Below are 140,370 nucleotides of genomic sequence, written 5' to 3'. Positions count from 1 at the left end.
AGCTATTAAAAACAAGAGTTTTCATTCCTTAATATGAAATTTCTTTATTGTTCCTCACAACTAAAAACAAATCCTTACAAAATGTGGAGAGAATACCATGGTAATATCTTGCATGATAAAGAATTCTTGCAGATTATCTTTATTTGTAAAACTAGGGGGGCTTTGCCCCCTGCTCGCTTCGCTCGCCAACCCCTGGGCCTGCACTGTGAATTTCCCCTTGGGATTAATAAAGTATCTGTCTATCTATCTATCTATGCGTTAGCCTCTTTGCGGTTCTGTTGCTCGCTTATGGGGATGCGGATGTAGAATGTAAACAGATTTTTATTTTCATGGGAATTGTTACATATGCATAATAGAACTATTTTACATTACAGCGAGTAATCTTTATATATAATTTGATACTATCCGTATGTATGATGTTTGCGTCAATACCACAACTCAGTACAAGTTAGAACCATGCAATGGGACTCTGCCTCTGTAGTTAGATCATGTGGCAAATGCGGACGCAGTATTGCATGATTGGCTAAGAATGTTCGAATGCTACACTGACACCGCTGGACGGCTGAGTATAGTAAGTCGGTGTTGGTTCGAGCAGATAACAGTAAGTTTTTGGAACGTTGGTTTGGTGGGGCGTACTTTCCAGGACTAACATCGTCGACTGACTTAAACCCTTTGACAGCTCCAGAACCGTAAGTAATTTAGAACGTATCGCCATTTGCTTGGTACGTCGAAATCTATCTTTGGGCAATTCGGTTTTGGCATCCGTCCTTCTGACATCTGTTGGCAAACTGAGTAATGACGGCTGGGTATTAACAACGGTCATTGTTTAAATTTTAACCGATCTAAGATCTAAAATGACCACGGCAACATAATTATTACTCTGACTCTGATTGGAGTCATAAAATACGGTTTGTTTTGAAAATTTGTTTGCCGGAAAAAATCAAATGAGGTGCACCAAAGAGCCGAGTTCACGTCTCTCAGCCCAGTTTAAACAGGAAGCTCTTCATTACATCGGCCGAAAAGGTCTATTTTAAGCACAAATCAGTGCCATGATAACAAAATCATTTCAGGGACTTAAAAAAACAAATAATTCTTTGCAGAGAAAGTATGGATTTCACAAACGTAGAATTTGTAGCCTGATTCGATTGGGCTCCCAGTCGCTATTTAGTCAATAACTATGTAGATTGTTGTTAGCTGTTAAAATTTCTCAAACTCGGAAGGTTTTCCAAAGAAATCCACCTCGGGAAGCAGTGGGAGGTAGCCCTTAGACGGGATTTTGAGAAAGCTGTCCTGTGATGTGTGTCGTGCTGGCTTGGTAACTGATGCTGTACCGGCATCATATGATCAAAGCTACCACTCGCTCACATTAAAAATCAAAGGAGGTTTGATGATTCCTTCTGAGGGTCCAGTCAAGGTGGTCAAAATAGCTGAGCGTGTTATCTGACAGTCGACATTAGGGCAAGCTGTCAGTGTATCATTGATCAATCAGTTTGTTCAGGTTGAGATTGGTTCAGATGATGCATTTTTTCTCAAGGAGCACATTGAGGAAACACATTTTGAAATTGACAACCATCATTTTATGTGCATGTCTTTAGTTGTGTCTGTCTTCCACAAACTAAGGCTGCATCATATTGGCAGACTGAATACTCTCAAATTACAGAGTGGCAACACACGGAAACATCTGTTTTTCAAGGATTTTTAGATCCTATACGGTGTATATTTAAGTAACCACACTGTGTGTGTGTGAGAGAGAGAGATTGAGAGAGGAATGAGTCAGATGTTTTCAGAAATGAAGCCAATTTGTATACAATTAAATTGTTTTTTTGTCATTGACTGTATCATTTCACTGTTTTACTGCCAGTCTTACTATTTTGACTTTCAGACATTGGTCGAGTTTTTATCTCAATAATTAACAATAATAGTAATAATAATACATTTTATTTAATAGGCATCTTTCTTAGCACTCAAGGTCACCTTACAATAAAATTAAACAACATTGGTAAAATAAAAACAAGAGAATGATAAATCAAAAAGCAATAATTAGCAAACAAACAAAGATAACTGGCAGTAACAGTGCAAAATTCACAACTGGTATGCCAGTTTGAAAAGAGAAGTTTTGAGGGCAGTTTTAAAATGTGTTATTGAATCGAGCTGACGTTTGAGAGGGAAGAGAATTCCCGAGTTGAGAAGCACTGTGAGACGACCCAGAGCACTGAGTCTGACGTGTGGTACAGAAAGTAGAGCTGCAGATGAGGATCTGAGTGAGCGAGACGAGTGTCAGTCTGTAGGAGATCAGTGAGGTTGTGGAGAGCTTTAAATGTTAAGAGCGGTATTTAGTATTGTATTCGGTAGTTAACAGGGAGCCCGTGAAGTTGAGAGAGAATTAACGTAATATGTTCAGTGGATTTAGAACAGCAGGTTATTATCCTGGCAGCAGAATTTTGAAGAAGTTGTAAGCGATGAATAAGTTTTTGTGGGATGCCAGATAGAATAGCATTACAGTAATCTAGTGAGGTGACTCGGGCATTAACCAATACTTCAGTACTGTGTTGCGTAAGAACAGGACGAAGTCTAGAAATGTTTCGGAGATGGAAGAAGGCAGCCCGAGAAATGTTACTTATATGGGAGGAATTATTTTATTATTATTATTTAATAATTTCCATTATTACTGTATAAATAGATATAAATAATTGCATTTAAACGATTTGCCAAAATCTGTTTGTAAACAATACTGTTTAAAACGTTATTGTTTTTTCAGCAGAAAACCCGGTTTCCACGTCTACCTGTATTAGTTTAAATGGCACTTTTGCCACTCACAATATGGCGCACACACTGACATATCGTGTCGACTGTGCAACACAGTGAATTCAGCGTCTATCTATATATGTCTGATTTGTTCGCTTTCCGACATATTGTAAATAAGGTAAATTCATTTCACTGTGGTGCGTATTCCGTACATAATACCGTGTAACATATTATAATTCTCCTGCTTTTCGCGAATATACCCATACCACCGAAAAAAGACGTACAATTACACAATCCACTTCAGATGCCAGAGACAAGTCTATTTCAAGGGCATCTCAAACGCCACAGCAGACACAATCCAAACTGGAGGAACTTACAATAAAATGTGTTTCTTTCATTTGGGAAATTCACTGGTTATAGATTCCCGGGCAACACCGGGTACTCCTGCTAGTTAACCATATTAAAAAAAGAGTAAAACATAATAATTTGAAAGTAAATTATGACTCATGTTGCATTATAGTTATTCGTTGCATAATACGATATCGTTCTGTTTTAGATTTGAAATTAAAACGCAAATACTTTTTAAACTAACCCTTTTACTGTAAAACGTCAGTAAAAACTATTTTTTTAATTAAATTCTTGTCAATATCGCATTGAATTATGATTCTGTGTTTGGACTTTCATCGTGACAACGCAACATATAAATACCCGCGATTTAATTTTGTTTCTTTCTCTCTATTAAATATAATGACTTTTTCGAATGTTTGGCCCTGAGATTTGTTAATTGTCTTTGGAAAAGCTATTCTAATGGGAAACTGTTAATGTTTTAATACAAATGGCTTATCAAGATCTCCTTTGTTGTGTAATGTTATCCCCCTGAAGATGTACTACATTACATTTCTTGGATACATCCTTCTTTCTACAGTAATTCGTGTGGTAGAAGACCAGACGGTGTTAACGGTTGTAGATCTTCTTCGGCATATTGTAAGTTGATGTTTTCATCTTCTGTACGATCACCACCAACTGTTTCAGCATAGTCTATCAATACACATTTAACCAATTTGCCGTGTAACCAATCGACTTTTTTGCTGTTAATTCATTTGACTTCATTGTTTCTTGGTGCTAGGATTGTCCGTGTACTCATTTTTTTTCTGTTGATAACCCTTCGTGATGAAATTCTTCTATAAGATTTGGACATAATACGTTTTCTTAAATTGGGAACTTAAAGTGAGGAAAATTGTTAAAATTTATAAGAGCGTGTCTTTGAAAAAAATCTCATGGCCAAAGTTTTATCTCACGGGACTTCAAAAAATCTTCCAAAAAGTCTTGTCTCATCTCATCGCAGGATTCTTTATATGTAATAGAGAGATGATCTTTATACTTTTACGTTTAAGCCAGTCCATATACAGCATCAGATAAAACCTTTGCATGCAAAGCAGAGTTTAACTGGCCAGCTAGCCTGGGATAACACAGTTGGCTGAGATGAAAGGGCAGTCCTGCTGGGGATGGAGGGAGCTAACCTGTGCTGAAGCAAGGACTTGGCCCATGCCATTGGTTTAAGAGTTGCATCAATGAAGTTGGATGAACACGACGACAGGGTAACAAACAAACTCTTCTTACTCTGCCATTTTCCACCCTAGATGGTATGTTGGACTGAGCCAGACCACAACATGAGACAGGGAGCCACCAGGTAAGAGAAGATTAGATTTTAATTTAGTGCAATGGATTGCATGAATTTTGCAACCACAGAAAAGAACACTGGTAAACACAGAACTGTGAATGAAGCTTTAGAGAGCAATATTCCACCCCAAAATACTTTAAAACCCTTACATTCATTTTAGTGAGTTTCATGTGTCACCATTATGAATTTTAATGGCAATTTTGCACAACTCTATACAAAATAAATTATACTTGCCAGTTTCCTTCATCATTATTACTGTGATCCCCTGTCTTGAGGATCAGTTCCTAATTTTGCATAAATTATTCATTTTTTTTGTCCAGCCCAGGATCTTTATGAAATTTCAGTACCGTAAATGTCTGTATAGTTAACTTTCTCTTCAAAAGGAGCTCTTTGTGATTGTTCCAGTCTGTTAAATACTGAAGAGATCTTCAGATTTGGACTCTGTTAAAAATGTTCAGACAAACAGCAGAGCATCCATTGAGATGAAATAAATGAAATGACACAGAGGCCCGTCGCTGTGGGCTGCATACATAATGCAGCAATGCAGATGCCTTGTATTTAAAGTCAACGTGATATCAGACACAGAGGCACACACTCACCCCCTTAACCTCTTTAGCGTTAGACCCGAGCGTCAATCGGGCTGTAAGAACAATCCTAAAAGCGTTAGCCCCGAGTGTCACTTGGGCAACGGTATAAATGTGTCTTGTGTAAGATCCAAGGTTTCCTCGAGCTATAAAGTGCCACCATCATTAGCGTCGAGTGTTACCCGTGCAACAGCGTAGACACATCTTCTTTTAGCCTCATAATGGCATCTTGTAAGAAATGCTTGTCATCAGCAGTGATGACAAAGTAGATAGATACTTTATTAGGGGAAGGGGAAATTCACATACTCTAGCAGCAGCATACTGATAAAAAAAAAAAACAATATTAAATTAAAGAGTGATTAAAATGCAGGTAAAACGGACAATAATTTTGTATAATGTTAACGTTTACCCCCCGGGGTGGAACTGAAGAGTCACATAGTGTGGAGTCTGTCAGTGGAGCAGGACAGTGACAGCAGTCTGTGGCTGAAGCTGCTCCTCTGTCTGGAGATGATCCTGTTCAGTGGATGCAGTGGATTCTCCATAATTGACAGGAGCCTGCTCAGCGCCCGTCGCTCTGCCACGGATGTCAAACTGTCCAGCTTTATTCCTACAATAGAGCCTGCCTTCCTCACCAGTTTGTCCAGGCCTGAGGCGTCCTTCATCTTTATGCTGCCTCACCAGCACACCACTGCATAGAAGAGGGCACTCGCTACAACCGTCTGATAGAACATTTGCAGCATCTTATTGCAGATGTTGAAGGACGCCAGCCTTCTAAGGAAGTATAGTCAGCTCTGTCCTCTCTTACACAGACCATCAGTATTGGCAGACCAATCCAATTTATCATCCAGCTGCACTCCCAGGTATTTATAGGTCTGTACCCTCTGCACACAGACACCTCTGATGATCACGGGGTCCATGAGGGGCCTGGGCCTCCTAAAATCCACCACCAGTTCCTTGGTCTTGCTGGTGTTCAGTTGTAGGTGGTTTGAGTCGCACCATTTAATAAAGTCCTTGATTTAGGTTCCTATACTCCTCCTCCTGCCCACTCCTGATGCAGTGGATCTGTCTTCAAGAAATGAAATTGAAACTGAACAGTGAAACCCAAAGTGATTCTGGCAATCTGAAAAAGACACTCACATCACTCGCACATGTGCAGTGTGCTGTTCATATTATTATTATTATTATTCATATATTATTATTATTATTATTCATAATTTGTATCATTATTCTACTTTCTGCACTTCTGACTTTGTACTTTTAGTGTTTTGCACATTTTACATTAGAAAGATGAGGTTTAATAAAAATCTAATTTTTCAAGGCAAAAAAATGCAACGCTTTTTACATGGTTTTTTGAGAAAAAATGTAATGCTAAGGAAATTAATATACATCGATTGACAAAACAAAAACACTCAATAATTACGCCAATGTCTTTACATCTCTGTCTCAATGGTAGAGCTCATTTTGTCTGCTTGTATCTACAATCTCAAAAGAAAAACACACACAGACATACACATCTTGCTGTATTATCATTTGAGGGGTACATTAGGTGACCATAATGAGAAAATGAGTACTGCCATCTCATGCTTTGGGTGATGACTGAAAACATGAGATCGCAGTACTCCTAATATTTTCATATTTCATTTCCCCAATAAAAATACTGCAAGTTTTGTTGGCTGGAGGACCAATCGGGTCCTAACATCACATATGCTCAAAGCAGATTGGGCAGTCATCTTACAGTACCCAGGCAAGCTCTGCAAATGGCTGCAACAGCTCTCTGATGTCACGCTGTTCTCGCAAAACATCATGGGGCCCTGGGAGAAAAAGCATTTCTCTAAGCTGACCTTACTGTGAATTTCAATGAAAACTATTCAGCTAATAAAGTCACCAGCAAATATGGCATATTCATTTGGAAGAACACGTTGGCAGATTTCGCTCACCAACCCTAGTGCTTTCTGACAGCAGTTCTTATCAGTGAAAACTCTCATAAACAAATAATACAGCGGCATATCTGAAAACTTTTCCTAGGAGTTTTTGACACTTTTCACTTAAGCTAATTACAAAAAAGTTCAGAACGTTCTTATCTGAATGCAAAACAAATATAAACAAGATACATTTTACGTAGCAGGCAGTTTTAGCATAGAAATGGAAAATTGCTTAACAGAATGGCAGAATATGATGAGTTGGTGACCCCGAATCACTGGAGGTTGAAAAAGCAAAGAGACACACCTCAATGGTTGAGGAGACGTCTTTCCAGCTGTGAGATCTCAACTGGTGTGTTTTAAATCAAAGCCTACAGACAGGAAGTGGCAGGTCCGGGTGGCCGGAACAACAGGAGTGATGTCAGTGGTGTTGTAGCCATCAGTCCTCCAGTCTGCAGAGGGAAGAAGAGAAAAGGGATTAGGATACAGCGCCAACCCCTGGAGCGTCAGAGAACTGCAATCATCAGAGTCCTTAAGCTGTCCTCTATGTGTGTGCATCTGACAGTTACAGTTTGAGTCACTTATTGTCTCCGATCCCCTGTAGTTAAACACTACCCCACCGTACCCTTCACCCTGGAGGGAGGTGAAAACCTTCATGACTGAAGAAAATCCCCTGGAACATGAGGAGGATATGACTGTGAGGTGATGGCAGTAGTCGTGCTCCCTGCTACTCCTGTTGTATTCCATCTTTAACCTCAACCCACAGACACCAAGTGGCTCATGTTCTTTACCAAATAAAATGTCTGCCTCACACATCATTCTTTCATTTGTATCTCTTTTTTTTTTGCTTGTGTTTGTCCTTATTTTCTCTTCAGATAGAGCTCTTGTATTTTTAATACATGCAGATTTTTCCATTTTCTCTGCTATCTCAACGTCCTGATCTGTATACTCCAAGCATCTGAGTACCATGTCATATTTTTTTTATCTCAGTTAATCAGTTTACTATTACTGTGTGATGAGAAGTGCAGACATTCCCGTCCAGACCCCGTGATTAGAGCTTCCCCATTCCCTTAATGATGAGTATCAAATTTTACTTACAAAATGAAAACACTTATAAAGAAACGGCACTCCTATAAAAACATGCAGCTGTTACATCAGACTTTGTCATCTTTTTCAATATCCTGCAATGCAAACTGCAACCGCCTATGCAAATTGACTTAGTAAGAATCGTGCGGTGAGCTCAGTTAGTTTACTCACAGTGATCATTAGGTAATGTTCTGTCTGCAGGCTGACATTTCAAAAATGGGGTTGGATTATTCAGCCTTGTTGCGTTAGGATGGCCTTTGAGAAATGACAGCGTCATGCTTTATCCTCTGGGTTATTTCAGGCGTGGCCGCTTCCTGGCAAAAGTGAGCAAAACGACTTCCTAATACCCAGGGCCAGTAGGGACCCTCAAGACACACTGAGATGGTGGTCATTCAATACTTTAGCCCTAAAATGGAGCTAACGCTTAGGGGCCCTAAAACAGCTAGAAATGACTTTGTATTTGTAAAAAAGGGGATTGACCTTGAAATGAAATTGTCATTGTCTTCTTTTCACATCTTACCATGCTGAGGTGTCACTTGGGTCCCAATCCTGGTGGCTCGTCATGTGGTGGGTGCCGCAATGTGCTATCAGTGCAGACCCTCATGCATACAGTGGCATGAAATAACATCGGCAGGACCGCAGTGCAGAACAAGTGCAAGAGCGGTAAAGAATTATTACATACTATACATATGTAAATACATAAATAACAGGTGTAAGAGCCATTTAGGTTATGTTAAATTGATAGAAGTATTTTCTTAGTTAGGGCGGCACGGTGGTGCAGTGGCAGCACCGCTGCCTCGCAGTTAGGAGACCTGGGTTCGCTTCCTGGATCCTCCCTGCGTGGAGTTTGCATGTTCTCCCCGTGTCTGCGTGGGTTTCCTCCCACAGTCCAAAGACATGCTGGTTAGGTGCATTGACGATCCTAAATTGGCCGTAGTGTGTGTTTGTTGTGTGTTTTTGTGTGTGTCCTGCGGTGGCTTGGCACCCTGCCCAGGATTGCTTCCTGCCCTGTGTTGGCTGGGATTGGCTCCAGCAGACCCCCGTGACCCTGTGTTCAGATTCAGTGGAAAATGGATGGATTTTCTTAGTTATGTTAAAATGTTTGCCTTCATATTAATGTATAATCATTGGAAGATTCTATTATCACCCCCTCAAGCTAAATGGAATGTTCTAATTATTTCTTGTCCCTCTAACTACAGACGAGTTCAGTTTATAATCTGCCTCGTAATTTAATAAGGCATGGAGGACAGTTACAAACTCGATGTATTGAACGTATTTAAAGTGAAGCCTAGGTAAGTTTGCCATTGAGAAGCAACACAACTATTAAATACTGAAAGTAACTGAACTTTAACACGATAAAGCTAAGACTGTAGAAGAAGCCTTTTTTTTTCCTTTTTGCCTTTTATTCTTTGTGTGCAATCATTTTTTTCTGAATTTTTGTGATTTGTTCCTTTTTACTTTGTCGTATACAAAGTATAAGGAAAGTTTTTTGTAATCCTTCCAGAAATTCGATTTCAAGATTTTGATGAATCTCGGCGTTTTAGACCTCCCTGACTTTCTTGCATATGAAGTATAGGGAAAGTATTGGAATCCTCCAAAAATTCCATTTTGAGATTTTGATGGATCTCGACGTTTTAGATTTCCCCGAGCCTGAAAATACCATTTTTGGCATTGTGTGTGTGTGTGTGTGCGTGTGTGTGTGTGTAATCATGATAACTTGAGTACGCTTTCATTTAAGTCAACCAAATTTGGCATACAAGTATTGGGTACAAAATGTAGATTTCTATCACGTTTTGGGCTATTTCCATCAACCAGAAGTGGTACTTTACCTTTTATTTATGCAGCTGCAGAGTCCAATTTATTCAACTTTTTTACTTTTATAATAATTGTTCAATATATTAGTAATTTAATTTGTTGTTGATGGTTCTTTAATGTACATAATATTAAAATATAATCATTATCTTGCTGTTTACTCCTCAAATATCCATCCCCATATCTGAGTATACAAGAAAGTCGAGGGGAGACCACTCCTGATTTTTTTTAAAAACTTTCACTAAACTTTTAAAACAACTTTTCTGGACTGAGAAATTTTTTATTATGTGTGTCACTGCTGGATTCTGTCTTGCCAACTCAGTAACTGGAAAAGATACAGAAATAATAGGTAAGTGAATAGATAGTAATAAAAACAAAATACATTATTAACAATAAGTAATGGTAAGAAGCATCATTATTGACACTGCGGTGGGCTGGTATCCTGCCCGGGGTTTGTTTCCTGCCTTGCGCCCTGTGCTGGCTGGGATTGGCTCCAGTAGACCCCGTGACCCTGTAGTTAGGATATGGCGGGTTGGATGATGGACGGATGGATCATTGTTGACAAGTGTAACTAATGTACAGCATATAAATAAATAAGATACTAGGATCAGATCTGAAGGGTGGTGAGTTGGGAGAGGGTTTACATATTGGCAGCACAGAATTCAGTGTCTAGACAGCCAGGGGACAGAAGCTGTTGAAGGACTGGCCTGGATGCCACAGTATCTTCTGCCAGATGGAAGTGGGACAAAGAGACCATGGGAGGGGTGCGAATGGTCCTTCACAACACTATAGGCTTTATAAAGATGTCTTTACCGGAAGGTAGAGAGATCCCAGTGATCTTTTCTACTACAGTCATGGCCGAAATTATCAGCTTTCCTTTTCTCCCAGAAAATTGTTGCAATTACAAATGTTTTGGTATGTACATGTTTATTTCCTTTATGTGTACTGGGACAACACAAAAAACAGAGGGAAAAAAGCCAAATCTGACATTTCATACAAAACTCATAAACCGGCCTGGACAAAATTATTGGCACCCTCAACTTAATATTTGGTTGCACGCCCTTTGGAAAAAATAACTGAAATCACTTCAGAACTCTCCAGCGCTTTGTCTTCAACCATTTCTGGGTGCTTTTAGAGGTATGTTTGGGGTCATTGTCCTGCTGGACATGCAATTCATGGCTTTCTGACACTGGGCCCTACATTGCACCCCAATATCTTTTGGTAGTCTTCAGATTTCATGATGCCTTGCACACAGTCAAGGCATCCAGTGCCAGAGGCAGCAAAACATCCTCAAAGCATCTTAGAGCCTCCACCATGTTTGACTATAGGTACTGTGTTCTTTTCTTCATGGGCCTCATTCCATCCATCCATTTTCCAACCCGTTGAATCCGAACACAGGGTCATGGGGATCCGCTGGAGCCAATCCCAGCCAACACAGGAAGCAAGCAATCCCAGGCAGTGCGCCAACCCACCGCAGGACACCCACACCCACACACTAGGGACAATTTAGAATCACCAATCCACCTAACCTGCATGTCTTTGGACTGTGGGAGGAAACCCACAAACACACGGGGAGAACATGCAAACTCCACGCAGGGAGGAAGGAACCCGGGTCTCCTAACTGCAAGGCAGCAGCAATACCCACTGCGCTACCATGCCACCCAGGCCTCATTCTGTTTTCTGTAAACAGAAGAATGATGAGCTTTACCAAAAAGCTCTACCTTGGTCTCATCTGTCCACAAGACATTCATCCAGAAGGATTTTGGGTTCCTCAAGTACATTTTGGCAAACTCCAGTCTGGCTTTTTTTATGTTTCCATGTCAGCAGTGGGGTCCTCCTGACTCTCCTGCCATAGCGTTTCATTTCGTTCAGATGTCGACGGATAGTTTGAGCTGAGACTGTTGCACCCTGAGTCAGTGAACAACTTGAATATGTTTTGAAGTTGATTGGGGCTGTTAATCCACCATTCGGACTATCCTTCATTGCAGTCTTTTATCGATTTTTCTCTTCCGTCCACGTCCTGGGAGATTAGCTACAGTGCCATGTGTTGTGAACTTCTTGATTATGTTGCACAGTGGACAAAGGAACATGAAGATCTGCGGAGATGGACTTGTAGCCATGAGATTGTTGATATTTTTCCACAATTTTTGTTCTCAACTCCTCAGACAATTCTCTGCTCTGCTTAGTGTGGCACATTCAGACACACAACACAAAGGTTGAGTCAACTTTTTTCCTGTTTAACTGGCTTCAGGTGTGATTGCTATATTGCCAGCACCGGTTTCTTGCCACAGGAGACTTCAAACGAGCGTCATATGCTTGAAATAAAACGATTCACCCACAATTTTGAAAAGATGCCAATAATTTTGTCTGGCCCATTTTTGGAGTTGTGTGTAACATGATGTCAGATTTGGCTTTTTTTCTCTGTTTTTTGTGTTGTTCCAATGCTCATAAAGGAAATAAACTGTGTATACCAAAACATTTGTAATTGTAACAGTTTTCTGGGAGAAATGGTGCATTTTCTGGAAAAATTCCAGGGATGTTGATAATTTCGACCATGACTGTATGTCCACTAGCCATTATAGGACCTTGTAGTCGGAGACACTGCAGTTCCCAAAGCAGACGGTGATGTTGCTGGACTTAATGCTCTTATTGGTGTTCTTCTAGAATGTGGTGAGAACTAGGGGGAGGTAGGCTTGCCTCCTTCTGTCACCAAAGGAAATGAGCACCTTCTTGGCTTATGGAGATGCTAAGGTCAACTCCTAAGTTCACACCATGAAGTGTTGTGCTCTTGACCAATTCCACTACAGAACCTCCAATGTGCAGTGGGGAGTGGGCAGCATGGGCCTTGCTGAAATCAACAATCATTTCTTTCATCCTATCCACGTTAAGAGACCGATTTGCTACAGTTGCACCAGTCTGCCAATTGTCCTAGCTCCATTACTACTGAGACCCACCACCGTTGTATCATCTACATACTTCGTGATGGTGTTAGAGCTTTATGTAGCTGTAAGCATGAAGTTATGGGAAAGAGTAGTGGAAGCTAGGTTAAGACGTGAGGTGATAATTAGTGAGCAGCAGTATGGTTTCATGCCAAGAAAGAACATCACAGATGCAATGTTTGCTCTGAGGATGTTGATGGAGAAGTTTAGAGAAGGCCAGAAGGAGTTGCATTGCGTCTTTGTGGACCTGGAGAAAGCATATGACAGGGTGCCTTGAGAGGAGCTGTGGTATTGTATGAGGAAGTTGGGAGTGGCAGAGAAGTACATAAGACATGTAGAGGATACGTACGAGGGAAGTGTGACCGTGGTGAGGTCTACAGTGGGAGTGACGGATGCATTCAAGGTGGAGGTGGGATTACATCAGGTGATGGACAGGTTGACAGACAAGATTAGACAGGAGTCCCTGTGGACTGTGATGTTTGCTGATTACATTGTGATCTGTAGCGATAGTAGGGAGCAGGTTGAGGAGACCCTGGAGAGGTGGAGATATGCTCTAGAGAGGAGAGTAATGAAGGTCAGTAGGAACAAGACAGAATACATGTGTGTAAATGAGAGGGAGGTCAGGGGAATGGTGAGGACACAGGGAGTAGAGTTGGTGAAGGTGGATGAGTTTAAATACCTGGGATCAACAGTACAGAGTAATGGGGATTGTGGAAGAGAGGTGAAGAAGAGAGTGCAGGCAGGGTGGAGTGGGTGGAGAAGAGTGTCAGGAGTAATTTGTGACTGACTGGTATCAGCAAGAGTGAAAGGGAAGGTCTACAGGAATGTAGTGAGACCAGCTATGTTATATGGGCTGGAGATGATGACACTGACCAGAAAGATGGAGACAGAGCTGGAGGTGGCAGAGTTAAGGATGCTAAGATTTGCATTGGGTGTGATGAGGATGGATAGGATTAGAAATGTGGATATTAGAGGGGTGGCTCAAGCTGGACGGTTGGGAGACAAAGTCAGAGAGGCGGGATTGCATTGGTTTGGACATGTGCAGAGGAGAGATGAGGGGTATATTGGGAGAAGGATGCTAAGGATAGAGCTGCCAGGGAAGAGGAAAAGAGGAAGGCCTAAGAGAAGGTTTATGGATGTGGTGAGAGAGGACATGCAGGTGATGGGTGTAAAAGAACAAGATGAAGAGGACAGAAAGATATGGAAGAAGATGATCCGCTGTGGCAACCCCTAACGGGAGCAGCCGAAAGAAGCAGAAGAACCCCCTTGCATCCATCCTTCCTTTAATCAGCTTGTAAGGCCCTGAGTTCTTTATTATGGTGTCGCCACTTTCATTATTGGCATGTACAATATAAGTCACCTTCAGCCTTTGAACACATAACCAAATCACAGTTTATTCCAAATTTAAGTAAAAAAAAGTTCTCTTTACTTAAATGCAAAAACAGATTTCCAAACTTGGCATTTTACAAATATATACAACATATAATATAACACAAACACTAAATTATTTACAGCTATATATATTGTCTGTCCGATACTACTGGTGAGCTCACCCTTATTATTTGCCACAGTCAGTGAAGTTTACTCACTACATTGGGGACCCCAAACCGTAGCTCAGGTGTGTGGTGGCCAAACAAACAAAACAGAACTGGCCCCTTCATTTGAAAATTTAACTCCAGCTACATAAAACAAACAAAAAAAAACCATAATCAAGTTCCCTTTAGCGTTCTATTGCTTCTTTCTGTCTAATCGGTTCAGCGTTTTGCTAAAGCTTTCTCTTGCCCCACATTCTCCGGTTTGCCAAAATTATTTAATCTGTCTTTTTCCATCTCGTTTCTGTGTTCTGCGTCAAACTGTCTTGTTTTTTTTCTCTCCCTTTTTTTCTTTTCCCCCATGCTTTGTCTACTTTCCTCCAATCCCGTCTCACAATTATCTTATGTGGACTGTTGATAGGCCAATCAAAGGACACTTGCATCTCAAGCTTAACCTTACACAACCCCAGCAACTTGTACCCATTTCTGTCAATAAACTTTATTAGCACAAACTCACATTCTGATATTCTTTTTTAATCCTAGCCCAGGTTACATAGCCATAAAGTTGTAAGTCAGCAGAGTGAACAGAATTAGGCTGAGAACACAACCCTGGGGGGCACCAGTGCTCCGTGGAGATGGGGATTCTGACATCAATTGTCTGGAGTCAATCTGTCAGGAAATGCAGGATCCAATTGCATAGGGAAGTGTTGTAGCCTAGCATGTAATGGTGAGTCTTTTCCTTCAATTAGGGGCACCTTTGCCATCAGACTAAAAGTGATCCAGAATTTGTCCCACACAATTGTTCCTAATCAAGCATGGCACTGAACACAGAAACCAGTACCCACTTCTGAAACTAGGCACGGGTTTATTCAGCTTGGGTTGGAAAATGGAAGTTAAAGAATTTGGGCAGGACCAGGAGATGTATGTTACAAAACTTGAGGTCAACATAACAAGTAGGTATTGGTGCTGAAGTGAAAACTACCGAAGAGAACAAAGTCTGATGCTCAGTACAAAATATCAAGTCGTAAACCTTCTTGACGTGATGGATAAGCAGGAAGTGTATGACCCTGACCACTGATGTTGCACATCATGACGTCCAGTTCTCACACGGTAGCAATGGTACCCAATCTCCAACCATAATGGTAGTGCCCACTAAAAATTAAGAGGGTGAGATAATATAACAAAATTATGACATACAGTAAATGGGTTACTCAAAGTTCTAAAACCCTGTTGGGAAGACTACACAACATTCAGAATTCCCAAATCACTGTACTATTCACATTGAACAACATCCTGTCTTGTAATAGTCCAGGTACTGTACTGTACTGTAGATGTGAAAATGCACCATTTGCAACTTTAACCTGGTACCATCCACAGGGTGAGGAAATTCCTTCTCCTATGTAACCCAAAATTTGCCAGTTTGCAGCAGAAAGTGAATTCCTAGACTGAAACGAATAGTTCCACTCTTTTGTGAGGTGGAATGAAATAGTCCAGACACACATGAGGCTGGGAGAAAACCCATCATGATGCTGTAGACACAGAAATGTGCTTCTTATAGTTAATAAGCTGTACCATCTTCAGGGTAAGCGGCTTCTCTTATTGCTGCCCACTTCTGTGTAACCCAGAGGCTTTCAGTTTTGCAAGTAGTGCTTGGGCAGTGACAGCACAGAGTTCACTTGCTGACGAAGTGGTGGGTGAAGTACATAATCAAGTAAAGACAAGGTTCACAAATTACAAGATCTTTCTCCAAGAGGGATCTCCATGTGCTCATGAAAACACACGTGACAAGTGATTTCTTTTTTTCGTGTGACTTTTCACTTGCCAGAATGGAGCTGGAGCCGCTGATTGTGATTTATATTTGGATGGCATATCAAACAAGTGCTTATGTTCTTGCCAGGGCCCTAACAACTTCTCTGCTCGTTTCTTGGGTCCATGCAGACACCACGGGGGAGCCTTTAGCAAAGTAATTTTTGTAGACGTTCCTGCCAAGTCTTTCTGGTTTTTCTCTTCTGGTCTCATTGTCTGTTAATAATTGCTGTTGTCGCTTGTTGTCGTTTATCTCCTCCCACTACTATCTGCTGATAATCTGCAACATGTCACAAAATATCAGAGTGTTTGCAGTGACTTTTATGGAAGGTTATAGCTAGACTTGCCTCATCATACAACATCGGTTCAAGGAGCAGATATCTTGATCTCGGGTGGCTCCTCTCCACTTCTAGGCTTTTCTAAAAGAGAGGGGTTCTGGTTGACTGTTTGGGACTCCAGAGGGCTGCTGTGCCATTGGACATGACTGTGACTGCCATCGAGCACCTAACAGCTTGGAAGAAGAATGAGACTTAGGGGTCACCTAGTCATTTAGACGTAACATAGTTATTGTACATAAAGTGTTTTGGTATGTTTTCCATATTACAATGTACCATCTGTCTTAAAAGTAGTATAAAAGGGTTAATAAATGTCAGAAACTTGTTTAAAAGTATTAGGAAAACAGAGAATGGTCAAGTGAACAGAACAAGAAGGTTCTGAGTGACGGTTCAAGAAGTTGGCTGCCAGCAACACCTGACATGTCTCACACACACACACAGGAACTTGAGAAGTATTGAAAAGTATTGTAAGGACCGAGAATGTAGTAGAAATGAGACTTTTATTTGGGTATGTTATTTGGAGAGGTAAGCTAATGAAACAATCACATGACAGGTGTGTAAACCAATGGACCAATCAGAGTTAAATGTCAGGTGATGTGTATGCATTCATTCTGCACCGTTATGTAAAGTCAGTGGATTATAAATTTAGATCTCTGCTCTTATTCTTTGGTAATTTGCTGACAGCCTCTGCCCAGGGCACTGCCCCATAGTAGATTGCTTTAATAGGATTTCTACACCTACAAACATTTACCGAAAAGAAAATAAAAGGCTCAATGAAGAAGTTTCCTCCTGTGTCTGGTCTTTGACTCAAATAGGTCCTAGTTGAGGATAAATTTTTCTTTATTGTATTTCCAAAATTAATTTCTTTCACAATATATATGTGAGCTGATTTATGTCTTTTAAGCACCTTGACTCGGTTATATTCAAAGTTCATAGTTGAGATGCGCCATCTAGTGGAATGTATTTTGTAATGCATGTAGTGATAGAGTGCGTTTTTCATTCCAACTGATGGTGCATCACAAAATATTGTCACTTCAGCTGATTGCCTCATATCATATGGTAACAGGCTTCCCAACATAATAACACTGTGACTTGATAAGGGAAACTTTAAATAGAAATAAGGTAGAAAATAACAAGAATAATGGAGATGGCATTGATCTTGTATGAATCATTTAAACATTCTGATGACCTCCCCTCATTTATGTAGCAAAATTTAAAGTAGGAATAAATTGTGAAATTAAATAATAAATTCCATTATCAGCAATGAGGAGGACGCTGAACTCTGGTCTCCCAGAACTTGAGTTTAAGAACCACACAGTCATACCATCAGCTACATCCATAAACTGATGGGTGGCAGTCAACGGATCATTATTCTTATTATTTAGTAGCTGTCCCCTGTGGCTCTGGCCACATAGTAGTGAAACAGGAAAAAATTTAAAAACCAGTTTAAAAAAAAACATAATAGGTAGGTACGCTCCAGCGTCAAACATTGCACTGTATCTGATCGTGTTCAGCTCTGATGGGAGAGTGTGCCCCACATAGGGAAAAAAACACGTGGCCATGATATCTGTGGCAATCAGCAGCCACCCTTTAAAACACACAGGGCTCTGATCTCTCTCTCAAAACAACATTAAACATTACTCCTTAACAATCTCTAGATGACAATGTCTGCTGAACAAACAGGTATTGTTAGCTAAGCGGAGGCAAGGTACTCTCGAACACATGGAGAGACGCAGAGCAACTCAAAGGGAGGCTGGCGTGTGAGTGAGGAGGGCACCTCCCCCTCCCCTTCTCCTCGGCTCGCAGCCTCTCTTTCAGATTTGCACAAATAAATCGCTGCCGCAAGCAAACTTAGATACTTAGCTTGATGAGGGAAGCCACAAAATTAACCGGAATGTTCAAGTTAGTTATAGAAAAAAACCCGATCTAAATCCATTAAGTAGTTCTCTTGTGAAAAGCGGACAGACAGACAAGCAGACTTTGGATTATATATATATATATATATATATATATATATATATATATATATATATATTATATATATTTATATTATATATATATATATTTATATTATATATATATATATATATATTTATATTATATATATATATATATTATATATATATATATATATAATATATATATATATTATATATATATATTATATATATATATATATATATATATATATATATATATATATATATATTATATACTGTGGGTTGGCACCCTGCTCAGGATTGGTTCCTGCCTTGTGCCCTGTGTTGGCTGGGATTGGCTCCAGCAGACCCCGTGACCCTGTATTCGATTCAGCGGTTAGAAAATGGATGGATGGATGGATATATATATATATATATATATATATATATATATATATATATATATATATATACAGTCATATGAAAAACTTTGGGAACCCCACTTAAGTTTTTGAATTTTTGTTTCTCATTGGCTGACCTTTCAAAGTAGCAACGTCCTTTTAATATACGACATGCCTTATGTAAACAGTAGTATTTCAGCAGTGACATTAAGTTTATTGGATTAACAGAAAATATGCAATATGCATCATAACAAAATTAGACAGGTGCATAAATGTGGGCACCCCAACAGAGATATGATATCAATACTTAGTTGAGCCTCCTTTTGCTCCTTTGAGCCTCTAGACGCTGTCCTCCTATAGCCTTTGATGAGTGTCTGGACTCTGGATGGAGGTATTTCTGACCATTCTTCAATACAAAATCTCTCCAATTCAGTTCAATTTGATGGCTGCTGAGCATGGACAGTCTGGTTCAAATCATCCCATTGATTTCCGATGATATTCAAGTCAGTGGACTGTGATGGCCATTCCAGAACATTGTACTTCTCCCTCTGCATGAATGCCTTTGTAGATTTTGAACTGTGTTTTGGGTCACTGTCTTGTTGGAATATCCAATCCCTGCGTAACTTCACCTTCAGCTTGACCCGCTTGACCACCACCTCTTGCAATGTTGCATAGAGATGAATCTAGAGAAAACTGTAGATCCCAAAAAACGAGATTCCAGGATTTAGCACCCTGGTACTGAAGGGTCCTGAGGATAGGTTATGGATCCCTGTTTCTCATGTTCATGCCCCCAGCTCGTTGTATCAGTTTTTCCGATTTTTTTCCTTGGAACCCTTTAGGGCACATTTGGTGACCATACCTTAGGAGGGGGAACTCTGTCATGATTCTCAGTATTTTTCATTTGTTTTTGTGAATATTTAGTTTTTCTTGTTCTTTCTTGTTGTTTGTTATTATTCAGGCAGCCCCATTCTGTTTCCTTTCTCATTTGGTGTAGTGGTGGTCATGTAGTTTCTGGTCACTAGGCAGTTGCCTGTCATGTAACTCAGGGGGGGTCACGTGACATAGTGAGTCCACTTCCCTCGTCCAAATAGGATACCTGTGTCTGTGCACTGCCATCTTAACGCTTAAATAAATCAAAAAGCCTTTTGTTGGATTTCCTTCAGGATTAGTTTGGATGGTGGACGTTTGTCCGTTAGCCTTGGCTCTTCAGACCTTTGCTTTATTTCCAGATCCTGATTTTTTCCACAATGTTTGGGCCTTGATGTCTTGGTTTTTCTGCCCTTTTAATGTCTGACCTACAATTTTTGTTTCTTCCCTATTACATTACCAGTGTAATCTCCTGATAATCTCCTGGTTTTTGCTCAAGCACTTCTCTTGTGTGTTTATTGCTCTGTGGTCTGTAGTGGGATTGATACTGTATTGTAACAGGGTTGTAACAGCAAAAATGAATATCATTGAACTTGAACTATAAGAGACGCTGTTAAACATAAAAACAAATACCGACTTTGTAATGCAACAACCCCCCCTTCACAAATCCCCCACTCTCAAGCCCAAACCCCTGCTTCCGTCCCTCCATTCCGGGTATTTTCGTGTCGATCAAACCCCACTGTCAGTCCTCCGCGCTGTACTCTGCCCTCACTCAATCGGACCCAACAGTCACTCCCAAGGGCCTTCAGCCTGGCTGGGATGTTACAGTATGCATGTTATAAATCTGTCTGTTTTACATCCTATAAGTTTTCTTTAATTAAAATGTACTTATTAGACCATACTGTCTGTATTGTATGCCATCTATCAGAATGCATTTTATTACATGCGACAAAACCTTGGAACCGGAGTGTCATGAATATCACCCGCCTGGTCTGAGTAGTTTCCATTTTTGCTGTGCCAGTCAGATGGTAGGGTCAGAATTTGGCATCAACAACATAAAGGCATGGATCCACCCTGCCTTGTATCAATGGTTCAGGCTGGTGTTGGTGATGTAATGATGTAGGGGATATTTTCATGGCACACTTTGAGCTCCTTAGTACCAACTGAGCATCGATTTAATACAGCCTACCTCAGTATTGTCACTGACCATGTCCATCCCTTTATGACAGCAGTGTACCCATCTTCTGATGGCAACTTCCAGCAGGATAACGTGCCATGTTACAAAGCTCAGATCATCTCAAACTGGTTTCTGGAACATGACAACTAGTTCAGTGTATTCAAATAGCATCCACAGGAATTGGATCTCAGTCCAATGGAGGACCTTCGAGATGTGGTGGATGTGGAGGATTCACATAATGGATGTGCAGCCGACAAAATCCACAGCAACTGCATTATGTTATCAGGTCAATACGGACCAAAATCCCCAAGGAATGTTTCCAGCACCTTCTTGAATGTATGCCACAAAGAATTACAGCAGTTCTGAAGGCAAAGGGGGGTCCAACTTGGTAGGTGTGTTTGTGTGTGTCTGTGTATGTTCAGTTCTTCATAATAACTACTCATGGTGGCTCTAAAATCCATACTGACCCCTACTCTCTCTTCTGTTTCTTTTTCCTGTGCAACCTCCACCTACTCAAAGCTTCATGATGCTCCAACAATGATGGATGGATTAAAAGGCAGAAGTCTACGTGACCATCATCATCATCATCAAGTCCTTCTGTGAGAACCCTAAATCCAAAGAGGTCTGTTTCATTTATGTTAGGTAGAATGCCCAGAGGGGACTGGGTGGTCTCATGGTCTGGAATCCCTACAGATTTTATTTATTTCTCCAGCCGTCTGGAGTTTTTTTTTTTTTGTTTTTCTGTCCACCCTGGCCATTGGACCTTACTCTTATTCTATGTTAATTAATGTTGACTTACTTTGTTTAATTATTGTTTCTTTTATTTTTCTATTCTTTATTATGTAAAGCACTTTGACCTACTGTGTGTATGAAAATGTGCTATAGAAATAAATGTTGTTGTAGTTACAGTATATATATGTGTGTGTATAGCTTATATGTACATATATGTATATGCGGTGCCAAGTATGGAGTCAGCATCTTTAGGTGCAGCTCAGTAATCATAATCATTCCTATAAAATACATTCGAAATTACTGACGTTAAACTCATTTTGTACAAGTTTTTGCCTTCTACGTACATCCACTATAATAAAGCTTCACTTTAATTTTAAACGATCCCCAATTGGATTGAGCGATCACAGGGTTACATTTAGCTTTATGAAAACGAGCAAAGATCGGGAATTGAAGGACTGACAAACAAGGAAAATGTTTCTTAATCAGTGCATCCCGACAATAATACAGCTAAGTACCATTACTCCTCCTAGACTTTACCAAGTGACTTTCATCTCAATCAGGATTTTAAGGCAACATATAAAGCAGACGGGGCGGCACGGTGGCGCAGTGGTAGCGCTGCTGCCTCGCAGTTAGGTGACCCGGGTTCGCTTCCCGGGTCCTCCCTGCGTGGAGTTTGCATGTTCTCCCGTGTCTGCGTGGGTTTCCTCCGGCGCCCGTTTCCTCCCACAATCCGAAGACATGCAGGTTAGGTGGATTGGCGATTCTACATTGGCCCTAGTGTGCTTGGTGTGTGGGTGTGTTTGTGTGTGTCCTGCGGTGGGTTGGCACCCTGCCCAGGATTGGTTCCTGCCTTGTGCCCTGTGTTGGCTGGGATTGGCTCCAGCAGACCCCCGTGACCCTGTATTCGGATTCAGTGGGTTAGAAAATGGATGGATGGATGGATGGATGGATGGATGGATATAAAGCAGACAAACCACACGAAACAATAAAGGGGACCGAACATTGTCAGAAGGAACATTCAAGTACAAGATTAACTTCATAAAGGATTTGTACGAATCTGGGCCCAGTCGTCAACTGTAATTTGAAAGGGAGGCGTGGCAGAAAAGTAATGAGACTGATTTTTTATTTTTTTCAAACATCAATGTTATCCCCTTCAAAGTAGTTCCCTTGGGCAGCTACACACCGATGGAGACGTTGTTCCCACTGTTGGTAGCAGCGCTGGAAGTCTTCAACCGGTATGGTCTTCAGCATGTCCGTTACACTCTTTTGGATGTTTTCTAAAGTCCCGAAATAACGTCCTTTGAGGACATTTTCAGTTTAGGAAAAAGGAAAAAGTCACACGGACTGAGGTCAGGTGAATAAGGGGGCTGGGGAACCACAGGAAGGCCTTTTGAGGTCAAAAATTCTGTTATGGAGAGGGCAGTTTTTCGGCACCATTTTGGCACAGACCTTACGCATGTGCAAATGTTCAGTCAAAATTTGATGAACGGTAAATCTGTTCAAATTTAATTGTTCACTCAACATTCTTAATGTTAAACGACGATCTGATCTCACAAGAGTGTTCACACGTTCGATGTTTTCATTGGTTTTGCCTGAACGGTGTTCATCTTCAACGTGTTTTCTGCCTTCCAAAAATGATTTGTGCCAGCAAAAAACTTGAGCTCGGGATAAAGAATGTTCCCCATAGGCCTGTTTTAACTTTTCAAACGTCACACTTGCCGTTTAATGGCACAACGTTGCTCCAAATTCCGATGTTCCATTTTGCGTGACGCACAACCAAAAACACAACTTCGCTAATAGCAGTCACAAAAATCACGTAGTTAACGGAAGGAGTTGAAACTCGCACTGAGCTATGGGAGGGGACTGATACACGTGCTCTATCAAGGACAACAGCGCTGCGTTGCCAGATCGCTTGCAGTGTTGCCAGTCTCATTACTTTTCTGCCACACCTCGTATATATATTTATGGGGTGCCAAACAGGCAAATATAATGATTTTCGGAATATATAAAGTCAGTGTTCTGAATATATAACACCAAAACCTGAATATATAAAGTCAGCGTCGGAGTATATAAAGTCATTTTTGAATATATAAAGTCAGCGTTTGAATATATAATATCATTCCCGAATATATAAGATTTCCGTGCTTGTCATTTCACTCGTACTAGTGAAAGGTAAACTTCGACAGAAGCCATTTAGAGTCGATCGGGCTTGTGAGGTTCGTCCAAAAATGCGCCCATACAAAAAGAATAAATAAATATGGTGTTCAAAACGCCGGCCACATGCATCATTTTGAATGAATTAACTGAAAAGTGGGTTTTTTTAAAATATTTTTCTGTAGATTCTTTGTTAACTTATTTCATTACGTCGTATTAGGAACTCATTCAGTTTACTAAAAATGTGCCCTAGTCGTTTCAATCAATATAATCTGACTTTAAATGTATATATTCAGGAATGAGGTTATATACGAGTATTCCGACGCTGACTTTATATATTCGGTAATGCCTTTATATATTCTAACTCTGACTTTATATATTCAGGAATGACTTTATATATTCTGACGCTGACTTTATATACTCCAACGCTGACTTTATATATTCAGGAATTACTTTATATATTGAGGAATGACTTTATATATTCAAATTTTGACTTAATATATTATATCCATCCATTATCCAAACCGCAATATCCTAACTACAGCGTCACGGGAGTCTGCTGGAGCCAATCCCAGCCAACACAGGGTGCAAGGCAGGAAACGAACCCCGGGCATTGCCAGAATTCCAAAAAGATCGCATACCCGCTCCGTGTAGCCTTGACTGTCTTGTCAGCTATGATACGCTGCCCAGCGTAGCGCGCGCTCTCGAGATGGCGCGTACTCGCGTATTTAAATAACAAGAGATTCTCGTTGACAGTAGACACAGCGGTTTATCTTCTTGGTAAGTTGCATACAACTTCGCTGCCTTTAAATCGATTTTATTTTTCATGTTGCCCTCACTTTTTAGTCTTATGATTAGACAACTATTTTGCAGACGTTTATTTTTTAAACTAAAGAAAATGTATAGGATTCGGGGAAGGGCGGTGTCAGCAGTCCTTCAACTTCTTTTTGCACTATTATGTAAGCATGTATGTTTTTCTTTATTTCTTTCATCGTTTTATATATCCCCATGCTTTGGAGGGAATCTGTATGCATGAGTACTTTTAAATTACAGTTGACGACTGGGCATTTAGGATCTGCCCAGATTTCCACAAATCCTTTTCGAAGTTAATCTTGTACTTGAATGTTCCTTCTGACAATGTTCGGTCCCCTTTATTGTTTCGTGTGGTTTGTCTGCTTTATATATTGCCTTAAAATCCTGATTGAGATATGAAAGTCACTTGGTAAAGTCTAGGAGGAGTAATGGTACTTAGCTGTATTATTGTCGGGATGCACTGATTAAGAAACATTTTCCTTGTTCGTCAGTCCTTCAATTCCCGATCTTTGCTCGTTTTCATATTGGGTTAAAGGTAAATGTAACCCTGTGATCGCTCAATCCAATTGGGGATCGTTTAAAATTAAAGTGAAGCTTTATTATAGTGGATGTACGTAAAAGGCAAACACTTGTACAAAATGAGTTTAACGTCAATAATTTCGAATGTATTTTATGGGAATGATTATGATTAATGAGCCGCAACCTAAAGATGCTGACTCAATACTTTGCACTAAATCAAATAATCGCAGTTACTGACATTTGACACCTTTTGTCTTTTGAAACGTGGCTTTCATTTTACGTACGTTTCCTCTAGAGGGGATGAAGTTTTGTTTTTATTTATTAATTTTTCAACATGATAATGATTATTTGGTTGAGGCCCTTATCGAAGGCGACTTACAACATTTGAGATACAGTTGGCTACGTTTCTTTTGTTTTTCCAAACGGAGTATGGACAAGTGAAGTGACTTGCTCCTGGTCACACAGTGTCAGAAGCGGGATTTGAAGACCAAAACCTTAACCGCTTCGCCTGTAACCTGTAAACATGTAATAGTCATACTATGGTGCTTATTATAACTGTATAATCTAACTTCCAGAAATTTAATTTTAACATTATGTGTATTTTTCTTTGAGATTCCTATCCATCCGTGGTGGGCTGGCACCCCGTTCAAGGTAAATTATTGTCTTGAACCCACGGATTGCCTCGTCCAGCTCACTCCTACATTGGATTTAGATCATTTGAAAATGTATTACTATCCACCTGTTTTCTGAATTATGTCATCTGCAGCGTCTCGACAGCCCGTAGTCTAATATGCAAGGACAGGAACGAACCATCTTGAACTCTAATTCAAGCCAGGCCTTCTGACAAGTCAGGTGAGAGCTGCCGGTTAACCTGCGCACACGTATCCATACAATACAAGGCGCAAAGTTGGAATCAGCCTTGGGCAGGATGCCAGCCCATAATATCGCCAATAGATTAATTTATAGTCGCCTACTGTTACATTAAAGTGTGCTACCCTGGGTATGTGATGGAGGTATAATCCGTCAGCACACGGGGAGAACGAATCGACAAGGACGACTGTATTCGCGAAGCAGCAGCGCTAACGACTGCGCCGCCGTCCCGCTCTCCGCAGTGTTTAACAGTGTCGTATTATAAATTACATGTGATTTAATAACTACATGGAAGAGCACTTTTTGAATCACGAGCACTTCGACTTGTAAGGACACGCTGGTGCATAAGTATGCGTGATCAGACAACGCTGGAACGCCGCCTCGACCTCCTCTTTGTTTTCATTAGCTGCTGTAAACTAACCGGCTATCAAACTCGTCCGATCGGCCCGCGGTTTACAAAGACAAATTCTGTCTAATTTTATTATCTGATTTGACGGATTGCGCTCATTCTTTAAGTGTCCATTCTGCGGGCATTGAAATCAATCTATCCATCCATCTATCCATCCATCCTTTCATTTATCCATCCATTATACAACCCGCTATATCCGAACTACAGAGTCACGGGGGTCTGATGGAGCTAATCCCAGCCAACATATAAGGCGCAAGGCAGGAAACAAACACCGGGCAGGGCGCCAGTCCACCGCAGCAGTCAAATCCTTCACTTCCTTATTTGAACTTTTGGCTGCGCCACAGAAAACATCACAGCCTTTGGCGTATAGCGCTGGTGCTTCACAAGTCCAGAGAACCCCACGTCTCCTTTTATTCAAACTCCCCTGACACCACAAAATACTGGTCTGTTAGCATGGTCTGAGATTCGAATTGGCTCGGAGCTTTTTGACCCGCGGTGAAGTGGCGTCCTGTCCAGGATGTGTTACTGGCCGGCGCTCTGTTAGGTTCCGCCAAGCGGCTCGCCATACACAGAATTTGCGGATACAGATATGGCCGCTTAAATTTAGATGTTCACTTCTGTCCCAGCCACCCATTACAGAACCCGTTTCATTCACTTTGGGCTCTTCTGAAGCATGTGGTGGGAGCGAGGAGACAACCCTGGAAGGGTCGCCAGTCCACGATTGATCCCAGTCACGAACACAGGGCCAGTGTGGAGGCGGCAGGCAGCAGCAAGCCCGCTGACGAAAACTCACGAGTGCACAGCCTAACAATCGTGAGGTTAACTACTGCGCCACCCTCAGGAGATTCTTTTCTAGAGTTTCTATTTAACATCTCGTTCAAGTTCCGAATATTGTCATATACATACAGAAAAGTGAATTTATTACTTCCAGTACATCGACAGTCCCCTGATCAGGAAATGTTAATACACTTGTGGTGCCTATCTATCTATCTATCTATCTATCAGTTATATAGTATGTTTCATATCTATCTATCTATCTATCTATCTATCTATCTATCTATCTATCTATCTATCTATCTATCTATCTATCTATCTATTATATAATACTTTTCATATCTATTCATCTGTCTATTGCAGTGTCCATCATATATACCTACCTGCTTATTATATAGTGCCTTTCACATCAATCTAGTACCTTTCATATTCATCTATTTATTATATAGCACGTTTCATAGTTATCTTTTATAATGTATATTTTACCTGTTATATACTGTTTTTCATATTAGTTACCTATCTGTTGTACAGTGTCGTTCATGTCTACCTATTATACTGTGCATTTCACATATATCTCTATTATATAGTGCCTTTCATGTCCATCTATCTACGTATTATATTAGGGGTACCCAATGCGTCGATCGGGATCGACCGGTAGATCGCAAAGGTAGTGTTGGTAGATCGCGTTTTTTTTTAAAGTTAGTCAATCATACCGTATATCCTCCCTATGACATTTGCCACTTGATTGACATACAGGGCGGCCAGTCTGAGATCTCTTCTCTTCTAACACACTGGTCATCCCGCACACACGATCAAACGCGCGAGCTACTGCAAAACTCCGGCTGTGATCTAGTTAGCCTTCCAATTTATATCGACTACATAAGGGATTTAAAAAAAATGTTGTTTATGGGCTGGATGTGGAATTGGAAGAGGATTTTTTTCTCACAATTTCACAATTGAAGTGCGTTTGTCTGATCTGTCAATCTATCATTGCTATTCCAAAGAAGGAAAATGTGGAAAGACACTTTCGAACTGTTCATAAAAACTAAGAAACTGAAGTCCTTCCAAAACGCGATCTGAGAAAGAGAAAGTTAATCGGACAGCCGTCATTTTTCACTGAATTCAAAATCTCCTTGACTGCATTATTCGGCTCTGCTTATTTATGCGAGTCAGCTTTTTCCCACATGACGATTATTAAATCCAAATACTGTAGTGACCATAAATGTATTGAATTGTATTGAAAAGGTTATTCAGTAATATATGGTACAACAACATACATTTTATGTATAAAGTATACTCAGTGTATATATATATGTATGTATGTGTGTGTGTGTGTGTGTATATATATATATATATATATATATATATATATATATATATATATATATATATATATATATATATATATATATATATATATATACTCACCTAAAGGATTATTAGAAACACCTGTTCAATTTCTCATTAATGCAATTATCTAATCAACCAATCACATGGCAGTTGCTTCAATGCATTTAGGGTGTGGTCCTGGTCAAGACAATCTCCTGAACTCCAAACTGAATGTCAGAATGGGAAAGAAAGGTGATTTAAGCAATTTTGAGCGTGGCATGGTTGTTGATGCCAGACGGGCCGGTCTGAGTATTTCACAATCTGCTCAGTTACTGGGATTTTCACGCACAACCATTTTTAGAGTTTACAAAGGATGGTGTGAAGAGGGAAAAACATCCAGTATGCAGCAGTCCTGTGGGCGAAAATGCCTTGTTGATGCTAGAGGTCAGAGGAAAATAGGCCGACTGATTCAAGCTGATAGAAGAGCAACTTTGACTGAAATAACCACTCGTTACAACCGAGGTATGCAGCAAAGCATTTGTGAAGACACAACATGCACAACCTTGAGGCGGATGGGCTACAACAGCAGAAGATCCCACCGGGTACCACTCATCTCCACTACAAATAGGAAAAAGAGGCTACAATTTGCACGAGCTCACCAAAATTGGACAGTTGAAGACTGTAAAAATGTTGCCTGGTCTGATGAGTCTCGATTTCTGTTGAGACATTCAAATGGTAGAGTCAGAATTTGGCGTAAACAGAATGAGAACATGGATCCATCATGCCTTGTTACCACTGTGCAGGCTGGTGGTGGTGGTGTAATGGTGTGGGGGATGTTTTCTTGGCACACTTTAGGCCCCTTAGTGCCAATTGGGCATCGTTTAAATGCCACGGGCTACCTGAGCATTGTTTCTGACCATGTCCATCCCTTCATGACCACCATGTACCCATCCTCTGATGGCTACTTCCAGCAGGATAATGCACCATGTCACAAAGCTCGAATCATTTCAAATTGGTGTCTTGAACATGAAAATGAGTTCACTGTACTAAAATGGCCCCCACAGTCACCAGATCTCAACCCAATAGAGCATCTTTGGGATGTGGTGGAACGGGAGCTTCGTGCCCTGGATGTGCATCCCACAAATCTCCATCAACTGCAAGATGCTATCCTATCAATATGGGCCAACATTTCTAAAGAATGCTTTCAGCACCTTGTTGAATCAATGTCACGTAGAATTAAGGCAGTTCTGAAGGTGAAAGGGGGTCAAACACCGTATTAGTATGGTGTTCTTAATAATCCTTTAGGTGAGTGTATATATATATATATATATATATATATATATATATATATATATATATATATATATATATAAAATAGAGAGAGAGAGATATTTTAATGTAGGTAGATCATTTCGACCTGGTCATTTTAAAAGTAGCTCGCAAGCCAAAAAAGTGTGGGCACCCCTGTATTATATAGTACATTGCATATCTATTATATAGTGACCTTTATATCTATGTATCAATCAGTCATAGTGTCTTTCATATAAATATATAATATTCTATTCACAGTCACTTTGATCTTTGATTATATATAATAATTCTAATTTAGCCCAGCATGGATGTGTGTGTGTGAGTAGACCCTGTGATGGACTAGTGCCATCTTCAGGGCTATCTTCTGCTTCACCCCAGTTCCCCCAGCATCAGTAAATTGCTGGTTTGAAAATGTTATGTTCTGTAAAAGCACTTGAAGGTAAGGGGAGATGTAGTAAGGGTGACAGCAAGAAGAGTGGTTGGCATGACATCTGGACAGAGAAAGGAGGAAAAGGAAACCTGGTAGTGGAATGAGGAAAAACCAGAGAGTATACAGAGGAAGAGGATGGCAAAGAAGAAATGGGATAGTTAGAGAGATGTAGAAAGTAGAGAAGAGTACAAGGAGATAAGGTGCAAGGTGTAGAGAGAGGTGGCGAAGGCTAAGGAAAAGGCGTATGATGAGTTGTATGAGAGGATGGACAATAAGGGGGGAGAAAAGGACCTGTGGGCTACAGAGAGGGACCGAGCTAGGAAAGATGTGCAGCAGGATGGGGGATAAAGATGGATACGTACTCACAAGTGAGGAGAGTGTGTTGAGCAGATGGAAAGAGTACTTTCAGAGGCTGGTGAATCAAGAGAACAAGAGAGAGAAGAGGTTGGATGATGTGGAGATAGTAAATTAGGAAGTGCAATGGATTAGCAAGGAAGAAGTAAGGACAGTTATGAAGAGAATGAAGAATGGAAAGGCCGTTGGTCCAGATGACATACCTATGGAAGCACAGAGGTGTTTAGGAGAGATGGCAGTGGAGTTTTTAACCAGAATGTTTGATTTAATCTTTGAAAGTGAGAGGATGCCTGAGGAGTGGAGAAGAAGTGTACTGGTGCCGATATTTAAGAATAAGGGGGATGTGCAGGACTGCAGTAACTACAGGGGAATTAAATTGATGAGCCACAGCATGAAGTTATGGGAAAGAGTAGTGGAAGCTAGGTTAAGAAGTGAGGTGATGATTAGTGAGCAGCAGTATGGTTTCATTCCAAGAAAGAGCACCACAGATTTGATGTTTGCTCTGAGGATGTTGATAGAGAAGTTTAGAGAAGGCCAGGAGGAGTTGCATTTTGTCTTTTTGGACCTGGAGAAAGCATATAAAAGGATGCCTCGAGAGGATATGTAGTATTGTATGAGGAAATTGGGAGTGGCAGAGAAGTACGTAAGAGTTGTACAGGATATGTACGAGGGATGTGTGACCGTGGTGAGGTCTACAGTGGGAGTGACAGATGCATTCAAGTTGAAGGTGGGATTACATCAGGGATCAGCTCTGAGCCCTTTCTTATTTGCAACGGTGATGGACAGGTTGACAGACGAGATTAGACAGGAGTCCCCGTGGACTATGATGTTTGCTGATGACATTGTGATCTGTAGCGATAGCAGGGAGCAGGTTAAGGAGACCCTGGAGAGGTGGAGATATGCTCTAGAGAGGAGAGGAATTAAGGTCAGTAGGAACAAGACAGAATACATGTGTGTAAATGAGAGGGAGGTCAGTGGACTGGTGAGGATGCAAGGAGTAGAGTTGGCGAAGGTGGATGAGTTTAAATACTTGGGATCAACAGTACAGAGTAATGGGGATTGTGGAAGAAAGAGAGGTGAAAAAGAGAGTTCAGGCAGGGTGGAATGGGTGGAGAAGAGTGTCAGGAGTAATTTGTGACAGATGGGTACCAGCAAGAGTTAAAAGAAAGGCCTACAGGATGGTAGTGAGACCAGCTATGTTATATGGGTTGGACACGGTGGCACTGACTAGAAAGCAGGAGACGGAGCTGGAGGTGGCAGAGTTAAAGATGCTAAGATTTGCACTGGGTGTGACGAGGATGGATAGGATTAGAAATGAGTACATTAGAGGGTCAGCTCAGGTTGGGAGACAAAGTCAGAGATGCGAGATTGCGTTGGTTTGGACATGTGCAGAGGAGAGATGCTGGGTATATTGGGAGAAGGATGCTAAGGATAGAGCTGCCAGGGAAGAGGAAAAGAGGAAGGCCTAAGAGAAGGTTTATGGATGTGGTGAGAGAGGACATGCAGGTGATGGGTGTGACAGAGCAAGATGCAGAGGACAGAAAGATATGGAAGAAGATAATCTGTTGTGGCAACCCCTAATGGGAACAGCCGAATGAAGAAGAAGATGGTGCTCTGTTAAAATTAACACTGAGGTCTACGTAGATAATTTGGACTTCAACCCGTCTTAGACAGGTAGCACAGCCAGTCCACCTTAATAAAAGGACAAATGGCGGTGTGTGTCTGTGTATCTGTTTGTGCATCCAGTGCTGTGTCTCTGTTATATGTTATTTGATATATTGGACATCAAACTAATGAAGTAGGAGTTCAGGGTAGCGTTTTTAGATGGGTGCAGAATTGGCTCAGACACTGGAATCAGAGGGTGATGGTGCAAGGAACCTCATCAGAATCTGTTGTCCCACAGGGGTCATTTTTAAAATATTAAATTATTTGGACAGGAATATTAATAACAAGTTTGTTAAGTCTGCAAATAATACCAAGCGAGGTGGACTGGCAGATAATGTGGCATCTGTTAAATCATCCCAGAGGGACTTAGACAGCATACAGGCTTAGTCAGATTTGTGGCAGATGAAATTTAATGTCAGTATATGTAAATAATTAATGTAGGAAGTAAAAATGTTAGGTTTGAATACACAATGGGAGGTCTGAAAATCAAGAGCCCAACTTATGAGAAGGATTTAGGAGTCGTAGTGGACTCTACGCTATCAACTTCCCAACAGTGTTCAGAAGCCATTAAGAAGGCTAACAGAATGTCAGGTTATAAAGCACCTTGATTTATGGAGTACTTGTTACATGAGGTTCTGCTCAAGCTTTATAACACACTGGTGAGGCCTCATCTGGAGTTCTGGGTGAAGTTTTGGTCTCCAGGCTACCAAAAGGACATAGCAGTGCTAGAAAAGGTCCAGAGGGATCAGACCAACACTTGATCAACATAGAAAACTGGATGTAGTGCTTCACTGGTTGGTTAATGGATCCAGCACAGCAGGAATGATGGAGTGAAGCTTGGCTAAGATATTCCTGACATGTTGGCAAGGTCTATGAGAAGTGACAACACATAGTCAATATAAACTGATGAAAAACCAAAAAAGATCTTCAGTGAGAATACTTGGTGCTGGCGATCTTAAGAGGGAACTAAAATGCAGTCTGTGCATCGTATACATCACATTCGAGGTACGTTTATCAGGTCAACACACATAGTAACAATGGCTGAGTGATTTGATTTATTATACAAATGAGTCGTCTTTCAGATGGTTCGGGTGTATCTCCCTACTTCATCGAGGGTGTCATTTTTTTCCAGTGTCTCTGAAATGTTGTGTATTGTCACACACGTGCGCATGGGAGGCAGCTAAAGGGATCGATGGAAGGCAATTCCCCACCAGACCAGGGGGTGGCGAGTTACGCTGATCTTTTATCTTTTTCCACTGTAGACCCATTAAGGGAAATCCCGCCAGGCCTCCATGACGTCACTTCTGGTCACGAGCCTGACGACGTCACTTCTGGTTCCAGTCATAATTACCTCACTTCCTCTGCAGCACTATAAATACCCACCATCTCAACCTCACCAGTTAGTTCTGTTTTGGACTCGAACCTCTACACATCTGTACTAAAAAACTCTTCCATTTTCAGCCAGGAAACATTATACGGGTGGCTGCCCCAAATCTTTTTGGGGCTCTTATCTCATCTTTGACAGCATGCATGGACTGAATTTGCCAAAAATATATGCACGTTCCCCCATCAGGTTTCCTTTTATAAATCCTGACGTCTGCGTGGCAAGCGGCGTATGCACGTTTTCGAGCCTCCTTTTGTGTGTAACAAGCTTTATAAATGGGGAGAAATGTGACAATCAAAATCAAGCGGAGGTCGAAAACAATCTGTTCTTTCAGATAAACTGGAAACGCAGTCAAACCGAGGGAAAGAGAGCAGAAACTAGGAAGAAAAAAAGAAATTATTTTTGTCAAAACCAGAAATGCGAAAAATCAAAATGGCGAGAGCAAGGATTCATTAACTGGGAAGCACCCAAAAAAACAGTCTTTAACGCAGAGATTTAAGGCTAATCTGTAAAACTCGGATAAAACATGGCCACTCTGTTATATCGACCAGTACATAAGGAAACCTCCAGGTTGTAATTTACAAATACCTTCTTTATTACAGTAAAATCTTGATCTCATAACTGTCCCACTTCTTTATATATCATTTCTTATAGTGCCACCTACTGTCTAATATTAATAACATAAATAACTCAACCTAACTCAACCTAACACTCTTGAGCCAGCCTTTATACTCCTGATCATACAATGTCAGGGTCGCAGCCTTTGTGAACACGCTCCTAACAGCATCATGGGAACAGGATCCACAAAACGGTGGCACCTGAGTGAAAAGACAAAATGGCATCGTGGTACACTGTGAATATATTTTAAATTTTGTTAAGGTGCACAAAATACTCCAACAAACTTCAGATTTGAAATCTCGATGTGGCAAAGCCCAATATTTAATATATAATTCGGCAAAACCTCTGTACAATTTATTTTATAGAGATCATAAAAAGCATTGTGCCAGCTCACAACAGTCACAGCCAGGTTTATAGAATTACAAAGCTGACTTTTGTTAAACTAGTGCAGTGGTTCTCAAACTGTGGGGCGGGCCCCCTAGGGGGGGCGCGAAGTAACAAAAAGGGGGGCACGAAGATGTGAAAAAAAGAAATCAAGAATCGAAAATATGAAAAATACATTTATTGATATATTGATTTATTGATTATTATTTTAACTTAAACTACATTCTGATACTAGAAAAATAAATACAGAGTTAGATAAATGTCGATAAAAGTTAAGTAGGTATTATAAAATATGCATCTATGATATATCATTAATTAAAAAAGAACAAATTGGTATTAGTGGGCTCCTTTCAAAAAAACCTTAGGGAGTTGCGATTAAAACTGTTATGAAAACTTGGGTCTCAAATATGTAAAGGTTGAGAAACGTTGCACTAGTGTAACAAAGGTGCTATATTGGCGCCTGACCCGACACAGACTCACACCGGAGGCAAAGAATTTTTATTTTTCTTCACCTGTGAGGCATATCTTCCCCGTGTCCCACAGGCACAACACAGTCCCAAATACACAAAAAAGCAGACCAATAAAGCAAAGCACACCACAACTCTTCTCCACCACTCCTCCCAAGCAATCTCCTCCTCCTCCTCCTCCTGACTCGGGCTATTGAGAGGTGGCCGCCGGCCCCTTTTATAGTCCTCACGGAAGTACTCCAGGTGGTTGATTGCCAAATTCTGGCTGCATTTCCGGGTGTGGCGAATCCACTGCCCATACAGGCTCAGGAGTTCCAGCTGTAGCACCTCCTGGTGGCGCCTGCGGGACCCAACAGGGCTGCACCCAACTCCAATTCCCATGGAGCCCTGCAGGAAACCGAGGCACGGCTCCAACCCAGGGGTGCTGCCATCTAGAGTCCAGGGGGAGGTATTGCACAGTCCATGGCTGCTCCCCTTGAACATATTGTGAAGCGGCGTCCACCACATTAGCTATTTACAAATGTCAAATGATGCTGATAATAGACATCAAATTGTATGTAGCACGACCTCAGAAAGCAAACAAAGAGTACAGTTCAGAATTAAGACCACCCTGAAGTGATTCGTTTAACGTGTTCACAGAATAGCCACTTCTTCATCTTTTCTCCCCTGCTCCCATTAGGGGTTGCCACAGCGGATCATCTTTTTCCATATAAAAACCAATAAATCATTTAGATGTTAATATAAAAAGATGCAGATGTTTGCTGGGAAACACATCCTTCTGGTTTGTCTGAATCTATACTAATAAAAGGCAAAGCCCTTACTGACTGACTGACTGACTCATCACTAATTCTCCAACTTCCCGTGTAGGTAGAAGGCTGAAATTTGTCAGGCTCATTCCTTACAGCTTACTTACAAAAGTTAGGCAGGTTTCATTTCGAAATTCTACGCTTAACGGTCATAACTGGAACCTACTTATGTACATATATACGGCCATAGCCTGCAGCTCGGTCGCTGTGTGAGGCGGAGTTGCGTCCCTCATCGTCACGCCTCCCACGTAATTGAGTGCCTGCCCATATAAGGAACGTCCGTCAGCAGCAATCCAATAGACACACTGCCACTAAATATTCGCGGGTGAAGGACTGTGCTTATGCAAACGAAGATGAGATGGTCAGGGATAGACTAGTGTTTGGCACAAACTCAGCGAAAGTGCAAGAGAAACTTTTAAGTGCCGGGTCTGAGCTAACATTAAATAAAGCCGTGGACATCGCAAGATCGCACGAGATAGCATAAGCACAGCTGAGAGCCTTCGATGCATGTACTCCGAGCGGCTCATGTGAACTGACTGGGAACGCAGTACGCAGAGAACAAAAAAGAGCTCCAAAGAGCGCTGAACAAAAAACGCATTACACAATTGAGAAGGCAGCAAAAGAATATGAAGCGAGTGACGCATACAAGCATATTCATAAGTGCAGCTACTGGTGAAACAAAGCAGACAGTGGAAAAAGTCAATGTCCAGCTAAAGGAAGACAGTGTAAAAAATGTGGTAAATTGAACCAATTTGCTAAAGTTTGCAGGACTGGGAAAGGTAAACCCGTGCATGCAGTGTGTGATGTCTCAGATAAAGAGGAAGACGAGCTGCTGAGATGCAGTAAGAGAGGAACAACCCTCTGAAGCTGAACAAGCCTTTGTAGACATATCAATAGGAAAGCACGGTGTAAAGCTTAAGTTTAAATTAAGTTCATAGACACGCTGCTGCTGGTGTTTGTCATGCCTACGACGAATACGATATTCACGAGATACAAGTTTAATGAGAAGACACAGGGTATAAACGAGACTTTTGATCACTTTGTAACGGAGTTAAAATTGCTGTAGCGGAGTTAAAATTGCTGGTGAAGGGCTGTGCTTATGCAAACAAATATGAAAGCAGGGTGTAAAGCTTAACTTTAAATTAAGTTCATAGACACGCTGCCGCTGGTGTTTCTCATGTCGAGAGACTGTATTTGTGGAGGGATGTAGAGTCACGTCATCATCTCACCTCCCATTCACCTCATTTCATTCACTTCATTTCACTCCGAGCTGAGCTCCGCAGCTGACGCCTTCTTGCCGTTCTTTTTCCTTAGTGTTTAGTCCTCTCTCCTTTACTGATTTATATAATGGATAGTTGAGATCCGAGAGACTGTGTTTGTGGAGGGATTGAAAGTTAAGACGGGTGGGGGAGTCACGTCATCATCTCCCCTCCCATTCACCTCATTTCATTCACTTCATTTCGCTCCGAGCTGAGCTCCGCAGCTGACGCGGTCTTGCCGTTCTTTTTCCTTAGTGTTAAGTCCTCTCTCCTTTACTGATTTATATAAAGGATAGTTGAGATCCGAGAGACTGTGTGTGTGGAGGGATTGACAGTTAAGGTGGGTGGAGGAGTCACGTCATCATCTCCCCTTCCATTCATGTCATTTTATTCACTTCATTTCGCTCCGAGCTGAGCTCCGCAGCTAACACGGTCTTGCGGAAACAACTTCGTGATGCTGACGCCAAATATTCACAGAAAAATCCACAAGCTAATAGACACTCTGTTGCTACAGTTTCTCCACACTCTGAATCCTCCAGGCACTCCTGAGCATAATCTAATTTTAAAGGTTGGGACACCAATAATGTTACGGAGAAACTTACAGCCACCGAAACTTTGTCACAGCACGAGACTTCAGGTCACGTGTCTGTAAAAGAACCTAATTGAGGCAGCTATTTTTACTGGCAGTTGTTCAGGGGAGAGAATTTTTATTCCTCGCATCCCCGTTATACTCTCTGATCTCCCATTTCAATTCAAATGCCTCCAAATTCCAGTAAGGTTCTGCTTCGCGATGACAATTAATAAGTCTCTGGGACAGACCCTACAAAAGGTTGCCATTGCTTTAAGGCAAGATTGCTTTTCACATGGACAACTATACGTTGCATGCTCAAGAGTGAGCTCGGCGCACAGCTTGGTCATATTACAACCGGAGTGCTGAACTGACAACGTGGTATGCAAATAATTAACAAATAATTATTGGTATATTTTCCCTCAGTTTAAAAAGGTTTACTTTTCTTCTTAATAAAAATTTAAAAGCAGTACTTTGCCGCTGCAAAGCGTGGGTATTTTGCTAGTGTTTTGTAAAAGCCAAACAAATCATCAAAATGGACTGATCTCGGTTTTCTAAATGCACTAAAATTCTCTTACATTTCATTTCAGGGTTGTAGAGATCCTTGTGGAATTCTCGTCTGAAGTCAAGTAGTCTTTTATAATAAAGACTTGGGAATAAAGAGCATCAGCCTTCAGCCTTGAATTTTGGTATGTGGTCATCTTCTTTTATGGGAGGGAAGTTGGCGAGTTACGAACTGACGACACGGTGCTAGGCCGAGGCTACTGAAGGAGAGTGTGTTCGTAGCAAGTGCGAGTGTGTGTCCGGTATGGTGTGTTTCTTTGTTAAATTCAATCGTTTTATTAGTGAGGGAACAACATTCATGGTAAACGTCATGACCTTGCAATGTGTGGATCGTTTTGTTCATTTTCCTGTGATATTTGGACATTTGTTACAATCGCTAGTGAACTAATACAGCAATAATGGCAACGGCCTGGTGAGGCATGTGTACTGTCTTCATGTGACTGTCATAGACCCCTCATAGTCTTCTGGAGTATGCCATTTTTGTTACTTTTTCATTTTGTAATGATTTTTATGTTTAATTTAGAACTGGCATTTTGTTTAACTCCCCACGTCTGCGTGGGATTCCTTCGGGTGCTCCGGTTTCCTCCCACAGTCCAAAGACATGCAGGTTAGGTGCATTGGGGATCCTATATTGTTCCTAGTGTGTGCCCTGTGGTGGGCTGGCACCCTGCCCAGGGTTTGTTTCCTGCCTTGTGCCCTGTGTTGGCTGGGATTGGCTGTAGCAGACCCCTGTGACCCTGTAGTTAAGATATAGCGGGTTGGATTGTGGATGGATGGATTTTGTTTAACAGGATCATTGCAATTCCATGGACAACACCAAACTGCCATCACAATTCCTTCCCTGGCTTGTGTGTTTCTTAACTTTTTTTTTTTTCATTTGCATATTCTACTAAGACAAAAGAGATCATAAAGAGTTGCGGCACCAAATGACAAACCCCTTATAATTGTTGGCAAAAGAACAAAGAGAAATTCAAAATAATTATGTGAACGTCTTCTCAGATGCAAGTCCAAGCACGAACTGATTCAAGATAACGGATCTTCTACTTTCAAGTCCTTCCAGCAGGAAGAGACGGGTTTGTTTTGACAGACACCGGAAGTGATGTCACTGGAGGTATTGCTGTCAATCTGGTCTGCAGAGGGAGAAAGAGACATACATTAGGACACAGCGCCAACCCCTGGTGTGGTGGGGAACTACAGTCACTAGAGCTCTTAAGCTGTTCCCTATGCACCCACATATCATATATATATACATTTTTTTTAAGTGTTTCTCCATTAATTTTATTCACTTATAATTGTCAATATCGGTAGCTATCTCGCATCTGTCCCCTAAGTTTTATAAATTACAACATCAGAGGGGCAGTTTAAAGATCGCCATGATGGCACCTTAACTACCCAGGTTTGATGGATTCCTCATTTTCTTTCTTAAAGCATACCTTAGTTTTTGATTTTTGCTTTTCATTTTCTAGTATGATCTTTGGGTTTGACGAACTTTCTAATAGTCTTCTGGTTACAATGCCTTGCTTGTTTTACAACTCAATAACTTTGGTTGCATTTTGGTGTCAACTTTAACAATTACTTATTATTGACAAGGTCAGTTGCCAGTGACATGATTTCCATTAATGTGACACCTGACGTCATTACACTGATGATATGAAAGATGGCGGCATGTAGTACACGATGTCCAAATTTTTGGATTAAATAAATTACAATTTATGCTTCAGTTAGACCTTAAGTAAGGATCAAGATTTAGTGTTATTTTACTTTTCATTTTTCCCCATATATTTTGGTTTTGTTATGATTATAGGTTTATAGATCTAAAATGATGACTGTGAGCTCTTGAAATGACAAAGTAATAGCTTAATTGGTATATTGACTAGATGAGCAAAATCAACCAATTCAAGACAATGCAAAGTAATTAAAGAAATATGCTGTTACACACGTGCAGACAGAGACACAGCTCAGAGTACTGTGATATTCCTCCGGAAAGCCAAAGGGCGCTCTTGACTTATGGCTTTTCTCTTCCCCCCTCTGCAGACTGGAAGATTGACAACTATGACACCTCTGACATCACTCTCGGGTCCCGCCCACTTGGACTCGCCTCTTCCTGTGTAGGACCTTTATCAGAGACAGCAACACCATCTTGATCAGTCTTACTGATCACTTTGAGTTTTTTTTTTTTTCTTATTTTGTCTAAGCGCGCTATACCATGAATTTTATTTTGAATATATGGTGTTGGCCCTCATGGTGCCCCACAGATTTATAATCTGTCTTTGTCTCATTATTACAAATGTAAATACAAGGAAATAAAAACCAAGTAACACAAAAATCAAAATATTACAATGAAGAAAAGGCCATGAACTACAAAATCCAAATAACCAAAAAAAAAAAAATGAAATAATAATGCAAAAAACAATCAAATCAAAACAAACTATAATAGAAAAATTTAAAAATAATAGAAATGCAAAATAATAAAAATGCAATAATAAAGAATTTTAAATGGCAAAGCAATGCAAAAGCCAATATATTTAATAGACGCAGCAATACTAAAGTCTAAAATGTAAAATTGGCCAAACAATATAAAAAGACCAAATAATGCTAAAGTGCAAATTCTTCATAATTTGTGAAATGGTTAACCGGCATCTATTAACCCTTAAATCACCACAATTAGCGATCGTTGGTTCTCAGTGTAATTTGCCAGCACACCGGCGCTGATCAGCCAGTGCTGTAGGCACGGAGCTTGGGCCTCATGTATAAACGGTGCGTACGCACAGAAATGTTGCGTAAGAATTTTTCCACGTTCAAATCGTGATGTATAAAACCTACACTTGGCGTAAAGCCACGTACTTTTCCACGGTACCTCATGCCTTGTCGTATGCCAGTTGTCCGCTCGGTTTTGCAGACTGGTGGCACCCAGCGTCAAAGCAATGGTACTGTTCCTGTGTGATTACTCATTATTTTCCTGACGCGGCTTTATAAATACACTGAAACTAACCGCATATGGTTTATTAGTGTAACGCATCTGATTGTAATTAACTTGTAACAACATAATGGTTCAGGGAACAGCCATAGTATTCCAAATGCCATAGCTGCTTTAGCGTTGTTACTCTCACTGCACCTTCTTCTTTCAGCTGCTCCTGTTTGCTACAGCGGATCATCTTTTTCCATATTTCTCTCACTGCACCACTCGGAGTATTTATATCACTGTATCTGAGTGGGAATCACAGCAGCAGCTGATCAGAAAGAGAATTATCGGTATACAGCATCAAGGACACGCTGTCTCAGCCACGGCAAAACGTTTCAAAGCCTTTCCTGTACGGACCTCGCGGCTCAGAAACGGTTTAATCCCAAGAACTTTAAATGCACTCAATCAATTGCTCCTTGTAGAACTGTTTGTACTTATAAATACAATCACCTCACTGTTAACTTGCACTAATTATAATATCGCACAACCTGAGCCACTTTATAAAGCGCGTATTTACATATGATGACGATATCATTTTTAAGATGAAATGCAGCAAAATATGTTTATTATATTATACAGATAAAACTTTAACTTCATTTAAATAATCTATATTCTTCACTAGGAGTGTCGTGAAGGATAGAATAATTAAACATGTACTACGAAGATATTTCAATGTTCCTTAAAAGTTTTGAAGAATCGGCGCTCTAAGCTTACAGATGGCTTAACTTCTATTACAGAGCTGATTGTGTGGTGATCGGGTATTTGGGGAAAGAAAAGCACTGACTGCAATGGCGGCTACGTCAATATATATTGAATATAAAACAGAAAGAGAAAATAACAACACAGCTAAAAACGCAGCGACAAATTTCTTCAAAAGTTAAATGCTTGTGTCATGAGCACGAGGTGGCTATGCAGTGTCTGCAACGGACGAGGCCATCCACTGTGCATAAGATAACATATTGACATCGGCGGGCGAAGGAGCCACCGATTCTTTCTCTGCCCAGTGCCACCACAAGCCTAGAGCCGCCCCTGAGTACTGCTGCAATAAATTATTTCATCGAAGGTCACACACAATCACTGCGCCGTGGAACTCATGTTTAATAACGTGCTTTAACTCCTATAATCATAAAAATGATATCACGTATACATCTCAGTATTTTAGTTATTCAGAGAGCTGTAATATCACGAATGTCATGGACTCTGTGTCCTGTTGGAGGAAGAGAGCCAGTTTAAGAAGCAAGTAGTGAATCACACAAACAGAGCACATACGAGTAGAAGATCAAATACAAAACAAAGCATTTAACGTGCTACTTTAATTATGATGTGATTTGAGAAACTGGTTAATTAAACAATTTTAAGATGAATTTTATGATGTTCTACTTTAATGACAAAATAAACTACGTGATTAAAGTGGAAATATTGAGATTGAAGTTGACATTTCGTGCTTTTTCCCCACCGTGTGCCTTTTTTCTCTGTACCCTAATAAACTTTCATATGACACTCAGACAGTGGGCTACAACTCGCTTTTTCACGGCGACTTTGATATTTGACTTCTTTTTTATTTCCGGCACTGTGCGATTTTGTGAATGTGAGCTTTCAAGTTTCTCCAACACGCTATGTCACTCGATCAACTTCCTTTTGTTGATTATACCACGGTTTATTTCAACAAATAGTATGTTTTTGCTTTCCCCCGTGCTTTTCCCATTGTCTTTTCACAGAAGGCTGAGCTTAAGGGTAATTTATATTGATTTGCATATTCAAAAAGGGGTAATTCTGGAAGGACTTGGGGCGTTATATAAAGCGCGTGCACGAGCGTTAGTTTTCACGCTGATCGGGATTTATGTAGCGGAAGAACGTGGAAGTTGGAGTACGCACAGATGGAGACCCCACACTATGCGACTTTTCAATTCCACCCAGGGGTAAATGTTAACATTATACAAAATTATTGTCTGCTATACCTGCATTGTTATCACTCTTTAATTTAATATTGTTCTTTATCAGTATGCTGCTGCTGGAGTATGTGAATTTCCCCTTGGGATTAACAAAGTATTTATCTATCTATCTATCTATCTATCTATCTATCTATCTATCTATCTATCTATCTATCTATCTATCTATCTATCTATCTGTACATTCGTTGAGCAGCCAGATCATGACCACTGGCGCCCCCTGCAGCACTGCAGCCTCACTGTCCCGGGGATTCATCTACTGCACTAGACTAGCCTGCTAGCATCAGCTTTGGCCTTGGTGTGCCAGTTCAAGAGCAGCTGGCTACTGAATTTCATCAATGGCATCAGTTGTACTTTGTACAGATAATAATAGATTGTTGTAGTAGTTTTTAAATAGTTTTTACAGTTCATTGGCAGTGTGTAAAAACATTACCAGTGTTGCAGTAATGATGATGCTCTTTGCATGGAAAAAAATACATGTTCAGTTAAAATTTCACTTTTTCTTGGTGAATTGTGACATTTCCTTAAAAAGTGCAGCAAAAACGTATTTGGTGTCCGGGGGTGCATTAACCCCCCAAGTACGTGGCAGTTTAAGGGTTAAGATTGCCTGTGTAGAACCTAAGCTGTTCACCCAGATTAAAAGACAGAGCTCTGGACATCATGAATCTAAACTTAGACATCAAATAAGATCTCAGAAGGCACACGCTAGACCAGGTGCTCTGAATGAATAATCTGAAGATAAACTCAGAGAAGAAGAGTAATGAAGAGATCTGATTACTGAATACTTTGTGAATCCACTGCATACACAGAGCTGCTTATTCTGATAAGCTGGTAACAACTTTAGTTATTCCCTTAATAATTAGTGTCACAAGAGTCAACTGGAAAGATTCAAACTATTTCAAGCTTCCTTTGTAGCTCCAAGCTGTTAGTCCGGGGCTCAGTCACATAAGATTTCTCTAGACTTTCTCAAGGTCTCTTATGCTTTCTTGTTTATCTGGTTATAAACAGTGATGGGTCCATTAAGACTCCCAAATGTTTTTCATCCCCTGTGCTGGGGTCTTCACCTTTACGTACTTTATATTTCTAGTTCTATCATTTTTTCAGTAAATTTTTCCTTTTGAGTAAAATTGAAAATGACATTTATCTTTATTAGTGTGTTAAGTTAAGGAGTTTGTAAACATGAAAGTCCCATTAAATGCCAAAAATGCCCACTAGTGAGGGAAGTACTGTCAACTCCTAGCTAGACATGAAAATGTCAAGCTTTGAATCTTTATTAAAAAATATATGAGGAGGGTCCCAAAAATAATGAGAATTTTTTTTTCTGGAGGCTGAAGTGATGTTACTTCTGACATTTGCTGCTAGGTGTGTTTACCAGACTGCCCTCTGCATCAATTGGCCAAACGGCATCCTTGAAGCACTCAAGTGATTGTGTGATGCAGTGCGGAGAAAATGTCCCAAATTGTGACTATCAGGCGAGTGGCTTCTGCATTGAGTGTGCGTCAGTTTCTCATGAAAAACAGGATGACACTGGTTTCCCACTCCTCCCTACTCCCTGGACTTTGCACCCTGCAATTTTTTCTAATTTCCAAGAATGAAGAGTGACATTAAAGGAAAACGTTTGTCAGGATGTAGAGGAGGAACTGAAGGCAATCACTTTGCAAGAATTTCAGAACAGTTTTGAACAATGGAAAAAGCGGTGGGGCGAGTGTATTGTGTCTTAGGAAGAGCATTTTGAGGGTGATTAAATTTTGGAAATGCTATGAGAAATATGCAATTAAAAAAAATTCTTGTTATTTCTGGTCCCCCCATGTGTATATGTTTTTACAAGAAGCTCTATTAAAAAAAAAAACTAGCTTAAATGAGCTCAAGTGAAACAGCAAGGCAATCCAGTACAAACAAGTACTAAAAACACAATCCAGAAAGTGACGTCAATAAACAGAAGTTTATTTATCCCAAAATATCTAGAAATTCCAAAAAAAAAAAAAAAAAATACAAGAAATAGCAAAAGAGAACCATGCATGCAATGAACCGCAAGGGACTCTGGAGTTGTCCCCAGAGGAAGGGCAGAGGCAGTGCTGGTGCTAGGTAATTTTATACCCTAGGCCAACCTTATTAGTGTGCCAACTGAGTGTTCGGTAGCTAACCCGTTGATCTGTGCCCTAAGCAAATGCCTAATTCACCTTAATGGTTGTGCCGGCCCTGGGCAGAGGGCAGATCCCATTATGGCGATGGGCTGGTAGCCTTATCTCTGGCACACAATAAAAGATGCCTAATCATAAAGAAATGAAATAATTAACAATATTAAAATTAAAAAATACAAAGGGGACATTTCAACCTAAGCCAGGGAGAAACCCTGGATGAAATATTACAATTAAAAACGGTTGATTTTTAAATAATGCATTGCCAGCTTTTAAGGTTTAAGTCACATCTCAAGTAATTCTTTCTCGTTTTTTAATATTTTACTTTCTTGTGGGTGATGTGATCACTGGCGCAACAAAAGATGACCATGTGATTTGTGATCAGCTTGTGGATCGTTTTTCCATCCTCTTAAGGTTTTTCAAATTAAAGACCCGGTGTCAATAGTTATTTTTTGAGCCTTTTGAAGAACTAAAATATCCTATTAGGTGAGGTATCAGTAAGACCCTTTTGGTTGTGTTTATTATTCTTGTGAGAGGTTGACTTAGCCTGTTTAGCTTCTGTTTTGGATTTTCCCATAAGAAATAACGAAATAAATAATTAAAACTTATTCCCTTTTTTCTCACGTTTTCCCTGAATAGTTCCTCTAGACATTACACCAGCAGCCAAATTTTGTTTAATTAAGTCATATCTCATGAACCTATAAATAAAATTGTGAACATTGTGAGGCCAGAGTTGCATCCTTTATTTATAATCGGCGAGCCATTTGTATTTGAATATTTTCCTTGTAGCAGCAGAACATAAATGTGCATGACAACAATGACTTTCGCTTTTGGATCATCCCTGTTATTACTGGATTACTGAAAAAGGTATTCATTAGTATTTCATGAGAAACAAACACACAGCCTTGGAATCCAAAACAGAGTGCTGACCCCATCTCTCATCTCTATGGTGGGAGCGTAGCTCTACTGATGCCTTCATCTAGGACGACCTGTTTGGATCAGTTTCCCCGATCATTTACTGTTGTCTTTATCCATTTTATTGTGTTTTACACTTTTTCCTGGTCTCTTAGAATTGGTTATGTTCTATATTTGCAATGGTGGTGCCTGATTATGAATGAAGACTTGTGAAGAGTCGTGCTATGGTGACAGTCGTGTTTAGTGTGTGTAACTATTTCTAGATTTTCATTTTGGTTTAAATAGCTATACAGCTATACACCGGCGGTGAGGGATGCCGTCAAGCTGAAGAAGGAGTCCTATAGGACTTTTTTGTCCTGTGGGTCTCTGGAGACAGCTGATAGGTACGGGCAGGCCAAGCGGAATGCAGCTTCGATGGTTGCTGAGGCAAAAACTCGGGCATGGGAGGAGTTTGGGGAGGCCATGGAGAACGACTTTTGGACGGCTTCGAGGAGATTCTGGTCCACCATCCGGCATCTCAGGAGGGGGAGGCAGTGCAGAGTCAACACTGTATATGGTGGAGATGGTGCGCTGCTGACCTCGACTTGGGACGTTGTGGGTCGGTGGGGGGAGTACTTCGAAGACTTCCTCAATCCCTCTTACATGCCTTCCAATGAGGAAGCAGAGCCTGGGGACTCTGAGGTGGGCTCTCCCATCTCTGGGACTGAGGTCACCGAGGTGGTCAAAATACTCCTTGGTGGCAGGCCCCAGGGGTGGATGAGATACGCCCGGAGTTCCTCAAGGCTCTGGATGTTGTAGGACTGTCTTGGTTGACACGTCTCTGCAACATTGCATGGACATCGGGGACAGTGCCTCTGGATTGGCAGACCGGGGTGGTGGTCCCCCTCTTTAAAAAGGGTGACCGGAGGGTGTGTTCCAACTACAGAGGGATCACACTCCTCAGCCTCCCTGGAAAAGTCTATTCAGGGGTTCTGGAGAGGACGGTCCGTCAGATAGTCAAACCTCGGATTCAGGAGGAACATTTTGGTTTTCATCCTGGTCGCGGAACAGTGGACCAGCTCTACACCCTTAGCAGAGTCCTGGAGGGTGTATGGGAGTTTGCCCAACCAGTCTACGTGTGTTTTGCAGACTTGGAAAAGGCGTTCGACCGAGTCCCTCGGGAATCCTGTGGGGGTGCTCCGGGAGTATGGGGTACCGGACCCCCTGATAAGAGCTGTTCGGTCTCTGTACAACTGGTGTCAGAGCTTGGTCCGCATTGCCGGCAGTAAGTCGAGCCCGTTTCCAGTGAGAGTTGGACTCTGCCAGGGCTGCCCTTTGTCACTGATTCTGTTCATAACTTTTATGGACAGAATTTCTAGGCACAGCCAGGGTGTTGAAGGGGTAAGGTTTGGTGGATTTAGGATTGGGTCACTGCTTTTTGCAGATGATGTTGTCCTGTTTGCTTCATCAGGCCGTGATCTTCAGCTCTCTCTGGATCGGTTCGCAGCCGAGTGTGAAGCGGCTGGGATGAGAATCAGCACCTTCAAATCCGAGACCATGGTCCTCAGCCGGAAAAGGGTGAAGTGCCCACTCAGGGTTGGGGAGCGAGATCCTGCCCCAAGTGGAGGAGTTCAAGTATCTTGGGGTCTTGTTCACGAGTGAGGGAAGAATTGACAGTGAAATCGACGGGCGGATCGGTGCGGCATCCGCAGTGATGCGGGCTCTGCATCGGTCTGTTGTGGTGAATGAGCCGTAAGGCAAAGCTCTCAATTTACCAGTCGATCTACGTTCCTACCCTCACCTATGGTCATGAGCTGTGGGTAGTGACCGAAAGAACGAGATCGCGAATACAAGTGGCTGAAATGAGTTTCCTCCGCAGGGTGTCTGGGGTTTCCCTTAAAGATAGGGTGAGGAGCTCAGTCATCCGGGAGGGGCTCAGAGTATAGCCGCTGCTCGTCCGCATCGAGAGGTGTCAGATGAGGTGGCTCGGGCATCTGATCAGGATGCCTCCTGGACGCCTCCCTGGTGAGGTGTTCCGGGCACGTCCAACCGGGAGGAGGCCCCGGGGAAGACCCAGGACACGCTGGAGGGACTATGTCTCCCGCTGGCCTGGGAATGCCTTGGGATTCTTCCAGAAAGGCTGGAAGAAGTGGCTGGGGAGAGGGAAGTCTGGGCCTCTCTGCTTAAGCTGCTGCCCCCGCGACCCGACCTCGGATAAGCGGAAGAGGATGGATGGATGGATGGATAGCTATACAGGGGACCTTACCTTGAGTGCTGTAAGGTGGTGCTGATGAGATATCCGGTGTGAGAAACAGCAGGACAGCAGCGTGGGTGTGCAAGCATCGGAGGCTTTTCAGGTGGGAGCTGATGGATTGCTACTTGTGTCGACTGAGCTTGGACATGAGAAGACATTTTAGCGTGAGGTACTGAGCCCCAAAAGAGTGAATGCAAGTTAGGAGAGCCATTTCCGAGTGAGTTAAAGGGCCAGAGAGGGAGAGTTTACTTACCAGAAGATAATCGAAGTTGGAATATTCATGAACGTGCATGCACACATCACCATAGGTGTCACGGATTTGAAGGCTTCCTTCAGCTTTATGGCCCATGGAGCAGACTACATGAAGGAACGTTAGGTAATTGGAAGGGGCTGTGTGGGACGTCTGTTGGGTCTGGAGGAAGAGATGCCGAGGATGTATAAAATTGGAAAGATGGACATCAGAAATCATCTTCGTTGTTGGTATTGAGTCTGTCTTAATGGAGGGTGCATCACATTACATCGGAGCTGGTGAAACAAAGACGGGATGAGGTGTACCTACTCTTGATTCTCCCCTAGAACAGTGGTTCTCAATCTGTGAGGCGGGACCCCCTAGGGGGGCGCAAAGTAACAAAAAGGGGGGCGCAAAGATGTGAATAAAAGAAAACAAGAATCAAAAATATGAAAAATACATCTACTGAAACCAAAACAAATTAACGTAAACTACATTCTGATACTATAAAAGTAAATATAGAGTTAGATAAATGTCGATAAAAGTTAAGTCGGTATAATAAAATATGCATCTATGATATATCATTAATTAAAAAAGAACAAATTGGTCTTAGTGGGCTCCTTTCAGATCACATTCTATTTGTTTATGAAGCAGAACTGAATATTTTCATTTTCTACACAATACTGTAATAACTGTACAGTTCACACAGTGAGACACACAAACACACTCACTATGCATACACACTGCAGGTGCCGTCATTGGATTGGACTGTTGAATCGACACAATGGCTGTGCATGCTGGGGTCTTAGGCACATGTTGTCCCAGTAGCATGTGAGGTGTCACCAATGGTTTACCCTGCTCCTCTCCTTCTCCCTGTTCCAGTCTCGGTTCAAGGATGGTGAGATGACAAAAGTATTTTTTTCTGAGATTTTCAATTTGTTGAAAAAATTGCCTGTGGCCAGCATCCAGCGTAATGTTTTGTCTAAATTCTCCACTCCACTTTTTGTAGCATTATAGTCCATTATCATTTCTGGCCATGGAATCTCCTATCCCTGTGTAGATCACACTGCGCACCAAGGATGTGTCATTTGTTTAGACCAAGGGTGTCGAACTCCAGTCCTGGAGGGCCGCAGTGGCTGCAGGTTTTCATTCTAATCTTCTTAATTAGTGACTAGATTTTTCTACTAATTAACTTCTTTTGCTTTAATTTTAATTAACTTGATTCAGACCCCTTAGTTGTCTCTTTTTCCTTAATTAGCAGCCAAACAATAATGAGACATGAAACAAGCTGCCACATGAGCAGCTCACCTGTGCCCATCACACAATATCTGAAAATAAAGAAAGGTGAAGGTCTCGGTAAGGTTGAGCTCTCAGGTCACCAAAGGATTTTGACGATGTTCTTAGAAAAAACAGAAAATCAACAGTTTGGGAAATGTCTGCTGTGGACGAATGAGAGCAGCAACAAGCCATGGAATTAAGTAACAAGTTTAATTAACATCAAGAATCGGCTTCTCATTAAAAGACTGGTTGGAGTGAAATTGGTTGCAGTTTGAAGCCCCAATTTAGCTGGTCATCTGTCGGCTCTTTTCACATCTCATTTCTGTTTGGCTGCCATTTAATGAATAAACAAATCAATTCAGAGGACTGAATCCTTCAAAAAAGGGCTATTAAAATGAAGGGAAAAGAAATGAATTAGCAGGGAACACTAGTCATTGTTTAGGAAAAAGGGTTAGAATGAAAACCTGCAGCCACTGCGGCCCACCAGGCCTGGAGTTCGACACCCCTGGTGTAGACAAACATGAAGGTCTTCACTGGCCTATTCTGTGTGGCCAGCAGTTGAGAAGGGAGCTCTGGCTTATTTTTCCTTATTGTGTTAAACATTGTTACCTTCCTCTTGAGGAGCTACCGTCCTAGTTTTGTATACAAGTAAGTTATTGCATACGGCGTTGTGGCCATGCAGCTAATGTCATGTCCAGGGCAACTCTCATGTCTTAACACTGAGAAGTGGGCAGTATGTGCTGAGCTGGGACACTGATTTAATTTGGTTAGTGTTTCTTTTTGAGAAGTCCTCACATCCTTTGAGGTACCTGAGAAAAGGAAGAGATAAGAACTGGAAATTTTTTGTGATTTTGATTTTGACTCGGAATGTCCTTGGTGTCCCTTTGAACAGCCCGGACAAGAGGGAATGGAAAAGGACAAACGTCATTCTGTTTTATCTGCTTGTTAATCTTCATTTATTCACTTCAGATCTGTGATTTGATGGAGTTGCTAGTGGAATTCTTAATGTTTGGATATTCGTTATATCACCTTGTGTTTTTTTGTATCGTCTTGTCTGTGTCTCTCTCATTCACCCCAGTATGTTCTCGGTATGACTACTAGATGCCCTAAGATTAAACCTTTGCAAAGTTGAGAGTAGGTAAGCGGTACCACAAGACCCTCTGATGCACTGGTCATGAGGTCACCTCTGCCTGTTTTAGATATATTAGAGCTTTTTCGAAACTTATTTGTAGGTTTTACTTTTTTGGCTTAACAAATCTTGCTTCTTAAATGAATCACGTACGTTTTGGATTTGTGTTTAGGCTTTTGGTGATTTTTTTGGAATTTGCAATTTAATTCATTTTTGACTTAAAGTCCCTTCATTTTGTTGTTTGGTACCCCTGTCTGAATTTGTAATTTATTTGTTCGTTTCTTAGATCCCTTTTCTCCTGGCCTGGTTGTTGTTTCCATTGTTATGGCTAATTAATCATTGACTGTGGATTGGGTGGATTTAATAGTGGCATTTCCGTCTTAAAAAATCACATCATGGCCATTTCCTTGGAAACAATTGGATGGTGTTATAGTAGCAAGGAGGATTTTATTTTTACTCATTATTCTTTATTAATCCCAAAGGAAATTACTTGGTTTTTTCACATACCCCTTGGGGTCAGAGCGCAGGGTCAGCCATTTTATAGCAACCCTTGAGCATTTGAAGGTTAAGATCCTTGCTCAAGTGCCCAGCAGAGTAGGATCTCTTTTGGCAGTGACTGGGATTCCAACCAGCAACCTTCAGGATACCAGCGCAGATCCTTAGCCTCAGAGCCATCACTCTGCCCCCGTTTTTATGGGGGAACCAAAAGAAAACACATAGTTGAAAACAAAATAAAGGTGAAAGTGGGAGACTGGTAGCTCTAAATATTAAAAAAAATAGAGTCAAGGTCAAAAAAACAGGCAAAAGTCAAAAATCTTAAAGGACTTTAGTGATGAGAAATATTCTTAAAGACAGGATATATGGCAAAAGGGGTTGTGAATCTGCAAACTCGGATGGGGCGGAGCTCGCAAGGACAACCTTTAGTCGTCATGTCGTTGATGAACGGTCACAACCTCTAAGGACATGTCCCTAACATTTCAGGAAGCTGCTCTAACAATGGGAAGACAAGAAGCAGCAATTATAAATAAATGAAATGGCATTGAAAATGGCACAAAATATTTAAGAAAAACAAAAGTAAGCTTTAAATCCAAAAACTAGTGGTAAATTTGAGATTCAGGGCTCAAGAAAAGCTCAAAATGAGTGGTAGATCTTGAAAAAACATCTAAAACAATGGAATAAAAGCATCTAATAATAACAGATGGGGTAGCTTTTCTTACCAGAATTCTCGGAAACCTTCACAACCTTCAAAACTGTACTAACACTCGGCAAATTCTATTTAATTTAGAAGAGAATAAAGTGCTACATGCAGGTTAAAACAATAATACAACAATAATAAATGCTATGAATAAAAGGGGGCGCTCAATCACCCCAAACACCCAACACAAACAATACAATACAATACAATACAGTTTATTTTTGTATAGCCCAAAATCACACAGGAAGTGCCACAATGGGCTTTAACAGGCCCTACCTTTTGACAGCCCCCCAGCCTTGACTCTCTGAGAAGATAAGGAAAAACTCCCAAAAACCTTGTAGGAAAATGGAAGAAACCTCGGAAAGGCAGTTCAAAGAGAGACCCCTTTCCAGGTAGGTTGGGCGTGCAGTGGGTGTCAAAAGAAGGGGGTCAATACAATACACAGAACAGAACAAATCCTTAATACAGCATAATAATAAAAATTTTAGAAGTACGGAGCAGAATTTAACAGTAGATGATATCACATAAGAAGATTTGGATATTTTTAGAGTCCTGGAGACCTCATCCATCAAGCTGCCTCCCCATTTGGCCATTCCACGGCTGAAACGTTGCTCCAATGAAAGGACCCCTCTTTCCCATGATTCCTGTGATCCTCCATCAGGGATGACTTTACCATAGGCAGGCAAACAACTTGGCAGGTGGACCGTGGCACCAATTGCCACATTTGGGTACCGAGAACAGAAACAGAATAGGTGAGGGTTAGCAAACAAGCACAGACACAAGTTTAAAAAACACAAAGAGTAATTTATTGTGGGAAACTCTCTCAAGCAAGCGTTTCCCACCACCACAGCCATAAGTACAGTACTCCACTCCTACAGTAAATTTTGTTCACCTTCCACCCGACTCCGGCTTCCAGTGACATGACACTGCAGCTCTGAAGCACTTCTAGGTGAGGTTGAAGCCCTACAGAACAGGGACTCCCAAATCCTGCTGCTCCTCTTGACGCCCCCCCATGGGAACCAACAAGGCAGTCACCCGGTTCTACAATAGCTGGCATGCCTTGTGGGCATCCATGGTGGAATCTGAGCTGGGTCTCCCTGCCATATAGTGTCTCGTGTAAGCTGTCTCTCCCTGTCCTTACAGCTCAAGGGTGTCCCAGCTGGATAGATAGATAGATAGATAGATAGATAGATACTTTATTAATCCCAAGGGGAAATTCCCATAATCCAGCAGCAGTATACTGATACAAAAAACAATATTAAATTAAATAGTAATAAAAATGAAAAAAATAAATAAATTAAAAAGCAGACAATAACTTTGAGTAATGTTAGCATTTACTCCCCGGGTGGAATTGAAGAGTCGCATAGTGTGGGGGAGGAATGATCTCCTCAGTCTGTCAGTGGAGCAGGACAGTGACAAAAGTCTGTCACTGAAGCTACTCCTCTGTCTGGAGATGACACTGTTCAGTGGATGCAGTGGATTCTTCATGATTGACAGGAGTTTGCTTAATGCCCGTCGCTCTGCCACAGATGTTAAACTGTCCAACTTTAATCCTACAATGGAGCCTGCCTTCTTAACAAGTTTGTCCAGGCGTGAGGCGTCTTTCATCTTTATGCTGCCTCCCCAGCACACCACCACGTAGAAGAGGGCACTCGCCACAACCATCTGGTAGAACATCTGCAGCATCTTACTGCAGATGTTGAAGGATGCCAACCTTCTCAGAAAGTATAGTCTGCTCTGACCTTTCTTACATAGAGCATCAGTATTGGCAGTCCAGTCCAATTTGTCATCCAGCTGCACTCCCAGATATTTATAGGTCTGCACCCTCTGCACACAGTCACCTCTGATGATCACAGGGTCCATGAGGGGCCTGGGCCTCCTAAAATCCACCACCAGCTCCTTGGTCTTGCTGGTGTTAAGGTGTAAGTGGTTTGAGTCGCACCATTTAACAAAGTCTTTGATTATCTTCCTGTACTCCTCCTCCTGCCCACTCCTGATGCAGCCCACAATAGCAGTGTCATCAGCGAACTTTTGCACGTGGCAGGACTCCGAGTCATATTGGAAGTCTGATGTATATAGATTGAACAGGACTGGAGAAAGTACAGTCCCCTGCGGCGCCCCTGTATTGCTGAACACAATGTCAGACCTGCAGTTCCCAAGACGCATATTGAGGTCTGTCTGTAAGATAGTCCACAATCCATGCCACCAGGTGTGAGTCTACTCCCATCTCAGTCAGCTTGTCTCTAAGGAGCAGAGGTTGGATGGTGTTGAAGGTGCTAGAGAAGTCCAAAAACATAATTCTTACAGCACCACTGCCTCTGTCCAGGTGGGAGAGGGATCGAGTAGCATATAGATGATGGCATCCTCCGCTCCCACCTTCTCCTGGTATGCAACTGCAGAGGGTCGAGGGTGGTGGACCTGTGGCCTCAGGTGGTGAAGCAGCAGCCGCTCCATGGTCTTCATCAGATGTGACGTCAGAGCAACAGGCCGGAAGTCATTCAGCTCACTAGGACGTGATACCTTTGGGACAGGTGTGATACAAGATGTTTTCCAAAGCCTTGGGACTCTCCCCTGTTCCAGGCTCAGGTTGAAGATGCACTGTAGAGGACTCCCCAGTTCCAATGCACAGGCCTTCAGCAGTCGTGGCGATACACCATCTGGACCTGCTGCTTTACTGGCACAAAGTCTTTTCAGCTCTCTGCTCACATGGGCTGCTGTAATTGTGGGTGGGGATGTCTCACCTATGCTGGTATCAGCAGAAGGATGGTTGGAGGATGCAGTACTCCGAGGTGAGAGTGGGTTAGTGATCAAACCTATTAAAGAAGTTGTTCATTTGGTTTGCTCTCTCCACGTCTGTCTCGATGGCGGCACCCCGCTCGAGCTGCAGCCAGTGATAATCTTCATCCCATTCCACACTTCCTTCATGCTGTTGTTCTGCAACTTCTGCTCCAGCTTTCTCCTGTACTGCTCTTTCACCACCTGAGCTGGACTCAGAGTTCCTTCTGCACGCTTGAGCTCATGCTGATCACCACCTTTAAAAGCCCTTTTCTTCTGGTTCAAAAGGCCCTTGATGTCACTTGTAACCCATGGCTTGTTGTTAGCATAGCAGCGTACTGTTCTTACTGGAACTACAATGTCCATACAGAAGTTGATGTAATCAGTTGTGCATTCAACAGCCTCTTCAATGTTCTCACTATGTGACCCAGCAATATATCCCAGTCTGTAGTTCCAAAGCAGTCTCTCAGAGCCTGCTCTGCCTCAGGGGACCACTTCCTGAATGAGCGTGTGGTTGTAGGTAGTGCCTCACTCTTGGTTTGTAGTGAGGCCGAAGCAGAACCAGGTTATGATCTGCTTTCCCAAGCGCAGGCAGCGGGGTGGCGCTGTATGCGTCTTTAACGTTTGCATACAGTAGGTCGATAGTCCTGTTTCCCCGAGTGTTACAATCCACATACTGGGAGAAGGCAGGTAATGTTTTGTCCAGCGTCACATGGTTAAAGTCTCCAGCGATTAGCACAAGTGCCTCAGGGTGCTGCGTTTGTAACTTAGCAACTGCGGAATGGATGATGTCACTCGCCATCTCGCGCGCTTGAGGGGGATGTAAACAATAACAACAATCACGTGTCCAAACTCTCTGGGCAAGTAATAGGGCGCAGACTTACGGCCAACAGTTCGATGTCCCTGCAGCAATTGGAGATTTTAACGTTTACATGTCCTGAGTTGCACCACTTTGTATTGACATAGAGAGCGAGTCCTCCTCCTTTCTTCTTTCCGCAGGTATTTGCGTCTCTGTCCGCTCTAACTGTGCTAAACCCGGGTTCTGGGATGGTAGTTGTTAGCCACGTTTCATTAAAACACAGCAAGCTGCATTCTCTGTAGGTTCTGACATTTATCACCAGCACAGCCAGTTCGTCAATCTTATTTGGTAGTGAGTTTACATTTCCCAGGATCACAGAAAGCACCGACGGTTTATAACGCCATTTTCTCTCAAGTTGTCTCGCTTTTATCTTTGCGCCGGCTCGTCCCCCACAATGCAAAATGGCTGCCCTATGTGAATATGGAAAAGATTTAGGGGTTTACATTGACCGGACATTCTCACAAAATGAAAAGGGAAATTACATTTTAGTTTAAATTGTAAACACTATTGAGCACATATCTAGAGAAGTTCTATGGGCTGATCATAATGCACTTATAAAACGACAGCTGGAGGACTGTGTGCAGTTCTAGTCACATTGCTACAAAAAAGGCACAGTAGTTCTGTGTTGTGAGTTTAGTTTTTTGGCTTTTCAGGATTCTGTTTAACACATTTTTTGGTTATAACTCTTCTTTTTTTGCTTATTTTTATCGCTGTGACAGTGACATCTTTGTTGTGCGATTTTAGACCAGGTTTCCATCTCAGCTGCTGTCATGCCGCACACATTTTTCATGACTGCTTACCATATTATCTATAACAATGATGTCCGCTGCCACCCACATGATAACCGCTGTTCTGACACATGATGTTATCACTAATTCAGGTAAGGGTAACAATTTCAGGTACTTCAAATTTTCAAACTTTCAAAATTAATGTGATTAAATAGTGAATCAGCTACTTAATATCATGATTTGGACTTTATTTTTTTAGGATTTTTAGCGTTTCCTTGGCCTCTAAAAATAATGCATACAGTTGATTCTGTATTGAGGGATTTAGATTCAAGCATTTGTGGATAGTAGTTGATCAGTTAACAATCGTTCCTCAGACCTTACATGACGACTTCCAACTATAGCCAACATATAGAATATATAAGCAGCTCTCTTGGCCACTACTAGTTGCAGTGATAATACAGTAGCGTCCCTTTCATCTTGTGTTCCTGCTCCTTGATCCTTTATGATAATAAAACCCTTTTGCTCGTAGCCATTGTAGGTTAGTTTGGTCCTGTATGGCTCCTTTTATGGTGTTTTATTTTTTATTTTTTTTGATGGTCTGTTTTCTGGAATCTCGGCTTGCCATCGCATTTTGTAATTTGATTGCCCCTTACTGCATTTTGCATTCAAAGAAACAAACAGAAATATTTTCTTTCTTTAATTTCCTGATTTAGTTTATTTAAAATTTATTTATGGCATTTTCGTTGTTATTATAGCTTCTGCTTATTTTTCAAACTTTTTCCCCATTTTATAGGTTAAGATTTCTCTGTTAAAATTTCACATAATTAATGATCAGCAATACTTAACATTGATAAATGGGCTCTTTCTGGTGTTTTCAAAAGGGGGTTGTCTTCTAGTCTTGGACTGGATCCCAACAAAAGCGCATTACCACTCTGACTTCCGATCCAAGTTTGAGTTCCCAGTTAAATACATGAACACGTCTCTGGATTGAGACAGGAACCCAGAGAAAACCAACAGGGAGAATGTGCAATCTTGATACTGGGAGTGACTGGGCCAGCTGTGAACCAGGACCACTAACTGCTGTGCCACTGTACTTCTCTGAGTGTCTTTCCTTATTATGTCCAACACACACACCACACAAACATTCATTGGCCCCAAGTTCCACATGCTATTTATTGTTCTGTAAATGTACTCTCCACACATGCTGGCAGCTTCCTTTCCATTCTCTTTTCTTCACCATTGCAGAGCATCTGTCATCACCTGAGGGCTGCTTTAAATAGCCTGGCATTCATTGATTTTCTTTTTTTGTGCCTTGTAGGCTAGCTATATTTTCAAAACTTCAAATGCAGCAGATAAAAGAACAGGAAAACGTATGGGAACAATGAGCTTCCAGGCATTTCCTTCTTAGCCTGAACCGCCATTCATTTCCATAAAGGCTTGGGTGTTGTAGGTGGGGAAATGAATCATCCATTATGGTAAAAACCTTCAGCTAGACTCCTTTAGGAATAAACCTTAAACTTAATATGTTCTCAGCTCTCCCTTGGGCATAGTGCGTACACTTCTGGCATCATAACGACACTTTACAGCTGGTTTGGGACCTTGTCAATGAAGACATTTTGTTCGAGGTCAATATATAGAGCAGCTTTTACTGTGAGAAAAACAGGAAAGCATCTTAAGCATTAGTAAACACAATTGTCCATTAATTTCTGTGAACCTTACCCTTGGTGTATTTGTCTTAGTTGTTAGTCTTAGTTGTCTTGGTAACGGTTGTGGCGAGTGCCCTCTTCTACACGGTGGTGTGCTGGGGAGGCAGCATAAAGAAGAAAGACGCCTCACGCCTGGACAAACTTGTTAAGAAGGCAGGCTCTATTGTAGACACGGAGCTGGGCAGTTTAACATCTGTGGCAGAGTGTCGGGCATTAAGCAAACTCCTGTCAATCATGGAGAATCCACTGCATCCACTGAACAGGATCATCTCCAGAGACAGACTGCTGTTACCATCCTGCTCCACTGACAGACTGAGGAGATCGATCCTCCGCCACACTATGCGACTCTTCAATTCCACCTGGGGAGGTAAACGTTAACAAAACCTAAGATTATAGACTGTTATACCTGCCTGGCACTCTCCATCCTGCATTTTTTAACTTGCACTGCATTTTTATCACTCTTTAATTTAATATTGTTTTTATCAGTATGCTGCTGCTGGGTTATGTGAATTTCCCCTTGGGATTAATAAAGTATCTATCTATCTATCTATCTATCTATCTATCTATCTATCTATCTATCTATCTATCTATCTATCTATCTATCTATCTATTGTGAACTTGAACCCAGACACACACAGACGGGCATCTTATGTTCACCCAACACACCCTTTATTTACAATATTTACAGTTCTTTATGTTACGTGCACCCCCAGTGCCTCCAGCACCGATCCCCTAAAGTCCAGGCCACACAGTCCTTCGTGCCTTTCTCCTGGCCGCCTCCTGTCCTCTCTCCAGCTCCGTCTCTCTTCCACCCGACTTCCGCTCTCAACTGAAGGGAGGCGGCCCCTTAAATAGGAACCCGAATGGGCTCCAGCTGCTTCCCGGCACTCCTCCGCAGACACGCCCCAGTGTGGCGGAAGTGCCGGCTGCGCACCCAGAAGCCCTCCAGGTGTCCCCTGTCTTCTTCCCCCTAGCACTTCCTGGTGTGGTGGAAGTACTGGGCTCCAGGGTTGTTCAGACACCGGGGCGCCGCCTGGCATCTATGTATCTATCTATCTATCTATCTATCTATCTATCTATCTATCTATCTATCTATCTATCTTAGACAGATAGAAGTATATTTGTCCCCAGGGGGATATTTGGCAATTAGTGTTCAACAAAGTGTGCCATAACAGATTAAAATAGGCTAGCATTTTATTTTTTTATCAAATAAAAAAGTCAAACCAAGACAAAAATATGAAGGAGCAGAACAAAGACATGACAGGCAAAAACTAAATATCTAATCAAACCGCCTTAATTTATTTCAGGGTTTGAACTCTGGAAGTAACTAATCCTGGCTATGGTGCTAGCCCATCACACAAAGAATTAAATATTTTAGCTTTAATGATTTAAGATTACTTTAATCTCTTTTCTGGAAAGTTACATTGATTAGTGTTTCTAAATTCACCTTATGAAAGTGAATATGGATGTGTTATGATTTAGAGCTTGCAGGTCAGTGAGGAGAACTGTAAGCCCCACAATGAGGAGATCTGATGTTTAATTGGTTTATTTATTATTTACTCTAATAAATCAATTAAAGACAACTTGGAAAGGGTCAAATCAAATCAAGCCTTTTCCAGAGAAGAGCAACTCGGCTGATTCCAGGGCTACAGGAGTTGAGTTATGACGAAAGATTAAAAGAGCTGAGCCTTTACAGTTTAAGCAAAATAAGATGAAGAGGAGACCTGACTGAAGTGTTTAAAATTATGAAGGGAATTAGTACAGTGGATTGAGACTGTGATTTTAAAATGAGTTCATCAACAACACGAGGACACAGTTGGAAACTTGTTAAACTGGGTAAATTTCACACAAACATCACAAAGTTTTTCTTTACACAAAGAAAGATAGACACTTGGAATAAGCGATCAAGTAGTGTGGTAGACGTTAGGGACTGTCAAAACTCGACTTGATGTTTTTTTGGAAGAAATAAGTGGACAGGACTGACAAGCTTTGTTGGGCTGAATGGCCTGTTCTCATCTAGATTGTTCTAAAGTTTGCCGGTTCAAATCCAATTACTACCAGGAAGGAATCCTACTCCGTTGGGCTCTTGAGCAAGACCTTTAACCTGAAAATTGCTCCAGTGGTGCTGTACAATGGTTGACTCAGCACTCTGATCCCCCAAAACTCATGTGAAAACACAATAAAATAATTGTGTAATGGGGTAATCTACTCTATACAGTATATATAAAATCCTTAAAGTGCAATGATTTTATGTGACGTTTTTATGTCACGTTTCTTGTCATGCTTTAAATCAGGCTTATTTTAAAACCTACATATATATGTTTGGTATCATTCATGTCAGAATTTATCCAACTTTAATATGATGTTGTTAGATTTTCAAATTATAAACTAAAATATATCAAGAACTCACATCCCGTGAGATGAGACTTTGTGCCAAGAGATTTAACCATGCCTGGGACCGGAAATAAAATACAAAGAGTAGATGACAAAGACAGCTGCTGTACAGGCTTTTAAATGTTTGAAGCGCCATGAGAGATGCAGATCATGCGGAATGGCAGCAGCAGCAGCTGATCGAGCAAAGAGGAGGTTAAAAAAAAAAAACTGTATTTGTTTCCCATTTTATCACCGTTTAGGAGGGGGTTTTGGAGGAGCGACCGCGTCTCCTTAGGGTGCATTCAGACCCCCACTTCACAACGCAAGGGGCAGAGACGCAAAGTGGGTGGCACGTGTGAAGGAAGCAAGTAGGATGTGAACTCCCTAGTAAAGTATATATTAAAAAATAAAAAAATACTGTTCAGGCCAAGCAAGATATTATAGTGAAACAAACACTCAAAATGTTCCAAGTGGTGTGAGGCTTCCAAAATGGCCAGGAAAGCAGGCTGGAATCTCCACTGGTCTGCCCAGACGGGGTGCTCACAAAAACAGCCTGACATCCATTAAGACTGGCTGGCTTCGACTTACTCCAGAACTTCTAAAATAAAGTTGAAAAATATATTTTTAAATGTCCCATTATATCACAAATGCCCTCTCAAAAGAAGAGATTACCATAAACCTTTGTTTATGAGACAAATAGGATGACTGGGAAAATTTATAATTAAACGATTTACTTCAAAAATGATCTGCATAAAAAAAGAAAGCTTAAAGAGCAGGAAGCCTCAAAAGCATTTGCCTAAAAACTTGAGGGCAATCAAGTAACAAACAGCATCCCAATAACACAATCCTAATAGAGGGGTTCAAAAATAAAGCAAGAAGGTCAGGGGGGTATTTTCTGTACATCGCTTAAATCATCCGAGATCAAACGCCTCATCTTGGATGAGTTAATGCCGATGAAGCTCATCCGGGATAAGTCGGTTTTTCAAATGCAGCTGTGTAGTAGATTAGTCTAGTTCAGGGGTCCTCAATCACGGTCCTGGAGAGCTGCAGTGGCTGCAGGTTTTTGCTCCAACCCAGTTTCTTAATAAAAAGCACTTATTGCTAAAGTCACACTTCTGCTTTACTTTAGTGATTTTGAGCCCTTTTTGCTTAATTTTGTCTTAAACAGCTATTTGAATTGCTCCTTATGATCAATAACATGCAAATGACAGGAGAGAGCAGCATTTCTCCATTTAGCTTATTTACATTTACACCTCTGTGTATTTATCTGCACCATTGGGTTTAATTAAATACTTGGAAGAAAAATGAAGAGAAAAAAAGTGAAGGACTGAGAATTACTCGTCCATTTTAGCCTTCAAATCATTTGCATGATAGAAAGGGAAAGAAAATCTAGGATATGAGAATGACCTGACATAGCAGAGTTAATTTAATTTCATAGCTTGTTAGTGCTTTATTGGCAAGAATTGCTTTCTAATTAAGCAACCAGGTCAGAACAAAAACCTGCAGCCACTGCGGCCCTCCAGGACTGGGATTGAGGACCCCTGGTCTAGTTGGATCTAATCATCCGAGATGAATGTGCTCGCCCGCGCTGATTGGAAAGCCCATATATATTGAGTCTAGAGAACATGATCAGCAAGTCTTTGATAGGCTGCAACAAAATGACGAAAGAACAGGCACATTTTTTTTTCTCACAAGCGGAGTGAAAAGGATATGAAGAATTTCAAGATTTAATATGCACAAGGGGTAACACTGCAAAAGCAGCCCAAACCAGAAAAGACGGCTGGCAAAAAGTGGGTGACAAATTAAACGCCAAGTAGTGTGCATTGTACTTACCGAATGCAGCGTATCATTTCCTATGTGTCAGATTAATTATTATTTAATATGTCATAATTCCAGATCAAAAGTGAGCACAAGGAGAACATGGGAACAGGTTAAAGTGAAGTACAAGGATATATTTCAAACTGGTAAATGTTGGTATATAACTATTTAAAGAATTGTTGACATAAAGAATCATATATAATTTAAAAAACATTCATTTTAAAGCTAATAGGAAGGCAGACAAGCAAAAACCAGGTGGAGGTCCACACGGTCCAGACCTAACCCCTGCAGAAGAGTTGGCTCTCCAGCACAATGCCAATCACCCTGTTTCTGAGGGCATTTTTTTTTGTTGGGTCAGTTGCAGGGAATGTCATATCCCTAGAACTTGTGTCTGACCAACGAGATTTTGACGAAGGTCAAATATTTGATGAAGACACTGTGTCTGATTATTAATCAGGAGGAGAGGTACATTTTCCAAATAATGTTTGACCAAACTCCACTCTGATCAGTCCCATGTGCCCCAATCACATTTGGAAATCCTGGGTAATGAGAATGTTAGGCTGATTGCGAGATTCTTTATGGAGCTGTGGGTGTTTTTGCCTGTGTATTACCTACCTGCAATGGCATGAAACGCCTCTTTTATTGTCTGCACACGCAGGTGTCCAGGAAACACTAAGAAAATCTGAAGGAAATATTTCAGAGCCAAACAGACTTTACGAATTGCCTGGCAAACTGCACTTTCAGACAGATTTTCCGCATCACCTACAGTATATAAAAAAAGTGCCGCTTGCAAAAAAACCCAAAGCAATGCATACTGTTTGTGTGGTTGTGAGAGCCTGACTTCACGTAGTTTGATTTCGAATATAAGGTGCTAATAAATCATTGAGGTACAATATTCCCCCTCGGCTAAAGCGGTATCTTTCGAAAAGAATTTCCTCCTGGAGCAATAAAAGATCTTGTTGATCGTGCAAAACCCTCTCTATATGAAATGCTCTTATTATAATTTGCACACTGATATCAATTGGTCGCTCATTCATGAACGGCAAAGCCATGACTAAATGAATTCCATGCACGGAAACTGATTAAGTGTGTGAGCTAATCCTTGTTTACATAGAACAAACCTACTCCGAGCAGGTCTGAGGATTTGGATGTGTTGCTATGACAACATATCCAGCAAGAGTTTCGAAAAACCAACAGATCCAGGATCATGCCAAGTCATCAACAATTACATCCGGCTAAACAAGTAATCCATGTACGAAAAATACCCCCCAGAAATCCAGTAATCCAATAACAACAATAAGCCAAAACACAAGAGAACTCACCAACACCAAGTCCATACAATGAACTGCAATGAGAACTGCATTTCCCATGAGTCTTTACAGAGTCAATAAATGAAGATTGACAGGTGGCCTCGCCTCTTGAGGAACAACCACAAAACACAAGGGACATGGTAGAACAAATGTAAACATGTAGAAAGTACATAACAAACAAAACCGAAATAAAATAAATAGTTAAGCAAATAATATAAATATCATAAAACCAAAATTAACAAAATGGATATAAAAAAGTTATTTAGGCATAAGCCAGAAGAGAAAATCTAGCTTACATATAAGAGATATGTTATGCCTGATGAGATGTGAAGCACAAAGAAAGGAACTGAGGTGACCAGGAGAAGAAATGTTTGAGAAAACTAAACTAATAAAAGATCATTAACAGAGAGTCCCTCTGCACACTTGTCACACCAAAATGTCAATCAAGAATATTAGCGTTTATTGCCAGAAGAAAAGACTGAAACCGAAATAAAAACCCATCTGGACAGCGAGCGCTTTGTGTTGTACCCGTAAACTCAGGTGACCACAAAGAGCACAGCGCCAACCTTGACCTGATGTGAGGATGACGTCAGTGGTACACGCTCCTGGGGTGAAGGTGCATAGCAGTGTTGGAGCTGCCAACTACAAAAACTAAAACGGCATCAGAAAAAGACTATCCAAAAAGTAACTCTTAGTATAAAACACAACGACGGCGTTAAGAGTCTGCTAGACAAAAAACCTATAATCTATACTAATAAAAGGCAAAGCCCTCACTCACTCACTCACTCACTCACTGACTCACTCACTCACTCACTGACTCATCACTAATTCTCCAACTTCCCGTGTGGGTGGAAGGCTGAAATTTGGCAGGTTCATTCCTTACAGCTTCCTTACAAAAGTTGGGCAGGTTTTATATCGAAATTCTACGCGTAATGGTCATAACTGGAAGCAGTTTTTCCCCATTTACTGTAATGGAGATGAGCTTCAACGCCGTGGGGGCGGAGTTTCGTGTGACATCATCACGCCTCCCACGTAATCACGCAGTACATAGAAAACCAGGAAGACCTCAAAAAGCGCTCAAGAAAACATGCATTATATAATTGAGAAGGCAGCGAAACAATAAGAAGCGGAAAGTGACATATACAACCATATTCATGAGTTCTGCTACTGAAACAAAGCACGATGTAAACCTACACTTTAAATTAAGTTCATAGACAGGCTGCGCTGGCGTTTGTAATTTAGTGCCTGCCCATATAAGGCCGTCCGTCAGCGGCAATCCAATAGCAAACTGCCACTAAATATTCACGGGTGAAGGACTGTGCTTATGCAGAGGAAGATGAGATGGTCAGGGTGGTGTTTGACACAAACTCAGCGAAACTGCGAGAGAAAGTTTTAAGTGCCAGGACTAAGGTAACATTAAATACAGCCACGGACATAGCACCAGATGGCACCAGCACAGCTGGGAACCTTCAATGCATGTACACCGGCGGCTCACGTGAACTGGACGCAGTGCACAGATAAAAGGCAACAGTTCCAAAGAGCTGAACAAAACCGAATTACACAATTGAAAAGGCAGCAAAAATATGAAGCGTCTCATACATACAAGCATATTCATAAATCCAACTACTGCGGAAACAAAGCACACGTTGGAAAAAGTCAATGTCCCGCTAAAGGAAGACAGTGTAAAAAACCGTGCATGCAGTGTGTCAGGTCTCAGATAAAGAAGAAGACGAGCTGTTTATTGATGCAGTAAGAAACGAATCGATGAATGAAACCTGTCATCTTTACAACGATTGACAAACACGGAATGTAACTTGAACACAACACATCCTACAAATACGAACCTGATTGAAAGAAATAATGATAATCAAATCCTTGATGACAGCAACACTCAGTAACACTCACAAAACAAATACTGTATATTGACAGTCATGTTACGTTATTTTTAAAATGTTCCCTTTTCTTTTCTAGCTTTTTAACACACTACTTCTCGCTGCGATACGCGGGTATATATATATATGTATATATATATAACCCGATCTACATACTCGAATAATGGATACTTTATTCGCCATCAATGATTGTTTTGGTAAAGCCATACTCAGTGTATTCATTAGATGAACGGTAAAAAGTAAGGCAAGGGAGGATGACTTATTGAGGCATGCAGGCTGTAGTCTTGCGTCAACTCTATCTGAATTGCGCGATCACATTTGAAAAATATATCTTTTCAAGTTCTATTTAGTCCATATGTGTCAAACTCAAGGGCGGGCCACATCCGCCCGGCGTAATTATATCCGGCCCGAGATCATTTTATATACTGTATTATTGTTATTAAAGCCGGGTATATGAAGCGCTGGTAACACAATAAACTACAGATCCCATAATGCAGCGCTTCAGCTGCCTTGCCGAACAGTTACGCGTTAATCAAGTCTACCTTAAGATGCTGCAAGTTATTGCGAAGCTAGCTCACACGATGCTGAAGAGAAAAGTTGATTCTGAAAATAGAGCCTTTAAAAACCGATGGGAGGCTGAGTATATGTTTACTGAACCCGTGTGTCTCATTTGTGGAGCTAATGTGGCTGTAATTACAGAATTTAATCTAAGACGGCACTATAAAACAAAACATCAGGGTAACCTGAAAGACCTGAATGCAATGCAGAAGATACAGAAAGCAGAAGAATTAAATAAGAATCTGACACTTCAGCGGACGTTTTACCCGTGCACAATCACAAAGTGATTTCAAGTGAAGCTGCTTTTATGGGAGACACAAATGCACAGTGCACCTTGCCCCACTTTCCCTGTTGCCAAGTAATGTTAAACCAAGTCGTCACTACGGTGTTCCCAAACACGCACTTTGCTGATAAACTGAGCGCACTGAGTTTGCACGGCGCTTTGGTGACTTTGAAGAACAAAAAGTCCGTCTACATGCGGCTCGAACCTTGTGCATGTTTGGTAGCACATATCTGTGTGAGAAGCTCTTCTCAGTGATAAAGACTAACAAAACAGCACACAGGAGTCGCCTCACTGATGAGCACCTGCAATCCATCCTGAGAATCTCCACAACACAGAACCTCACACCAAACAGAAACGAACCTGTGGCCAAAAAAGATGCCAGGCGTCCAGCTCTAAAATGACATATGAGCAAAGACAACTGAATGATTTGATTTGTTATTGCTGAAAGGAACACATTTTATTTATATTTCCAGGTTTTGTTATGCAGCATGTTCATATTTGAATTTGTATAATTTTGACAGGATATATTTTTATGGAGAGCAAAATCTTTTGGGATATTTAAAATCTAAGTTTATTTTTTATAAAATATAAAATTACATAAGAGTAAAGAAATTTGAATGTTTGTTCTTTTAATGTTTACTTTATTTCTAACTTGTATAATTTAGACAGGATATATTTTTATGGAGAGCAAAATATTATAAGTTGTTTAAGGTTTGAGTTGATTTATTCAGGAATAATATTCCTGTCTGTTTTTACCATTCCTACCAAAGATATTTCTGTCGACTAAATAAAAATTCATTCTATTTAAAATTTAAATAGAACTTGAACAAATACGATAGTTCATAATATCCACGCAGACTTGCACGTAAGAGCGGGAGTCATCCGTTTTAACAAGCAGCGTATTGCACTGATACGAAATAGCTGTGTGTGTATATACTGTATGTAGATATGTATGTATATGTATTGTGATGGTTATTCTTCTTTAAAAGAATCTTACACAACACAAAACAAAGTTTTGGGGACCGTCCCCATATATTGTCGTCCAGACAATTAAAGAAAATAACGATTCAAAGTCTCAGAGCAAAACAATGAACAGATTTCTTCAGTCAAAATGGCGACTTTATACAGAGAAGGATTATGGGACAGGAAATGGTTGGCAAGAAGTGACGTTGAAAACAGGAACCGGAAACAACGTCATCATGATGGGACGGAAGTGAGGTGGATTGATGGAGCCGGAAGTGATGTCATCATGGTGGGCTGGAAGTGACGTCATCGCGCCATTTTGGAATCCTGAAAGTGGAGGAATTATTTTTCTTCAAGTTTTCTGTTGAGCAAAAGAAATTCAGGTAAGTACCACGTGACAACCCTCTATCTCGCGATGTTTCACTCACCTTTAGGCTCTTTGACTGCCTCCTAATCGCACATGTGTGACATGACCCCCCTCAGCCCAGACCCTCGGGTCGGGCGACCTGCACCGAGAGGTCGTGGACACGAGAGAGCATCTGCATTGGCCTGCAAGGAACCTTTACGATAAATGACACTGAAACGATAAGGCTGAAGATTCAAAAACCACCTAGTGATGCGAGGGTTAGACTCCCGATAAAGGGACATCCACTGTAAGGCAGCATGATCCGTCACCAGAGTAAACTCACGCCCCAGTAGGTAGTACCTCAAAGACGTGACAGCCCACTTAATCGCCAAGGCTTCCCGCTCCACTGCAGCATACTTGGTCTCCGGTCTAGCAGTTTCCGGCTTAGGTACATAACAGGGTGTTCAGCACCATCAACGCATTGGCTCAGCACGGCACCCAAACCTGTGGCCGATGCGTCGGTCTGGAGGATGAAAGGAACAGAAAAATCAGGAGATCTTAAAACAGGTGCTGAAGTAAGGGCCAATTTCAAGTCACTGAATGCTTTCTCAACCGAAATATCCCATACCACTTTTAAAGGTGCCCGTTTCCTTGTTAAATTAGATAAGGGCGCAGCAACTTCTGAGAAATGCGTACAAAAGCGATAGTAACCTGCCAATCCCAAAATGCTTGTACCTGCCGCTTATTCATCGGACGGGCCAATTAAGAATGGCATCAATTTTGGAACATTGTGGTTTAACAACACCCCCTCCTACTAGGTAGCCCAAATATTTGGCTTCTCTTAATCCAAAAAAACATTTCTTCGGATTAATTCAAGACCAAGCAGATGCTAGCTTGGAGAGTATTGTTTTAACCTGCCATACATGATCCTTCCACGTGCTGGAATAAATGACCACATCATCTAAGTAGGCAGCACTATATGAATTGTGGGGCCTTAGCAGTGTGTCTACCAGACGTTGGAAGGTAGCTGGTGCCCCGTGCAAGCCAAAAGGAAGGACCTGTATTGCCAATGTCCACTGGGTGTACTAAAAGCGTTTTTCTTTGGAGTCCGCTAAGGAATTTGCCAATACCCTTCGTCATGTCAAGAGTAGTTAGGAATTGAGCGTTCCCCAACCGATCAAGTAAATCATCCACCCGCGGCATGGGATACGCATCAAATTTAGAGACCTGATTAAGTCGTTGAAAGTCATTACAAAACCTCCACGACCCATCAGGTTTAGAAACTAAGACAATTGGACTAGACCAAGGGCTATGACTCTCCTCAATAACCCCTAATTCTAGCATTCGTCTAATTTCCAACTCTACTTCGCTTTCTTTGCCTCCGGAGCCTATAAGGTCTCTCTCTGACAATCACTCCAGGGTTAGTAATAATATCGTGAACAATCACGCGCGACGCCCCGGTATCTCGTCCACAACTTTAGGGACAGACAAGATAGCCGCCTCGAGATCTTGTCGTTGTTTGGATGTCAAATCGGGGCCAAAATTAAGATGGGCACATGACATAAAAGAGAACGAGGCTGATTGGACGAGGGATCAAGTTCCCTGTCCTTCCATGGTTTCAGCAAATTAATATGATATACTCGTTCAGTAGGTCGCCGATTAGGTTGTTTAACCAAATAATCAACGAGACCTTTTCTTTCTTTAATTTCATAAGGGCCTTGCCAATGTGCTAACAACTTTGAATGAGAAGTTGGGACGAGTACCATTACACGATCACCCGGGACAAATTCGAATGGTGGTGTTTCGTTATAATAACGTGACTGCGCTGCTTGTGCCTTTTCCAAATTTTCTTTTAGAATAGGTCTGATTTTCTCTAATCTATCGCGTAATTGCGCGATATATTCAAGAATATTTGAAGTTGGGAGGACCTCCTCTTCCCATCCTTCTTTTAACATATCCAAAAGCCCTCTGGGTTGTCTTCCATATAATAATTCAAAGGAGAGAAACCAGTAGAGGTCTGAGGGACTTCCCGATAAGCAAACAAACGAGAGGAAGCAACTGATCCCAGTTTCTTCCATCCTCGTTAACTACCTTGCGTAACATCTGTTTCAAAGTTTGATTGAAACGCTCTACCAATCCGTCAGTTTGGGGATGATAGACAGACGTTTTCAGATGTTTTATTCGGAGTAATTTGGCTACTTCCTGAACGTCTCCGATGTGAAAGGAGTCCCTTGGTCCGTTAAAACCTCTTTGGGAATCCCAACACGAGCGAATATCCCTACTAATTCCCGTGCGATGTTTTTCGTATTAGCTGAGCGCAATGGAACAGCTTCCGGAAAGCGAGTGGCATAATCTACTAGCACCAAAATATATTTAAATCCTTTTAACGAGGGTTCCAATGGTCCACGAGATCGATACCACTCGTTCAAAGGGATATCAATAAGGGGAAGGGGAACGAGAGGAGCTCGTCCTTCTAGGAATCTGGCGAAGTTGACACTCAGGACAGGAAGAGCAAAATCGCCGGACCTCCTCGTTAATTCCCGGCCAATAGAATCGGAGCTTTATTCTCTCTAATGTTTTTTCGGAGCCTAAGTGGGCTCCAAGAAGGTGAGCGTGTGCTAATTCACACACCTTTCACCGAAAAGTGCGTGGAATTAACAACAACGTTCGCACTTCTCCCTCGTGTTCTGCCACTCTATATAATAATTCGTTTTTAAGTACAAAGAACGGCATCGGTGGCATGGGATCCAAGGTTGTATAACCCTCGGTAGAGACTACTGCATTCCTAATATTTTTTAAGGAATCATCGTTCCATTGTTCCCTTTAAAAGACGATGGTGTTAATAGAAATTGGGCAGTTAAATCTTGTATAGGGTCTTGTGCGACCTTAAGGGTGTGGTTTCTGTCTCCACGTCATCTGCGTTAACTGCACTAGTTCCCGCAGAGGTCGATGGGACATCAAATTCTTCACATTGGGTACCCGTATGGGTCCGTGTTACTGTGGGACATGGCGTGGAGGCAGTCAGAGCAGTATTCTCCATTACTAAGCCTAAATGTTTCTTAGGTACAGTTACGTTATTACCGCTGGTCATTTTATTCCAGTCTCTACCCAATATAACTGGAAAAGGGGGATCCGGTAATACAGCCATGGCCATGCTCGTTAGGTGATGATTTACTGATACACACATCTGGCGTTTTATAATACCGGATATCCCCATGAATACATTTTAGACTAGTTTTTATCCTAGTCCACTGTTGCGTAAAACGAAACGGGTGGCAACAATGGAAATGTTACTCCGGAATCAAACATTGCTCTTACCTTCCTGCCATTTATAATAACTGCACCTGTATATGGAAGAGATAAAGGATTAGTCACAGTGGCACAATACCTTTCTCCCTTAACTAATGAGCAATCCATGGGCTCGATGGTACAGTTAGGGGACAGATGTCCAATCTCCCCACACTTGAAACAGCGGGGAAGACTGGCACCTCTGTCCCGTCTACGGACGGCAGGTTCGGGAGTTTGTCGGGTGGGCTCAGGAGTTGCCCCACGTGCCTGTTGGGTTGGCGGAGAACCGTTCTGATTTCCCTGATTTGCAAGCCGCCCAGTGACGCTCAGTGATCTGGATTAAGGAGTCCATGTCCTCAAAATTATGCTTCCGTACTTGCTGGGCGATATGGTCAGGGAGGGCATGCACAAAAGTTTCACATGCTAGAAGCTCGGCCATTTTATGTGAATTATTAATGTCGGGCGTAGCCAGCGACATACTTTCCCCCAAGCTTCAAAGCCCTGGGTTCTTATCGGTCTCTCTGGATCGAACTGCCACTCCCTCCATTCTCTCGCCTGCTGTTCCGGAGATACGCCGTAGCGCTTGAAGACCTTTTTTAGAGCGTCATAATCAGCTGCCTGCTCCTCAGTTAGATCATAATAGGCTCTCTGCGCCGTTCCCTTCAGGTAGGGAGCCAGTATGTACGCCCATTCCGACCTTGGCCATGCGTTCCGCTTAGCGTGCGCTCGAAAATCAAAAGTATGTCTCGATGTCGGCCGATTCTGTTAGTGTAGCAATAGCAGTAGGTGGTGGCCGAGCGACCTCCGTCCGTACACCTGCAGCAGCAGCAGCAGCACGAGCGTTGGCTTCTGCTACCTGGGTCCTTGTCTCACCCATCTGTATCTTCAGGGTTTGCAGATCGCCCATGATGGTGCTCAGAACGGTGTTCAGGTCCTGTTCTTCCGACATCTTTAAATAAACAAAGAACAATCCTGTCGAAGCTACGCCAATTGTGATGGTTATTCTTCTTTAAAAGAATCTTACACAACACAAAACAAAGTTTTGGGGACCGTCCCCATATATTGTCGTCCAGACAATTAAAGAAAATAACGATTCAAAGTCTCAGAGCAAAACAATGAACAGATTTCTTCAGTCAAAATGGCGACTTTATACAGAGAAGGATTATGGGACAGGAAATGGTTGGCAAGAAGTGACGTTGAAAACAGGAACCGGAAACAACGTCATCATGATGGGACGGAAGTGAGGTGGATTGATGGAGCCGGAAGTGATGTCATCATGGTGGGCCGGAAGTGACGTCATCGCGGCCATTTTGGAATCCTGGAAGTGGAGGAATTATTTTTCTTCAAGTTTTCTGTTGAGCAAAAGAGATTCAGGTAAGTACCACGTGACAACCCTCTATCTCGCGATGTTTCACTCACCTTTAGGCTCTTTGACTGCCTCCTAATCGCACATGTGTGACAGTATATATATGTTTATATATGTGTGTGTGTATGTATATATATATATATATGTATTTGTGTGTATATATGTGTGTGTATGTATGTATGTGTGTATGTATTTATGTGTGTGTGTATATGTATGTGTATATATGTAGATATATATGTATGTATATATGTGTATATGTATAGATATGTATATATATATGTTTGTGTGTGTGTGTAAATATATATATATATATATATATATATTTATATTTATATATATATATATATATGACAACAACACTCATCACTCACAACAGTGACAAAACAATAACATTGACAATCATGTTACGTTATTTTTAAAATGTTTCCTTTTCTTTTTCATTGCTTCTTTAACACACTACTTCTCCGCTGCGAAGCGCGGGTATTTTGCTAGTTATATATAAGGCAGATGAGAGGTCCGGGAGGACGTATAAAAGAGTAATAATGAACAGGAATCGTAAGAGATTACAAGGCAAGATACCAAAATACAAATATGAGAAAAAGGAAAAAATAGTCAAAGAAATGCAAAAATGTAAAATACCAACAGACGTAAATGCCATGTAATGATAAAGGAATAACAATAGAAAAGGCAAAAATAAAAGAACCCGCAAAACCAAACTAACATTCAACTAAATCCACATTTTGAAAGCAGACATAAGCAACTCAAAGATCGGGGCCTTCAAAACTCTTAAATGGGGCAGCCTCTAATAAAAATCCACTTATGTCATGGGGGGCCCCGCCCTCCTGGGCGCTACTTAAAGGGAACAGCAAATTAAATAAATACAATTAAAAGGTAAAAAGAAAAAAAAAAATGAAAAATGAAATGGCTAACTCTACAGAACAGTGAAATAATAGAAGAAAGTAATTAATACACACAATTACAGTAAAAAAAGTACAAGTCCTCTTACGAGGGATGTTCAAAAAGCTTCCGCACTTTTATATTTTCATTGAAAAACGGTGAAGTCGGGAGGAATAATAATTGGGCATTAAAAAGTTGGTATGGTGCTGGGAAAACTGCATCACAAACGAAGGTGACTATGTAGAAAAGTGATGCCATTTGTTTTTGAAATTCTTAATAAATAGAGTTAAAAAAAGTGCAGAAACGTTTTGAACGTCCCTCGTGCAAAACGAAAATAAACATAAAATGATAAATGAATCTAAAGCCAGGGACAGAGCCCCAGAAAAACAATGACAGGAACAGGTATTCCCTAAAATGGACTAAAGTCCCATCTTGGGTTATTTCCTGCCTTGTATTCAATGTTGGTGACATAGGCATTGAACCCCTCTTAACCCCAATAACCATCTCCCCATCTTCCAAATACTTTATTCAAATGATGGAAAGGTGGCCAAAGTGGAATATTAAGTTGATTGGTGACTGATATGAATGAGTGCACCCTGTAATTGACTGGTGTGCCATCTACTGTTTCAGTTTTATGACCATTATTGGTGAAATAGGCATCAACTGCCCATAATCAACTGCCCAAAAGCAGATTCAGATAATTAGGTAATAGATAGTTACTTTGGATAAGATGGACGGTAACATTTGAGTTATGATTGGAAGTGCCAAGACACATAAGTACCAAAAAAGTGCAAAAGTGCTTCTAATAATGCTCCCTTGAGGGGAATATATTGCCAAACGCCGACTAGATAAATGGGCAAACACAGAAACTTCATAAAAAGGTTTTATTCTTCACAAAATTGCTCTGTCACACACAGAAGTGCTCTCTGGAACTCAATGGCAAAATGGAGTTGCCTAGAAATACAACACAATCAAATGTGAACTCAGAAATCAAGAAATAGAATATGAAGGTAGAAATCATAAAATGAACAAAGCACAAAAAAGGCACAACATCTCACCAAACCCCAAGAGCACAATCACAATGAACTGCCAGGAACTACAGAAGACCCTCCGATTTATAGGGCGGAGGGCAGTTTCTGGTGGTGTGTTGCAGGACCACTGAAAAAACACACTGAACATAGCCGAGGCAATGAAACTTAAACACAAGCAATGACAAGAAACTAACAAACCTAATACATGCAAAAGAACCAAAAATGAAGAAAGACAACATAAAACATGAATCTGAACCCCAGCCAGGGGAGGAACCCTGACTAAGCCATGACTGTGGCCTGGTGACTCTAAATTTGCCCGTTATGAATGGGTCTATCTGGGTGCCTTAGTGTTCTCCACAACATACTGCTGTCCCATCCAAGGTTGTCTCCTGTCTTGTATCTGATGCTTTCCCTTCACAACTCTGGATTGGATTCACCGGTTTAACTAGCAGACGAATGGGAGACTGGATGGAAGAATAGCTTGAAGCCCTATTTCGATGTACAGACATTGTAAGAAAATGTCTTTGTCGGGCAGGATCTGATTGTGACACGACATTTTATCAGGAGTGTGTGGATTCTGGTGGCCCACTGCACATACTTGCAGACCATGAGACGGCTTTGTGTAACTGGATCTGTGCACCGCAATGTACAAGGGAGGTTCAAAAGATTTCCACACTTTTTATTACCTCTTTATTAAGAATTTCAAAAACAAATGACATCACTTTATTTCTACATAGTCACCTTCATCTGTGATGCAATTTTCCCAGCGTCGTACCAACTTTTTAATGCCCATTTACTACTCCTTTCGCCTTCACCATGTCCAACGAAAATATAAAGTGCGGAAAGTTTTGGGACATCCCTCATACATAAAGAGTTAACATTGAACAGTTAACAACCTGCCGAGTTGTTTTGCCTGCCTAAGGTAAAGTCACCTCTGATGGAGGATCACAGGAATCATCAGGTAAAGGGGTTCTTTCATTAGATTAGCTGGCCAATCTCTGTCTCAGCTGCGGAATGGTCATTAGGGGAGGCAGCTTGATGGCTAAGGTCTTCAGGACTCTAAACAAATCTAAATCATGTTATGTGATATCATCTCCTCTTGAATTCTGCTCTGTTCTTTCCAAGATTTCTTCTATTTATTTTCCCTACAAGGGTTTTTAGGAGAGTTTTTCCTTGTCTTCTTAGAGAGTCAAGGCTGAGGGTCTGTCAAAAGGCAGGGCCTATTAAAGCCCATTGCGGCACTTCTTGTGTGATTTTGGGCTATACAAAGTAAATTGTATTGTATTGTAGTTTATCTAACATATAAACATCTACACATGGAAGTGTGTGTATCTCTCTGTCTGGCCCAGAAGTGCGAGGCTATAGCATGAAGCTCAAAGAGCTGGCAAGGCGGCCCCAAGTTAAGAAGTCATAAGAAGAAAGAAGTACGAAGCTACAGCATGAAGCTGAAAGAAAGAAACTCCATTGCCAAAGTGAAGCCGCTGAGAAAAGACAAACAAGGGAGAAACTCGCTTTTCTACTAATACACAAGCAAGGCTAGCACATCGGCAAAACAAAACCTCAGAGGAGAGAGAAACTCATTTACCCACTGATAGACAAGGGGGAGCGACCACTTCCGCAAAATGAAACCACTGACTCTGCATTTCAATTATTTTTCTGATGATTTCAATAGTTTCTAGGAGCCCAGGCTTTTTACAGCACGGGCTTACACAGCTAGTAGATAATAAGCTTAAATACTCAGATAAGAGCTCATGCATTCAGTGCAAACTAAGCCCATATACTTTATAACCTTGTTGGCATCACAACCATTACAACAAAACAATAGAGAAAGTTGAAAGGTTTTGGGCTCTTCTGACAGGAAGGGGCGGGTCCAGGTGGATGGTTTCAGAGGTGTTCCAGCTGTCAATCAACAGGTATGTAGAAGAAGAAAGACGGCTTTGGGGCACTGTCACAGGCCCTAGAGCCCTTCAGTTGTCCCCTGTGTGCACACACATGACTATATATATATATATATATATATATATATATATATATATATATATATATATATATATATATATATATATATATATATACAGTCATATGAAAAAGTTTAGGAACCCCTCTTAATTCTTTGGATTTTTGTTTCTCATTGGCTGAGCTTTCAAAGTAGCAACTTGCTTTTAATAGATGACATGCCTTATGGAAACAGTAGTATTTCAGCAATGACATTAAGTTTATTGGATTAACAGAAAATATGCAATATGCATCATAACAAAATTAGACAGGTGCATAAATGTGGGCACCCCAACAGAGATATGACATCAATACGTAATTGAGCCTCCTTTTGCTAATCTAACAACCTTTAGACGCCTCCTATAGCCTTTGATGAGTGTCTGGATTCTGGATGGAGGTATTTCTGTCCATTCTTCCATACAAAATCTCTCCAGTTCAGTTAAATTTGATGGCTGCTGAGCATGGACAGTCTGGTTCAAATCATCCCATAGATTTTCGATGATATTCAATTCAGGGGACTGTGATGGCCATTCCAGAACATTGTACTTCTCCCTCTGCATGAATGCCTTTGTAGATTTCGAACTGTGTTTTGGGTCATTGTCTTGTTGGAATAGCCAACCCCTGTGAAACTTCAACTTTGTAGCTGATTCTTGAATCCTGAAGAATTTGTTGATATTGGGTTGAATTCATGAGACCCTCGACTTTAACAAGGACCCCAGTCCCTGAACTAGCTACACAGCCCCACAGCATGATTGAACCTCCACCAAATTTGACAGGAGGTAGCAGGTGTTTTTCTTGGAATGCTGTCTTCTTTTTCCGCCATGCAAAACACTTTTTGTTATGACCAAATAACTCAATTTTTGTCTCATCAGTCCAAAGTGCTTTGTTCCAAAATGAATCTGGCTTGTCTAAATAAGCATTTGCATACAACAAATGACTCTGTTTGTGGCGTGAGTGCAGAAAGGGGCTTCTTTCTCATCACCCTGCCATATAGATGTTCTTTGTACAAATCGTACTGAATTGTAGAACGATGTACAGATACACCATCTGCAGCGAGATGTTCTTGCAGGTCTTTGGAGGTGATCTGTGGGTTGTCTGTAACCATTTTCACAATCCTGCTCATATGCCGCTCCTGTATTTTTCTTGGCCTGCCAGACCTGCTGGGTTTAACAGCAACTGTGCCTGTGGCCTTCCATTTCCTGATTCCATTCCTTACAGTTGAAACTGACAGATAGCTTTCTGTAGCCTTCCCTAAACCATGAGACGCAACAATCTTTGTTTTCAGATCTTTTGAGAGTTTATTTGAGGATCCCATGCTGTCTGTCACTCTTCAGAGGAGAGTCAAAGGGAAGCACAACTTGCAATTGACCACCTTAAATACCTTTTAGCAGTCGTGATTGGACACTCCGGTCTATGAAGTTCAAGGTTTAACGAGCTCATCCAACCAATTTGGTGTTGCAAGTAATCAGCATTGAGCAGCGACAGGCATTCAAATCAGCAACATTACAAGGGGACCCACATTTTTGCACAGCCAGAAACAAGTTTTGACTTTATATATTCCGACGCTGACTTTATATATTCAAGTTTTGACTTTATATATTCAAGTTTTGACTTTATATATTCCGACAGTGACTTTATATAATCAAGTTTTGACTTTATATATTCAGGAATGACTTTATATATTCAAGTATGTATTTGCCTGTTTGGCACCCCATAATATGTATGTATGTATATATATATATATATATATATATATATAAAATTAAAACCTATATTGTATTGTATTTAATTTGTAGTTATTGCTCCGACTGTGTCTTTCATTGTTTGAGGTGCAGTGGTTAGTAGATTATCCAGTTCTGACAATTCATAAGCACTAAAGGCATTTTATCCACTCCAGAGCTTTTACAATATCTTAGAGATAAAAAAAAAAAAAAACTTAGGACGTCTTCCCAAATGTAGACATTGCCTTCAGGCTTTACATGCCATTGCTTGTCACAAACGCAAATGGTGAGTAATATTTTTGCAAGCTAAGACTAGTGAAGAATTGGCTGAGATGGAACATGAAAGACTGAATTGTTTGACCATGAGGTGAACAGAGAGTGATCTGGTTCAGAAACTGAACTTTAGTGAAATAACTGCAAAGAAATCCAGAAAAGTCCAAGTTTGGACAAGCATTTGTCTATATTAATATACAGAATACCTCTGCAGCATTTCATATTCCTTCTTTTGTAGACATTTTCAGTAAGGCTTTCTAGATAGATAGATAGATAGATAGATATGAAAGGCACTATATGAGATAGATAAATAGATAGATAGATAGATAGATAGATAGATAGATAGATAGATACTTTATTAATCCCCAAGAGGAAATTCATATACTCCAGCAGCAGCATACTGATAAAAACAATATTACATAAATAAAAGAGCAGTGCAAGTTAATGCAAGGTGGAGAGTGCAGGCAGGTATAACAGACAATAACTTTGTATAATGTTAACGTTTACCCCCCCAGTGGAATTGAAAAGTCGCATAGTGTGGGGTCTCCTCAGTCTGTCAGTGGAGCAGGATGGTGACAGCAGTCTGTCGCTGAAGCCGCTCCTCTGCCTGGAGATGATCCTGTTGACTCTTCAAAGTTTGGTTTGTGATGGTTTTTTGATTTCTTGTCATCTATGCAGTAATTAGCTAATTAAAGACACAAGCTTTGATACAGAATAATTTGTCTCTTTATCATTTCAGAAAATAAGCCCATTATTTTTTTCTTTCCTTTGGATTTCTGTCATTCACTTTAAAGCCATATATGGTTCTGTAGTCATCAGTTACTTTACTCTGTGTGACTCTTTACGTTAAAGTGTGTAGCACTCATAGTATTTTGTGTAAGTAGGACCCCAAATATGCCTCTAGCTCAAGGGCCCACACCCTCCTGTACCTACTGTATATCACATTTTATTTGTAAACTGGAAGTTTAAATGGATTATGAACTGACTGAAGCTTACATACAGAGTAGTCGAAGGGCTAACACTTGTGTATATGGAGGCAGTGGTGAGGTGCTCAGCACCTTCTGGCCTTCTCGGGTCTTGTGATTGATGGCACCTCTGTGTGGTATCAAATCTCTGTCCAGACTCCTTTCATGTTTTACTCCCAGCTGTCTACCACTGTCCGAATCGTTGACTCCCTTATTGCGTTTTTAAGAAGTGATTGTAAACCCTACTGTTCTGTGAATATCTTTCAAATTGTTAATGAATGTTTTTTGATCTCTGGATATCTGTCACATTGTTAAATTGATACTGTATTTTCTTCTTTATTTATAGCTCTTCAGTTGTGGTGATTAACTTTTGTAACCTGTCCTGCTATAATTTGTTCAAAACAGTCCCTTGACTGATGTTACTCAATTACATTGATCTCCTTTGTAAGTCACTTTGGATAAAAGCAACTGCTAAGCAAATCATTATAAACGTAAATGTAAAGTTGATTAGTAAAGTATCTTGTTTTCAACTAGCTTTCTGTTGCGACTGCTCATGCCAGTCTAACGCAGGTTTTATCCTACAGAAAACAGGTGCCGAGTGTCTGTGTTGTGTTATTCTTTGCTTCTGTGGGTTCTGTGGTCAGTAATTTCCTCACCTGCTTCAGTTGCTGAAATAATCAGCAATCCACTGTGACAGACGGCCAAGATCTTTAATCAGCCACAATGCCCGTAGAGTGGAAGGAGCGTTCCCAGGGCATTGTCTCCTTCAGATCACTAGATGGAAACGGGCTTGCAGCAATGCCCAGGATCCCCACAGGGCATCATGGAAGATGGATTTCTTCGGCTCAGTTCTGTGGGCTCTGTGGGTGCCACCAGGGCGTGTTGCAGGGACTGGTGAGTCCTACTTTGTCGAGCACCCACCTCAGTTGGAAGTGTGAGGGACTGGTTATGGTACACTGGAAATACTCTCAGAGGCATAAAAGGAGCAGACTGCCTCATGTCCGGGAGTCAGAGTTGGGAGAAAGGAGAAGCTTGTCGGAAGGAGTGGAGGAGGCAGAGAGAGAGAAAGAAGAAGACAAAGAGTTGCTGTGTGCTGTTTATTGTTCTTGTGGCGTGGGAAACGCTTGGAAAGGACGGGTTTCCCACTGTATGTGTTGGGTATTTGAGGAGCTGGAGCGCCCCTGGTGGCCACACTACTTATCAACCATGGCACATTTTTGTTGTGATGCAATAGCACAAAATTAGGAAAAGGGGTTGAACATGTTAGGTAAAGGATTATTGTGATCATTTTTGTTCCCTTTCTAAGGTACATTTCTATAGTAAGACACTCTTTATGTAGGTTTTTGAGGTCAGACAATCCATCTTTTTGTACTAGAATTTTCTGCGCTTTGTTATTTTATTTTGAACCACTTCCGCTGCTATGTTGGTCATCACAGGTGTCACTGTCTTCCTGTCCCCCAGACACTTTACAGTTTGTGGGGGTCAGGATTACAGAGGCGGCAACCTGACAACTAATTTTTCCCAGGTTAAAAGGTTGCTTGATGTATCGCTTCACTATCCGAATTCTTACGTGCCTTTGTGCTTTATCATTTATTCTTTTTTGGTTACCTTTTGGTACAACCTTTTGACTTTGATTTTTGTGGAACTTCTTGGTATTGCAGTCTGTGCTATCAATCTCCAGTTTTTTCTTTATTATTTTTGGTACATTTTGACCACATCTTTTCTCTTAATTAGTTTTTTTAAAATTTACTGTGCCAGAAAATCAACAGAAATTTGATTGAAATATCACTGGTCAGTCCCAGCAACAAATCTCACCTCAGGCAACCAGACCCCTAACTCAGAACTGCATATGCACAAAATGGGGCACTGCTGTAAATGTTCAACATTTCCTTAAATGTCACTAAAAATACAAGAATGCCATTTAAAGGGAAGGAAAAACTGTAAAACCTCAGGATTGGAAGGACAAGACCAAATCTTCATAAATAATGAACAATTGTTTTATATCGAATCAAAAAGACGATAATAAATGGAAAAAGGCAAAAGAAAGGCTAAATAATTTTCCTAACAAGCAAACCAAAGCAAACAAGTCTAAATCCAAACTCTACAAGTAAAGGTACAGAATAAGAACAACAAATCCACAATAAAACAGAAACTGCAACAACAATACTTACTATTATGATCCTTTCTCCACCAAGAACAATGAGCCAGTGAGGAACTCTTCCTCATTCCTTTTTATGGAATTTATCCACCCAAAAGTTATATTTTTTATGTGTTACCTCATTTGTTTGTAACGATGGTCAGAAAAGAATAAAAACATTTCTGCTATAATGAAAGTCTGTGTTGGCCAATGTCGAACAAAAATAAACAATGCTATTTTACATTTACATTTTTTTGCTTAGCAGGCATTTTTATCCAAATCCAATTATGAAAGAGGTCAACGTAATCGAGTAAATATCAGTCTGGGGGACTGTTCAGGTCCAAGTGTTTTAGAATTCTGACAGATTAGGATGGAAATATCCATAGAAAAAATGAAGAGACCTGGTTGCAGACATCACTTTCCATTGTTACGGATAGATAGCAGAGGAGAGATACTAGTCTGTAATTACCTACTTCAGATGGCTCGAGAGTGGGCTTCTATAAGAGAGTAGTTATAAGGACCTGTTTGAACAACACAGGAAAAGGGCCATGAAACAATCTGACATCAGTCGTGTTGCATAACCCACATGTGAAGTCATCCAAACTGATGCATTGGTCACCATCGACCACTACATGCTAAATGGAATAACATATAAAAGAGTAACATTTTTGGATGAGACGTTCCTTTAATGGCAGTGGCAAACTAGCTCATGGTGCATTACTGCCACCCACTGGTCTGGAGTTGATGCAGAAAATGTGAGAAAAACAAATATTATGACCAGAAATACCTCATCACCTTAATTTATATCCTCCATCTAAATCTCTAATAGCCTTCTAGATTTTAAATAACAGAAGTCGACTCCATGAAAACCTTGGGCTCTCCTCCATATCATGCTAACTGTTGCTGCCTCTCAGAAACTTTCCTGTAATTGAAGTTGTTTTATTTTATACGTCTCACATTTTAACAGGGTATGTTAAACTCTCTCATATCATTTACAAGATCTACATATTCCCGAGAGACCCTGTCCTGCCACGAACAAGGGGTAACTTTATACAGTATGCCCAATCCCAAGACATGTTAATATAATTTCATCCCTTCTTGTTTCTGCCCTCTCTACATTAACCCAACTGTTTCTGTCTATACAGATGCCTCCGCTTACTACCAGTGTCCCACATTTTAACTACAATCTAACCATTTCTAACCTCAACCTCTGAGAGACTCATTTGCCACCCTGAAATATAAAGGCGCTGGTGTGATATCATGGTGGCTCCACCTTTTAGGAGAAATAAAGAATGTATCTTTTAGCACTTGTCCAGAGAAAGGTTTGAGCTGAGGGTGAGAGAGAGAGAGAAAAAAAAGAGAAAGAGAGAGAGAGAGAGAGAGAGAGAAAGAGCTCAGCTGACATCACTAGTATGCAGTCAACTCTCAGATGTCCAGAAGTGGTCTCTGTGTGGCTGGCATAACAAGCTCTTCTGTTAGCTGTAAGAAGGCTGCTTCTGAGCCAGTTGTGGGTTTGTGGCTGATCACTAGCAGCCACCACACTACAAATCTGCATCCTGAGATCCTTTGTGTGTGAGTCCACAGCAATTTCCTATGAAGACAAGGGTGGGATTTGCACTATGGGCCGGTCGGAGTCTATAAGCTGTTTTACAATGTGTATGTAATCTCTAGACGTGGATGAATGCTAGACAACTTTCTTAGCTTGAGAAATGAACGTATTCAGTAAGATTTTAAGCTTTTATTTTCCAATTGATGTCCATGCCCCCATTGCCTCTATTATAAAAGGCCAGGGGTGAGCAAGATATTTTTTTGTATATTAATATTGCAGGATCAGAAATGAGTACATTAGAAGGTCAGCTCAAGTTGGACGGTTGGGAGACAAAGCTAGAGAGGTGAGATTGTGTTGGTTTGGACATGTGCAGAGGAGAGATGCTGGGCATATTGGGAGAAGGATGCTAAGGATAGAGCTACCAGGAAGGAGGAACAGAGAAAGGCCTAAGAGAAGGTTTATGGATGTGGCGAGGGAGGACATGCAGGTGATGGGTGTAACAGAACAAGATGTAGAGGACAGGAAGATATGGAAGAAGATGATCCACTGTGGTGACCCCTAACGGGAGCAGCTGAAAGAAGAAGAAGAAAAGAGTACATTAAAGAGTCAGCTCAGGTTGGACGGTTTGAAGACAAAGTTAGAGAGGCAAGATTGTGTCGGTTTGGACATGTGAGGCTCTGAGGCTAGGGATCTCCACTGGCAATCGGAAGGTTGCCGGTTCGAATCCCGTAAATGCCAAAAGGAACTTTGCTCTGTTGGGCCCTTGAGCAAGGCTCTTAACCTGCAATTGCAGAGCACTCTGAGTAGTGAGAAAAGCGCTATATAAATGCAAAGAATTATTATGTGCAGAGGAGAGATGCTGGGTATAATGAGAGAAGGGCGCTAAGGATAGAGCTGCCAGGAAAAAGGAAAACAGACAGGCCACGAGAAGGTGTATGGATGTGGTGAGAGAAGACATGCTGGTGATGGGTGTAACAGAACGAGATGTAGAGGACAGGAAGATATTGAAGAAGATGATCCACTGTGGCAACCCCTAACAGGAGCAGCCAAAAGAATAATACTTAACTTTAGAACACAATTTCATGTGGCAAATGCATATATGACATGTTTGTGAAAAAAATACATTTGACATGAAAATATTGAACTTATCCTTTCACAATTTTGCCTTTTGGAAGAAAAAGAAAAGACTCATCCTAAAAAGGACAAAAGGCAAAAAGACCAAGAGATGTAAATATACTAGGCAAAGCCAAAAAAGAAGTTCAAAGCAAAGCAAGCGGGAGTTTATTACCAGAATGGCAAAAAAGAATTGCCAGTGACAAAACCAAAATTAAAGTTAGCAATCGATGCACAAACGCCTTGCTAAAAGTTCAAAACAAAGAAAAGGAGTCCCTAAGGAGCCAATTAATTGCCAGCACGGAATGTTGGTCTACATGACAGATCAGGTGCAGCTGATGTCACCAGAAAGCTTAGACACAACAGGGCATGGCTAACACTATAAGAGGCTGCTTCTGAGGGCCTTTGTAATCCAAATATTACTGGTTTGCAGTTGACCTTGGTGCAAAATGTGCCACCTAAGATGAATTTGTGATGTGATTCCACAACAAAACACCTTGGTATCCTAATACAGTAACTCTGGGCACCTTGTAGGAGAGTTACCATGCAGTATATGGCAAGTGTGAAGTCCAGGGCACATACAGCTGCCCTATTCCCGACACTGACAGGCATGACACGACTTTGCCACCCAACAAACGGTTTATTTACAATAATCCAGCACACACAGTAAAGCACTAACACAGTCCCTTTTGCTGCTAGCCCTTCTGCTTCCACTCCTCCTCCTCAGGCTTTGTCCTTTCCCTCCCGACTCTGGCGCCAGTTTCGGCAGCACTTCCAGCTGTTGTGGAAGACCTGCGCTCAAGGGCTCAGGAGCAGCTGCAGCACTCCTCTGGCAGTGCCCACGTAACCCAACAGGGCTGCACCAAACTCGGGAGTCTGTGGCCATCTAGCGTTCCAAGGAAGGTCATGTTCTGGACATGTTCCCTTCCCTGGTCCTTAAAGAAAGGAGGCCTCCCAGCTGGTCAAGGCCACACAAGTTCAGGAGTGGGCAGGAGGAGGAGTACAGGAAGCTAATCAAAGGCTTTGTTAAATGGTGCGACTCAAACCACTTACATCTTAACACCAGCAAGACCAAGGAACTGGTGGTGGATTTTAGGAGGCCCAGGCCCCTCATGGACCCTGTGATCATCAGAGGTGAGTGTGTGCAGAGGGTACAGATCTATAAATACCTGGGAGTGCAGCAGGATGACAAATTGGACTGGACTGCCAATACTGATGCTCTGTGTAAGAGAGGTCAGAGCCGACTATACTTCCTGAGAAGGTTGGCATCCTTCAACATCTGCAGTAAGATGCTGCAGATGTTCTACCAGACGGTTGTGGCAAATGCCCTCTTCTACGCGGTGGGGTGCTGGGGAGGCAGCATAAAGAAGAAGGACGTCTCACGCCTGGACAAACTTGTTAAGAAGGCATGCTCTATTGTAGGAATAAAGCTGGACAGTTTAACATCTGTGGCAGAACGACGGGCATTAAGCAAACTCCTGTCAATCATGAAGAATCCACTGCATTCACTGAACAGTGTCATCTCCAGGCAGAGGAGCAGCTTCAGTGACAGACTTTTGTCACTGTCCTGCTCCACTGACAGACTGAGGAGATCGTTCCTCCCCCACACTATGTGACTCTTCAATTCCACCCGGGGGAGTAAATGCTAACATTAATTTAAAGTTATTGTCTGCTTTTACATGCATTTATCACTCTTTAATTTATTTATTTTTTGTATCAGTATGCTGCTGCTGGATTATATGAATTTCCACCTTGGGATTAATGAAGTATCTATCTATCTATCTATCTATCTATCTATCTATCTATCTATCTATCTATCTATCTATCTATCTATCTATCTATCTTTATTGTCGATTGTCTCTTTTGAGTGGCAGTTACCTTTTTCTTTTCCTCCTTCATGTCATGTTTGTGTAGGGTGTGTATTTTTGGGCTCCAGTTTGTGTAAATAATTTTATAACAATGAATGTTTTCTTGGCAGTATTTGTTGGCTGTCTGGAGATCTGTCATGCATAACTGAGAATTCACAGAGTGTGCAATGAGGCTGTCAGATGAGAATTGCGCAGTTCATTGCTAAACTATCCATCCATTATACAACCTGCTATATCCTAACTACAGGGTCACAGGGGTGTGCTAGAGCCAATCCCAGCCAGCACAGGGCGCAAGGCAGTAAACAAACCCCGGGCAGAGCGCCAGTCTACCGCAGGGCACACACACCAAGCACAATTTAGGATCACCCAACCTGCATGTCTTTGGACTGTGGGAGGAAACTGGAGCACCCGGAGGAGAATATGCAAACTCCACGCAGGGAGGACCTGAGAAGTGCTACCCACTGTGCCCCTGTACCGCTCATGGCTAAACTAAACAAGGAAATTGTTTATCTGTGGAAAAAACTGGTGAAGTAATTTTGACAAATTTTGAAATAAACATCACATCTTGTTACCGATTCAGCTCTCCTTCAGACATGCTCAATCACTGCCCAGCCTGCAGACCATGGGCATATGTCTTTGAAACATACACAGTTTTAGTGGGTGAGGAAATGCACTGCTGATATGAGGTTGTCAGGTGCCCAGGGTTACCCAGAGAGGAAGAGCGAGAGACACTATGGTGACGGAGAAGCTTCTGCACGAGCCATTGTGTCAACACCAAATCCGTTAGTGGATGGTATGACCTGTTGCACAATCGTAAACTGGCCAATGGCAGGGGTACAACCATATCTGAAAGTAACGAAGCAGCCCTTAGGGAATTACATAGCGGAGCCCACAGAATGTGTATATGAAAGGGCAAGCAAGCCAGGTACTAACAGGGATATCCAAATGCCTACTGTAGAGTGACAGAGGAAACAATAGAAGTGGCGACACCTGCTAGTAGCACAAGGGTGAGCCGTCCCATAAGGGCATATATTAGGATCAATACTCAGACATTTGGTGTTCTTTACAGCCTGCAGAAGGCTCAGACATGTAGTGACACTAAGTGCTACTACAAGGAGTTGGCCCTGGAAATAGGACAATGCCCATCCTTGACCCCCAAACTGTAATAATGGCAGTTTTTCTTAAATTTGTTGTGTATTTTGGGTGAAGGATTTGGGCCATGGTTACACCTATTGTGGAATATTGGTCTATAAGGAAAACTAAAACAAAATAAAATCAAAAATGGGAGGCACAGTAGTACAGTGGCAGTTGCTGCTGTTTTGCAATAAGAAGACCAGGGTTTGTATCTCGAGTCCTCCCTGCATGGAGTTAGTTAGGATGTTCTCCCTGTGTCTGTGTCAGTTTCCTCCCAGCGCTCCAGTTTCCCCCCACTGTCTAAACAAATGCAGGTTAGGTGAACTGGGGCCGCTACGTTGGCCCGTGTGTGTGTGTGTGTTCGGCACTTATCCACTAAGTGAGTGACTCTCTTTTCGGAAAGTTTCGCTTTGCCGACGTGCTGGCCTCACTTCTGTATTAACAGCAAAGTGACTTTGTCTTTCTTCGGAAGATTTGTTTTGCCGACGTGCTCGCCTCGCTTGTGTATTAACAGCAGGAGGAAAAGTAAAAGGGATACCATTTTGCTGATGTACTCAACACGCTTCTGTAATAGCGGCTAAGTGACTGTCTTTCTTTGGAGGTTTCCTTTTGCCGGTGTGCTCGCCTCGCTTGTGTATTAGCGGCTTAGCGGCTTTGTCTTTCGTTGGACGTTTTTTTTTGCTGACATGCTTGCCCCGCTGGTGTCATTAGATAGATAGATAGATACTTTATTAATCCCCATACTCCACATACTCCAGCAGCAGCATACTGATAAAAACAATATTAAATTAACGTTTACCCCCCCGGGTGGAATTGAAGAGTCGCATAGTGTGGAGGACGAACGATCTCCTTAGTCTGTCAGTGGAGCAGGACGGTGACAGCAGTCTGTTGCTGAAGCTGCTCCTCTGTCTGGAGATGATCCTGTTCAGTGGATGCAGTGGATTCTCCATGACTGACAGGAGCCTGCTCAGCGCCCATCACTCTGCCATGATGTCAAACTGTCCAGCTCTGTGCCTACAATACAGCCTGCCTTCCTCACCAGTTTGTCCAGGCTTAAGGTGTTCCTCTTCTTTAAGCTGCCTCCCCAGCACACCACTGCGTAGAAGAGGGCGCTCGCCACAACCATCTGGTAGAACATCTGCAGCATCTTGTTGCAGATGTTGAAGGATGCCAGTCTTCTAAGGAAGTATAGTCAGCTCTGTCCTCTCTTGCAAAGAGCACCAGTATTGGCAGACCAGTCCAATTTATCATCCAGCTGCACTCCCAGGTATTTATAGGTCTGCACCCTCTGCACACGTTAGCGGCTAAGCGGGTTTCTGTTTCCTCGGAGGTGGAGCCCTTACCCCGACTCCACCTCTCACTTCCATGCTGGACAGACTCACATTTCCACATGTAGACGTTTACGGTATATATAAGATTATATGAAACCATGGGAAGACTGATTTGGACATTTAACCAATAAGACAACCTTGTGGCCCATCATGTTCTCCTTAGGACACTTTGATAAAAATCATAAAGCCTTCAGATGAACAAAATGTCAAGCCTTTTGACCATTGTAACTTTAAATTCTTTCAGGAATGGTGCACGATCCTTGTGAGGCAGCTATTCTTTACAATGAAGATTTCAGAAATCATTTAGCTCCTTCTAAAACTGTGGTGAGATAATGTGCACCTCTCTTATTAGTGCCAACCTAGTTGAATTAGGATACAATCATTAATCATTTTAAAACTTCTACTTGAGTAGTTTGTGGATGGGCAGATTTTACTTTAACTTGACTTGCTTTTCCAGAAAGCTGTTTCCACTTTTGCTTAAGTGTGGCCGTTGGGTGCTTCTTACCACACGGTCAGATGTTAGTCTTGTGGCACTGTATTGCATTCAAATCAAAGGGCTTTGGTGTGTTTTGGGTCTGAACTGAGCCAGTCTGTTTAACTTTCAGAAAGGGCACTAAATAGTTTTTACTTCCCACAAAAGCACAAATTTCAGTATTCTGAATCAAAAAATAATGAAAATGGCAGTGCCACCTAGATGTCTTTCATACTCAGAATAATGAAGTTAAATCAAGAGGAGTCAGATGAGGTGGCTCGGGCATCTGATCAGGATGCCTCCTGGATGCCTCCCTGGTGAAGTGTTCCGGGCACATCTAACCGGGAGGAGGCCCCGGGGATGACCCAGGACACGCTGGAGGGACTATGTCTTCCGACTGGCCTGGGAATGCCTCAGGAATCCCCCCGGAAGGGCTTGAAGAAGTGGCCGGGGAGAGGGAAGTCTGGGCATCTCTGCTCAATCTGCTGCCTCCGCGACCCAATCTCAGATATGTGGAAGAGGATGAGTGGATGGATGTATTGATAGAAAACACAAGGAAGTGATCAAACTTGGAAAAATGCAAAATAACAAAGGCAATAAATGGGTAGTAGAATGCTGCAGTCACAATGCCCCATCTTCAGTGGCTTTGTTGGCACCGGACTGGGAAGTTTGTGAGTAAACAAGTCACTCCACATAAGAAAGTGAACCAAATGCTCTCCCTCATCCTCCTCCTAAATCTCTCCACCCCAGTTTGTTTGCTTCTCACCTTCTTTCACCTTCTCTTTTCCAGTCCCTCCACCTCCATGTCAGCAAGTCTTTGCCTCAACTTGCCTCCTAAATTTGCACATTTTTTAACTGTTTAGCCAAATGTCTCTTTCCCAACAAGTATGAGTAATAAAACTAGAAAATGAGTAATGGATAGTTAGGAATACATTACCAGAAAATTCAAACTATAGAAATTTATACAAAACTGAATCCAAGTTTATTTAACTTACATTTTTTTAAGCCGTCTATGACTACCACTGAGTTTAATTAGGTAAGGTTTGCTTTTATCACGGTGACATGATGTTTTTTCCCTTCTTTGTAATAGCAGTAGGGTGTTGTGTGGTGTTAACCATTATGGATGTAATGAGAAGTCAAGCAAAATGACACCTTTTGTTGGCTAACTAAGAAGAATACAATATGCAGGCTTTCATGGCAACTCAGACCCCTTCTTCAGGCGAGATGTAGAGAACCTCTTTTTGAACCTCTGCACTGGATTCTGTATTGGGACTTTGTTCACTGTGGATTGCCTTGCCTTTTTACGCAATTCTTTGTGCTCTTTAGAGCTTTGTATTGCAGAGCTTTTTTGAGCAAACCTTTTATTTTATAAAAACTAAGGGGGCTTTGCCCCCTGCTTGCTTCTCTCACCAATTCCTCCACTCCTCTCTTGCCAAGTACTATGTGCCATTGTGAAGAGGGAGGCTGAACGCACCCCAAGGAGATGCGGCCGCTCCTCCAAAACCCTCTTAAACGGTGATAGAATGGGAAACAAATTCCTTTTTTTTTATCTCCTCTTTGCTCAATCAGCTGCTGGCTTGCTGCTTCTGCCATGCCGCGTGATCTCCACTTCACTCGCCTAGGTGATACAATGGGAAGCAATTAACAGTTGTTTTTTTACCTCTGCTTTGCTCGATCAGCTGCTGGCTTGCTGCTGCTCCCGTGCAGCGTGATCTGCATTTCGTGCGGCACTTCGGACATTTTAAAGTCAATGCCTTGTCTCTCTTCTTCCCCCAGACATCCTCAAACACCATTCGATCTCTTTTTGCTGTTCTGTTATTTCACCAAATAATATTTTCCGTTTGTTTGTGCTAATTTGAGCTTTACTCTCATTTTCTTGAAACTTTCAAATTTTCCTACTTCCATTGTCTCTAACCTGCTCTGCATGTATATCACGGGACTTCCTTCCAAAGCTTGTGAGTATGGCGTGACTTGTCCATCTCACAGAAAGTGAAAGGGTCTCTCTGTCCCTCAAAGATCAAGATCTCTCTATCTGCTCTTTTGGGTTTCTAGTCTGGGTTTTTGGATAGTATTTACCCCCTCTAGTGGGCAACTTTAGAAGGTCCCACAGTTGAGCTTAAACCAATCAATAAGGATCAAGGGATGGCCTGCAGAGCTTCGATGCAGGACTGTATCAAGGCACAGATCTGGGGAAGGTAACAGACATTCCTGCACCACTGGAGATACCCAAGACCACAGTGGCCTCCATAATACTTAAATGGAATACGTTTGGAACAACCATGACTCTTACTAGAGTTGACTGCCTATTAAACTGTGCAATCCAATAAGATGGGCCCTTGAAAGAGAGGTGACCAAGAACCCAATGGCCACTCTGAGTGAGCTCAAGAGAGGCTGAGTGAAGGTGGCCAAAACTTCCAGAAGGATAATCACCACAACATCACTCCACTAATATGAGCTTAATGGAATAACGACCAGACAAGACATGAAAGCCTACTTAGAATGTGTAGAAAGGAACCTGAAACATTCCTGGTCTAATTGAAATGAAGATTGAATTGTTTGGCCTCCACATGGTGGTGCTATCATCATGCCGTTTGGTTGTTTTTCGGCATCAGGACCTGCTGGGTGGAAGAATCCCTATAACATAATGCTACCACCACCATATGTAACAGTGAGGATGGTCTGGTTTGGGTAATGTGCAGTTTTCAAACAAGATGTTACTCTTTTCTTTGTCTGATGGCCAAAAAAGCTCCAGTTTTGATCTCATTAGATTACAGAAACCTTCTACCTGCTAACTTCAGAATCTCCCATGTGCCTTTTGATAACTGGTGAAGCACCCGAGCAACAGTTGTTGTGTATGTACAGTCTGACACCATCATGCCTTACTGCGTGAATTGGCATTAGACAGGTAATGAGCAGCAGCTCATCGTCAACGGACATAGTAGGGTTTAGAGTTCTGCCCAAAGTGTTCAATTGTTGTCTCATCAGACCGGAGAATCTTTTTCCTCACATGCTCTTTAAATGCCATTTGGAAAACTCCAAGCAAGTCTAGCCACTCTACCATAATGGCTGATTTATGGAGTGCTAGTCATCCTTACTTCAGGTTCTCCCATCTCAGCAGAGGAATTTTGAAGCTCTTGTTAGAATGACCATTGTGTTTTTGGTCATCTCCTTGACCAAAGCCCTTCTTGATTGCTTACTCAGTTTGACCAGATGGTCTAATCAAGCAAGAGACTTCTTAGTTTCAAACTTCTTCCATTTCACAATTATTGAGGCCGCTGTGCTTCTGGGAACACTCAAAACTTTAGAAATGGTTTGACTTCCTCACCCTGGTCAATGCCTCACCACAATTTGATCGATGAGGATGTCAACAGACAGTTTCGTAGATTTTGTGATTTGTTTTATGTCCTGACATGCAGTGTGAATCATGGGTCCTTATATAGACAATTGTGTTGCCTTCTAAACCATCCAATCAATTTAATTTGCCACAGGTAGAGATAAGCCAAGTTCTAGAAACATCTGAATGAGAATTCAAGCTAACAGAATGCACCTGACCAGCCACAGCAAAATGTCTGCATACTTATAGCAATGAGGGATTTCGAGTTTGATTTTTAATACATTTACAAACTTTTCTGATAATGTATTTTCAATTGTCATTATGGGTTATTGAATTTAGACTGATGGGTAAAAAAAGGTAAATTTGTACTTTAAAAATGAAATCTGTTGTACAACCCACTAAAGTACACAGAAAGTGAAGTGGTCTGAATACTTTCTGAATCCACTTCATATATTGTTTTTTATACTTCTCTTGTGGGGTGGCACAATGGCAAAGTGGGACGGTGGTGCAGTGGTAGCACTGCTGCCTCGCAGCAAGGAAACCCGGGTTCGCTTCCTGGGTCCTCCCTGAGTATTCATGTTCTCACCATGTCTGTGTGGGTTTCCTCCGGGTGCTCTGGTTTGCTCCCAGAGACATGCAGGTTAGGTGCATTGGTGATCCTAAATTGTCCCTAGTGTGTGCCCTGCCTGGGATTTGTTCCTGCCTTGAACCCTGTGTTGGCTGGGATTGGCTCCAACAGACCCCCATGACCCTGAGTTAGGGTATAGTGGGTTGAACAATAACTGACTGGTTTCTCTTGTGTGTGTCTTTTATTGGTATTTATGTTAACTCTTCTGAGCAAGAAAGCAAGAATTTTTTCATCATGCTGTTGTGTCCAGCAGGGGGCACGCTCTCACTGGGATTATGCTCTTTATTGACACCAAACTGACTGGAGCCATATGCTTTATTTTGTAATCACGGTGGAAATAATCAGATGAGGGAAATATGGTACAAAAAGAGATATGTGTATTTAACTTGCTTTAAAAAATAACTTGCATTCTTGTAAAAATACAATGTATGATTAATTTATACATGCATATGCCGGCTGGAGAGAAGTAAGGAACAGTACAGTCATCACAGCCAGTTTTTCAAGGGAGGGGAAATGCTGAGACGGAAGTGTTTGGCGGCACAGAATGTATGCATAGAATTCTTGTCAGATATGAACAACTGCCACAGGGCTGTCTAGGTTATTTCTGGGCCTAACTAAAGAACATGTTCACTTGTTCTCACCATTTATGTCAGCCAGCCTGTGTGTCTTTCACGTGCCTCTGACCATCTTCTCTTTTTGTTTCCCTCTGTTCACAGAATTGCATGGCTTTAAAATAATAATCAATCCTCCTCATGGAATTCGTACATAAGGAAAACTTAAATTAGCAAACTGGGGCTCTTGGTCAAGAATATAGGTCCAAATAGGGCAACCATCCTGCCATGCCATATTCTAGATGTTTGTGTCATGAATCTCCCACACCTCATTGGCCAGCTTGTCTCTCACGTCTTTTCTGTCAGCTGGCCTACCTAAATGTGTCTGGTGTCTGCTCTCTCTTGTTTCTGCTCATATGAGTAAAATCAGATGCAATTAAATAAACTTTACAGATCATAGTGACATAGTATAAATGTTGGCTACAGCTATGTATACATGACAAAAAATGTCAAAGTTATGTTTTATGGATGATCCTTAGGACATAACACTGTACGTAGTATGCTTTAATTGTGTTTTGTTATTTAAATAAAAAAACAAAATTAGAAAGGCGGATAGACAGGGTCACATATGTGCGAATAGGAGGAAGCTAGATGGACCAAGTGAAGGTTATTCCACACCAGGCCAGGGGGTGGTGGGGTGCACTAAATCCTCTTCTGTTGTCTCTATTGACCAAACACGGAAAAACATGATTCAACCTTGAAGACATCACTTCCGGTTCCAAAAGGAGGCCATCATCCCGCTGACTACGCCACTGTGAAAATAATCAGCCTCAACACACAAAAAAGGTTTTGGGTAGCCACCCAAATATTGTCCCTGGCTGCAATGGGTATTTTAAAGAGCACTTATGTGCACAGGTCGAGTTCCAAACTGAACGTAATTTACTATTCAAAATGTTAGAACATTAGAGAAATCTTGACGAGAACAGGCCATTCAGCCCAGCAAAGCTCTCCAGTCTTATCCACTTAATTCTTCTACAAAGACATTAAGTTTAGCTTTAAAAGTCTCCAAAGTCCTACTGTCTACCATAATGGTTCTCAAACTCTGGGGTGGGCCCCCCTAGGGGGGGCGCAAAGTAACAAAAAGGGGGGCACAAAGATGTGAAAAAAAGAAAACAAGAATCGAAAATATGAAAAATACATCTATTGAAACCAAAACAAATTAACGTAAACTACATTCTGATACTAGAAAAATAAATATAGAATTAGATAAATGTCGATAAAAGTTAAGTAGGTATAATAAAATATGCATCTATGATATATCATTAATTAAAAAAGAACAAATTGGTATTAGTTGGCTCCTTTCAAAAAAACCTTAGGGGGGCGCGATTAAAACTGTTATGAAAACTTGGGTTGCAAATACTTAAAGGTTGAGAAACGCAGGTCTACCAACATTACTTGGTAACTTATTCCATATACCTATGATTCTCTGTACGAAGAAAAACTTCCTAATGCTTGTGCAAAATTTATCCTTAACATGTTTCCACCTCCTTCCCTGTGTTCTCGATGAACTCGTGTTGAAGTCACAGCCTCAATCCACTGGATGAATTCCCTTCATAATTTTAAATACTTCAATCATGTCTTTTCTTAATCTTCTTTTGCTTAAATGGAAAAGGCTCAGCTCTTTAAATATTTCCTCATAATTCATCCCCTATAGTCCTGGCATCAGCCTAATCACTTTTCTTTTGACTTTTTCAAGTGCTGCTAGCCTGGAGACCAAAATTGCACACAGCAGTCCAGATGAGGCCTCACCAGTGCATTAAAAACCTTGAGCAGAACCTCCTTAGTCTTGTACTCCACACATTGTGCCATATAACCTAACATGGCGGCTTTGAAGGCCAGAACTGGAAGTCACATGCTTCTGGACGCCGGGGCCGGAAGTGATGTCTTCAAGGTTGAATCGGGCAGGTTTCCCCATGTTTGGTCTGTAGAGACAGCAGAAGAAGATTTAGTGCACCCTGCCACCCCCTGGCCTGACGTGGAATTACCTTCACTTGATCCATCCTGCTTCCTTCTATTCACACGTGTGAGACAGTAGTTAAAGCAACTTTACTGCTTCTGTGGTCTTTTTAGTATTGATGATGTTCTGTTTCACCAGCGACAGCACTCATCCTTCTTGTCTGCTCTATTGCAGTTTAGAAAAGACATTCTATAAAACACTTCTAAAGTCTAATGTCCTTTTTTATAGCTAAATAGGTTTTTATAATAATTAATTCAGGTATTGTAGATTTTATTGTTTTATTATTTTTTTCAGATGGAGACTATGGAGGGAAGGGTGAATACATTTTTAAATGAAATTGAAAGAGAAGTCACCAGACAAGACTTTGAAAATTCCTGGAAGAAAATCCTTAATGGCAGTGCTGCTCTGACGTTCCTAGCTGTGGTTTTTGGCATTCTAGGCAATGGAGCAGTGATTTGGTTGATCATCTTCAAGATGAAGAGGTCCCACGTCAATATATGGTTTCTGAACCTGGCAATCTCTGACTTTCTGATTTTGTTCTTTCAGTCCTTCCAGGCGGTTAGTTATGTCCTAAAATACTGGCCGTTTGGTATACCATTCTGCAAGCTGACCTTGTATGTATCAACTATCAATATCTGTGTCAGTTCTTTCACATTGTTAGGTATCAACATTGACAGGGGTATCTCATTGACAAATCCTTTCTGGGTCCAGAAGCACAGACCAATGAACTGTTCCAGGATCTGCTGCTTCATTCTTTGGATTTTATTCATTCTAGCCGGCATTCCCATTTTCTTCATGTGCATCTCTCCCAAGACTGAACCTGGCATCTATGAGTCCTTTTGTGGCCTCAACATTAATTCTAATTTGAAGCTTTTCAATGAGAAATGTCAAGAAGCAGACAATGAGACACAATACAGAGTTATGGAGATGTTCCATCCACCGAATCTGCAGGAGTTTAACTCTACGACAAGTCGTATCTACACCGTCTACACCACCATCTCAGTGTTCTCATTCATTCTTCCCCTGATTATGACCATCATCAGCAACCTGATGATATTTCTCTCAATGAAAGAGTCTCTTACTAAAAAATCCTCAAGGATCTACACAATTCTTGTATCTTCTGTGGCAGTGTTTTTCATCACCATGTTGCCCTTGTATTTAAATGCCATGGTCTATATGGCTTCCATATACACCCTCAACAGTAAGTTGTATGGCTCCACTGTGTTGGTGATGCCACTAGTCGCTAGTTTCAAACATATGAACAGTTGCATTAGTCCTATATTATATTTTCTGGTTGGAAAGGAAGCTAAAGGTATTATCAGAGAATCCATCAGCTTAATGAAATCTTCAGGAGCTCAGAGCAAATCATCCGAGTGACCAAAGAGCCAGTGACATATTCAAACTAGATGATGTGATTTTGTTGTTTCACGTTAGCTGGACATGGAAATATAAAAAAATGCAGTGTCCTTAACAATAATTTTAAATATGATTTGACCATTTGTGGAACGATGTAGTGTACGTTTGTAGAGAAATGTCTGTGTCATTGGTACACATTATTGTCACATAACACGACTTCTACCTGAAGTTCTGCAGCACCCTAATTGCATATGTATGAGGCTGATTAGCATAGTCCATATATGATAGCCAGACGAGTTCACAGACTTATATTTACAAGATTATTGCGATTTCCAACCTTGACGACTGCAGTTGATCTTCTTGTCACAGGAGAATGTCAGAATACAGGACTAGAAGTTGCAAGCTATTAAAAAACGTTGAGACTCTATGACAACTTCTCAGTACAATTGTTTACATTTTCAAAGTATCACAAGCTCTGCCCTTTTATTCTGACAGCCAAAAACTATTATGGGAGTTCTGCCCAAGCAAAATCCACAGGGGCCTGCATACTTACGGGGGACCCAGCCAGGCTCTTCATTGGTGCACACGATTGCAAGGGTCACAGAACAAACAGAGCAAGCTAACGTTAAATATATAAATATATGTAAAAAAACAACGGTCACTTGAAACTATAGCATACTGGCGTAAGAAAGTCAACAGACATAGCATAGTCATTAGAAAATAATTCCTCCACTGAAATGTTACAGTGTTGCTCCAGTTTTCACTCTTAGGTTTTTTAACTTTACTTTTTAACAATACTTCTTATCTCACAAAAATCAATTATTGGTAGTGGAAGTAGAGAAGTGGAATGCATGCCGTCTGTTGCTGGCAAACTAACAGGAAGAAGGTTGCGTCACTTCGAATTTTGTGAAGAAGTCTAATTGTGTTGGGCTTCCATCGTGTAACTAATTTATAAAAAAGCAAGTCGTTTTCATTATTTAAAGATACTAAGGGGCTTTGCCCCCTGCTCGCTTTGCTCGCCAACCCCCCTGGGTCTGCACTACACGCTAGCCACTTTGCATGTCCGCTGCTCGCGTATGGGGATGCGGATGTACAATTTAAACAGATTTTTATTTTCATGCGAATTGTTACATATCTGCAGTGGGCTGGTGCCCTGCCTGCGGTTTGTTTCCTGCCTTACGCCCTGTGTTGGCTGGGATTGGCTCCAGTAGACCCCCGTGATCCTGTAGTTTGGATATAGCGGGTTGGATAATCGATGGATGGATGGATATTTGTAATTCAGGGCGGCACAGTGGGTAGCGCTGCTGCCTCGCAGTTAGGAGACCCGAGTTCGCTTCCTGGGACCTCCCTACGTGGAGTTTGCATGTTCTCCCCGTGTCTGCATGGGTTTCCTCCCACAGTTCAAAGACATGCAGGTTAGGTGCATTGGCCATTTTACATTGTCCCTAGTGTGTGTGTGTGTGCCCTGTGGTCGGCTGGCGCCCTGCCCGCGTTTTGTTTCCTGCCTTGCGCCCTGTGTTGGCTGGGATTGGCTCCAGCAGACCCCCGTGACCCTGTAGTTCGGATATAACGGGATGGATTTGTAATTCATTTAGACCACTTTACAAAGATCTGTTGCCACTTTGGCATTAATGAGTCTTTCTCTGTGTCACAAAAGCCAAATTTAATCCACTTTTAGTAAACGTAGCACAACAAAAAAGATGAAAACTTCCAAGTAGATGAGTACATTGTATTCCATCCATCCATTTCCTAACCCGCTGAATCCGAATACAGGGTCACGGGGGTCTGCTGGAGCCAATCCCAGCCAACACAGGGCACAAGGCAGGAACCTTGGTGCTGTAAATTCTTTCACTTAAGAGCAGTCCAACTAAACTTAAAGACAACTTCACTTGGAGGAGCTCTGATTCAGTCTATATCAATCCAAACTGTTTGGTTTCCAACTCCACGGTGTGGTTTGGTAGTAGTGTGTAGTGACACTTGGGTGACAGACACAGGTCAGACATTTAGACAGATGAGACCTTAGAAATCCTCAAAATTCAAAACACAAACATGATGCACCTCTCCAAACTGAAAGCAAGTGATCATTTCAATATCAGATTTTTGAGATGGTTTAAAAGAGGTTGATACTGTGATCAGAAAATGTCAAAGCACAAATAGTCTTAATGGCATCACCCTGGTCGGACACGTGGATGGGAAGCTGATTCATTCAATGAGTAATTTATCAGAGTTGTTCAGGGTGCAGTATCTTTGCAATGTCACAGAGAGTACCAGGCTGACATACATTTTCATAATTAACTCTGGGGGAGTTACCATCTCACCACCTACATGATGCACAGGAAAGGATTTGTATAAATAAAAATTAATTATCAATATTATTTTGAAATATTGAGAGGGCAGCTCCCTAGGACCTGCTTTAAAACACGAGGATGGCTCAATATGTCGCTTCGGCCTTGGGTCTCCAGCACATTAGTGCTAACAGGCCTTAACTCTACGTATTGGCAAAGCAAAACTCCAAGTGAGTCGACTCTTCTTATTTCCATGATGTTTATACAAGGGAAATATTTTTGTCATTCTTTTCTGAAAAATTTCTGCAAAATATTTATTTTCCACTAGGCCATCTTTGGACTTTTTTATTTTTAACTAGCAGGAGTACTCGGCATTGCCCGGGAATCTATAACCGATGAGTTTCCCAAATGAAAGAAACAGAACATAGAAATAGAACAAACATTTTTCTGATTGACATTTTATTGTAAGTTCCTCCACTCTGGATTCTGTGTGGTGTGGCGTTTCATACGTCCTTGAAATAGACTTTGTTGTGGCATCTGAAGTGGACCTTCCAATTCTACGTCTTTTTTTGGTGGTATGGGTATATTAGCGAAAAGCAGGACAATTCTAACGTGTTACATGGTATTACGTGCGGAATAAGCTCCACAGTGAGATGAATTTACGTTATTTACAATACGTCAAAAAGCGAACAAATAGCACCAGTCAGTCAGAAAGAGCAACACTGAAATCGTACTGTCAGTCGGAAACGGAGCAAACAGCATCAGAAATACAGAAAGCCAGTGAGAAAGAGTAGCACTGAAACCGTACTGGGAAAAATGGCGGGAGGGGTGCTCTGTTTGTAAGGAGCATCTGTGTTGAACCGTGATGCCATCTAACGGACATTGGCCATGGTCTCTACAGAGAGAAGTGACTTACAACTGGTGCAGCATTTGGGGAAAACGGTGGGGGAAGGATGCCGTGTTTTTAAGGCGAGTCTCTGTTAAAATGTGCGTGCATATAAGGGACGTTGGCGAATGAAATACAGCACTATCAGTGAGTGTGGGAGTGTGAGGTGCGGAAACGCGGGTGTGTCAGCCGGTCACGCACACTGGGTCGTTTACGTTTTACATCCATACAGCAGTTCCTCTTCATCCGATCGAAGCAGTCGGCCTTCTCATACTTGCACACTTCCGCCATCTCTTGGCAATTTAAAGAAACATGGGTAAAGAGCGACGCACAGAGACCAAAGCTGCCGCTAGATGGCGCCACGGTGAAAGTCTGTTGGAACGTGCAGCCATCTTGTCGATGATAAGTACGGGGACGTGTGCTGAAGGTTGTGTCAGTGAAAAAGTGCCCTGCAGTTCACCACAAACATTTTTCCGAACCAAACATACCCCATGACCTTCTCCTGGTCACAAAGGAGCCCTATGCCCAGTTTGGTGGCAATCGGACGCCCGGTGCAGATTTGTATGGCGGACAAACAAACATATATACATACAAACACATATGCATACATTGACTCTGCTTTATATATTAGATTAGATAGATAGATAGACTGTCTTATTTTATTGTAATGTCTATATGTAATCCACATTTTATTTTTATATGGGTATTCAATGAAGTAATTTCTGTAAAGTCTATCTTATATGTTGTTACTCAAAATTATTTTGTTAATTACTTTGTCTTATTTTGCAAAAATATTAATACTATATAAAATAAAGATTTATTGCACTTTTGTTTCACCTCTCTGATGCCACTTAATCCTACAATGCAACATTAGAGTATATTTTAGTGGAATGTCCTTCATTTAAAGAATAGCATCAATCATAATTTCAGGTTTCCCTCCTGGGACAAGTAAAGTGCTATCTATCTATTTAAAGTGATATCTATTTATCTATTTTATATAGTGCCTTTCATGCCAATCAGTATATTATATAGTGTCATTCACATCTGCCTGTCTATCTTATATAGTGCCTTTCATGCCAATTAGTCAATGATATGGTGTCATGTGTCCATTTAAAGATCATGTGGATCCAGAGCCTTTTCTGACAACATTGGATCAACCCTGCATGTACTGTCTGTGCAGCATCTAAAATGTTTTTAGGGTGTGAAAGGAAACTTCTGTACTGCGAGGAAGTCTACTGCTAAAAATTAAGGACAATTAAAAAAGGAAAAACAATGAATCCTGCCTACTGCCAAATCAAAGTGAAGGAGACAAACAACATTTTTTTTTTCCCAATGAGAGCATCCATTATCCAGCATTCAGCATGTTCTGTTCTTTCTGTAAACAGGAACACACAAATCCACAGCTGGCTGTCAGAAGCTGGAGTTTCCCACATTGCACTGAGAAGAGACAGATTATAAACAAGAGACGCTGACAAATAAAAGATATTAAAAGACAAGATGCAATGTTTTACAGAGCAGATTCCTGGAACTTTGAAGCTATCTCTATGCTAGATCTCATGTCATCTTCTCAAATCGCTTCTCCAGGTGAGAGTTATTGTGGCAGCAGACCACACTGGTCAGCCCAGACTTCTCTGTCTACAGCTACAGATTCCAGATGTTCTTAGATAGTTCCCAAGTGTTCCTGACTGTGACTTACATTTGTGATGAGTTCAACTTCTACTGCCTGAAGGAACTTCTCCCACGTGCCCCATGTGCAGAGTGAGGTTTGGGGACATTGACTCCAAATGGACAATATTCAAGACCTCAATTATGGAAGTGGCTGCTAAAACTTGTGTGTTATAACTGTGGAGCTGGGCGATGTAGCCAAAAATATCCATCCATCCATCCATTATCCAACTCGCTATATCCTAACTACAGGGTCACGGGGGTCCGCTGGAGCCAATCCCAGCCAGCATAGGGAGCAAGGCAGGAACAAATCCCGGACAGGGTGCCAGCCAACCACGGGACACACATACACACAAACACCAAGCACACACTAGGGCCAATTTAGAATCGCAATGCACCTCACCTGCATGTCTTTGGACTGTGGGAGGAAACCCACCCAGACACGGGGAGAACATGCAAACTCAAAGCAGGGAGAGAACCCATGTCTCCTAACTGCGAGGCAGCAGCACTACCCACTGGCGCCACCGTGCCGCCCATGCTCATTAGAGTTTAAAATTCAATTTCTTATTAACAAACAAAGAACACATGCAAGAAATATACATTGCCACGTATGCATACCAGAGGGCTCCCCAACCAGCTCAGCCGAGGTAAATAATTTCCACTCTCTGACGAGAGGGGACACTGTCGTTAACGGTCTCCTCTCCTTTTTCCACAGCCCAGGAGACACCCCCAGTGAGGTCAGAAGACAGTCCTATCCATTCTAGTCCCAGGAACATAAAAATCAGAACCCCAGGTAGATGGCATTGTCTTGAGAGGACCACGGAGGAGACAGGAGCTCAGATGAGTGATTATGTGCATTTGAGCCGATATTCTTTGATTACTTTTCAGTTTTTGTGTTCCTATTTCCTACCTTTTCTGAGTTCAGAAATAAACCAGCTTACCAGGCTGGTACCCCAAACTTTTGCAGTGTCTCACCTGTTTCCTGGCCTCCAGTCACAACATACAAAATTTCCTTAATTAAAACTAAAACGTTTTCAATGAAATAACTGCAGTTACTTAAAGTAAATCAAATTAACAGTGCAAAGGTTGCATTACTGGTCTCCATAAATCTCTAGCTTTATCCTCTTAAAGCTTTCAAGTAAAAATCTGAGGTAGAACAGTAAAAAAAGAAGTATATTTTAGTTTAGTTTTTTTTTTTGGTTGCACTCATACAAGTAACACACGTTATTTCATGTTGCACTCAGTTGTTTTTTGCTATCATAATCAGTCTATTCATTGTCTCTGGTTTGGTTGACACCTTTTTGCAAGTTACCTCATGTGCCTAATAACATCTAGCCAGGAGGCCCACTTTAGGAAATACCATTGCATGGATCTTTCACCATTCCACTGGACTGGCTTCATCATCATCCTCTTTAATAAAACCCCTCTGTGCGTCCAGGTGTCCGTGTGTGTGTGTGTCTTCTGGTGAAGTGCGCATGTGCGGGCCGTGCCACGCATTGCACCGTGCCCTGCCCATGTGCATGGCTCCGTGCCCATGTGCATGGCTCCGCCGTGCAAGATAAGCAAATAAAGCACACACTGGAAGCCGGGCACACAGTGAATGGCCTAGCCCAGGGCTCCTCAATCCCAGTCCTGGAGGGCCGCAGTGGCTGCAGGTTTTTGTTCTGACCTGGTTGCTTAATTAGAAAGCAATTCTTGCCAATAAAGCACTGACAAGCTATGAAATTAAATTAACTCTGCTATGTCAGGTCATTCTCATATCCTAGATTTTCTTTCCCTTTCTATCATGCAAATGATTTGAAGGCTAAAATGGACGAGTAGTTCTCAGTCCTTCACTTTTTTTCTCTTCATTTTTCTTCCAAGTATTTAATTAAACCCAATGGTGCAGATAAATACACACAGAGGTGTAAATGTAAATAAGCTAAATGGAGAAATGCTGCTCTCTCTTGTCATTTGCATGTTATTGATAATAAGGAGCAATTAAAATAGCTGTTTAAGACAAAATTAAGCAATAAGGGCTCAAAATCACTAAAGTGAAGCAGAAGTGTTACTTTGGCAATAAGTGCTTTTTATTAAGCAACTGGGTTGGAGCAAAAACCTGCAGCCACTGCGGCTTTCCAGGACCGTGATTGAGGACCCCTGACCTAGCCGCTGCCGCGCAAGATAAGCAAATAAAGCGCACACACTGGAAGCTGGGCACACAGTGAATGGCCTTGCCACGGCCGCGCATGATAAGAAATAAAGGACACCATTGCTGGGGAGAGTGCTGATTGGGTAGTCGCGGCCGCGCACATAAAATCCGTTGCTGGGGAGACGCCACACATACAATAATCAGCTGCACGCCGGCACAGATTAAAATACTTGCTGGGGAACTAAACAGTACTTGGTGGAGAGACGCCACGGGCACGATTATCAGCTAAACGATACACATTACATCTGATGCTGGGGACACTCTGCTGGTTGCCCACTGTTGTGACAGAAAATTAAAGTCATATTACGGACATCAAAGCCAGTATTACTGTCAGAGAAAATTACAGGAATTTTACGGAAATACAAACCAGTATTACTGCGAGAGAAAATTAATGACACACAATACAGTGATGCATATTACAGCCACATACAAGCTAGTATTACTGTAAGAGAAAATATCACGGACGTATCTACTAACAACATGCCACCAAAAAAAAAGAGGACACGTCAAGTAGGACAAAAGACACAGATCATCAAATCCTATATAAGCAACATCTCCTGGAAGAACGGTCAGCTCAACAAGTAAACATCATCAAAAGAAAGGCTGAAAGACAAAGAAAAATACGAGCAAATAGATCGATTGAAGAAAAAGAAAATGAGCGTCAGAAAAACGCTAAAAGAGAAAGACTCAGAAGAGCAAACCTTAGAAAAAGTTGGCATTTACTTGCCAGAACCAGTATTCAGCCACAGTCAGTTATATGTTGCATTATCAAGAGTTAGACGTTTTCCAGATGTTGTTGTCAAGGTTGTAGAGATTCCTGAACAAGGCAAACTGTTGCCAAACTCAGACAGGATATTTACAAGAAATGTCTATAATGAAATTGTATAGAAAAATTTCATGATGTAAAAAAATAGAAAATTTTACCTAAATATCTTCTTCAGATATTGTGTCTTACAGATTGTTACAAAGTTTTACACTAAGGCAATATTAATTATACTTACTGTATTGTCATATACGTTTCAATTTTATCTTTATTATTGTTTTACTTTAGGCTTCTTGCAAAAATATTTCTGACAAAAAAAAAAAATTAAGACAAGAAACAGAATGAGGTCATGGTCCCATGCCATTTAATATAGACTGTTCCTACTAATGTTCATGCACTACTCTTCTAGCGCCCGTTATTGTAATGGGATTAATGTCTAGTTATATATAAAAGTTCAATATGGTGTCCCGCAGGGCTCATCATTTCACTTTACATGCTTCCACTGGGATCTGTCATTAGAAAAATGTAATTTTAATTTTCACTCACATGCAGATGACACCCAGTTGTACCTTTCTTTTAGACCAAATGATGTTTCTGTAAAGTTGTCCTTAATTAGATGTGTTAGTGAGTTTAAAGGAGTGGATGGATGAGAACTATATGTCTTTGAATGCAGATAAAACAAAAACGTTACTTATTGGAGGGAATGATGCTGGTTGCCGCAATATTTTGTCGTTATTTAACTCAGTTGGAACTTTCATTAGTTTTATTGAATTAGCCCACAATCTAGGTGTTTGACAAGAGCAAATCATTTTAACTGCACATTACAAAACTATCCAAAACATTTTTTCCATCTTAAAAATATTGAAAAATTAAGATATCTTCTAAATTTGTAGTCTACTCAGAAATTAATTATGACAGACAGCCAGGACCCTTTTCTGGCCAGAGGTCTGTCATAAAGGAAGGACCAGGGACGCAGATGTGGACAGGGCACTGCCACCCCCGGAGCGCTAGGTTGCAGTTGCGCCTTGGATTCCTACAGGAGTTAGAGTTTGGCACAGCCCTGTTGGGTTCTGTGAGCCCTACTTTGGGCAACACCTTGGGAGTACATCCAAATAATGATAATGAGCCGCCTGGAGTACTCTCTGCCTTCATTTGGAGAGTCACAGTCGGGAGGAAGAAGGACAAGGCTTGGTGATGGAGGAGAGAAGGCAGAGAAGAAAAAAGACAAAAAACGGGAAGAAAGGCAAGGAGTGCTCTTTTGTTGCTCTGCTTTGTATTGTTCTTGGTGCTGGCGAGAAACAAAAGGAAAAGCGTTTCCCACTGAAATAAAGACGTGTGTGTAACTGGACTTGTGCCTGGTTTCTGTCTGTGTTGGGTTTGGGGAGCGGGTGTGCCCCCTGGTGGCCACATAATTCATTTATTTCAATGTATTTCTAGTAGGATTAACTACTAACTAACTACAGTATGTTCACTGGCTGTTAAAAGCATTCATTATGCAGCTTTCAGTTAATTCAAAATGCTGCTGCAGGAATTATAACAAGAACATGGAAATGCAAACACATAACTCCAGTTTTTAAGTCCTTACACTGGCTTCCAGTTAAGTTTAGGGCCAGTTTGAAAATTTTCCTTTTAACATACAAAGTTTTAAATGGCCAAGGCCCTGCTTGCTTATCTGAACTTATCATGACTTACAAGCAGAATGCACATTGAGATCTCTAGATTCCAGACTGCTTACATTTCCAACAGTAGGAAGTCAAGCTTTTACTTACATGTCCCCGGAGCTGTGGAATGGTCTGCCTGCTGCTATAACAGATGCCCCTTAAGTCTCAGCTTTTAAATCAAGACTGAAGACTCACTACTTCAGTTTAGCATACCCTGACTAGAGCTGCTGATTAACTGTACAGACTGCATCTCTGTTGTTAGTCATTAGTACTAAAGTAACATGAGAGTTATAATTGGATACTAACCCTCACCTATTCTGTTTCTCCTCTCGGTATCCTCATGTGGATTTGGTGCCACTGCACCTCTGCCAAGTTGTTTGCCATCAATGGAAAAATCATCTCAGATATAAAGGAGTGCTGAAATCATCAGATAGAAGGGTCTTTTCTTCAGATTGGCCGACACCAGCCCTGACTCAGCTGTAGAGTGGCCAATAGTGGGAAGATAGCTTGTTAGCTGAGGACTCTGACTGTGTCTGGCTTGTCTGACTCCTTTTCAACAATCTGACCGTGGTTCTTCAATTAGTTGATTTACAAATATTGATGTTCTTCATTTATTTTTCAATTATTCCTTCTTTGTTTTTGTTTTGAACTGTGATAGTTCATTATTTAGTGAATTGTATAATCTATTCTTGCATTTTGCTTTCAGAGATGTCATGTCGCTCTATGCCTACACTTGGTGAGAAGCACTTCGGTGCAAGAACAAAGTAGTTTATACTGTTGGATTGCAATTCTGAGGTGGCCATGATAAACTGGCCATCTAGTCCTCTGAAAAGAACTGCTTGTGTCATGTTTTGTGCATCTTATTTACCACATTTTTGACACCCATTGCTTACCCAACCTACAAGGAAGGTGAATTTCCTTCTCTAAGATTTCTTTCATTTTTTTGGGGGGGGGAGTTTTTTTTTTTTCATGTCTAATTACAGAGTCAAGGCAGTCAAAAACAGGGCCTGTTAAAGTCCATTGAGGTATTCCTGGTGTGATTTTGGGTTATACAAGAAATAAATTGTTATTACAGCACAGAGCAGTGAAGTGCTGCAGTCCAGGGCTCTCGAATTGTCCAGGCACCCCCAGGAGTTAACCACAGGCCCCAACAGGGCTGAGCTTCCAAGCTCCAAGCCCATAGTCCCGATGTGCTTCACAGGGGTCGCCCTCTCATATTCTGGGTGAGGTATCGTCCCCAATATGTCGCTTCCCCTGCTCCTTCCATCACTGGGGCGTCGTGGTGGGGTAAGCTCTCCGGTCGTCTGCCACAATAAACTGAAAGTTTCCAGGCAAACTATGACAAGTACACCATTAAAAGTAGCCATTTAATGCTAAACTCTCATACACATTCATTTAAAATTCCATTAAGAAGTTGGTTGGAGATGTAGCCATCGTGACCCTCCAGGACCAGGACTGACCACTTCTGGTTTAAGTGCAAGCGATTGGTTTTATTTCTTGCTTATTTTTTCTTATTGTGTAGTTTGGTGGTTATTAATTTATATTTTTGCTTAACTATTTGCAGCGACTCATCAATCTCAATCTGTCAACCACACCCATGCAGATCTGGAACCTGAACAAGTTCTTTTGTGAGAGTTTGTGGTGAGAGCTGCTGAGATTGCTTTGAAGCTCTTCCTCGAAGAAAGCACTGGTTTGGTTGCAAAGGGAGGATACCGATGGCTGTCTCTCACAAGGAGAACCGTCAGCACTTCAGGGCATCTATTTACATGGGTATGCATTAAAATGACACTTCTGTGGGAAACTCCCATGAAACGTAACATACCCATTCTACAATGAGACAGCTGGAAATTTCCCAAAGCGGCCCCCGTTCACCGTTGCTAGAGTGTCTGTGATGAAAGTTATTTTTTAAAATGTAATCTGTGCCATTTTCATAAATCATGACGAGGACTTAAATGCCTAGAAGAAAAAAACTGTAAAAAATAAACAAGAATAGAAGAAAAGTATAGTGGAAAGTAGTAGTGGGTCTATAATGTTGATTTGATTAAGATGGGCAAACTTAATTAGAGGGGTTCAGAATCGGGAGGAAAGTCTCACTCTGAACAAACCAATGGAGCCAAAGAAAATAGCTGATGTCTGGAGTGAAGAAATAATCAGATCCATTAGTAAAACAAAACTCTATTATAATAAAAACATCTTGGGAAGAGAGACGAGACGTGACTTTCTCAGAGAGACTTTGTGCCAAGAGATTTAACCACGCCCGGGACCGGAAATAAAAGACAAAGAGTAGATGACAAAGTAGAACGTCATAAAGAATTCCAAAATGTTGGCGTGATACAGAGCAGGCTAAAGATAATGAAAGTACTAAAATTTGAAAGTCTCAAAAAAATGATAGTAAAGCTCACATTAGTGCACACAAACGTTATAAGTAGGTTGGGCAAATCTTTTACTGCAATAAATTTTTCTTTTTTAAAACATTCACTGTATTTTTTGATCACACCTCGTAATACGCTACCATGACTCTCTGTTTGTCTGTCCAGGATTTTAAATCACCTCACAAACCGTTTGAACTATCCATCCATTATCCAACCCGCTATATCCTAAATGCAGGGTAATGGGGGTCTGCTGGAGCCAATCCCAGCCAACACAGAGAGCAAGGCAGGAAACAAACCCCGGGCAGGGCGCCAGCCCACCGCAGGGCGCACACAAACACACCAAGCACACACTAGGGACAATTTAGAATCGCCACTGCACCTGACCCGCATGTCTTTGGACTGTGGGAGGAAACCCACGCAGACACGGGGAGAACATGCAAACTCCACGTAGGGAGTACCCGGGTCTCCTAACTGCGAGGCAGCAGTGCTACCACTGCGCCACGGTGCCACCCGTTTGAACTATTGACCTGAAATTTGGTACATATATATTACGTGACGTCTACTATCCGCTTTAGGGTGATGATTGATCTTTTTATTTTTATTTTATTTTATTTTATTGTAGAATCAACTCTCGGCAGCAGGGTGGCCGTGTGGCGCATGCGTACAGATGCCGTTCTCATTCCCTACCACCTTCTCCATTACTTCCCTTACCCCTTCATATCTTAAATCATTCTTGAGGCAGGTGGAAGACTTAAGTGCCAACTTAAGTGAAAAATTATACAAAACTTACTAAGCAATTGCAACACAAACACTGACTTAATCAGTTTTAACGTGAAAAGATGCCGATGAAAGAAGAGAAGAAGCGGGCCGCTAAGGTGGAGAAAAGAAGAGCTGCTCAGGAAGCATCAAGCGCATCAACCTCTGAGAAAACGAATGCTAAACGTACAGACAAAGAGGATGAGAACTAGGAGTGCTCAAGTCCAGTGTATTCGTGCTGTGCGCCGTTACTGGTTTTGAATATTACTCTTATCTTCACAGATGTCGGAGTAAGCTTCCAAAGAGTATAAAAGTGTCATTGAATGTGTCAGGAATACCCAGATGAAAATTGTTCTGAAATATCTATAATTAATATTTCTAGTTCTACTGTTTTGAAGCAGTTTAAAAAAAGCAGGATTTTTTTTCTCGGATTATATTGTTTTCAAATAAGTCTCCACAGCATACATATCAATTATTGAAGACCCTTGGACTGAGTATTATTTTCAATGGCAGGTCTTACTCTGTCAGAATATGTACATTTGGTATAGAAATAATACTGTGTATCCACATTAGAACACCAGTGGTAGCAAGAATCAAAAACATCTTTACAAAAAACATTCAATTCTGAAATATAGAAGAGAAATGTGGTGTCATTTGACAGCTGAAATGGCTCACTCATTTAGTAGATAATAGTCTTTCCGTCAAATTGTACACAATTGAATCATGACGTTCAAGAAAGCCATGAGGGAGGTCAGGGCAGGTGTTGCTGTGATGCAGCAATTCGTCCATCTTTGAGGGAAGAAAGTGAAAATTATAGCAAAATGACCCCTTTTATTGGCTAACTAAAAAGATTATAATATGCAAGTTTTCAAGGCATCTCAGGCCCCTTCTTCAGGCAAGATGTAAGATTGTATGATATAAGATGAAGAAGGGGACTGAGATGCCTTGAAAACTTGCATATTATAATCTTTTTAGTTAGCCAATAAAAGGGGTCATTCTGCTTGACTTCTAACTACATTCATAATGGCTAACATGGTACAACACCCTAGTAGTAAGGGAAGAAAGAAAAACTTTACAGCGTGGTATTGAGGTACGCAATATGGCCTGTTATTACTGCACTGTAATAACAGCAATTAGGAAATGAAGGATTTTAGGCAGTGTTTTAAACATGCTGCATTATTGTTCGGTACCACCGACGGGTCCAAAACAAAGGGGCTGAGTTTAATGGCTGGTACAACATCCATCCATCCATTTTCTAACCCGCTGAATCCGAATACAGGGTCACGGGGGTCTGCTGGAGCCAATCCCAGCCAACACAGTAACCAATCCAGGGCAGGGTGCCAACCCACCGCAGGACACACACAAACACACCAAGCACCAATCCACCTGACCTGCATGTCTTTGGACTGTGGGAGGAAACCCACGCAGACACGGGGAGAACATGCAAACTCCACGCAGGGAGGACCTGGGAAGCGAACCCGGGTCTCCTAACTGCGAGGCAGCGGTGCTACCACTGCACCACCGTGCCGCCCTGCTGGTACAACATGTAATTTGTATTTATGTTTATTATCATGTTCACCATACATTTATTTTGTATTTTACTTTCTTTTAAACTTATTTATACTTTTTAAAATTTACTCTGTTTCATTATTATTATTTTTGATAAAATGTTGTTTTTTCATTGTGTTGTTTTATTTATATAGTCTGTTTTTCACAAAATTAAAATAAAGGAATTGTTTTTATTAAATTGTCCCTGGTGAGCTTATTAATTTAGACATTACTAAAATAATTTTCACAGACTTAACTATGTAGAGGGTGAGTGGGTGGGCCCTTTGGAGTTTTTTGCCTCGGACCCCTAGAATTGCCTCTGGGTACGTCATCACCTTGTATCCTGGCATGTGATGTGACTGTTTTTGCTAAACGTAATGCTGATATGATTGTGGTGCCAATCACGGAAAAAAGGAATGTGAGCAGTGACTTTTTGTATTGTATTTGGTTTCTGATTTATAGCAGACTTCAAAGGTTCAACATTTGGTGTTAATGGTTGCATGTGATACACAGTGCTAGGTAGGACGGCAACGATCCTCACCTGGGAGCGACTGGCACCACCATCCAGAGACGTGGAGGTTTGGTGAACCGAGCCTACTGTGTGCAAGTGTGTGTATAATCCTGGGCAAAAATGATGGAATCACCAGAATTAGAGGATGTTCACACAGCTTCTTTACTTTGCAAATAAACAAATCACAGACATAACAATTCTTGTTTAATAGCTGCAAACTCTCGTTTTTCAAAAAACATTATTTTCATTATTATTTATGGAATTATTTTTTTCCAGATCTAGTAGAGAAAAAATGATGGCGTCACCTTGCAGGGAAAGCTTGGATGTTGGAGGCAGGATTGGCACTCAAGCCACTGTTAAAACAACTAAAAATCCCACTGTTCCATTCCATTTGAACCAGCGTGGTCCTGAGGGGTCACCTGTTGCACGGCTGCTGTGTCAGAGCATGCTTCCAACCTCCTTCTACTCCTCCTTCATTTCTAAAACAAATTTCAGCACAAGTCTAAAAATGCGAGTTAGTCTGCAGCTTAGAGAGAGGCCTTAATGAGCTGTTGGACCCCAACAAGAGGGGTGTCAGGTATAACAATGGAAAGAATTTTAAATCTCCTTCAAGAAAGAAATCCAGCACACAGTGTTGTAAAAGATGTTGGCTGCTCCCAGTCAGCTGTGCCTAAACTTGGGTTCAGGTACAAACAAAATGGGAAATTAAATATACAGGTTGTAACCACAAGGGGGTACCAGCAAAACCCCAAACCACAGACTCAGCAATACAGCACACGCTCATGTGGTTAAATAAAGAATATCTTGTATTCGTTTCTTAAGCCACCATCACCACAAAGGTAGGGTTCTATTGGAATTAACACACTCTCTGTTCTCCACTTTGACTTCTCTTCTTAACCTTCCTCCATCTCCTCACTCAACCTCCTTGTCTGCTGATGACTTTTCCACCTTTATTCAGGATAGGGTTGCTGTTATCAGCAGTCAGTTTTCACCCTCACCGCCACCCATTATGCTTCCTCCCAGGCATCACCCAACATTCTCCATATTCTCTCCAATTTCTGCCATTGATGTTTCTGGCCTCCTCTCCAATCACCCCACTACCTGTCCACCTGTCCACTTGACAGCTCCCTCATATCTCCTTTGGACAATCTCATCTCATATCATCTCACTCATCTCTGCAATTTCACATATCATTAACACCTCACTCAGCTCAGGCACATTTCCTACCTTCTTCAAATACACTCTGATTACCACACTTTTCAAAAAAACAACAACCATCTCAAGTTAACAATTACAGGCCTGTCTCTCTCCTTTCCTTTCTTTCCAAAACACTTGAACGTCCTATTTCTAACCACATCTCTTCCTTCCTTGTACAGAATGGATTCCTTGATATCAATCAGTCCGGCTTTGAGTGCAACCACTCGACTGAGACAGCTCTACTAGATGTGGTCGACCATATATGATTTGATCCCTCTAGATCTTTCTCCTGCCTTCGAGGCACAGTCAAGCACAACATCGTTCTTGCCACCCTCTCTGACCTTGGCATTACTGGAACTGCTCTCGGATGGTTTGAGTGCTACATCTCGGGCAGATCCTACAGTGTGTCCTGGCGAGTTGTGAAAGGTGAATCAGACATGCACAGCTGTACCCCAAGGATGGGTGCTGGGTCCTCTATTTTTCACTCTGTACACCATCTTGCTGGGCTCCATCATCTAATCCCATAGGTTCTTTTCTTTTGCTAAAGATACACACTATTGTTCCTTCCAGAGAACAACACGGTATCAGCTAAAGTCTTTGCATGTCTTATTGATATCTCAACCTGGATGAAGGACTACCATCTACAGCTTAACCTATCAAAATATAAGCTTCTTGTGATCCTGGCCAGCCAGTCTGCTCCACTCCCAATCTCTGTCCAGCTTGGCTTACTGTTGCTAATACATGCCAAGTCAGTACACAACCTTTGGGTGCTGAGTGATAATCAGCTATCTTTTTCTGACCACATTTCTACTGTTTCTTGTTCTTGCAGGTCCATGATGTACAATATCCACAAGATCAACACTTATCTGACAGTGTGTGCGGCGCAACTACTAGTCCAGGCTTTGGCCTTGTTGGGTCTGGACTACTGCAACTCGCTTCTGGCAGGAGTACCCGCATGTGCTATCAAGCTGCTGTAAATGGTCCAAAGTGCAGCAGACTGTCTCGTATTTTACCAGCCGAGTGGGCCACATGTCACTCCTCTCTGCTGGTCGCTACATTGGCTAGCAGTAGCAGCACACACTATATTCAAATCCTTGATGCTTGCCTACAGAGAAGCCGGTGGGTCAGCAGCTGAGTGTATGGAGACGCTGATGAGGTGATGAGGTGCTATATGCCTGCTCACCCACTCAGGTCTGCTGGGGAACAGCGATTGGTGATGTCATCTTTGCATGCTATCAAGTCTTAATCCAGACTCTTCTCCTGTGTAGTTCCTAACTGGTGGAATGAGCTGCCCACCTCCATCCAAACCGCTGACTCCTTCAATGTATTTAAGAAGTAATTAAAATCTCATCTGTTCTGTGAACATCTAATTGGTTAAAAATAAATCCTTTGCTCTGTGATCTATGGTACTGTTGGCTGATTTGTTTTAATTGTTTAATCGATTGTTAAACTATGATTGTAAATGTCAGTCAGTCATTTTCCAACCTGCTATATCCTAATACAGGGTCACGGGGGTCTGCTGGAGCCAATCCCAGCCAGCACAGGGCACAAGGCAGAAACAAATCATGGGCAGGGTGCCAGCCCACCGCAGGGCACATGCACACCCACACACCAAGCACACACTAGGGACAATTTAGGATCGCCAGTGCACCTAACCTGCATGTCTTTGGACTGTGAGAGGAAACTGGAGCACCCAGAGGAAACCCACACGAAAGGCTGTTGGTCCAGATGACATACCTATGGAAGCATGGAGGTGTTTAGGAGAGATGGCAGTGACGTTTTTAACCAGATTGTTTAATGGAATCTTGGAAAGTGAGAGGATGCCTGAGGAGTGGAGAAGAAGTATACTGGTGGTATTTAAGAATAAGAGGGATGTGCAGGACTGTAGTAACTACAGGGGGAATACAATTGATGAGCCACAGCATAAAGTTATGGGAAAGAGTAGTGAAAGCTCAGTTAAGAAGTCAGGTGATGATTTGTGAGCAGCGTATTGTTTCATGCCAAGAAAGAGCACTACAGATGCAATGTTTGCTCTGAGGATGTTGATGGAGAAGTTTAGAGAAGGCCAGAAGGAGTTGCATTGCGTCTTTGTGGACCTGGAGAAAGCATATGACAGGGTGCCTCGAGAGGAGCTGTGGTATTGTATGAGGAAGCTGGGAGTAGGGAGCAGGTTGAGGAGACCCTGGAGAGGTGGAGATATGCTCTAGAGAGGAGAGGAATGAAGGTCAGTAGGAACAAGACAGAATACATGTGTGTAAATGAGAGGGAGGTCAGGGGAATGGTGAGGATGCAGGAGTAGAGCTGGCAAAGGTGGATGAGTTCAGCAGTACAGAGTATCAGGCAGTGTGGAAGAGAGGTGAAAAAGAGAGTGCAGGCAGGGTGGAATGGGCGGAGAAGAGTGTCAGAAGTAATTTGTGACAAATGGGTATCAGCAAGAGTGAAAGGGAATGTCTACAGGATGGTAGTGAGAGCAGCTATGTTATATGGGTTGGAGACAGTGGCACTGTCCAGAAAGCAGGAGAAAGAGCTGGAGGTGGCAGAGTTAAGGATGCTAAGATTTGCATTGGGTGTGACGAGGATGGACATGATTAGAAATGAGGACATTAGAGGGTCAGCTCAAGTTGGACAGTTGGGAGACAAAGCCAGAGAGGCAAGATTACGTTGGTTTGGACATGTACAGAGGAGAGATGCTGAGTATATTGGGAGAAGGATGCTAAGGATAGAGCTGCCAGGGAAGAGGAAAAGAGGAAGGCCTAAGAGAAGGTTTATGGATGTGGTGAGAGAGGACATGCAGGGCATGGGTGTGACAGAACAAGATGCAGAGGACAGAAAGATATGGAAGAAGATGATCTGCTGTGGCAAACCCTAATGGGAGCAGCTGAAAGAAGAAGAAGATTGTTAGGTTACAGGGTCCTATTTCGAAACCTGTCAAAATCTGTCCCTTTTTTGTTATAATAACTGGGCCCAAATAAGGTTTATGCTTAGGGCCTCATGACCATGGACTTTGGCCTTCATTGGGTATATATAGTGGTATTTCTGGCTTTTTCTTTGCTTTTTTCCTTTGCCGACTTAAACCTATAATGTTGCCATCCTATGCTGCCATCTACTGACCAACAGAGGTTTAGCTTCATTGGTAAATCAGATTTTAATAAAAGTTGTTTTCATTGTTCTGTAAGTATCTTTGATTACATTGCATTCTGTTTCAAGTGTCAAGACAACAAAACAGTCATTAATAGTTAAATAATGAAAGTATATTTATATTTGAATATGCAAAGCCTATAAAAAGTGTTCCCCCCTTTTCATATTTCTTATTATGCAACGCTGAATCCCAGTGGATTTAATTTGTCTTTTCTGACACTTATCAACAGAAGAAGGAAGACTCTTGAATGTCAAAGTGAAAACCTGCACAGAGGTCTAAATAAATTACAAATACAGAACACTAAACAATTGATTGCTTAATTATTCATCCCTTCACGTCAGTATTTAGTAGATGCACCTTTAGCTGCCATGACAGCACTGGGTCTTTCAGTTCAGTTCTCTCTATCACCTCTGACATTATTCCTCATTCTTCTTTGTTCTGCTGCCCAAGCTCTTTCATGTGTCATGGCTGATTGTGAGTCAACAGCCTTTGTCAAGTCCGGCTACAACTTCTACACTTGGATTCAGATCTGGACTCTGACTCGGCCACTCCAAGCCATTTTTCAAAGCCATTCCCATGTAGCTTTGGCTTCATGCTTGGGGTTGTTGTCTTGCAGGAACACAAATCTTTTCCTAAGGTATAGATTTCTTGCAGACTGCATCAGGTTTTCCTCTGGGATTTTGCTTCCTTCATTTGGCATCCCCTTCTGCAGAAAAGCATCCCCATGGCCTGATGCTACCTCCACCATCTTTTACTGTGGGGAAGGTTGTGTTTTTGATTACATGCAGTGTTCAAACACAGCATTTATTCTGATGTCAAAAAAAGCTTTTGAACTTTATTTTATTCCAAAATCTTTCTTGCAAGTTCATTAGCAGAACAATGGCCTTGCAAAGATTGAGATACAAATTCCAGTAGATGTGCTAAAATAAGAAACAAAATGGTGTCCCCAGAATAACGATTGGTCTGCCAGGGCATAGAAGGAAGAGATTTTTTTAATGGAAAATTCACCAGGAGATGGAATGGGCAAGAGCATTGGTTTTATACCATATAGAAGTGAAAAACTGGGAGAGAGCTGAATAAGATGATATGTAACAACGCCCAAAGCCTTTGGCAAAAAATTTTAAGTTGAGAACATCCATCCATCCATTATCCAACCCGCTATATCCTAACTACAGGGTCACGAGGGTCTACTGGAGCCAAACCTAGCCAACACATGCCGCAAGGCAGTAAACAAACCCTTGGGCAGGGTGCCAGCCCACCACAGAAAGTTGAGAACAAAGACGAGAAAAAAGCTTTGAAGAATTTTTGGTTACTCGTAGCTGCTACCAAAGGTTTTGTTGCTAATCTTGGATGCCAGGAGGAGCAGGCTGCCATCTTAAATGCTTTCTGGGCGATGCCATCATGGTGTCACATTAATGGCAACTGAGATGTGCTGCTGTCTACAACAAGGCCACTGAGCTATATTGAACAACAAAATAGCGGCATTGGCGATGAATATATTTGCATCAAATATATAAAGAAAATTTTAAAAATTAAAAAAATGAAGTAAGAAGAAAATAATCAAAACTGATGCAAAGAATCAGAAAAATAAGAATTATTAGAAGAAAACCCAGGAAATCATAATAATGATTGTTGTTAAACAATCAGGAAAAATAGGCCCAAAAATTTCAAAAATGAGACAGAGTCTAAAGATGGAAAAGACTCAGAATTTCTTTAGAATGAATGAGAAGTACCCCATTGTTTCTTCAAGGTGTATGCTGTGCAAGTGTGTGTATGGGAGGACATCCACCCAGATTATGGCAACCTAAGAAATAACTGGACATTGAAGGGCAGAAGTAACTCTTGCAGACATTTTTTAGAAAACTAAAGTTAACCAAAGAACAAACATGACTGACATGCGGCCATTTCTGCTAGTTGAACATAAGACATGCCTCTGCATTTTAAATTATAATAATTCTTTACGGTGGCATGGTGGCACAGTGGATAGAGCTGCTGCCTCGCCGTAAGGAGACCTAAGTTCGCTTCCCGGGTCCTCCCTGCGTGGAGTTTGCATGTTCTCCCCCTGTCTGTGTGGGTTTCCTCCCACAGTCCAAAGACATGCAGGTTAGGTGCATTGGTGGTCCTAAATTGTCCCTAGTGTGTGCACGCATCCTATGGTGGACTGGCGCCCAGCCCGGGGTATTTTTCCTGCCTTGCACCCTGTGTTGGCTCCAGCAGACCCCCGTGACCCTGTAGTTAGGACATAGCAGGTTGGATAATGGATGGATAATTCTTTACATTTATATAGCGATTTTCTTACTACTCAAAGCACTTTTCACTCCATGCAGAGAGGACCCAGGACATGAATCCATGATCTGCTGACTACTAGACAGCAGCACTATCATTACGCCACATAAATATAATGTATTATTATCTGCCATGGCTTCACAGCATATGCAGGTACACCTGCCAGTAAGAAACTGCAGTATTGTAGACGTAACAAGACCAATGCCTGGACCAGCAATTGTGCTGCCTACACCGCCAGGTTCAGGGCTGATCTTACAGATATTGTACACAAGAATCTTCATGAACAAAAGATAATTGTGATTGGTGAAGGATAGCTGGTCATCGATCATCACCCAAAGGCATCTGCTGACTTGGTAAGTGCTAATCGCTTAGTTGCTAGACAAGTATTGTATCATCTGCTATTTATGTCTGCAGTCAGGATTCAGGCAGCAGACCAGAGAGTTTTCCAGACTTTCCCAACAGCTTGTACTCATAATAGGAATTTTTCTTTTAATATAGCAACTTATTATTATTAATTCATTTCTTTCTTTAAATATTCTTCCTTGAAGACCTAAAAAAAGGAGAAATCAGCAGACCACTGGGACAAGCCTTTTGTATAACTGTTCCTATTGTTCTTTCAGTATGGTATATTCTATTTTTTTTTAAACTTGGAATGTTTTTTGAAAGGCAGTTAGCAGCCGCTGTCATAAATGGAGAAGTAGGAGATAAACGAGGGTGTGGAATTTAAAACCACACACAACACATATGCAGAGGAAGATAAAGTTCCTTTATACAGAAACAGAGCTTTATCAGAAACTTCTTAACAGCAGCTTCCCATTGGAGGTGGTAGTATACAATACAATAATAATAGAAAACTAAGGGCTGCTTTTATGAAAAAACAAAAGTTTCAAATTGAATAATCGTTACAGTCTAGGATGACACAATGGTTTTCACTGCTGCCTGATGCCTCAAGGCTCTGGGTTCAATTGCTGTGTGGCGTATGCCATCGTGTCATGCTCTGAGGCCCAGCACTAGGAGGGATTTACCACATCAAAACGGCTATTTGATTATTTGGACTGATGCAGCCATCTTCTCCATTTGAGGACGTGAAATACAGAGGGATTTCTCACCAGTGCCATAGTTACTACTTAACTGAAACTCAAAAGACCTTGTTTTTAATCCATCAATTCCCTCCACAAATGTGTGTGATTTTGAAAGTCACCTTAATATATAAGGATGAGGGCTGCTGCTGTTAACTGTGGGAAATTTAAATTAGGAAAGACATGTTGAAAAAATCTATAAGAATTTGAAGAACTTTGTTTTTGTGTTGCTTACAGTCTCTTCTACCCCTTACTATGATTTTCTCCTGCATTTTGCTTCATCTCTTCCACTACCCAGAGTGATACACTCCTTGATCTTTCGGAGAGACGTCTGGTGCCTTCAGACAGTTTTCAGACCCCTTCAGCTTTTTATATTGCAGTCTTGTGCTAAAATGTATTCATTTTTTTCACCCTCATCACGCAACACTCAATACCTAAGAATGATTAAGCCTAAGCAGGATTTTAAAAATTTTTGCAAATGTATTAAAAAATAAAAAATGGTCTCCCTTAGACTTTCTTGTATACTCAGATATGGGATATTTGAGGGGTAAACTGCAAGACAATGATAATATTTTTATATTATGTACATTAAAGAACCATTAACAACAAATTAAATCAAATTAATAATATATTGAACAATTATTATAAAAGTAAAGTTGAATAAATTGGATTATACAGCTGCATGAATAAAAGATAAAGTATCACTTCCGGTTACAGAAATAGCCCAAAAGTTGATAGAAATCTATGTTTTGTACCTACCGGTAATACTTGTATGCAAAATTTGGTTTACATAAGTGAAAGCGTACTCAAGTTATCATATTACATACACACACACACAAACATAATTCCAAAAATGTTATTTTCGGTCTCAGGGAGGTCTAAAACATCGAGATTCATCAAAACCTTGAAATGGAATTTTTGTACGATTACAATACTTTCCCTATTTTTAGCATATGAGAAAGTAAAAACTGACAACAAGCTTCACACACCTGTATTTGGGGACTCTTACAATACAATACAGTTTATTTTTGTATAGCCCAAAATCACACAGGAAGTGCCACAATGGGCTTTAACAGGCCCTGCCTCTTGACAGCCCCCCAGCCTTGACTCTCTAAGAAGACAAGGAAAAACTCCCAAAAAACCTTGTAGGGAAAATGGAAGAAACCTTGGGAAAGGCAGTTCAAAGAGAGACCCCTTTCCAGGTAGGTTGGGCGTGCAGTGGGTGTCAAAAGAAGGGGGTCAATACAATACAATACACAGAACAGAACAAATCCTCAATACAGCATAAAAATAAAAATTTTAGAAGTACGGAGCAGAATTTAACAGTAGATGATATCACATAATAAGATTTGGATATTTTTAGAGTCCTGGAGACCTCATCCATCAAGCTGCCTCCCCCATTTGGCCATTCCATGGCTGAAACAGTGCTGGGCCAGCCAATCTGATAAGGAACCCCGCTTTCCAATGATTCCTGCGATCCTCCATCAGGGATGACTTTACCGTGGGCCGTGGCACCATTTGCCACATTTGAGTACCAAGAACAGAAACAGAATAGGTGAGGGTTAGTATTCAAATTATAACTATCATGTTACTTATGTTTTAGTGCTAATGACTAACAACAGAGATGCAGTCTGTACAGTTAATCAGCAGCTCTAGTCAGGATATGCTAAACTGAAGTAGTGAGTCTTCAGCCGGGATTTAAAGGCTGAGACCGAAGGGGCATCTCTTATAGAAGCAGGAAGACCATTCCACAGTTTAGGGGCCCTGTAACTAAAAGCTCGACCTCCCACTGTTATTTTATTAATCCTTGGAATCATAAGCAGACCGGCATCTTGAGATCTTAATGTGCTCAGGTTTGTAAGTCATGATAAGTTCAGACAAGTAAGCCGGACCTTGGCCATTTAATGCTTTATATGTTAAAAGGAGGATTTTGAAATCTGCCCTAAACTTAACTGGGAGCCAGTGTAAGGATTTAAGAACTGGAGTTATGTGTTCATATTTTCTTGTTCTTGTAATAATTCTTGCCACCGCATTTTGGATTAACTGGAGGCTGTATAGAGAACAGTTTGAACAGCCAGTGAACACCGCATTGCAGTAGTCAATCCTACTAGAGATAAATGCATGAATTAATTTCTCAGAATCCTGTTTATTTAGAAAGCCTTAATTTCCTAACATTTTTAAGATGGAAGAAACATGTTTTGGACAACTTTGTAATATGTGCTTTAAATGACATGCTAGAGTCAAAGATAACTCCTAGATTGTGGGCTGATTCAGTAAAATTAATTGGGATTCCAACTGAGTTAAATGATGACAAAATATTGCTGTGATCAGCGTCATTCCCTCCAACAATTAACATCTCTGTTTTATCTGTATTTAAAGACAAGTAGTTCTCATTCATCCATTCCTTTAATTCACTAACACAACTAATTAAAGACAACATCGGAGAAACTTCATTTGATTTAAATGAAAGGTATAACTGGGTGTCATCTGCATATGAGTGAAAATTAACATTATGTTTCCTAATGAGAGATCCCAGTGGAAGCATGTAAAGTGAAAACAGTAAAGGTCCAGTACTGAGCCCTGCGGACACCATATTGAACTTCTGTGTATAATGATGGAGTACTGTCAGCACATTTCTGTACATATTGGAATCAATTTGATAAATAAGAACTAAACCAAGCGAGCACGGGCCTGTAAGCCCAACATCATTTTCTAGCCTGTGCAGTAAAATAGAATGGTCAATGGTGTCAAATGCTGCACTTAAGTCCAACAACATAATTACAGTGGAGTTTCCTTCATCAGAGGATATCAGAATGTCATTTACAACCCGTGTTAGTGCTTTCTGTACTATGACCAGTGCGAAAACCAGACTGGAATTTCTCAAATAAATTGTAATGCGTAAGGTGTGACTGAAGCTGACTGGCGACTACTTTTTCTAGTATTTTAGAGAGAAATGGTAAATTTGAAATAGGCCTATAATTATTTAGTATGTGTGGGTCTAGGTCTGACTTTTTAAGTAATGGTTTAATGACTGACACTTTTAGTGCATCAGGTACTGTGCCATGCAATAATGAACTATTGATAACGTTCAGAATAGGCGCTGCAAGAACATCCATTGCACTTTTTACTAGTTTTGTTGGCACTGGATCTAGGGAACAAGTAGTGGGCTTCATTTTAGTAATTAAAGTTAAGACTTCCTGCTCAGTTACAAGATTAAAATTATTAAAGTGCTGAAAACAATGTGAAACAGGGCCTACTAAGCTAGTATTTGGTTTGTATTGTGATGCTGAGATCTGGGATGTTATATTTTTAATTTTCTCATTGAAGAAGTTCATAAAGTCTGTACTGCTAATATCTGTTGGTATTTTGCACTGTTGATCTGAATTGCTATTTGTTAATTTAGCCACTGTTCTAAACAGTACCCGAGGATTTTTATTATTGCTATCTATTAATGTAGAATAGTATTCTGAGCGAGCTTTAAAGAGGGCTTTTTTATATTTATTAACACTCTCTGTCCATGCAATTTGAAAGACATGTAGCTTTGTTGTTCTCCATCTGTGCTCCAGTTTTCGACACTCTAATTTAAGAGCTCGAGTGTTTTCATTTCCACACAGGTTCTCTCAAGCTCTGTCAAGTGCTGATGGAGACAGTCAGTGGGCAGTTATTTTTGGGTCTTTCCAGAGAAGTTCTATTGAGTTCAAGTCCAGGCTCTGGCTGGGCTACTCAAGGGCATTCAAAGAGTTGAGCAAAATCCACTCCTTTGTTATCTTTGCTTTCTGCTTGATGGAAGGTAAAACTTAGGGCCGGTCTACAGTTCCAAGTAGTCTGAAACAGGTTCTCTTTAAGGATTTCATTGTACTTAGCTCTGTTCAGTTTTCCCTCAAGTCTTTCAGTCCTCAACACCACAGCATGATGCTGCCACCAAGACGCTTCACCGTTGGAATGGTATTGCGCAGGAGTGGCGCTTGGTTTCCCTCCAGCTATGATGCTTGGGAATGAACTGATTTTCATTACACTATAACTTATTAAGTTTATTACATAGAAAATTCACAAAAAATTATTTTTGTTGCCGATAGATGGCAGCACCTGCCATGCATTCCAAAATGGTGGGGAGATGGTTGTCAGTCTAACAGTGGGTGTGATGTGTTCGCCTTTTCCTAATTGCATAATTAGATCTGGACCACCCTGTAGTTTGACTTGTTTGTTTGATTTTATAAAATCATTAAAATGCAAAAAAAAAAAAATGAAGTGGGGCTACAAAGGGCTCAGCCTGGCAGCACCCTTGGAACCCAACAGGGCTGCTCCAAACTCCAACTCCCAGCATGCCCTGTGGGAATCAGTGATGCTACAGCAACTCTATCATACGGGCTTGGGCAAACTTGTGGCAGATGAAATTTAATGTCAGAAAATGTAAAGTATTACACATAGGAAGTAAAAATGTTAGGTTTTAATACACAATGGGCGGTCAGAAAATCGAAAGTATAACTTATGAGAAGGATTTAGGAGTTATAGTGGACTCTAAGCTATCGACTTCCCGACAGTGTTCAGAAGTCATTAAGAAGGCTAACAGACTGTCACGTTAGCGCCCTGATGTGTGGAGTACAAGTCCAAGGATGTTCTGCTCAAGCTTTATAACACACTGGTGACTCCTCATCTTGAGTACTGTGTGCAATTTTGGTCTTCAGGCTACAAAAAGGACATAACAGCACTAGAAAAGGTCCAACGAAGAGAAACTAGACTGATTCAGGGGCTACAGGGAATGAGTTATGAGGAAAGCTTAAAAGAGCTAAGCCTTTACAGTTTAAACAAAAGAAGATTAAGAGGTGACATGATTGAAGTGTTTAAAATTATGAAGGGAATTAGTACAGTGGATCGAGACGGTGATTTTAAATTGAGTTCATCAAGAACACGGGGACACAGTTTGAAACTTGTGAAGGGTAAATTTCACACAAACATTAGGAAGTTTTTCTTTACACAAAGAACAATAGACACTTGGAATAAGCTACCAAGTAGTGTGGCAGACAGTAGGACTTTAGGGACTTTCAAAACTCAACATTATGTTTTTTTGGAAGAAATAAGTGGATAGGACTGGCAAGCTTTGTTGGGCTGAATGGCCTGTTCCCGTCTAGTGTGTTCTACATAGATTGAACTCAGCAGGGACATGTCCTCTACCGTCTGGGGTGAACATAATGCCCCAAATGTATTCCCTCCCTTAGTTCTGGTAGCTGGTGTCCCGACCCAAGAATGGCCCTGGCCATCCGTCACAAGAGATAGGATGTTGAGTAGGTGGACCAGCAGCTAGGATAACAAGGCGCTTCGTGTTAGCCAGGATGAGCTGGAAATGGTGTTGCTTCATCCAAGTTGATATATTAGTGAGACAAGCCAAGATTCTAGCTGATACCATGTGGTCCTCTTGAGTGAATAAGATTTAAAGCTAAATATCATCTACATGGCACTGTATTAGAATCCATTGGACTGGATGATAGGTCCTAGTGAGATGATGTACAAGGAGAGGAGGAGAGGTGCCTAACATGGATCCTAACAACACCCCTGAGCTTGAATGATGCAATTTATAGATCCCATAAGATACAGTTACATCTCGGCGTATCAGTAGATCTTTGACACTCTCAAGCAGAAAGTGCATCGGCCTAATAAATTTCCACCACTGCAAACACTAATGCAGTTGTACGCTACAAGTGGGCTCTGCTGAGTGCCATTTATCGATATACTGTGGTGGTACTGACACAAGTCATATTTCTGGCTAGAATGTTACCCTTTTGCATGCACAGAAAATTTTTCATCAGTTATGACAGCATTTTACATGCAAGTGCAGGCAAATGTCTAAACGTCTGTCAGTGATCATAAGTCACATCTGGTAACCATAAATAAAAACACTGCTGGAGGCTGTCTTTACTCCAATTTTAAAAGGATCTACCAAAGTACTTCCTTGTACTTTTTTCCTTACCATAGGGCATGCCTTATTGCTATTCCAGTAGCTCTCTGTCAAACATTTGGTAATTATGGTCATGCCTTGTATAAGAGACCCTAGTGAGCACCCCACCTATCTGCAGCATTGCTTACGGACGATATTGAAATGACTGCCTAGTGTCTATTCAAGTTGGCCACATCCTCTGTTGAATTATTAATGGAGAAGTATACGCCTAGCATATTAAAAAAAATTAGTTAAATAATGCAACCTACTTAAAACTCAATTGATCTATTTCATTCTGATTTAGTAAACAAAGGTTCACCTCAAGAAGGGGATCAGACCAGCAAACAGGGAATCCAAAAAACAGCGCTGCACATCATCATGTAATACAGGGGCAACCGGACAAATTGTGGGGACACAGCACATGTAGGGGTGGACAAACCATCTGAAGGTGACTGAAATAATCAACAAAAATGAAATAAATACAATACAATACAACACAATTTATTTTGTATAGCCCAAAATCACACAAGAAGTGTCGCAATGGGCTTTAACAGGCCCTGCCTCTTGACAGACGCCCGGCCTTGACTCTCTAAGAAGACAAGAAAAAAACTCCAAAAAAAAAACATTTGTAGAGAAAAAAATGGAAGAAATTTTGGGAAAGGCAGTTCAAAAAGAGACCCCTTTCCAGGTAGGTTGGGCGTGCAGTGGGTGTCAAAAAGAAGGGGTCAATATAATACAATACACAGAACAGAAGTAATCCTCAATACATTTTAAAAATAAAAATATTATACATACGGAGCAGAATTTAACAGTAGATGATATCACATAATATGATTTGGAGTTGTTCAAAGTCCTGGAGACCTCAGCCATCAAGATGCCTCCCCCTATTGGCCGTTCCACAACTGAGCCAGCCAATCTGATGAAAGGACCCCTCTACCTGATGATTCCTGCAATCCTCCATCAGGGATGACTTTACATTAGGCAGGCAAAACAACTTGGCAGGTGGGCGTGGTACCAATTGCCACATTTGAGCACCGAGAAGAGAAACAGAATAGGTGAGGGTTAGTATTCAATTATAACTATCGTGTTACTGTTACTTATGTTTTAGTGCTAATGACTAACAACAGAGATGCAGTCTATACAGTTAATCAGGAGCTCTAGTCAGGGTGTGCTAAACTGAATTAGTGAGTTTTCACTGAGACTGAAGGGGCATCTCTTATAGTAGCAGACAGACCACTCCACAGTTTAGAGGCCCTGTAACTAAAAGCTCGACCTCCCACTGTTATTTTATTAATCCCTGGAATCATAAGCATACCGGCATCTTGTGATCATAATGTGTACTCTGGTTTGTAACTCATGATAAGTTCAGACAAGTAAGCCGGACCTCAGCCATTTAAGGCTTTAAATGTTAAAAGGAGGATTTTGAAATCTGCCCTAAACTTAACCGGGAGTCAGTGTAAGGATTTCAGAATTGGAGTTATGTGTTCGTATTTTTCTTGTCTAGTAATAATTCCTGCACATTTAAACAAATGTGACACTCATTCTGAAATTCCAGTCACTGAGCAGTCTAAGCACCTGCAGATTTTGAGTTTCATTATTGTGGACTTGATGTCCAAAAGTGATTATAAAATGAAAAAAAAACTCTCCAAATGATGTTGAATTAGCATATATTCTTAAAACCTGTGCATTTCAAACTTTTGCTGTTAATGGCACACAGTTTTGTAGCTGTGAACTGTTTGAAAAATTGGGAGTGTTCTCCCCTAGACTTCCTCGTAGACTCAGATATGGGGATGGATATTTGAGGAGTAAACCACAAGACAATGATTATATTTCTATATTATGTACTTTAAAGAACCATCAACAACAAATTAAATCAAATTAATGACATATTGAACAATTACTATAAAAGTAAAGTTGAATAATTCAGACTCTGCAGCTACATGAATAAAAGGTAAAGTACCACTTGTGGTTAGCAGAAATAGCTCAAAGTTGATAGAAGTCTACGTTTTGTACCTAATACTTGTATGCAAAATTAGTTTGACCTAATTGAAATTGTATTCAAGTTATTATGTTTGCATACACACACATACACACACAGACAAACAGACATAATTTCAAAAGTGGTATTTTTGGACTCAGGCAGGTCTAAAACGTTGAGATTCATCAAAATCTCAAAATCTAATTTTTGGACAATTACAATCATTTCCCTGTACTTCATGTATGAGAAGGTGAAAAGATCTTGTCTACAGAGAAGTCAATAGGTCAGCGCTCAGGTCTACTAATGAATGACGACTGGTGATGCCTCCTCTTCATGGCATCAAATCTCCGTCCAGATTGTGTGTAGCGCCTACCTGATGGATGAGCTCCCTATGGTACATTAATGGATGAAGTACAGAAAATGAGTTTACTCTATGATAAAGGAGTATGGATGCCTGCCCACATTCCATTTCAAGATAGATAGATAGATAGATAGATAGATAGATAGATAGATAGATAGATAGATAGATAGATAGATAGATAGATAGATAGATAGATAGATAGATAGATAGATAGAAAGAAAGAAAACGTTTCTGCCTCCACTCCTTCTGGAAAGCTTAGTCCTCTCCCTCCCAACTTCCTCAGGCTCCCAGAATAAAGGAATAAAGCAGGCTTTTTTTTTTTTTCAAGTGAACACCAGAAATAATCTCGGTGTCCTAAAGGATTGCTCCTGGAGCACTTCCAGTAAGCCTAAGCCTGAATAACTAGGGCTTCCCAGTCCCCGCAGCCTCCGATGGAGGCTCCCATGGCACTTAAAATGGATGAGTCACAGAACTCCAATTCCCATGAAGCCCTGTGGGAAATCATGGTGCTGGCGCAACCCAGGCAGACTGCCATCTAGTGCTCCTGGGAAGGTAATGTCCTGCACCCGTTTTCTCACTCTGTCCTTCGGCCCCAGCTGTCCATCTCAATATATATATTATCAGTATATACTGTATATATGGAAAAAAAAAAAACCCAAACACATATAAGAACCTCTGTCCTGCTGCTCTCACTCACATGTTTGTTGGTGGGAGTAAGATGTGGTCAGATCTGCTCAGTTGTACTGCAGGTTTACATTTAAAAATATTCAAATAGAGCAAGTCCAGCTTATTGTGTCCACAAATCCAACATGATAATTGAAGTTTGTTTATTTTGATGTCTCCCTGGTAAATTCCCCCTACCCCTGCCAGTGCTATGTGCCGTTGTGAAGAGGGGGGCTGAACACACCCCAAGGAGATGCGGCCGCTTCTCCGAAACCCCCTCTTAAACGGTGTTACATATATATATATATATATATATATAAACACTGCTCACAAAAATTAAAGGAACACTTTAAAGAAACACATTAGATACATCAGATCTCAATATGAAGTTGGATATCTATACAAATAACGACAGGGCAATGTCTTAGGAACAAAAGGATGCCAAGTCTTTTAATGGAAATAAAAGTTTTCTGCCTACAGAGGGCTCAATTTTGTAGACACCCTAAAATCAGAGTGAAATGAAGATGTGGCAGGCTAGTCCATTTTTCAAAAACTTAATTTCTGCTACTCAAAATGCTTTTCAGTATCTTGTGTGGCCCCCACGAGCTTGTATGCATGCTTGACAATGTCGGGCATGCTCCTAATGAGACGACGGATGGTGTCTTGTGGCATTTCCTCCCAGATCTGTATGAGGGCATCCCTGAGCTGTTGTACAGTCTGAGGAGCAACCTGGCGCCTAATGGACCGAAACATAATGTCCCACAGATGTTCTGTTGGGTTTAAGTCAGGGGATCGTGAAGGCCATTCAATTGTTTCAATTCCTTCATCCTCCAGGTACTGCCTGCATACTCTTGCCACATGAGGCCGGGCATTGTCGTGCATTAGGAGGAAACCAGGACCTACTGCACCAGCGTAGGGTCTGACAATGGGTTCAAGGATTTCATCTCTATACCTTATGGCAGTCAGAGCACCATTTCCTACGCAGTAGATGTCTGTGCGTCCCTCCATGGATATGCCTCCCCAGACCATCACTGACCCACCACCAAACCTGTCATGTTGAACACGTTGCAGGCAGCATATCGTTCTCCTTGTCTTCTCCAGACTCTTTCACGTCTATCACAGCTGCTCAGGGTGAACCTGCTCTCGTCTGTAAAAAGTACAGGGCGCCAGTGGCGGACCTGCCAATTCTGGTGTTCTTGAGCAAATGCCAGTTGAGCTCCACGGTGCTGGGCAGTGAGCACAGGGCCCACTACAGGATGTTGGTCCCTCAGGCCATCTTCATGAAGTCTGTTCCTGATTGTTTGGGTAGAGACATTCACACCAGTGGCCCTCTGGAGGTCATTCTGTAGGGCACGAGCAGTGCTCAGCCTGTTCCGCCTTGCACAAAGGAGCAGGTATCGGTCCTGCTGATGGGTTGAGGACCTTCTACGGCCCTGTCCAGCTCTCCGAGAATAACAGCCAGTCTCCTGAAATCTCCTCCATGTTCTGGAGATTGTGCTGGGAGACACATTAAACCTTCTTGCTGCAGCACGTGTGGATGTGCCATCCTGGAGAAGTTGGACAACCGGTTAAGGAATCGCCTCATACTGCCAGTAGAGATGATTACTCAAGCCAAAACTAGCACAAGTGGAAAACCAGCCAAAAAAGATCAAGAGGGAGAAACTTGAAATGACCTCCACATGTAAAACCAGTCCTGTTTTGAGGGTTTTCTAATTGTTGCCACTTTAGTGCACCTGTCGTTAAGTCCATGAACACCAATACAGCTGAAAGTGATTAACAATGACCTCAGCTGCTTAACCAACCAGAAAATTATCAGACAGGTTTAATTGATTTCATGCCAGGCCCAATAAAAAAGTGTTCCTTTAATTTTTGTGAGCAGTGTATATATATATATATATATATATATATATATATATATATATATATATATATATATATATATATTTATTTATATATATACACTGTATACACTGTATATACTGTATAGGGGCGGCATAGTGGTGCCGTGGTAGTGCTGCGCTGCTGCCTTGCAATAAGGAGACCTGGGTTCACTTCCAGGGTCCTCCCTGCATGGAGTTTGCATGTTCTCCCCATGTCTGTGTGGGTTTCCTCCCTCAGTCCAAAAACATGCAGGTCCTTGGTGTGTGTGTGTGCCCTGCTGTGTGCTGGCTCCCTGCCCGGGGATTTGTTCCTGCCTTGCACCCTGTGTTGGCTGGGATTGGCTCCAGCAGACCCCCATGACCCTGTGTTATGGTATAGTGGGTTGGATAATAGATAGATGGATGGATAATGACTGTCTGATACGGCATGAATCTGAGAAGCCTTTGTGAATGAGAGCAGTGCCCTTAATTTTAAAAGCTGATTTGCAGCAAATGGTATGTCTTGTACCCAATGCATTGTGCTTTTTGTCCTCTGTGTCACCCCATATCACCCTCGTTTTACGGTGAACCTGAGGTCCATGTGAAACATAATGGATGGTATAGATCTGTCTCCTCAGGGCTTAGCTATGGTGTGCTGCAGCTCTGCACATGATCTTGAGAGCTCTCTTTTTGCCAGACGAGTGCTCACAATGACAGCCCTATCATCCTGACCAGTGTGTCTTCTTAGTCATCCTCTCACAAAATGCAGGCCTTCGGGTGCAGCTTCCATATGTATGAAGGATGATAAGAATACTTGGAAGAAGCTTGTTTCGCATTGCTGGCAGAAGCGTGCAAACCACATCATTTGAATGGAGCTCATAAAGCCCTTCTATGTGAACCTTAACTCTTTGCCTTCTTGCTTATAGAATCATATGCCTAATTGCATGTGGTGAAGGAATGATTATCTTGCATTTTATTGAAAGCACAAAGAGACAAGCAGGGATTTGCATTCAGATGCCAGTTTCATGGATTCACGTGGCTCTCACCTTGGATGTTGTGTTTTGCCTTTTGTGTTGTTTCTTTTCCCTTTTTGGTTTATGTCTGTTTATTGTTTCAATAGCGTATACTATGTATTTTTGATTCCCTCTGCTAGTTTAGTTAATTCTGTTATGATTTAGGACAAAACACTGTCAAAAGGGGAAAAGAAATGGACAAAGCCCTGGCACAAATGTCAAGCCTATTAATTATTTAGTGGAATGGATTAGTCTAAATAAACAATTCAACAATAAACCAAAACTTGTAAAGAATTTAATATTTCAAATTCCATGCAAGTGCAGTGAACAAGTATTCCCCCCCCCAATTCCTCTATTTTTTTGCATATTCATATAACTTAATTGTTTCTGATCTCCAAACAAATTTAATACATTATGAAAGACAACCAGATTAAACACAACTTTTAAATGATCATCTGATTCAATAAAGGAAAAAAAGTTTGCCAACGCCAATATTAGCAATGTGAAAAACTAATTGCCTCTTAATCAAACAATAAACCAAATTTAAATGATAACAGGTTAAATCAGGCTAGACATACCCAAGCTTGATTGCTGTCAGCCATATTTAATCTAAACATCACTTCAATAGAAACTTTCCAGTAATGTGATGTTGGATGAAACGTCTCAACAAGCAGTACACCATTTCATGATTGAAAGAAATTCCAGAGGTTTTGAGAGAGAAACTTACAGAAATATATCAGTCAGAAAACCTTATGAGGCAACCTGTAATACCCCTGGACTCTACCATGAGAGCTGCTATCTCCAAATGGAGAAAACTTGGAACACTGCTAAATCTGCAAAGGAATGGCCGACCTAGTAAATTTACTCAAAAAGAGTACAGAAAATTCATTCAGGAAGTCACAGAAGAACCCAGACAAACTTCAAAAGAACTGCAGGCCTCTCCCAGCTCAGCCAGCATTGGATGTTCTAGCAAACTGAGGAGTAACACAGACGACTGAATTAAACTGACCATAGTGGATTTAACAAAAGGAAAATCACTCTTTAATGTCAAAGTGAAAGCAGATCTCCATAGAGTGGTCTAAATTAACTACAAATATAAATTGTAAAATTTCTTCTGAAAATATCCCCTATTACCGAGGTTGGTTACTCTAAAGCTTAACCTTGGGATTAATAAAGTATCTATCTATCTATCTATCTATCTATCTATCTATCTATCTATCTATCTATCTATCTATCTATCATATAGTGCCTTATCTATCTATCTATCTATCTATCTATCTATCTATCTATCTATCTATCTATCTATCTATCTATCTATCTATCTATCTATCTATCTATCTATCTATTTATCTATCTATCTATCTATCTAAAGGATAAAATGGGTACAGAAAACAAATTGATGGATTTTGTTAATGTGTGTACTGTGTTTGATTGCCCTCTTTGAGTGATTTATTTTCAATACAATATAGTTTACAATACAGTTTTGTTTTTGTTTAGCCCAAAATCACACAAGAAGTGCCACGATGGGCTTTAACAGGCTCTGTCTTTTAACAGCCCGTCAGCCTTGACTCTCTATGAAGACAAGAAAAAACCCTTGTAATGAAAAAAATGGAAGAAGCCTTGGGAAAGGCAGTTCAAAGAGAGACCACTTTCCAGGTAGGGTGGGCATGCAGTGGGTGTCAAAAAAAGGAGGTAAATACAATACAATACAAAGAACAGAACACAAGTAATGCTCAATACAATATAACAGTGCAACAGAAATATTACAAGTACAGAGCAGAATTCAACACTAGATGATATGACATAATCGGTAATTGTGCCAGTTTTGATACATTTGGTCTTGACATATTTTTGTGTATATGGAGAAATACTGTGTAATACGAGCACCAACCCTCTTCTGCTACAGAATGTCAAAATCTTGATGTTTTTACAATACCTAGACAGCAGAGGGCAGCATAGCCAAGTCTAGAAATCCTGAAAGTTCTGGGCTCTTGAGTCGGAGGTTGCAGAAAAAGACATGGAGAGAGGCAAAGCGATTAGCCTTCGTCATTAAATACTGCGGCAGTCTCACTAATCCTTTAATGAGCATACAAACTCTCACTTCTCGCATTTTCCTTTCCTTGCTTGCCTACCATGGACAGTTGCAATACAGAAAACATCTTTGTCAAGGTAAATCCAGCTGCAGCCTTAGAACAGAGATGATTCACAATTATTTGACATATATTAAGTATTCTTTAATTTCTATTTCTAACTGCAAACAATAGACATTATTTCACTTAATCACAATTATTTGACATATATTAAGTATTCTTTAATTTCTATTTCTAATTGCAAACAGTAGACATTATTTAACTTAACAGTTTATACATATAAAATAACCCTACAGTGCGTTTGCTATAGAAGCTTTCACCTGAAAACAGAAAGCATATAGCTGGGGTCTCAAGCTCAAGTCCTGGAGAGCCACAGTTGCTTTAGGCTTTTGTGTCAGTCGCTTTATTAATTAGTAACCAACTATTGTGCCTCATGGCTCAGACTTCTTTGGCCTTAACTGTAATTGACCAACTGTTTAAAGTTCAGTGACTCTACTCCGGAGCAAGGCCCTTAACCTGCAATTGCTGCATCCAGCCCTACCAGCAGGTCCTCCAACTTACAGGGAAAACTTGGGGGTTGGTGGCAGGATTGGCACTCCAGTCACTGTAAGAAACCTCACACTGTTCAGGTGTGGTGCGGCGGTGCCACCCGTTGCATGACCACACCCTAAACCACAAAAGATATCTGTTTCTTCAGCATACAGTATGTAATTAGTTACTAATTAAGATGGCTGAAAATAAAACCAGCATCCCTTAGGGAGGGTTTATACTTGACACTCAGAACACGTATGCGCACACATCATGGCTGCCACACGTTCCCAGGGTTCATTTGATGCATCCTCTGAGCACATCCTCAGAAATTAACTCGATGCGTGTGCGAGTTGCATTACCAGCAAAAAGTCAAGGGGAGCAGTTTGATAAAAGCTGGAATGTGACGTCAGAGTCTCTGATTACCGTTTACATATGACAGAAAGCTGCTTTGAGGATCGACGTGCGCACTTCGATGTGTGGTGAATGGTTCAATGTGGTGCCGACATACAAATGAATGTGTGGTGCTTTAATATTCAAGCGTCGCATATTCCACATCGTAATGACACGATACGTTTTAAAAGTCTCACATACCATCTTCTGTGTCGTCGTTTTTCTTTGCACCTTCACAACAGCATCAGAACATACGGCGGCGTATTTGAGCCACAGAGAAAAAATTAAAGACATTGTGAAAAGGTCTATTTTGTGATTAAAGTGGAAATTTCGGCTTAAATCTCAAAATGTCCATTTTAATCTCATAGTTTATTTTATCATTGAAGTAGACTGTCGTAAGTGTCATCTTAAAACCGACCCAGTTGTTAATCGCTGTGAGCTTTTGAGGCTTCCTCCTGTGCTGACAGCAGCGGCAAGCAGCAATCACCACACCGAACACATCACATTTATGATATGCCAACTCTCTGTACATTTAGAATCCTTAGATTTATGCTTGATATCACTTTCATAATGAAATGCATTGAGGTATGTATGTTACATTTTACAGATAAATAGTTAACTTCATTTAAATAATGAATACTGATAATAATTACAAATGTGGGGGTGACACGGTGGCTGAGCGGTAGCACTGCTGTCTCGCAGGGAGTCACGTCACTGGTGTTCCCTGCCTGGAGTGTGAATGTTTTCCTGGTGGGTTTCCACAGTGTGTTCCGGTTTCCTTCCAAAGACATGCAGGTTTAGGGATTTGGTGACACCCGTGTATGTGTGTGCTTATATTCACCTTGCGATGAACTGATGCCCCGTCCAGGGATTGTTTCTGCCTCGTGCCCAGTGCTAGCTGGAATGGGTGCATCCCCGGATTGATGGATTTAATCATTAAACATCCATCCCTTTCAGAGATATTGTGACACGGTGTCCTCAGAATTTAATGGATGTTTCAGGTGATTCACAACACAGCGAAGCCGAACCTGCTTTCATCTGTGATGATATCTCACACTGCCACCTAGTGGAATCTTCCAGATTTACATAAAGTACAGGCCCAAGTATAAACAGTGCAATGCTTGCATAGCAGTAGCGTCCGCTGGAGCACACATCGCGCCGTGTGAGGTACAAACCTGGCCTTAGGATGTCATAGTATTGAGCTGTTAGCAACAACTCCAAGTAGATTACCGGATAGACGAGTGACACGGTTAAGGCAGAAACCCGGTTTCTTAACCCTTAAACCACCTCATTTAATGCACCCCCTGACGCCAAATACTTCTTTGCTACACTTTTTAAGGAAACGTCACAATTCACCAAGAAAGATTGAAATTTTATTGGAACGTGTATTGTTTTCATGCAAAGAGCATCACAATTACTGCAACACTGATCGCTGTACACAATGCCAATAAACTGTAAAAACTATTTAAAAAACTACTGTAACAATTTATTATTATATGTACAAGGTGCAACTGATGCCATTGATGAAATTCAGCAGCCAGCTGCACTTGAAATGGCTGCATGCACGCAAGCACACAGAGGCCAACGCTGATGCTTGCAGGTTAGTCTAGTGAGCTGGCTGCTCAACAAATGTACGGCACTGAATGATCATCTCTGGCGTGCTGGCAAACTGTACTGGGAACCGTCTACAGCATTCAACGAATGTACGTTGCCGAATATTGTCAGCACCGGCATGCTGGCAAATTGCATTAGGAACCGAATATAGCTGGTTGCGGCGGTTTAAGGGTTGAAATCCTCCATTTACACGTGCAGGTTTGATTCTGGAGTTTGACCACATTAAACAGTGTAAAAAAGAGTTAAATGTCATCATTGGCCACCGTGAACCCCAAAAAAACAAGCATGAAACCTGTGATAATTTTCTTGAGTTTTATAAATATGTTTAGTTCTTCATGAGTGGTGAAGTAAATAACATCGCTCCCCATTTTACATCCTCGACCTGAGCCACCAATGATTCGCAATATGAACACTGGCTGCTGTGTCACCCAATCGTACTATTTCAACATATTTGTAAGAGCCAAATCTCTTAAGTCAATGTTAATGGTAAATTCATACATGTTTTTGATTATTTTAAATTTGAATAAAATGTAGCTTTCACGGAAGATTCTGTTTTACCCTTGTAGGCTAGTAAATTAATGGAATATTCTTAATGTTCAGCTATATCCCTGTGTGATAACAGCGTGCTTGCAAATTGTAGTTAGACAGCCAGGAAGAAACACAGATTTTTAAGCAGAGAGGCTCCAAGGGCATATAGTTTTCTGACTGTTATCACTACCATGGCCTGAGTTGCCTTGAAAGCTTGCATATTGGAATCTTCATAGCTTGCCAATGAAAGTTGTCAGTTTGCTTGACTTCTCATTACATCCATAATGGCTAACACGGTACAACACTCTAGTACTACACCCATCGACACTATAATGCTAATCCAGCATTTACAGAAACAGCTCCGGAGAGCATTTTCAAGAGTGGACTTTGTCAAGAGGTAATGTGATCCAAAGGCAAAAATGGAGACTAATGTCTGCATTTTAAATGAAAACATAGTAGTGTGGACACATCCTAAGCCACCCCACTGTGTCCAGACTGCAGGCAGGGTTTCAGCAGACTGGCAAGACAAGCTGGCCATCCAAGATTCGGTCGCTCTTGTTTGACCGCGTGGGAGCTGGCCTTTCTGAGAGATCATTTCAGATCCGATAGTGAGGGACAGGCTCCATTAGAGCAAGGCGACCTATCAGAGACCTATCATGCTAGATATTTTTTTATTTTTTATTTATTTATTTTTATTGTATAGCCCAAAATCACACAGGAAGTGCCGCAATGGGCTTTAACAGGCCCTGCCTTTTGACAGCCCCCCAGCCTTGACTCTCTGAGAAGACAAGGAAAAACTCCCAATAAAAACCTTGTAGGGAAAAATGGAAGAAACCTCAGGAAAGGCAGTTCAAAGAGAGACCTCTTTCCAGGTAGGTTGGGCGTGCAGTGGGTGTCAAAAAGAAGGGGGTCAATATAATACAATATACAGAACAGAACAATTCCTTAAGACAGCATAATAATAAAAATTTTAGAAGTACGGTTTAACAGTAGATGATATGACATAATTAGGTTTGGATATTTTTAGAGTCCTGGAGACCTCATCCATCTAGCTGCCTCCCCATTTGGCCCCCTCTTTCCCATGATTCCTGTGATCCTCCATCAGGGATGACTTTACCATAGGCAGGCAAACAACTTGGCAGGTGGGCCGTGGCACCAATTGCCACATTTGGGTACCGAGAAAAGAAACAGAATAGGTGAGGGTTAGCATTCAAATATAATTATAATTATAATATAATTATCTGGCTGCACATCATGACTGTCCTGAGGAATGAATGCTGGAGTGCAGTTGCCAGCTTAGCCTGCCTTCCCCATTGGCCCTAACCGCTCAAAACACTTTTGAGATACCCTGCATCTAAAGTTTAGGTGATGTAGGCATAGGCTCACTAACTCCTAGTGATTAATATTCAGAACCCTAATTTTTTTGGTTGTATTATGTCTTTTTCCTGTGTCACACATGTGCACTTGGGATGCAGGCTAAGGGCTTAATTGAGGGCGGAAAACAAGGAAGGAGGAATGAAGAAGTGCACTAACCTGTCTCCTTCCTCTTCTGCAGATCACCTGAACAGAAACCTTCCTAAAACTCCTCCAAGTTCTTGCACGCCTTCCTAGCCACGGCTCCTATTGACGTCACTTCCGCCTTTAGCACCTTTGGACCCCCCTGATTATAAAAGCCCAGCACCTTCCCTTATTCTTTTGTTCCTGTTTGGACGCTGAACCAGACAAATCTCTGGTGCTGTTGTTTTGTTTGCCTGGCGTTGTGTACAATATACAGGCTGGATTCCCCAACTATTTTTTCTGCCTTCTTTTGTCTTTTACACCTGTTATTCTCACTTGTTTATTTGCTTACCTCAACAATGATGGTTGACATTTAAGTCTAACAACAAGTTTTATGTTTTCCATCATTACTTGTGACCTGTGATATCAGAAAGACCCCCAGAGCTGTCTTTGTTCCCTGACTAGGCATGTCCTCCATGAGACAATTCTTGCCCTGTATTGATAAAAGAGAAGAACAAATTCAGAAGTATCTGGAGCTCCTCGTTTCATTCCCCAATGCGTTCCTGGCTCTTCCAGCTCAGATGGAGCAGTGAACTATGACACTGTATATACTCTTTCTACAATTACTGTATGTACTCATGTAGAAGTCAGGTCTTGAAACCCAAAAACCTTCAGAAAAATCAGAGCCAGATTTATACGCCCATTTAAAAATGCAACACTTATTTATTTTTATTAATATCTTCTTGCCTCCTCCAATCTCGCATCAGTTTGTCAGACGCATCGAATTTTGATGCAGCAGCGCAGTTACCAATTTCTTTTGCTACTTCAACGACGTTTAATTTAAAACCAGCTTCATACTTTCTTCAGATCGAACGCTCTATCGTAGATAAGGGATGCTCTTACGATAAAGGTGTATGAGGGTGTGAGATACAAATAACACAAAACAGTGCAAATGTTGCTTCAGAGTAGTTTGGGTATTATCATGTGGCCGCGTAGGCATACTAGAGACAGAGAGGTTAGGAGCACACGCTGATACAGCGCATCGCCACACCCACATAGAAAAAAAAGGCAGTGTGCTCCGTGGTTACTCTCTCAGGTGGGCATCAGCGTATCATAATCTCTTGGACCAATAGCGTGAGTTTTCCGCATTCGACTTTTACGACCAAGATTAGAAAATACCAGAAATTATACTTATCTGCGGGAGAACTTATACGCGAGTATATACGGTAGTTAAATTAATTAAGTTAGAGCATAAGGACCATGAGAAAGGACACAATCAAAAATCAAAATAAAGGTTAAAACTGGAAAACAAAAATAGAGTTGGCCAAACCAGAACATTAACTAAAAGTCAAAGTTCAATGCTAAATTTCAAATGCCAAGAAGCTAAAAAAGAATGTTGTAAAAATCTCTTAATCCAATCTCAGATGTATTGGGGCTGCACAACATAATTTTTATACCCCATTGTGTTTAAGATGCCGTTGCTGCATAATTGGAGTACGTCACGGGAAACACTAGCACTGCAACGAGCAACGTCAACCCCACAAAATGACGGTGCTCATTAACCAATCAAAATGATGTGAAAACATAAATATCGTTTAAACTAAAGCACAAAACAAAAAACAAAATGTCAAGAATGGAATCTATAAATGGAAACAAAACTCCGATAATGTGTCAAGATGATTTCGGCAAACCTGAGAAAAATGAAATAAAATGTCAATCATAACACTAAAAAGAAAACACTCATCTGAGCGCTCAAGAAAATGTGGGTGGCTGATTTTATTATTTTTTTATTATTTTGTTTTTTCACTAGAGATCTTTATAACAGACAGACGCATACAGAATTAATACATAAATAAACACCCTTCTACTCATGTCAATAGCACACATTTCACAGGAAGAACAATGCTATTTATTTCTGTGAAGAGTTTTAATGCAAATTGAGTTTTGCACAAATCATTTTGCTTGTCACTAGTGGCAGGTGATTTTGTATGGGGAAAGAAGAAGAAAATCAAGAATGAGAGGAAGGCATGAGAAGAAAATAATGGATTTGCATGTGTCTTAAGGCTTTAGTTTTGCCCAAGGTCAAAGAATGAAGAGCAGATGAAGAACGGGTGTTGGTTGAAACACATTAAAAGTAATGCGCTGTCACACACGTCAACCAAAGGGACCAGAAAACGGCCATTCCATGCCAGACCGGGGGACAACGGGTTGCGCTAAACCTCTCTCTTTTCTCTCTGCAGACCAAATACGAGAAATCCTGTCTATCCCGGCCCTGAGGACATCACTTCCTGGGAACTGGCGATAAAAACCGCTCATCCTCCATACTTGAGCAGTTCTACTTTGGACTCGAATCCGTACACATTGTACTAAACCTTAAACCCTTTTGCAGCCAGGGAAACTATACAGGTAGCTACCCCAAACCTTCATTGTGTGTCTAGTCATTTATTTCACAGCATGTTACTTACTCAAATTACTTTTAAAAGTAAAAAAATGTCTGTGTTACTTAAAACTCACAAAAAAAAAAACTGTGTTATTTGGTACTGTCACGATTTAGGCTGAAAATTGATGTTTTGTAGCCTTTACCTTAAAAGAAGCCAAACTGTGTACTGTTGTCAGAGTCACATCTCCTGTTTCTGGGGGCGTGGTCTCCGGGGTCGTGACCTTGACTTAATCAGGAAGGCTTGACTTCTATCAGCC

The 140,370-nt window shown here is 41.3% G+C and overlaps 1 protein-coding gene across 1 annotated transcript; it reads left to right on the top strand.

Moving 5' to 3' along the window:
- The first annotated feature begins 24,386 nt into the window (after window positions 1-24,386).
- On the top strand, window positions 24,387-97,860 carry LOC120514291 (G-protein coupled receptor 1-like). Its single transcript, XM_039734601.1, has 3 exons — window positions 24,387-24,469; window positions 38,240-38,338; window positions 95,817-97,860. Exon 3 carries the CDS (start codon window positions 95,817-95,819, stop codon window positions 96,897-96,899), a length of 1,083 nt encoding a protein of 360 aa, XP_039590535.1. The 5' UTR covers window positions 24,387-24,469; window positions 38,240-38,338; the 3' UTR covers window positions 96,900-97,860.
- Window positions 97,861-140,370: the final 42,510 nt, after the last annotated feature.

Source organism: Polypterus senegalus, chromosome 14 (assembly GCF_016835505.1).
Source record: "Polypterus senegalus isolate Bchr_013 chromosome 14, ASM1683550v1, whole genome shotgun sequence".
In the NCBI taxonomy this organism is placed as follows: Eukaryota; Metazoa; Chordata; class Cladistia; order Polypteriformes; family Polypteridae; genus Polypterus; species Polypterus senegalus.
The sequence above is the reverse complement of the archived record's forward strand: the minus strand, read 5'-3'. Positions and strand labels throughout refer to the sequence as shown.

Excerpts from the sequence above, each read along its gene's own strand:
- LOC120514291 (XM_039734601.1), top strand. The coding sequence starts at position 95,817 with ATGGAGACTATGGAGGGAAGGGTGAATACATTTTTAAATGAAATTGAA.